Source organism: Salmo trutta, chromosome 35, assembly GCF_901001165.1.
Source record: "Salmo trutta chromosome 35, fSalTru1.1, whole genome shotgun sequence".
Taxonomy (NCBI): domain Eukaryota; kingdom Metazoa; phylum Chordata; class Actinopteri; order Salmoniformes; family Salmonidae; genus Salmo; species Salmo trutta.
Window position 1 is genome coordinate 36,976,894 of NC_042991.1, and position 123,244 is coordinate 37,100,137.

The following is a 123,244-nucleotide window of genomic DNA, read 5'->3' on the forward strand; positions in this document are numbered from 1 at the left end:
TACAATCTGTAGGGAGACGGGCTCAGGACAGATATCAGTATTACTGTCTGTGAGACTACAATCTGTGTATGTAGACCAACAACCAGCCATCACCTTGATCCTTCAACCATGAGCACATGACTGACCCCGGAAGTAATAATTACTGTAGTAGAACTATCGTCCATCCATCCATCCATCCATCCATCCATCCATCCATGGGCTCTGGGAAGACAAAACAACAGGAGGCAGCAGAGTAATGAGCCACTACTTCAACAGCCTGGGAAGTGTCCCTCCCTCCCTCCGTAAGTCACCCACCAGACCATGGGTAACATAATGGAGCCCTGGTTTCCCCATCTTATATTAAAATCCAGTATTCCCTCCGGTAACAGAGCCATTTCAATTCAGGTTAATAAAAATTTGGAGAAAAAAACCCCCACTTCAAACAAGGTTGGAGAAGGAAGGTATTTTATGTAGCAGATTGTTTCCGTCCAACAGAGCTACTCTGAATTAAATCAGTCTGTATTACACGGCTTCATCATCCACAGACTCTGAAAAGCCCCCAAAAAACAGAACATTCATATTCAAGGGATAGCATAACTAACTAAATAACTGCAGCAACGCTCCCCATCCAACCTGACAGAGCTTGAGAGGATCTGCAGAGAAGAATGGGAGAACCTCCCCAAATACAGGTGTGACAAGCTTGTAGCGTCATACCCAAGAAGACTCCAGGCTGTAGTCGCTGCCAAAGGTGCTTCAACAAAGTACTGAGTAAAAGGTCTGAATACTTATGTAGATGCGATAATTTCCTTTTTTGTTTTAATAATACATTTGCAAAAATTAGCTTAATCATTATGGGGTATTGTGTGTAGATTGATGAGGGAAAAAGAGCAATTTAATCAATTTCAGAATAAGGCTGTACATAACATATCAAAATGTGGAAAGAGTCATGGTGTCTGAATACTTTCCGAAGGCACTGTATATACAAAAGCATGAGGACACCCTTAAAATTAGTGGATTCAGCAATTTCAGCCACACCCATTGCGGACAGATGTATAACAATCGAGCCCACAGCCATGCAATCTCCATAGACAAACATTGGCGGTAGAATGGCCTTACTGAAAAGCTCAGTGATTTTCAACATGGCACCTTCATAAGATGCCACCTTTCCAACAAGTCAGTTCGTCAAAGTCGGAATTTTTACTTTTTGGGTCATCACTAGTTACCACGGTCACAAAGTTATAAACCTTATTTCTACAATGTATCTTATTAATATGTGATTTTAAACCCTATATATATTGCCGAAGGCCAAATCGAACAAAAACGTTGGTTGGGAAGAATGCGGATGCCTTAAATCTAACCTTCAATTAAGACAAAAAAAAAGCAAATTTTCGTTTTTTATGAATTTTTACAATATAGACAATTTTGACTTTGTGGCTGTGCTATCTAGTGGATTCTGTGAATCTATCTGTGCAGGTAGTCTCCTCAAACAACAATAGTATCGATAGGCTCAGTGGTCATTGCACATCCCAGTAGTGGTCAGTGCACGTCGACTGACCTGTATGGTAAATAGAAAGACGGAGAAAAGCTTATCGACTATTGTTGTTTGAGGAGACCCTTTCTGCACATGTGAAGCTTGGATATATGAGGTATACGGTGAGAGCATTTGTGTCCGAAAGCACTACAGTGGAATTGCAAAAAAAAAAAAAAAAAAAATGGCCACATGTCAAATGTTTGCAGATGGGAGAAATATGTTATTGAAGAATCTGTGAATGGAAAATGTTGCAACTGTGGTGGAGATAATACTTTGAGGGCCCTGTTAGGGTGAAAGAGTTTGAAGTGTCAAGGATCAGGGCTGTACATCAGATCTCCTATATGGAGGCGGTGAAGAGAGTTTAAGGGGTAAGAGGCCACAGTCCTAAAGAGGATATGGCAGCGGCACCCGCAACCATTTGTTTTACGTCAATCAAGTGATCTGGATACACTCATTGTAAAGAAGGTGGATTTGGTAGTATTTTTAGCCACAGTTATTAATTGTACCACACAAGTGTCCAAGAAGCTTGTGTCACGTCCTGACCGGTAAAGGGGTTATTTGTTATTGTAGTTTGGTCAGGACGTGCCAGGGGGTTTTTGTTTTATGTCTTTCGGGGTTTTTGGTTCATGTTCTGTGTTAGTATATTTCTATGTTCGTTCTAGTCTTTCTATTTCTATGTTTAGTTTATTGGGTTGACCTTCAATTGGAAGCAGCTGTTCCTCGTTGCCTCTAATTGAAGGTCCTATTTAGTAGGGGTGTTTTTCATGTTTTTTTTGTGGGTAGTTGTCCCGTAAGTGTAGCTGTGTGCCTCACAGGACTGTTTTCGCGTCATTGTTTAAGTGTTTGTTTTGGTTTTTATTCACAATAAAGAAGATGAGCATACACATTCCCGCTGCGCCTTGGTCCCATCTTTACGACGAACGTGACAAAGCTGGACGTCATATCTGCAGCTGATACAGTTTTGGTGCTCCATGACTTCACGGCAGCAGCACCGCAATGACTACTGTCACCAGAAAATGTCCTGCCCACACAGGACCATTCTGAGCATGTGTAAGGACCTGCATTTTGTATTTGAACAGAGAAGCAGGTTGATTTTATTTAGTTTAACATTTATTTTTGATAGTTTGATTTTTTTTTTTTACCCGTGTAATTCACTTTTTGGTTATATTTATTATCCACCCGCACAGTAGATGGTGGAATGAACATCCGATTGTTGGGAACACAATAATACCAGAGAACACCCAAGCTACACCACTCCGATGTGAACTGAAGCACAGACTACTTGTACACGAGATAACAAAGTAAAGGAAAAACAGTCTAAAATTCATTACTTTGTCCCTCTTTTTAATGTGTTTGCATCAATATTTATTAAACCAAATCAAAGGTGATGGGGCAGATTGAAAAGTGTTGTGGCAGATTGAAAAGTGTTGTGGCAGATTGAAAAGTGGTGGGGCAGATTGAAAAGTGGTGGGGCAGATTGAAAAGTGTTGTGGCAGATTGAAAAGTGGTGGGGCAGATTGAAAAGTGTTGTGGCAGATTGAAAAGTGGTGGGGCAGATTGAAAAGTGTTGTGGCAGATTGAAAAGTGTTGTGGCAGATTGAAAAGTGGTGGGGCAGATTGAAAAGTGGTGGGGCAGATTGAAAAGTGTTGTGGCAGATTGAAAAGTGGTGGGGCAAATGCCGGCGGACAAACTGGTTTGATGATGCACTCACTCACTTTGTTGGTTGTATTCACACGCTCCATTTCTCTCTTCAGTAAGCTATTGTCTTAATTCTCCAAAACAGCAGCACACTCGTCGAGGAGTCTCCCCATCTCTCCAACTGTTGATTCAACTAATAACCCCATAGTGAGGGATAACTGTATCTAAAAATATCTCTTTGTTCGACATGACTATTAAAATCAAATCAAATCAAATTTTATTTGTCACATACACATGGTTAGCAGATGTTAATGCGAGTGTAGCGAAATGAGAGGGATTTAGACACCGTCTGACCTTGCCTCAGTGATTTAGACACCGTCTGACCTTGGCTCAGTGATTTAGACACCGTCTGACCTTGGCTCAGTGATTTAGACACCGTCTGACCTTGGCTCAGTGATTTAGACACCGTCTGACCTTGCCTCAGTGATTTCGACACCGTCTGACCTTGCCTCAGTGATTTAGACACCGTCTGACCTTGCCTCAGGGATTTCGACACCGTCTGACCTTGCCTCGATGATTTAGACACCGTCTGACCTTGGCTAAGTGAGGATAGCTAAGGTGCCTCGGTCTCATCTTCAGGTCATCTTCATCTAGCAGGGAAGGCCACAGAGACGTATTTTGCTACTGTACGTTTCACTTGATTTCGCTACGTTTCATAACAGTGCATTTCAAGCATTGAATACAAGCGTTTCGCTGCACCTTTTTAAACCTGCTGGATAAGATTTTATTAGAAATGCTATATATGAAATCAGTTCGGACCCCAGGCTTCCAGTCTGCTTGCTCCAGAACTCTGTGGTGAAATTTTACATTACATTTTAGAGATTCATTTAGCAGACGCTCTTAGCCAGAGCAACGTACAGTTTAGTGCCTTCATCTTATTAAGATAGATAGGTGGAACAACCACATATCACAGTCATAGCAAGTAAAACGTTCTTCAGTAAAGTAGCTAAGTCAGATCTAGTAAGAGGGGAATGTCAGGTGCGAGTGTTCATCATTTTTTCTTTGTATGTGTTTATTTAATTTCATTTATTTTGTTAGATTTTTTTTAAAGATTTTTGTTTAGATAAAAAAACGATATTAATATGAATTGGATACCAGTCTGCTTGCTCCAGTCCTCAGTAGCCACTTAGTCCGATGAAAATTAAATTAGAATTGAGACAGATTAGACCTTTGTGAAATTTACAAAAATCAGTTGGTATGCCAGGCTGGCAAACTGGGAGGCTGAGGTGATGGAGGTGAGGAGGACAGATGGAGAGTTGGTGGAGCTGAGGAGGACAGATGGAGAGGTGGTGGAGCTGAGGAGGACAGATATAGAGGTAGTGGAGCTGAGGAGGACAGATGGAGAGTTGGTGGAGCTGAGGAGGACAGATGGAGAGGTGGTGGAGCTGAGGAGGACAGATGGAGAGGTGGTGGAGCTGAGGAGGACAGATGGAGAGGTGATGGAGCTGAGGAGGACAGATGGAGAGTTGGTGGAGCTGAGGAGGACAGATGGAGAGGTGGTGGAGCTGAGGAGGACAGATAGAGAGATGGTGGAGCTGAGGAGGACAGATGGAGAGATGGTGGAGCTGAGGAGAACAGATGGAGAGGTGGTGGAGGTGAGGAGGACAGATGGAGAGGTGGTGGAGGTGAGGAGGACAGATGGAGAGGTGGTGGAGGTGAGGAGGACAGATGGAGAGGTGGTGGAGGTAAGGAGGACAGATGGAGAGGTGGTGGAGCTGAGGAGGACAGATGGAGAGGTGGTGGAGCTGAGGAGGACAGATAGAGAGTTGATGGAGCTGAGGAGGACAGATGGAGAGATGGTGGAGCTGAGGAGGACAGATGGAGAGGTGGTGGAGCTGAGGAGGACAGATGGAGAGATGGTGGAGCTGAGGAGGACAGATGGAGAGGTGGTGGAGGTGAGGAGGACAGATGGAGAGGTGGTGGAGCTGAGGAGGACAGATGGAGAGATGGTGGAGCTGAGGAGGACAGATGGAGAGGTGGTGGAGCTGAGGAGGACAGATGGAGAGATGGTGGAGCTGAGGAGGACAGATGGAGAGGTGGTGGAGCTGAGGAGGACAGATGGAGAGGTGATGGAGCTGATTAGGACAGATTGAGAGTTGGTGGAGCCACCAAATTATTCACGTCTTATAAAATGAAAACACTGAGTCTTGACATGAGGGGACTGTAGGTGAGACAATTAGCAGTTAGGGATTCTGAGGGGAAAGTCTTTTTAGATTTCACAGCTGATAGCAGACAGAAGCCCCGTTTCCATTGGCACTTTAAATCAGGGCCAAATTCGAGCTGGCTCTAATGGAATTCTCAAATTCAATCTGGATAGGGGGAAACCCAAACCCGCGTTGACTTCAAAGTGACAATAGGCTAGAGAGAGAGAGAGAGAGATAGGGAGCATAAGGGGTCTGATAACTTGACACAGTGGTCTGACAACTTGGATGGAAAATTACTGAGGATAATAGCAGACGATATTGCCACTCTTATTTGCCGTATCTTCAATCTAAGCCTACTGTGTGTGCCTTCAGGCCTGGAAGGAAGCAAAAGTAATTTCGCTGTCCAAGAATAGTAAAGCCCCCTTTACTGGCTCAAAAAGCCGACAAATCAGCCTGTTACCAACGCTTAGTAAACTTTTGGAAAATATTGTGTTTGACCAGATACGATGCTATTTTACTGTAAACAAATTGACAACAAACTTTCAGCACGCTTATAGGGAAGGACATTCAACAAGCACAGCACTTACACAAATGACTGATGATTGGCTGAGAGAAATTGATGATAAAAAGATTGTGGGGGGTGTTTTGTTAGACTTCAGTGCGGCTATTGACATTATCGATCATAGTCTGCTGCTGGAAAAACGTATGTGTTATCAAATCAAAATCAAATCAAATGTATTTATATAGCCCTTCTTACATCAGCTGATATCACAAAGTGCTGTACAGAAACCCAGCCTAAATCCCCAAACAGCAAGCAATGCAGGTGTAGAAGCACGGTGGCTAGGAAAAACTCCCTAGAAAGGCCAAAACCTAGGAAGAAACCTAGAGAGGAACCAGGCTATGAGGGGTGGCCAGTCCTCTTCTGGCTGTGCTGGGTGGAGATTATAACAGAACATGACCAAGATGTTCAAATGTTCGTAAATGACCAGCATGGTCAAATAATAATAATCACAGTAGTTGTGGAGGGTGCAACAGGTCAGCACCTCAGGAGTAAATGTCTCGACTTCCACCGAAGTTGGTTCCTCTCCTTGTTCGGGCGGCGCTCGGCGTCGCCGGTCTTCTAGCCATCATCAATCCACTTTTAATTTTCCATTTGTTTTGTCTTGTCTTCTCACACGCCTGGTTACAATTCCATCATTACATGTTGTGTATTTAACCCTCTGTTTCCCCCCCATGTCCATGTCCGGTATTGTTTATTGTAAGTTTTTGTGCACGTTATGTCTGGTGTGTGACGGGTTTTGTACCCATTTATTGATTGTTCTGTTTTCCGGTGGTTTTTAGTATTAAACTGTGTCGTTGTAAAACACAGTTTTGCTCTCCTGCGCCTGACTTCTCTGCCGTCAGTACGCACCCCTTACATTAAATGTCAGTTGGCTTTTCATAGCCGATCATTGAGAGTATCTCTACCGCTCCTGCTGTCTCTAGAGAGTTGAAAACAGCAGGTCTGGGACAGGTAGCACGTCCGGTGAACAGGTCAGGGTTCCATAGCCGCAGGCAGAACAGTTGAAACTGGAGCAGCAGCACGGCCAGGTGGACTGGGGACAGCAAGGAGTCATCATGGTCCTAGGGCTCAGGTCCTCAGAGAGAGAAATAGAGAATTAGAGAGAGCATACTTAAATTCACACAGGACACCGGATAAGACAGGAGAAATACTCCAGATATAACAGACTGACCCTAGCCCCCCAACACATAAACTACTGCAGCATAAATACTGGAGGCTGAGACAGGAGGGGTCAGGAGACACTGTAGCCCCATCCGATGATACCCCCGGACAGGGCCAAACAGGCAGGATATAACTCCACCCACTTTGCCAAAGCACAGCCCCCACACCCCTAGAGGGATATCTTGTTATGGCTTTACACCCCCTGCTATAATGGCTTTACACCCCCTGCTATATTGTGGATAAAGAGCTACCTGTCTAACAGAACACAGAGGGGGTTCTTTAATGGAAGCCTCTCCAACATAATCCTTTTAGAATCAGGAATTCCCCAGGGCAGCTGTCTAGGCCCCTTACTTTTTTTCAATCAATATTTACTAATGACATGCAACTTTGAATAAAGCCTGTGTGTCTATGTATGAGGATGACTCAACACTATACACGTCAGATACTACTGCGAGTGAAATCACTGCAATACATAACAAAGAACTGCAGTTAGTTTCAGAATGGGTGGCAAGGAATAAGTTAATCCTAAAAGCATTGTATTTGGGACAAATCATTCACTAAACCCTAAACCTCAACTAAATCTTGTAATAAATAGTGTGGAAATTGAGCCAGTTGAGGTGACTAAACTGCTTGGGGTAACCCTGGATTGTAAACTGTCATGGTCAAAACATATTGATACAACAGTAGCTAAGATGGGGAGAAGTCTGTCCGTAATTAAGCACTGCTCTGCCTTCTTAACAGCACTATCAACAAGGCAGGTCCTACAGGCCCTAGTTTCTACCTTCTAACAACACTATCAACAAGGCAGGTCCTACAGGCCCTAGTTTCTACCTTCTCAACAACACTATCAACAAGGCAGGTCCTACAGGCCCTAGTTTCTACCTTCTTAACAACACTATCAACAAGGCAGGTCCTACAGGCCCTAGTTTCTACCTTCTTAACAACACTATCAACAAGGCAGGTCCTACAGGCCCTAGTTTCTACCTTCTTAACAACACTATCAACAAGGCAGGTCCTACAGGCCCTAGTTTTGTTCCACCTGAACTACTGTTCAGTCGTGTGGTCAGGTGCCACAAAGAGGGACCTCAGAAAATGACAATTGGCTCAGAAAAGGGCAGCACGGCTGGCCCTTAAATGTACAGAACAAACATTAATGATATGCATGTAAATCTCTCATGGCTCAATGTGGAGGAGAGATTGACTTCATCACTACTTGTTTTTGTAAGAAGTGTTGACAAGCTGAATGCACCGAGGTGTCTGTTTAAACTACTATCACACAGCTCGGACATCCATGCATACCCCACAAGACATGCCACCAGAGGTCTCTTCACAGTCCCCAAGTCCAGAACAGACTATGGGAGGCGCACAGTACTACGAAGAACCATGACTACCGTAAATTCCGGACTATAAGCCGCAACTTTTTTCCCGCTTTGAACCTCGCGGCTTAAACAATGACGTGGCTAATATATGGATTTTTCCCGCTTTCAATTAAAATATTTTTTTTAAAAACACATTCTGTGACGTGCTCAGTTTTTTGGCGGCATGAAGCTTTCATTAGACCAATGAAATTGCCGAACGGGTTAAGGTCAAACAACATTTTTGTTTACTGTTTAGATTAAATCGAGCGCTCTCAAACTTCCCATCATTCTGATTACGGTAGTCATTTTGTTTCCCTCATCATGGCAAAGACACGGAGAAATGCATATGATGCAGCTTTCAAGTTGAAGGCGATTGATCTGGCTGTTGGAAAAGGAAATAGAGCTGCTGCACGGGAGCTTGGTCTTAATGAGTCGATGATAAGACGTTGGAAACAGCAGCGTGAGGAATTGACTCAGTGCAAAAAGACAACTAAAGCTTACTGCTAATTTTTAATTTTTTGTTACAAGCCGTGTTTCGTTAAAGCCTATTTATTTTTGTTACAAGCCGTGTTTCGTTAAAGCCTGTGTAAAGTTCATTTGTTTCAATGTGCCGGTAGGCACCTGCGGCTTATAGACATGTGCGGCTTATTTATGTTCAAAATAATATATATTTTTTAATTCAGTGGGTGCGGCTTATATTCAGGTGCGCTTAATAGTCCGGAAATTACGGTACATGAAACTACAACAGGTAACTGATGCAAGCAGTAGAATCAGATTAAAATAAACCTTATGGAACAGCGGGGACTGTGAAGAGAGACACACACAGGAACAGACACACATGATAAAACACACTACACACACAGGAACAGACACACATGATAAAACACACTACACACACAGGAACAGACACACATGATAAAACACACTACACACACAGGAACAGACACACATGATAAAACACACTACACACACAGGAACAGACACACATGATAAAACACACTACACACACAGGAACAGACACACATGATAAAACATACTACACACACAGGAACAGACACACATGATAAAACACACTACACACACAGGAACAGACACACATGATAAAACACACTACACTGTCACGGTTGTCGTTGGTGAATGAGGACCAAAATGCAGCAGGTACGTGTATGCTCATTTTGACTTTTATTTAACAATCAAAAGAACACTCCAAAACAAACAAACCACGAAAACGACCGAACAACAAAACAGTCTGGCAAAGCCTAGGGCTGAACACAGAACAATCACCCACAACATCAAACACAAACACACCCTCATATATGGGACTCTCAATCAAAGGCAGATAGACAACACCTGCCTTCAACTGAGAGTCCCAACCCCAATTAACCAGACATAGAAACAGACATACTAGACTAGACATAGAATACCAGAACACCAAACAGTACCCAAAAACCCCAGAATACTTAAACCAAATGCCCTTTAACAAAAACACACCACCCCGAACCACATAAAACAAATACCCTCTGCCACGTCCTGACCAAACTACAATACTAATTAACCCTATACTGGCCAGGACGTGACATACACACACAGATTTTGTATTGTATCTACAGTGGGCTCCAAAATTACTGGCACCCCTGACTGGCAATGCAGAAACAATACTTAAAAAAATATAAACAATATAATTATAGAGACAAACTCAAAATACCAACATGTGAAAAATACTTTATTAATGTTTCAATGGAACCCACCACAATCATTTATTGATTTAATAAAAAATCTATGTCCTCGAAATCAAGGTTTCACAATTAATGGCACCCTTAAATATTATTGTAAATAACATCTACCAACATTAAACCAGGAATTATATTCCACTTATTTAAGTTTAAGGAACTATATTGAGTTATTACATCACTTCCTGTTTCACTAGGGTATTAAAATGAGGTAACAGGCATGCAATATCCCTTCGTCATCCAACACCATGAAGAAAAGAAAAGAACCGGCAGTTCAAGAGAGACAGACGGTCGTAGACCTTCATAAATCTGGTATTGGCTACAAGAAGATCCACAAACGATTTAATATACCACTGAGCTCTGTCAGGGCAATTATTAAAACATTCAAAACATATGGAACAGTTGAAAACCTCACAGGTTGAGGACGCAAATGCATTTGACCCCCCAGGATACTGAGGAGGATGGTGAGAGAAGCAACAAAATCCCCAAGAATCACTGTGAAAGAATTGCAGGCCTTGGTGGCGTCTTGGGGTCACCAGGTTTCAGAAAGCACCATCAGACGCCACCTCCACAACCACAGGCTCTTTGGAAGGGTTTCCAGAAGAAAGCCCTTTCTGAACCCAAGACACAGACGCAAGCGCTTGGAGTTTGTCAAACGTAATTTAAATTATGATTGGAAGAAGGTGCTCTGGTCAGATGAGACCAAAATTGAAAGTTTTGGTCAGATACACCTTGGGCATGTTTGGCGTCGAAACAGAGATGAATACAAGGAGAAGCTCCTTATACAGACAGTGAAATATAGAGGGGGATCAGTGATGTTTTGGGGCTGTTTTAATTCCAGAGGTCCAGAGGCACTGGTTAAGATTAATGGCATAATGAATTCCACCAAGTATCAGGCAATTTTAGCTGACAATCTGGTTCCTTCTGCCAGAAGGCTGGGACTTGGCCGTAGGTGGACTTTCCAAGGCAATGACCCAAAACAGACCTCAAGATCCACACAGAAATAGTTCCGTGACCACAAAATCAATGTCCTGCCATGGCCATCTCAGTCGCCAGACCTCCATCCAATAGAAAACCTGTGGGCTGAGTTGAAGAGGGCAGTTGATAAGAACAAAACCCAAGAATGTGAAGGATCTTGAAAGGATCTGCATAGAGAAATGTTCCAAAATCCCTCCAAATGTGTTCCTTAACCTTGTCAAACATCACAGGAAGAGACTCCATGCTGTTATCCCTGCCAGAGGTGGTGGCACTAAGTACTAAATGAGGAGTGCCAATAATTATGAAACCTTGATTCTGGTGAAATGTATTTTGTATTAAATAATTGTATGATTGTGGTGGGTTCCATTGAAACATGAATAAAGTACAGTATTTCTCACATGTTGGTATTTTGAGTTTGTCTCTATAATTATATTGTTTGTGCATTGCCAGTCGGGGGTGCCAGTAATTTTGGAGCCCACTGTATGTGGTAGAAGAGTAGTGGTCTGAAGGAGCACACTTAATGTATTGGGAAAAGTGTTATGAAATGAAATGTCATGTAATATTGTAAATTGTACATAACTGCCTTAATGTTGCTGGACCCCAGGAAGAGCAGCTGCTGCCTTGGCAGGAATTAATGGGAATCCTTAATAAAAAACAAATAAGGAGAAGCGATATTAGCCACATTGCTCATTGTGTCAAGTGTTGAAAGTGAAACAGTAACACACAGCAAAGTCACGACACAATTCCTCAGCCGGGAAATGACAGAACGCTCGTTCAGACTTCACACCACACTGAAGAATTCTGGGAATATGAGATACGGGGGAAGATCTCAATTGTATAAACCTCATGTTCTCACACCTCAACTCCTTCTCAAAACCCACTGGAGGAGAAGGTCATAGAGGAGGGACCTCTAGTTTTCTAGTAGAGAGGAAAGGACTCAAGGAGAATGCAATTGAGATCTTCCCATGGTCTCCATGTATGTAGGTTACCCATTTTATTGCTGGCCATTTTTCTATTCACAAGCCTCCTTTAGGGAGACCGTGGGGACATCCCAAATGGCACCTTGTTCCCTTATATACCGTGGTACACTACTTTTAGTGGTCAAAAGCAGTGCACTACGTAGGGCCCTCAAACTCAACTTTTTTTTCCATTGTTCCCCTCTAATCAGGGTCTGATTTAGACCTGGGACACCAGGTGGGTGATTCCCCTCTAATCAGGGCCTGATTTAGACCTGGGACACCAGGTGGGTGATTCCCCTCCTACCAGGGACTGATTTAGACCTGGGACACCAGGTGGGTGATTCCCCTCCTACCAGGGACTGATTTAGACCCGGGACACCAGGTGGGTGATTCCCCTCCGATCAGGATCTGATTTAGACCTGGGACACCAGGTGGGTGATTCCCCTCTAATCAGGGACTGATTTAGACCTGGGACACCAGGTGGGTGATTCCCCTCTAATCAGGGCCTGATTTAGACCTGGGACACCAGGTGGGTGATTCCCCTCTAATCAGGGACTGATTTAGACCTGGGACATCAGGTGGATGTAATTAATGATCAGGTAGAACAGAGAACCAGCAGGCTCCGGACCTGGTAGGGTCAGAGTTGAATACCCCTGATATAGGGAATAGGGTGCCATTTGGGATGCAGACAGCAGGACTGATCAGGCCACTCAGTGACAGTGCAGTGGATGGGGAACATGACCTGCACCGAGCACCACCACTGATAGGCTACTGTAGATTCTAGAACACATCATCTGGGGTTTCCTGACCTGCACCGAGCACCACCTCTGATAGGCTACTGTAGATTCTAGAACACATCATCTGGGGTCTCCTGACCTGCACCACCTCTGATAGGCTACTGTAGATTCTAGAACACATCATCTGGGGTCTCCTGACCTGCACCACCTCTGATAGGCTACTGTAGATTCTAGAACACATCATCTGGGGTCTCCTGACCTGCACCACCTCTGATAGGCTACTGTAGATTCTAGAACACATCATCTGGGGTTTCCTGACCTGCACCGAGCACCAGCTCTAATAGGCTACTGTAGATTCTAGAACACATCATCTGGGGTCTCCTGACCTGCACCACCTCTGATAGGCTACTGTAGATTCTAGAACACATCATCTGGGGTCTCCTGACCTGCACCACCTCTGATAGGCTACTGTAGATTCTAGAACACATCATCTGGGGTCTCCTGACCTGCACCACCTCTGATAGGCTACTGTAGATTCCAGAACACATCATCTGGGGTCTCCTGACCTGCACCACCTCTGATAGGCTACTGTAGATTCTAGAACACATCATCTGGGGTTTCCTGACCTGCACCGAGCACCACCTCTGATAGGCTACTGTAGATTCTAGAACACATCCTCTGAAGTGCTGCCATGGTGATGGAGCCAGGTACTTTACCTCAATGGGGTTTCAGAGTCCAAGAGAAAGGCTGATTTTTATTTTATTTTTTATCATTGAAATGTTCTATTCTTTTCAGACAGCTGACATTTCTGTACTCTTGTTTTTTACAGGAAACTCATGCAGGATAATTTGAGAATTTATCTTAAAGGCATTCTCTGACAGTCAAGTAGGCCTACATTTATATCTTTTTTTACATTTAGCAGAAACTCTTATCAATAGTAAACACATTTAATAACAAAGCAAGGGCAAAAATTGAACTTAGACTCAGCGATATGCTGTAAATGCAGGAAGTCAAACAACATAGTGTTGAAGGGCAAGGGTCAACTTGTCTGCTGTTTTGGGCAGGTACCTACAACACTCTAAGGGCCTGATTCCGAGCAGAGTTAAGTGCGCGTAAATGGAAAGTAATTCCCTTTTTTATGCACTTTTCTCTATATGCGTATTCTGACCCTGAACTTAAGCACGAAGACGGCATGCAATTCACCCCCTATTCACCCGCTATTTACCCGCTATTCACCCCCTATTCACCACCTATTCACCCCCTATTCACCCCCTATTCACCACCTATTCACCACCTATTCACCCCCTATTCACCCCCTATTCACCCGCTATTCACCCGCTATTTACCCGCTATTCACCACCTATTCACCCCCTATTCACCACCTATTCACCCCCTATTCACCCGCTATTCACCCCCTATTCACCCCCTATTCACCACCTATTCACCCCCTATTCACCCCCTATTCACCCCTATTCACTCGCTATTCACCCCCTATTCACCACCTATTCACCCCCTATTCACCCCCTATTCACCCCCTATTCACCCCCTATTCACCACCTATTCACCCCCATTCACCCCCTATTCACCCGCTATTCACCACCTATTCATTTTACATTTACATTTTACATTTTAGTCATTTAGCAGACGCTCTTATCCAGAGCGACTTACGGTAGTGAGTGCATACATTTTTCATACTGTTCCCCCATGGGAATCGAACCCACAACCCTGGCATTGCAAGTGCCATGCTCTACCAAGCGAGCCACATGGGACTATTCACCCGCTATTCACCCCCTATTCACCCACTATTCACCCCCTATTCACCCGCTATTCACCTGCTATTCACCCGCTATTCACCCGCTATTCACCCCCTATTCACCCCCTATTCACCCGCTATTCACCCGCTATTCACCCGCTATTCACCCGCTATTCACCCCCTATTCACCCGCTATTCACACCATATTCACCCCCTATTCACCCGCTATTCACCCGCTATTCACCTGCTATTCACCCGCTATTCACCCCCTATTCACCCCCTATTCACCCGCTATTCACCCGCTATTCACCCCCTATTTCACCCACTATTCACCCCCTATTCACCCGCTATTCACCCGCTATTCACCCCCTATTCACCCCTATTCACTCGCTATTCACCCCCTATTCACCCGCTAATCACCCCCTATTCACCCGCTATTCACCCGCTATTCACCCCCTATTCACCCGCTATTCACCCGCTATTCACCCCCTATTTCACCCCCTATTCACCCGCTATTCACCCGCTATTCACCCCCTATTCACCTGCTATTCACCCGCTATTCACCCCCTATTCACCCCCTATTCACCCGCTATTCACCCGCTATTCACCCCCTATTTCACCCACTATTCACCCCCTATTCACCCGCTATTCACCCGCTATTCACCCCCTATTCACCCCTATTCACTCGCTATTCACCCCCTATTCACCCGCTAATCACCCCCTATTCACCCCCTATTCACCCGCTAATCACCCCCTATTCACCCGCTATTCACCCGCTAATCACCCCCTATTCACCCGCTATTCACCCCCTATTCACCCCCTATTCATCCCGCTATTCACCCCCTATTCTCCCGCTATTCACCCCCTATTCACCCCCATTCACCTGCTATTCGTTATTGGTGGAGATCAACTAAATGAAGTTGTGGTGGAGGTGTGTCTACAGATACACCATATTAATCAATCAATCAAATGTATTTATAAAGCCCTTCTTACATCAGCCGATGTCACAAAGTGTTGTAAAGAAACCCAGCCTAAAACCCCAAACAGCAAGCAATGCAGATGTAGAAGCACGGTGGCTAGGAAAAACTCCCTAGAAAGGCAGGAACCTTGGAAGAAACCTAGAGAGGAACCAGGCTCTGAATAGTGGCCAGTCCTCTTCTGGCTGCGCCGGGTGGAGATCATAACAGAATATGGCCAAGATGTTCAAACGTTCATAGATGACCAGCAGGGTTAAATAATAATAATCACAGTGGTTGTAGAGGGTGCAACATGGCAGCACCTCAGGAGTAAATGTCAGTTGGCTTTTCATAGACGATCATTCAGAGTTAGAGACAGCAGGTGTGGTAGAGAGAGAGTCCAAAATAGCAGGTCCGGGACAGGTAGCACGTCCAGTGAACAGGTCAGGGTTCCATAGCTGCAGGCAGAACAGATTAAACTGGAGCAGCAGCATGGCCAGGTGGACTGGGGACAGCAAGAAGTCATCAGGCCAGGTTGTCCTGAGGCATGGTCCTAGGGCTCAGGTCCTCTGAGAGGAGAGAGAAAGAGAGATAAAGAGAGAGAGAGAACATACTTAAATTCACACAGGACACCGGATAAGACAGGAGAAATACTCCAGATATAACAGACTGACCCTAGCCCCCGACACAAACTATTGCAGCATAAATACTGGAGGCTGAGACAGGAAGGGTCGGGAGACACAGTGGCCCTGTCCAAACAGGCAGAATATAACCCCACCCACTTTGCCAAAGCACAGCCCCCACACCAATAGAGGGATATCTTCAACCACCAACCTCCTTCCCTGAGACAAGGCTGAGTATAGCCCACAAGTATCTCCCCCACGGCACAAACCCGAGGGGGGAGCCAACCCGGACAGAAAGATCACATCAGTGACTCAACCCACTCAAGTGACGCACCCCTCCTAGGGACGGCACCAGTAAGCCAGTGACTCAGCCCCCGTAATAGGGTTAGAGGCAGAGAATCCCAGTGGAGAGAGGGGAACCAGCCAGGCAGAGACAGCAAGGGTGGTTCGTCGCTCCAGTGCCTTTCCGTTCAACTTCACACCCCTGGGACAGACTACACTCAATCATAGGACCTACTGAAGAGATGAGTCTTCAATAAAGACTTAAAGGTTGAGACCGAGTCTGCATCTTTCACATGGATAGGCAGACCATTCCATAAAAATGGAGCTCTATAGGAGAAAGCCCTGCCTCCAGCTGTTTGCTTAGAAATTCTAGGGACAATAAGGAGGCCTGCGTCTTGTGACCGTAGCGTACATGTAGGTATGTATGGCAGGACCAAATCGGAAAGATAGGTAGGAGCAAGCCCATGTAATGCTTTGTAGGTTAGCAGTAAAACCTTGAAATCGGCCCTTGCCTTAACAGGAAGCCAGTGTAGGGAGGCTAGCACTGGAGTAATATGATCACATTTTTTGGTTCTAGTCAAGATTCTAGCAGCCGTATTTAGCACTAACTGAAGTGTATTTAGTGCTTTATCCAGGTAGCTGGAAAGTAGAGCATTGCTGTAGTCTAATCTAGAAGTGACAAGAAGCATGGATTAATGTTTCTGCTTCATTTTTGGACAGAAAGTTTCTGATTTTTGTAATTTTACGAAGATGGAAAAAAGCTGTCCTTGAAATATTCTTGATATGTTCGTCAAAAGAGAGATCAGGGTCCAGAGTAATGCGGAGGTCTTTCAAAGTTTTATTTGAGATGACTGTACAACCATCAAGATTAATTGTCAGATCCAAAAGAAGACCTCTTTGTTTCTTGGGACCTAGAACAAGCATCTCTGTTTTGTCCGAGTTTAAAAGTAAAAATTTGCCGCCATCCACTTCCTTATGTCTGGAACACAGGCTTCCAGTGAGGGCAATTTTGGGGCTTCACCATGTTTCATCGAAATGTACAGCTGTGTATCATCCGTATAGCAGTGAAAGTTAACATTATGTTTCCAAATGACATCACCAAGAGGTAAAATATATAGTGAAAACAATAGTGGTCCTAAAACGGAACCTTGAGGAACACCGAAATTTACAGTTGATTTGTCAGAAGACAAACCATCCACAGAGACAAACTGATATCTTTCCGACAGATAAGATCTAAACCAGGCCAGAAGTTGTCCGTGTAGACCAATTTGGTTTACAATCTCTCCAAAAGCATGTGGTGATCAATGGTATCAAAAGTAGCACTAAGGTCTAGGAGCACGAGGACAGATGCAGAGCCTTGGTCTGACGCCATTAAAAGGTAATTTACCACCTTCACTAGTGCAGTCTCAATGCTTTGATGGGGTCTACAACCAGACTGAAGTGTTTCATATACATTGTTTGTCTTCAGGAAGGCAGTGAGTTGCTGCACAACAGCTTTTACAAAACCTTTGAGTGGAATGGGAGATTCGATATAGGCCGATAGTGTTTTATATTTTCTGGGTCAAGGTTTGGCTTTTTCAAGAGAGGCTTTATTACTGCTACTTTTAGTGAGTTTGGTACACATCCGGTGGATAGGGAGACGTTTATTATGTTCAACATAGGGCCAAGCACAGCTCTTTCAGTAGTTTAGTTGGAATAGGGTCCAGTATGCAGCTTGAAGGTTTAGAGGCCAAGAGGCACAAAACCCACTGAGTCAATGATGGCTCCGAAAGCCTTTTGGAGTGGGTCTGTGCACTTTTCCATGTGAATATTAAAGTCACCAAAAATGTGAATATCATCTGCCATGACTACAAGGTCTGATAGGAATTCAGTGAACTCAGTGAGCAACGCTGTATATGGCCCAGGAGGCCTGTAAACAGTAGCTATAAAAAGTGATTGAGTAGGCTGCATAGATTTCATGACTAGAAGCTCAAAAGACGAAGACGCAGTCATTTATTTTGTAAATTTAAATTTGCAATCATAAATGTTAGCAACACTTCTGCGGGATGCGCAGGGGATATGGTCACTAGTGTAACCAGGAGGAGAGGCCTCATTTAACACAGTAAATTCATCAGGCTTAAGCCATGTTTCAGTCAGGCCAATCACATCAAGATTATGATCAGTGATTAGTTCATTGACTATAACTGCCTTGGAAGTGAGGGATCTAACATTAAGTAGCTCTATTTTGAGATGTGAGATATCACAATCTCTTTCAATAATGACAGAAATGGAGGTCTTCATTCCAGTGAGATTGTTAAGGCGAACACCGCCATGTTTAGTTTTGCCCGACCTAGATCGAAGCACAGACACAGTCTCAATGGGGATAGCTGAGCTGACTACACTGACTGTGCTAGTGGCACACTCCATTAAGCTGGCAGGCTGGCTAACAGCCTGCTGCCTGGTCTGCACCCTATTTCATTGTGGAGCTAGAGGAGGTAGAGCCCTGTCTATGTTCATAGATAAGATGAGAGCACCCCTCCAGCTAGGATGGAGTCCATCACTCCTCAGCAGGCCAGGCTTGGTCCTGTTTCTGGGTGAGTCCCAGAATGAGGGCCAATTATCTACAAATTCTATCTTTTGGTAGGGGCAGAAAACAGTTATCAACCAGCGATTGAGTTGTGAGACTCTGCTGTAGAGCTCATCACTCCCCCTAACTGGGAGGGGGCCAGAGACAATTACTCAATGCCGACACATCTTTCTAACTGATTTACACGCTGAAGCTATGTTGCGCTTGGTGACCTCTGACTGTTTCATCCTAACATCGTTGGTGCCGACATGGATAACAATATCCCTACACTCTCTACACTCGCCAGTTGAAGGTGTGTTGGAGGTGTGTCTAAAGATACACCATATTAATGAAGGTGGGGTGGAGGTGTGTCTACAGATACACCATATTAATGAAGGTGGGGTGGAGGTGTGTCTACAGATGCACCATATTAATGAAGGTGGGGTGGAGGTGTGTCTACAGATACACCATATTAATGAAGGTGGGGTGGAGGTGTGTCTATAGATAGACCATATTAATGAAGGTGTGGAGGAGGTGTGTCTATAGATACACCATATTAATGAAGGTGGGGTGGAGGTGTGTCTACAGATACACCATATTAATGAAGGTGGGGTGGAGGTGTGTCTACAGATACACCATATTAATGAAGGTGTGGAGGAGGTGTGTCTACAGATACACCATATTAATGAAGGTGGGGTGGAGGTGTGTCTACAGATACACCAAATTAATGAAGGTGGGGTGGAGGTGTGTCTACAGATACACCATATTAATGAAGGTGGGGTGGAGGTGTGTCTACAGATACACCATATTAATGAAGGTGGGGTGGAGGTGTGTCTATAGATACACCATATTAATGAAGGTGGGGAGGAGGTGTGTCTATAGATACACCATATTAATGAAGGTGTGGAGGAGGTGTGTCTACAGATACACCATATTAATGAAGGTGGGGTGGAGGTGTGTCTACAGATACACCATATTAATGAAGGTGTGGAGGAGGTGTGTCTATAGATACACCATATTAATGAAGGTGTGGTGGAGGTGTGTCTACAGATACACCATATTAATGAAGGTGTGGTGGAGGTGTGTCTACAGATACACCATATTAATGAAGGTGGGGTGGAGGTGTGTCTACAGATACACCATATTAATGAAGGTGTGGAGGAGGTGTGTCTACAGATACACCATATTAATGAAGGTGGGTGGAGGAGGTGTGTCTACAGATACACCATATTAATGAAGGTGGGTTGGAGGTGTGTCTACAGATACACCATATTAATGAAGGTGGGGTGGAGGTGTGTCTATAGATACACCATATTAATGAAGGTGTGGAGGAGGTGTGTCTATAGATACACCATATTAATGAAGGTGGGGTGGAGGTGTGTCTACAGATACACCCTATTAATGAAGGTGTGGAGGAGGTGTGTCTACAGATACACCATATTAATGAAGGTGGGGTGGAGGTGTGTCTACAGATACACCATATTAATGAAGGTGGGGTGGAGGTGTGTCTACAGATACACCATATTAATGAAGGTGTGGAGGAGGTGTGTCTACAGATACACCATATTAATGAAGGTGGGTGGAGGAGGTGTGTCTACAGATACACCATATTAATGAAGGTGTGGAGGAGGTGTGTCTATAGATACACCATATTAATGAAGGTGTGGAGGAGGTGTGTCTATAGATACACCATATTAATGAAGGTGGGGTGGAGGTGTGTCTACAGATACACCATATTAATGAAGGTGGGGTGGAGGTGTGTCTACAGATACACCATATTAATGAAGGTGTGGAGGAGGTGTGTCTACAGATACACCATATTAATGAAGGTGGGGTGGAGGTGTGTCTACAGATACACCATATTAATGAAGGTGGGGTGGAGGTGTGTCTACAGATACACCATATTAATGAAGGTGGGGTGGAGGTGTGTCTACAGATACACCATATTAATGAAGGTGGGGTGGAGGTGTGTCTATAGATACACCATATTAATGAAGGTGGGGAGGAGGTGTGTCTATAGATACACCATATTAATGAAGGTGTGGAGGAGGTGTGTCTACAGATACACCATATTAATGAAGGTGGGGTGGAGGTGTGTCTACAGATACACCATATTAATGAAGGTGTGGAGGAGGTGTGTCTATAGATACACCATATTAATGAAGGTGTGGTGGAGGTGTGTCTACAGATACACCATATTAATGAAGGTGTGGTGGAGGTGTGTCTACAGATACACCATATTAATGAAGGTGGGGTGGAGGTGTGTCTACAGATACACCATATTAATGAAGGTGTGGAGGAGGTGTGTCTACAGATACACCATATTAATGAAGGTGGGGTGGAGGTGTGTCTACAGATACACCATATTAATGAAGGTGGGGTGGAGGTGTGTCTACAGATACACCATATTAATGAAGGTGTGGAGGAGGTGTGTCTATAGATACACCATATTAATGAAGGTGTGGTGGAGGTGTGTCTACAGATACACCCTATTAATGAAGGTGTGGAGGAGGTGTGTCTATAGATACACCATATTAATGAAGGTGGGTTGGAGGTGTGTCTACAGATACACCATATTAATGAAGGTGGGGTGGAGGTGTGTCTATAGATACACCATATTAATGAAGGTGTGGAGGAGGTGTGTCTATAGATACACCATATTAATGAAGGTGGGGTGGAGGTGTGTCTACAGATACACCCTATTAATGAAGGTGTGGAGGAGGTGTGTCTACAGATACACCATATTAATGAAGGTGGGGTGGAGGTGTGTCTACAGATACACCATATTAATGAAGGTGGGGTGGAGGTGTGTCTACAGATACACCATATTAATGAAGGTGTGGAGGAGGTGTGTCTACAGATACACCATATTAATGAAGGTGGGTGGAGGAGGTGTGTCTACAGATACACCATATTAATGAAGGTGTGGAGGAGGTGTGTCTATAGATACACCATATTAATGAAGGTGTGGAGGAGGTGTGTCTATAGATACACCATATTAATGAAGGTGTGGTGGAGGTGTGTCTACAGATACACCATATTAATGAAGGTGGGGTGGAGGTGTGTCTATAAATACACCATATTAATGAAGGTGTGGTGGAGGTGTGTCTACAGATACACCATATTAATGAAGGTGTGGTGGAGGTGTGTCTATAGATACACCATATTAATGAAGGTGTGGTGGAGGTGTGTCTATAGATACACCATATTAATGAAGGTGGGGTGGAGGTGTGTCTATAGATACACCCTCTTAAGGATCAGGCCCTTTTTTTTTTTTTAAGAATCGCCTAAAATGACAAAACCCAAATCTAACTGCCTGGAGCTCAGGCCCTGAAGCAAGGATATGCATATTCTTGGTACCATTTGAAAGGACACTTTGAAGTTTGTGAAAATGTGAAAGTAATATAGGAGAATATAGCACATTAGATCTTGTGAAAGATAATACAAAGAAAAAAATAAAATAATTGTATTTGTTTGTACCATCATCTTTGAAATGCAAGAGAAAGGCCATAATGTATTATTCCAGCCAGATGCAATTTAGATTTTGGCCACTAGATGGCATCAGTGTATGTGCAAAGTTTTAGACTAATCCAATGAACCATTGTATTTCTGTTCAAAATGTTGTATCACGACAGCCCAAATGTGCCTAATTTGTTTATTAATATCTTTTCATGTTCAAAACTGTGCACTCCTCAAAAAATAGCATGGTATTCTTTCACAGTAATAGCTTCTGTAAACTGAACAGTGCAGTTAGATTAACAATAATTTAGTCTTTCTGCCAATGTCAGATATGTCTAAGTCCTGGGAAATGTTCTTGTTACTTACAACCTCATGCTAATCACATTAGCCTACGTTAGTGTAACAGTGTAGGTTCCGTCCCTCTCTTCCCCCCAACCCGGGCTCGAACCAGGGACCCTTGCACACATCAACGGCTGACACCCCACGAAGCATCGTTACCCATCGCGCCACAAAAGCAGCGGCCCTTGCAAAGCAAGGGGAAACCCTACTTCAGGTCTCAGAGCGAGTGACGTCACCGATTGAAACGCTATTAGCGCGCACCACCGCTAACTAACTAGCCATTTCACATCGGTTACATTAGCTGAACCATCCCGCAGGGGACCCACCAATCCTGAAGAAGTTGTTTAATGAGGGTGTGGTGGAGGCGTGTCTTGACTTAATTCCCTAATAATTTCACCACCAGTGAGGAAACCATGAATAAGGTCTAGCAAACCTACCAGTTCCAAGTGGGAAAAGCATCTACTTAATTGTTTTCTGATAGTGCATGCAGAATGGTGTTATTTCTATCATTTACAACTTGATAACAGCTATTGATAAACGCTAGGTAAATGACTCATCCATTTGAAATAAGGGGATTGTACAAATAAAATGACACTTATTTTAGATCTATCTGACCTTATAATCGCTGGAGACGTGAAACCAGTCATATGGCAGCAAACTGAAGCATATCAACTTTCCCACTGTAAAGTTTAAAATGCTGTGCCATTATGCAGAATTAAAATGTTAAGGCCGTTTAACTTGCAGGGATAGGCACTCTCAAATGTCTTAATTATAGGCGACCTCTTGACTTTATCTCCTATCATGTTAAACATTAGTCAACATCAGTATCGGACGTCAGTAGGCCTAATAACCACACATATTCAACTGTCAATTTAATGTTAGTTCCCTTCAAATTGTTATATCCTACATTATCATGCCATTTACCTTAATTTGCTTCCTCTGTAAACGCTGTCACGGCCTTGTGGTAGCTGCTGAGGATCATTAGTAACAATTAATATTTTTTTTTAAAAAGACATATTGGCTAATTCAATCGTTATGGAGCGGAGTGCAGACCAAGCCGTAACAGTTTGAACCCGACGCATGGTGCAATACTTGGCCGTCTCCTCACACAGTTCCATGGTTAGTACAGGCAATAGACGAGGGTATAGCCTACTAGTGTACACTATTCTCCCTATTAGAATTCTACGCATACTAATCTCCCAACATTACCATGGGTTAAAGAACTGAATGTGGCAAATGTCAGAATAAATCAAACTACTGTTTTCTTTTTTCATTTATAAAGGCTTGGCAAACCCATTTATGATTCCTACTTTCCTAACCCTAAATAATCTACAATATCAGTATTTAAAAAACAAAATGTTTTTTTTTTTTTTAAATATATCAGTTGGTGCTGAAAAGGAGATGAATATGCATATATTTAGATGGCATCCTTTCATTGATCTCTAATATTCGGAACTCTTTCTCTCAATACATTCTATTGAGTCTGTTAACAAAATTCTAATTATAAAAGGTACATTGTATTTAAAGGGATGGCTTTCTCTATTACCAGTACATATGAATGTACTGAAAACCCTATTGAATGAAAACTCCACAAGAATATCTGTTGGCCAGCAAGTTGGGAGGGTTTTCATCGGTCGAATTACACTTATTTAGCAAGAGAACCATGCCTTCAAAAACCCCTTACCTTGATAAAGGCAAATCTGAATACCAACTGAGAAGAGTATAGGAAAGGCTTGCATAAAAGAAAAGGTAATTTCCTAAGTCTGATTCGGGGCCCTAACAGTGCCGAAGCAATCCGTGCACATGCTCAGATACAGCTGAGTGACCGTGTGAGAGCGAAGTCTTGCATCTCGCTCATCTCAATATCTGCGGTGTTACTCGTGGCAACGTCATTTCGCCGAGTCTACATTTAAAATAACTGTTAAATATACTTTATTCCATGAAACAGCAGATGAAAGAGAAATCATATGTCCAACACCAAAACAAAAAGTAACATTTATGTTTGAAATACAACTAAACAGGAAATCACAGATTAACAGAGAAGGTTTAAAAAGAAACGTGTATATAACACAATTTAATGTCCTGCCCCTATAAAATAAAACCATGTGATTATAAAACATACATTCAGAGAGAGGACTTTCCCCACTGACTGTCCATTTATACAGTGCCAAGTCTGTTCTTTATTTAACTAGGCAAGTCAGTTAAGAACAAATTCTTATTTTCAATGACGGCCTACCGGGGAACAGTGGGTTAACTGCCTTGTTCAGGGGGCAGAACGAGAGATTTTTACCTTGTCAGCTCAGAGGATTCGATCTTGCAACCTTTCGGTTACTAGTCCAACGCGCTAACCACTAGGCTACCTGCCTCTAACCACTAGGCTACCTGCCTCTAACCACTAGGCTACCTGCCTCTAACCACTAGGCTACCTGCCTCTAACCACTAGGCTACCTGCCTCTAACCACTAGACTACCTGCCTCTAACCACTAGACTACCTGCCTCTAACCACTAGACTACCTGCCTCTAACCACTAGACTACCTGCCTCTAACCACTAGGCTACCTGCCTCCAACCACTAGGCTACCTGCCTCTAACCACTAGGCTACCTGCTCTAACCACTAGGCTACCTGCCTCTAACCACTAGGCTACCTGGCTACCTGCCTCTAACCACTAGGCTACCTGCCTCTAACCACTAGGCTACCTGCCTCTAACCACTAGGCTACCTGGCTACCTGCCTCTAACCACTAGGCTACCTGCCTCTAACCACTAGGCTACCTGCCTCTAACCACTAGGCTACCTGCCGCCCCAATGAAGAGAGCCAACCAGTATGATTCAGTCTTCCTCATCTCACTGGTAACATGATTCATTAAAACCCATGAAATTAAACAGCCTCCTAAAGTTCTCATAAAGCTGGACTGTATGACCGAGGAAGCACAGACCACTGGTTCCTCAATGTAAGCTTAAAGGGGTATTTCGGGATTTTGGCAATGACGCCTTTTTCTACTTCCCCAGAGTCAGATGAACTAAAGTGGACACCATTTTTATGCCTCTGTGTCGTACGAAGCAAGTTAGAGGTGTTTTTTTGAGCCGATGCTAACTAGCATTAGCGCAATGACTGGAAGTCTATGGGTATCTGCTAGCATGCTAGTCATTACGCTAATGCTAGTTAGCAACTTCCTTCATACTGGACAGAGAGACATAAAAATGGTATCCATGAGCTCATCTGACTCTGGGTCAGTAGATAAAGGGCCTCATCTGACTCTGGGCCAGTAGATAAAGGGATACTTTGGGAATGAGCTCTTTAAGACTGGTATGCTGTACTCACTGTGCCCTCTGATACCACAAGCATATTGTCGTTCATGTACTCTGCAGCGTCTCCAAAGTAACAAACACATACTAGTAATAAATAAAGATATTATTTTACCAATACACGCAAAATACATGATACTAAAACAGGTTTTCATTCCCCAGTCTGACTACAGACACCTCCAGGTGTTTCACCATATACGGTCCCTGCAGCTCATAACCCATCTTCCTTGTAGTAGTTCCTAGTTCCCACACCTGAAACACAGACACATATCATATATTACAGAATATTCAAAACATTGTGGAATTAGAATGACAGACTGGACCATCCGTCTCCTTGGCATGGAGGAGGAGAGGGAGAGAGAGAGAAAAATAGTTCCACCTGAGATGACGGCTAGTTTCCCGGAGCCGTGTTCCTCTCTGCTTCGTCCATCAGCATCATCCCAAAGCCCTGCAAACAGGAAGAACAAATTAGAGATAAACCAACCACGGAGCTTAACAAAAACTCATTAAAAGACTTAACATAAAATCACTGTCTTTTATGTTAAAACAGCTGATTCAACTTAAAAAAAAGGGTCTTGATGATTAGTTTAGTAGCTAGGAATAGTTGAATAATGCTGTGTTGGAACAAGAGCTTGGGCTGTAGTTCTACATCTGTCCAGGATCAGGGTTAGTGTGTGTGTGTGTGTGTGTGTGTGTGTGAACTTGCTGGGGTCTCTGTTACTGACAGGAACCACGCTGCCGTAGACGTGCAGCTCACGCACAATGGACACGCCCCCTTTGAGCTCGGGGCGAAATGATTGAGCGGAACAGCGCCGACAGACGCAGTAGACCAATCAGAATGTCTTGTTCTGGGTCCTCGTAGGACAGGATGGTCTCCCAGCCACCGTTGGCCACGTAATCTCTACGAATCAGCTCCACCTGATAGGGACGCACTTTGTGATGGATCTCCTGGATTCCCACTTCTCTTGTTCTCACATCTCGACACTAGCGGATGAGAGAAAGACATTATGATCACGTATCCTAACTAGCCAACTACCGCTATGTATGACCAACTATAGTACGGCCTAGCATTGTATCATAAATATACATTATTATGAAGCTGGTAGTTTAGATCGCGGATGCCGATTGGCTGAAACAGCATTCCAGCCGTGTGTATATCAGACCGTATACCACAGGTATGACACAAACTATTTGTTTACTGTTCTAATTACATTGGTAACCAGTTTATAACAGCAATAAAGCACGTTGGGGGTTTGTGGTAAACGGACAAAATACCACTTCTAATGGCTGTATCCAGGCTGTATACTCTGCTTTGCATCGTTCCTAAGAACAGCCATTAGCCGTGGTATATTGGCCATATACCACAAACCCCCGAGGTGCCCTATTGCTATTATGAAACTGATTACCAACGTAATTAGAGCAGTAAAAATATGTTTTGTTATACGGTCTGATGTACCTGATCGATAATGGCTGTCAGCCAATCAGGATTCAGGGCTCGAACGAGCCAGTTTATAATGGAGAATATAAAATAATAATATATATATATATATATTTTTTTAAATCGGGTAGTTTGGGTCCTGGACGCTGATTGGTTGAAAAATGTGTAAATGAGACAACATACAAGTAAAAAAAAAAGAATAATAAATAAAATAAAATAGTTCACTGTTCTATTTGAAGTATTATTACGAGAGTGAACGCTGTATATTAGCCATATACCACACAACCTCTGGATTTATTACTTAATAATACAATGTTTTTACACAATGTATTTCCATGTGGTTTAAGTCTCACCTCCGTCCCAATGTCTTTCATCCCGGCCAGAGCCAGCTCTCGGCGGTTACCACGCTCCACTCCAGAGCCAGCTCTCGGCGGCTACCACGCTCCACTCCAGAGCCAGCTCTCGGCGGTAACCACGCTCCACTCCAGAGCCAGCTCTCGGCGGTTACCACGCTCCACTCCAGAGCTCACCAGAGGCATGGTGATGTCCCTGAGAAACAACACACAGGAGTGTGTTTATGGCGTGTTCCAATATCCAAAATAGCAATACAACTTATCATACTGGTGGTATGGCATGTTAGCTATGTTTTAAAATGTCCATGCTAACATACCACTAAGAAGGCATGTCTAATGCAGTACATTACTTCATACTAAGTGGGTTGATAATGTGGATTTTGGAACTGAGCCATATTTCTTTAAAATAGTTAATTGGCTAGTTTCCAAGTTGAAATGTTGACTACATACGGAGTAGTCAGCATTACATAAGAATACAGTGCCTTAGGACAGTATTCAGACCCCTTGACTTTTTCCACATTATGTTACAGCCTTATTCTAAAATGGATTAAATCAAATAAATAAAAAGAATCAGCAATCTACACAATATCCCATAATGACAAAGCAAAAACAGGGTTTTAGAAATTTTTGCAAATGTATTAAATAAAAAATTGAAATATTCAGACCCTTTGCTATGAGACTTGAAATTGAGCATCCTGTTTCCATTGATCATCCTTGAGATGTTTCTATAACAACTTCATTAAAATCCACCTGTGGTAAATGCAATTGACTGGACATGATTTGGAAAGGCACACACACTCACACGTCATGATGTCGAAGGAATTGTCCGAAGAGCTCCCGAGACAGGATTGTGTCGAGGCACCGATCTGGGGAAGGGTACCAAAAAAAGTATGTAGCATCGAAGGTCCCCAAGAACACAGTGGCCTCCATCATTCTTAAATGGAAGAAGTTTGGAACCACCAAGACTCTTCCTAGAGCTGGCCGCCCGTCCAAACTGAGCAATCGGGGGAGAAGGGCCTTGGTCTGGGAGGTGACCAAGAACCTGATGGTCATTCTGACAGAGCTCCAGTGTCCTCTGTGGAGATGGGAGAACCTTCCAGAAGGACATCCATCTCTGCAGCACTCCACTATTCAGGCCTTTATGGTAGAGTGGCCAGACGGAAACCACTCCTCAGTAAAAGGCACATGACAGCCCACTTGGAGTTTGCCAAAAGGCACCTAAAGACTCTCAGACCATGAGAAACACAATTCTGTGGTGAAACTAAGATTGAACTCTTTGGCCTGACTGCCAAGCGTCTCTTCTAGAGGAAACCAGGCACCATCCCTACGGTGAAGAGCATGGTGGTGGCAAAATCAAGCTGGGAATGTTTTTCAGAGGCAGGGACTGGGAGACTAGTCAGGATTGAGGCAAAGATGAATGGAGCAAAGTACGGAAGGTTCACCTTCCAACAGGACAATGACCCTAAGCACACAGCCAAGACAACGCAGGAGTGGCTTCGGGACAAGTCTCTGAATGTCCTTGAGTGGCCCAGTCAGAGCCTGGACTTGAACCCGATCGAACATCTCTGGAGAGACCTGAAAATAGCTGTGCAGCGACACTCCCCATCCAACCTGACATAGCTTGAGAGGATCTGCAGAGAAGAAAATGGGAGAAACTCCCCAAATACAGGTGTGTCAAGCTTGTAGCGTCATACCCTAGAAGACTCTAAGCTGTAATCGCTGCCAAAAGGTGCTTCAACAAAGTACTGAGTAAAGGGTCTGAATACTTATGTAAATGTGACATTTGTTTTAATTTTTTATAAATTAAAATCCTGTTTTTGCTTTGTCATTATGGGGTTGTGGCAGTAGATTGATCACTTATTTATTTACTGATTTGTTTTGTTGTTGAATAAGGCTGTAATGTAACAAAATGTGGATAAAGTCACTGGGCCTGAATACTTTCCGAATGCACTGTTCTTAATTTAGGTAGTATAAAGCTGTTCTCTGTCTTGGCACCCAAATGGTGGAACCAGCATCCCCCTGAAGCTAGGATAGAAGAGTCCCCAAAAATTACAAAAGCTACTTTAATGACAGACGTGGTTGTCCCACCTAGCGATCTTAAGATGAATGACTCCCTACTGTAGTGGCTCTGGATCAGAGCGTCTGCTAAATGACTACTGTAGTATCTCTGGATCAGAGCGTCTGCCCAAATGACTACTGTAGTATCTCTGGATCAGAGCGTCTGCAAAATGACTACTGTAGTATCTCTGGATCAGAGCGTCTGCTAAATGACTACAACGTACTATAATGTACATACTTTACAAAATGCTTTAGGTCTTATAGATCCTCTACCTCTCGCGATAACACCCACACACACACACACACACACACACCTCTGAACGCGGTACCCTCTTGTCCAGGGTGGCACCAGGTATACCAGGGCAGAGGGGGAGTACCTCTTATAGAGACCGGTCTTCCACAGCTCATACAGACCTGTACCCCTGATAACCAGGGTGGGGGTACAGCTTCATCCCATCTGGCCTGAACGCTGGGATCTCAAAGAACTCCTGGAGGGCAGAGAGGTTACAGACATACTAGAAGTGTTAAAGAGGAAGTTTAAACAGCCTCTCTGGTACAATCTTAGTCGAAATAGGATTTTGTGAGTTTGGAGCTTGACAAACAAGTGATAAGGGACTTATAAATCAGTCTGAACCAACCGGCCAGTCATCTTGAGCCTCATATTTCCCGAGAGGTTGATATGGTCTGTAGGGAGGAGTAGAGAAGCACACAAAACAACTACCCTGACCTGGGGCGGTAGGGTAGCCTGGTGGTTCGAGGCAGGTAGCCTAGTGGTTCGAGGCAGGTAGCCTAGTGGTTCGAGGCAGGTAGCCTGGTGATTAGATCGTTGGGCCAGTAACCGAAAAGTTGCGAGATCGAATCCCCCGAGCTGACAAGGTGAAAATCTGTCGTTCTGCCCCTGAACAAGGCAGTTAACCCACTGTTCCTAGGCCGTCATTGTAAATAAGAATTGGTTCTTAACTGACTTGCCTAGTTAAATAAAAGGTTCAATTAAATAAAAAACAACAACTAAAAACTTCTCACTAAGTGGACTGAGTGACGAGGGACTATTTGGTCAGTCTGTGACAGACCGATTCATATTTATCACATCCTATCACCTTCCTGTCTGGCAAAGTGGACTGGAGGAGCCTGTCTAGTGGTAGATTCATATCCTGTCTGGCTAAGGGGACTGGTGGAGCCTGTCTAGTGGTAGATTCATATCCTGTCTGGATAAGGAGACTGGAGGAGACTCCCTAGTGGTAGATTCATATCCTGTCTGGATAAGGAGACTGGTGGAGCCTGTCTAGTGGTAGATTCATATCCTGTCTGGATAAGGAGACTGGAGGAGCCTGTCTAGTGGTAGATTTATATCCTGTCTGGATAAGGAGACTGGAGGAGACTCCCTAGTGGTAGATTCATATCCTGTCTGGATAAGGAGACTGGTGGAGCCTGTCTAGTGGTATATACATCTAGGGTTGCAAAATTCCCTGGTTTTCCGGGAAATCCCAGTTGGAGGACCCCGGATATCCTGCTTTTCCCAGGAATCTTCTAACTAGGATTTCTAGAAAACCAGGGAATTTTGTGATTTTACAATCCTGTCCTGTTTGGGCCTCAGAGGAGCCAGGTGCACAGTGGTAGATGAGAGAGCGAGCGAGCGAGCGAGCGAGCGAGCGAGCGAGAGAGAGAGAGAGAGAGAGAGAGAGAGAGAGAGAGAGAGAGAGAGAGCTTGGGAACTGTTATGTCGACAGACATACTGTAATGAGAATCCATTATCACCCCAAGCGACAGCCTCCCAGCTGGGTCCTGTGATAGCAGCACAGCAGAACACAGAGTGATCTCCAGGGGAGGTGAGGAGGGGGGAGCTGATAAAGAACAGGAGCTTCCAGTGACGCAGATGTGTGTGTGTGTGTGTGTGTGTGTGTGTGTGTGTGTGTGTGTGTGTGTGTCAGTACGATAGGAAAGCAGGACAGTGACTCGAAGGAGACATTTGGCCAAATACCCCATTAAAATATCCTGCTCTCACAAACTCCGATTACCATCACACCAACACGCACGCACGTAAGGCCTCTTTACTGGCATACAGAGTACCTGATAGGTCTGGTAAAGTCTGGTAGGAAGTCTGGTAAAGTCTGATAGGAAGTCTGGTAAAGTCTGATAGGAAGTCTGATAGGAAGTCTGATAGGAAGTCTGGTAAAGTCTGATAGGAAGTCTGGTAAAGTCTGATAGGAAGTCTGGTAAAGTCTGGTAGGAAGTCTGGTAAAGTCTGATAGGAAGTCTGGTAAAGTCTGATAGGAAGTCTGGTAAAGTCTGATAGGAAGTCTGGTAAAGTCTGATAGGAAGTCTGGTAAAGTCTGATAGGAAGTCTGGTAAAGTCTGATAGGAAGTCTGGTAAAGTCTGATAGGAACTCTGGTAAAGTCTGGTAAAGTCTGATAGGAAGTCTGGTAAAGTCTGATAGGAACTCTGGTAAAGTCTGGTAGGAGGTCTGGACCAGTTAGTGATGCAACTCTGGGCCCATATTCACAAAACATCTTAGAGTAGGTGGTCTGATGAAGGATGATCTCCTCCCCTGTTCATGGGATCTTATTATGATTTTAAAGTAACTCCACTGTTTCCAGATTTCTTTGAACTTAAAACTTATAATTAATTACAATATTAGAGAAATCATTTTCCTTCCAAATGTTTTTTTAATGAACTAACTATGTTAAAAAGCAGCTTTTCTTTGTTGGAATGGTGTGTGTGTATACCGGGCATTAAAAATACATTATTTAACATTCATTTCAATTGGGCCGAAAATAATCTGAAAACAACCAAAACAAAACTTCAAAATGCATCCAACAAATTTAGAGAGTCACAAGCTTGATGTAGTCAATACGTGCTATGAATATGGGACTAAACTTCTGACTAATTTATTTATAAAGACCTTTAAGGGTGTCAATCATTTTGACCTCCACCTTTGAGAAAGAAAAGTACTTTTTAAAACATAATCTTTCACTGAGGAATTGTTTTAGTATAAAATAATTTCCAAAATTTCTTGAGCATACAATTTAGCTCAGTATGTGAATTATTTAATTTTATACTGTCATTATTGCTAATATTTTAAACATTTTCAATTCCCACGGTATAATATACCATCTAATTATTGAAGACTGTGGATCCTTGACATTGTAAAAGGTTAGACTAAGTGAGTGATTGTCTAGTACAGGTAGACTTGATAAACCCCTACTGTACAGTCGTGGCCAAAAGTTTTGAGAATGACTAATATTACATTTTCACAAAGTTTGCTGCTTCAGTGTCTTTAGATATTTTTGTCAGATGTTACTATGGAATACTGAAGTCTAATTACAAGCATTTCATAAGTGTCAAAGACTTTTATTGACAATTACATGAAGTTGATGCAAAGAGTCAGTATTTGTAGTGTTGACCTTTCTTTTTCAAGACCTCTGCAATCCGCCCTGGCATGCTGTGAATTAACTTCTGGGCCACATCCTGACTGATGGCAGCCCATTCTTGCATAAGCAATGCTTGGAGTTTGTCAGAATTTGTGGGGTTTTGATTGCCCACCTGCCTCTTGAGGATTGACCACAAGTTCTCAATGGGATTAAGGTCTGGGGAGATTCCTGGCCATGGACCCAAAATATCAATGTTTTGTTCCCCGAGCCACTTAGTTATCACTTTTGCCATATGGCAAGATGCTCCATCATGCTGGAAAAGGGATTGTTCGTCACCAAACTGTTCCTGGATGGTTGGGAGAAGTTGCTCTCGGAGGATGTGTTGGTACCATTCTTTATTCATGGCTGTGTTCTTATGCAAAATTGTGAGTGAGCCCACTCCCTTGGCTGAGAAGCAACCCCACACATGAATGGTCTCAGGATGCTTTACTGTTGGCATGACACAGGACTGATGGTAGCGCTCACCTTGTCTTCTCCGGACAAGCTTTTTTCCGGATGCCCCAAACAATCGGAAAGAGGATTCATCAGAGAAAATGACTTTACCCCAGTCCTCAGCAGTCCAATCCCTGTACCTTTAGCAGAATATCAGTCTGTCCCTAATGTTTTTCCTGGAGAGAAGTGGCTTCTTTGCTGCCCTTCTTGACACCAGGTCATCCTCCAAAAGTATTTGCCTTACTGTGCGTGCAGATGCACTCACACCTACCTGCTGCCATTCCTGAGCAAGCTCTGTACTGGTGGTGCCCCGATCCCGCAGCTGAATCAACTTTATGAGACGGTCCTGGCGTTTGCTGGACTTTCTTGGGCGCCCTGAAGCCTTCTTCACAACAATTGAACTGCTCTCCTTAAAGTTCTTGATGATCCGACAAATGGTTGACTTAGGTGCAATCTTACTGGCAGCAATATCCTTGCCTGTGAAGCCCTTTTTGTGCAAAGCAATGATGACGGCACGTGTTTCCTTGCAGGTAACCATGATTGACAGAGGAAGAACAATGATTCCAAGCACCACCCTCCTTTTGAAGCTTCCAGTCTGTTATTCGAACTCAATCAGCATGACAGAGTGATCTCCAGCCTTGTCCTCGTCAACACTCACACCTGTGTTAACGAGAGAATCAGACATGATGTCAGCTGGTCCTTTTGTGGCAGGGCTGAAATGCAGTGGAAATGTTTTTTGGGGATTCAGTTAATTTGCATGGCAAAGAGGGACTTTGCAATTAATTGCAATTCATCAAATCACTCTTCATAACATTCTGGAGTATATGCAAATTTCCATCATACAAACTGAGGCAGCAGACTTTGTGAAAATTAATATTTGTGTCATTCTCAAAACTTTTGGCCACGACAGTAGTGTGGGTAATGCTCTTACATCTGTACCAGGCAGCAACACTGAACAACGTTTTGGTAGCCATTTGGAAATGAACAAAAGAGGCAGACGTATAACAGAGGCTGTACAAGAGAGGTCATTTTACACTAGCTGGCTCTGAATGGACTCCTATCCTAAACCTTTACTCACACACACACACACACCATTGTTGTGCCAAACCATCCTGTGCTGGCTTGCACAGATAAAATGTTCACTACCATAGCAACTATACACACGGTTCACTACCATAGCAACTACAGTGGATGAGTAAGTAACCAGGCTAGTGCAGTGTGAAAACGATGTTCACACACTGAACAGAGCAGAGGAGAGGAGGGCGTAGTACAGAAGCCTCAGCAGATTGTCTGGCCTGCTACGGTTTCCGACCGGTAACGATCTACCCATTAAAAAAAAAAACACTGTAAAATGATTCTTCTCTGTAAAATGAAGCTATGAGTCACCACAGGCTGACTACCTGGTTCATAAGAACGGGAGACAGACCGAGTGTCCAAAGTGGGACCCTATCCCCTATGTAGGGCCCTGGTTAAAGTAGTGCACTAAATAGGGAACCGTTTGGGACGCAGGCAGAGATGGAGAACCGCGGCGGTGGGTGGGGTCCAGTCAACATGCTGTGGAACAATTAGCTATCGCACATTAAAAAAAATAAAAAAAATGGAGCTCTTTCAAAAATCAGGGACAGACAACTGAAGGTGCAGTTCTGCTCAAATATAAAAAGTACAGTATCCATGTGTAAATATGTTTAGATCCTTTTTACAAAATGCTGACAAACTACATCATCCTCTCTTGTAAAACTCTTGGCAATATACACTGAGTATTTCAAACATTAGGAACACTTTCCTAACATTGAGTTGGACACCCTCCCCCCCCTCTTTTGCCCTCAGAAACGCCTCAATTCGTCGGGTCACGGACTCTACAAGGTGTCGAAAGCGTTCCACAGGGATGCTGGCCCATGTTGACTCCAATGCTTCCCACAGTTGTGTCAAGTTTGCTGGATGTCCTTTGGGTGGTGGACCATTCTTGGTACACACGGGAAACTGTTGAGCGTGAAAAACCCTGCAGCGTTGCAGTTCTTGACACAAACCGGTGCGCCTGGCACCTACAGCTGTTCAAAGGCTGCTGTTCAAAGGCAGCTGTTCAAAGGCAAATGAATATGTTGTCTTGCCCATTCACCCTTTGAATGGCACACATACACAGTCCATGTCTCAAATTGTCCCAAGGCTTAAAAATCCTTCTTTAACCTGTCTCCACCCCTTCATCTACACTGATTGAAGGGGATTTAACAGGTGACATCAGTAAGAGAGATCCTATCTTTAACCTGGATTCACCTGGTCAGTCTGTCATGGAAAGAGCAGGTGTTCTTAATGTTTTATACACTCAGGTGTAGATAGATACTGCTCCACATCCTGCTGTGTGTGTGTGAGTGTGTGTGTGTGTGTGTGTGTGTGTGTGTGTGTGTGTGTGTGTGTGTGTGTGTGAGAGAGAGAGAGAGAGACTCACTTTGAACTGTTGGTTGTCTCTCTCCATACCAACGTTAGGAAGGTCAGGCATCACGTGAGACACCACCTTGAATCCTGCATCTTTGGAGAAGTGAAAGGACTCACACACCGCCCTCACCGTGTGACCTCTGGACGGACACACACACACACACACACACACACACACACACACACACACACACACACACACACAAAAACGTAACACACCCCCCTCACAATCACTATGATGATCACAAAACAGATTACATGGTGAGCTTGTAACAGACACATCGCACACAACATTGTGCTGACAAATAACCAGTGGCTAAGATTAACACTACTGACAAATAAAAAGCGGTTAGGATTAACACTACTGACAAATAACCAGTGGCTATAACCAGTGGCTAGGAGTAACACTACTGACAAATAACCAGTGGCTAGGATTAACACTACTGACAAATAACCAGTGGCTAGGAGTAACACTACTGACAAATAACCAGTGGCTAGGAGTAACACTACTGACAAATAACCAGCGGCTAGGAGTAACACTACTGACAAATAACCAGTGGCTAGGAGTAACACTACTGACAAATAACCAGCGGCTAGGATTAACACTACTGACAAATAACCAGTGGCTAGGAGTAACACTACTGACAAATAACCAGTGGCTAGGAGTAACACTACTGACAAATAACCAGTGGCTAGGAGTAACACTACTGACAAATAACCAGTGGCTAGGAGTAACACTACTGACAAATAACCAGTGGCTATGATTAACACTGCTGACAAATAACCAGCGGCTATGATTAACACTGCTGACAAATAACCAGCGGCTAGGAGTAACACTACTGACAAATAACCAGCAGCTAGGATTAACACTACTGACATAACCAGCGGCTAGGAGTAACACTACTGACATAACAAGCGGCTATGAGTAACACTACTGACAAATAACCAGCAGCTAGGATTAACACTGCTGACAAATAACCAGTGGCTAGGAGTAACACTACTGACAAATAACCAGCGGCTATAACCAGTGGCTAGGATTAACACTACTGACAAATAACCAGCGGCTATGATTAACACTACTGACAAATAACCAGTGGCTATGATTAACACTACTGACAAATAACCAGTGGCTAGGAGTAACACTGCTGACAAATAACCAGTGGCTAGGAGTAACACTACTGACAAATAACCAGCGGCTATAACCAGTGGCTAGGATTAACACTACTGACAAATAACCAGCGGCTATGATTAACACTACTGACAAATAACCAGTGGCTATGATTAACACTACTGACAAATAACCAGTGGCTAGGAGTAACACTGCTGACAAATAACCAGTGGCTAGGAGTAACACTGCTGACAAATAACCAGTGGCTAGGAGTAACACTACTGACAAATAACCAGTGGCTATGAGTAACACTACTGACAAATAACCAGCAGCTAGGAGTAACATTGCTGACAAATAACCAGCAGCTAGGAGTAACACTACTGACAAATAACCAGCGGCTATGATTAACACTACTGACAAATAACCAGCAGCTAGGAGTAACACTGCTGACAAATAACCAGTGGCAATGAGTAACACTACTGACAAATAACCAGCAGCTATGATTAACACTACTGACAAATAACCAGCAGCTATGAGTAACACTACTGACAAATAACCAGTGGCTATAACCAGTGGCTAGGAGTAACACTACTGACATACAGTGCATTCGGAAAATATTCAGACCCCTTCCCTTTTTCCACATTGTTACGTTACAGCGTTATTCTAAAATGGATTAAATCACTTTCCCCCCCCTCATCACACAATACCCCATAATGTCAAAATGACAACAGGTTTAGACATTTTTGCAAATTCATTAAAAATATTACAGAAATACCTTACTTACGTAAGTATTCAGACCCTTTGCTATGAGATTTGAAATTGAGCTCAGGTGCATCCTGTTTCCATTGATCATCCTTGAGATGTTTCTACAACAACTTCATTAATGTCCATCTGTGGGAAATTCTATTGATTGGACATGATTTGGAAAGGCGCACGCCTGTCTATATAAGGTCCCACAGTTGACAGTACATGTCAGAGCAAAAACCAAGCCATGAGGTCGAAGGAACTGTCCTTAGAGCTCCTAGACAGGATTGTGTCAAGGCACAGATCTGGTCAAGGGTACCAAAACATTTCTGCAGCATTGAAGGTCCCCAAGAATACAGTGGCCTTCATAATTCTTAAATGGAAGAAGATTGGAATCGCCAAGACTCTTCCTAGAGCTGACCACCTGGCCAAACTGAGCAATCGGTGGTCACTCTGACAAAGTTCTAGAGTTCCTCTGTGGAGATGGGAGAACTTTCCAGGACAACCATCTCTGCAGCACTCCACCAATCAGGCCTTTATTACAGAGTGGCCAGACGGAAGCCACTCCTCAGTAAAAGGCACATGACAGCCCGCTTGGAGTTTGCCAAAAGGCACATAAAGACTCTCAGACCATAAAAAACAAGATTCTTTGGTCTGATGAAACCAAGATCTTTAGCCTGAATGCCAAGCGTCATATCTGGAGGAAACCTGGCACCATCCCTACGGTGAAGCATGGTGGTGGCAGCATCATAATGTGGCAAAGCTATTCAGCGGCAAGGACGGGGAGACTAGTCAGGATCGAGGGAAAGATGAACGGAGCAAAGTACAGAGATATTCTTGATGAGATCCTGAGAGCTCTGGAGCAGGTTCTCAGACTGGGGTGAAGGTTCACCTTCCAAAAGGACAACGAACCTAAGCACACAGCTAAGACAAGGCAGGAGTGGCTTCGGGACAAGTCTCTGAATGTCCTTGAGAAAGCATCAGGTAAATTACGCCAGGTGCTCCTGTAACCGATGTGAAATGGCTAGTTAGTTAGCGGTGGTGCGCGCTAATAGCGATTCAAATCGGGTGACGTCACTCGCTCTGCGACCATTAGTAGTTGTTCCCCTTGCGCTGCAAGGGCCGCGGCTTTTGTGGAGCGATGGGTAATGATGCTTCGTGGGGTGTCAGTTGTTGATGTGTGCAGAGGGTCCCTGGTTCGAGCCCAGGTTGGGGCGAGGAGAAGGACGGAAGCTAAACTGGTACACTCCCCTCGGGAATGTAATTCTAAGTTACAATTAAAATACTAAAATGTAGTTACGTGTCCGGAGTCATCAATCTAAGAAGTATCTTAAGATACTACAGCTGCCAAAGGTGTTTGAACAAAGTACTAAGTAAAGGGTCTGAATATGCTTACGGAAATTTGATATTTCATGTTGTTTCTGAACCTGTTTTAACTTCGTGATGATGGGGTATTGTGTGTAGATTGATGAGGGTAAAAAAAAAAAAACACAAGTTAATCCAACATGTGGAAAAAGTCAAGGGGTCTGAATACTTTCCGAATGCACTGTATAACCAGTGGCTAAGACTAACATATACATGATACATTTTAGTCACTAAGCAGATGCTCTTATCCAGTGCGAGTTACAGTAGTGAGTGCATACATTTTCCCCCCCCCTACTAGTCCCCCCGTGGGAATCAAACCCACAACCCTTGCGTTGAAAATGCCGTGCTTAACCAACTGAGACACACGGGACCAGTAGCTATGACGACTGACATGACTAGTGACATACGAGTCGTGACTAAACAACATATGATTAGTAGCTATGACTCCATTCCAACTCTGAGTCTCTGCCCCTTAGATCAAATACACATTTTATTCATCACATGCTTGGTCAAATAACTGGTGTAGACTAACATTGAAATGCTTAATACAGGCCCTTCCCAACAATGCAGAGAGAAACAGAAGAGAAAAATAACATAGACAATAACTAATGATAACTTGTCTATATACACAGAGTACCTGAGTCCATGTACAGGGGTACGAGGTAATAACTTGTCTATGTACACAGAGTACCTGAGTCCATGTCCAGGGCTACGAGGTAATAACTTGTCTATGTACACAGAGTACCTGAGTCCATGTCCAGGGGTACGAGGTAATAACTTGTCTATATACACAGAGTACCAGTACTGAGTCCATGTCCAGGGGTACCAACGGCTATGAGTTAGACTAAAGACATATCACTAGCAGTCGCTATGACGACTGCATTCAAAAACCCCCTCCTGACCCTTAACCTCTGCCCTGTTGGTGTCCCGTGCTACGTCCTCGTCGACGCTCTGAACCCTTATCTCCAGCCGTACCCCAGCATGTCACCGAGGTGTCTCTTCAGACAGTAGTCAGGACGCGTCTCGATGCCCACACACTTTGTGTTACTGCGTTCTGAGTACCTAAAACGAGGAGAGAAGAAGGGAGAAGAGGTCAGTGCTGATACAAATGTTTGAACGGGTTCAGATTGAGGGTAATGGGTAATGCGTCTAGCCTCCTACACCAACCTCTGTGTATGTATGGGACGGCAGGTAGCCTAGTGGTTAGAGCGTTGGGCCAGTAACCGAAAAGGTTGCTTGATAGAAAACCCGAGCTGACAAGGTAAAAATCTGTCGTTCTGCCCCAGAACAAGGCAGTTAACCCACTGTTCCTAGGCTGTGAATGTAAATAAGAATTTGTTCTTAACTGACTTGCCTAGTTAAATAAAGGTTCAATTAAAAAAAAATGTATGCATGTATTTCAGAGGGGTTGCGATAAAGCAGAACCAAACTTCCTGTTTGACCTGGTGTACAATTGGACAATAAAGGAATCTTAATAATGGAATTATACAGTTGAAGTCAGAAGTTTACATATACTTATGTTGGAGTCAATAAAACTATTTTTTCAACCACTCCACAAATTATTTCACTTAAATCACAATTCCAGTGGGTCAGAAGTTTACATACACTAAGTTGACTGTGCCTTTAAACAGCTTGGAAAATTCCAGAAAATGATGTCATGGCTTTAGAAGCTTCTGATAGGCTAATTGACATCATTTGAGTCAATTGGAGGTGTACCTGTGGATGTATTTCAAGGCCTACCTTCAAACTCAGTGCCTCTTTGCTTGACATCATGGGAAAATCAAAAGAAATCAACCTTGAACTCAGAAAATAAATTGTAGACCTCCATAAGTCTGGTTCATCCTTGGGAGCAATTTCCAAATGCCTGAAGGCAATAGTACGCAAGTATAAACACCATGGGACCACGCAGCCGTCGTACTGCTCAGGAAGGAGCAGAACGTACTTCGGTGCGAAAAGTGCAAATCAATCCCAGAACAGCAAAGGACCTTGTGAAGATGCTGGAGGAAACAGGTACAAAAGTATCTATATCCACAGTAAAACGAGTCCTATATCGACATAACCTGAAAGGCCGCTCAGCAAGGAAGAAACCACTGCTCCAAAACCTCCATAAAAAAGCCAGACTACGGTTTGCAACTGCACATGGGGACAAAGATCGTACTTTTTGGAGAAATGCCCTCTGGTCTGATGAAACAAAAATCGAACCGTTTGGCCATAATGACCATCGTTTGGAGGAAAAAGGGGGAGGCTTGCAAGCCGAAGAACACCATCCCAACCGTGAAGCACAGGGGTGGCAGCATCATGTTGTGGGGTTGCTTTGCTGTAGGAGTGACTGGAGCACTTCACAAAATAGATGGCATCATGAAGGAGGAAAATTGTGTATATATTGAAGCAACATCTCAAGACATCAGTCAGGAAGTTAAAGCTTGGTCGCAAATGGGTCTTCCAAATGGACAATGACCCCAAGCATACTTCCAAAGTTGTGGCAAAATGGCTTAAGGACAACAAAGTCAAGGTATTGGGAGTGGCCATCACAAAGCCCTGACCTCAGTGCTATAGAAAATTTGTGGGCAGAACTGAAAAAGTCTGTGCGCGCAAGGAGGCCTACAAACTTGACTCAGTTACACCAGCTCTGTCAGGAGGAATGGGCCAAAATTCACCCAACTTATTGTGGGAAGCTTGTGGAAGGCTACCCGAAACGTTTGACCCAAGTTGAACAATTTAAAGGTAATGCTACCAAATACTAATTGCATGTGCATGTAAAGTTCTGACCTACTGAGAATGTGATGAAATAAATAAAAGCTGAAATAAATCATTCTCTCTACTATTATTCTGACATTTCACATTCTTAAAATAAAGTGGTGATCCTAACTGACCTAAAACAGGGAATTTTTACTCTCTTGTAAAAACTGAGTTTAAATGTATTTGGCTAAGGTGTATGTAAACTTCCGACTTCAACTGTAGATCTGCGATTACATTAGGGGCAACTTCGATCTCAAGAGCAAGTACCAGGACAACCCCACTCCATCAAGTCACTGGCAGGAAAACGTGGGACATAATAAATCACGTCATTAAAATGGCACAACAAAGTTACATTTTCTCTGTGTAACTTCAACCCCCTTGAAACTGTAGGAGGGCAGATCCAGGATGTATTGAAACTATAGGACCAAGGAGGGCAGATTCAGGATGTATTGAAACTGTAGGACCAAAGAGAGCAGATTCATGATGTATTGAAACTGTAGGACCAAGGAGAGCAGATCCAGGATGTATTGAAACTGTAGGACCAAGGAGGGCAGATCCAGGATGTATTGAAACTGCAGGACCAACGAGGGTAGATTCAGAGTGAATTGAGATTAGACATCTGCCTCTTCAGTCAGGCTGTCATTTTCTCCACTTGGACAGGTTTGACAAACGATAAAACAATCTAGATCCGTCGTTAGGTTTGACGACCACAGTCATCATCTAGACCAGTCATCTCAGCTCATATTCCTCCAACCTATTACTGGCAACATAATGTCCATTCTAACAATCCGATGACTGACTTAAGACAAATCACAGGAGTTATTGCTCCAGAGAACACATCCGATTGGCTGATAGTCGTCAATGAAAATGCTATTATCTGAATGGCTGTTAAATACTGAAGCTTTTCTCAATCAAACGAACGGAGGCTTAGTGGGACTCTGAGAAACATGACTACTTTATCATTGACACAAGCCAGTGAGCACACCTGCTTACACAGGCAGGCAGGTGCAGACGCAGGCAGGCAGGCAGGTGCAGAGGCAGGCAGGCAGGTGCAGAGGCAGACAGGCAGGTGCAGAGGCAGACAGGCAGGTGCAGAGGCAGACAGGCAGGTGCAGAGGCAGGCAGGCAGGCAGACAGGTGCAGACAGACAGCAGAGAAGAGCCTCCCACGTCTCAGCCTGATAAGCAGCCACAACAATTAGAGTAATCCGTCTTAACGAACGTGCTGATAACACTGCTGGATGAGCAATACAGAAGCGCGGGCGCACACACACACACCTTATCAGCTACTAAGGAATAAATACAGACTAACAAACAAGCCCTCAGGGTCCAGACCTCCATTCCCCAAATCCTCTATCACATCCCTCAATCTTCTATTGATCTCCCAGAAGTCACACAAAACTTCTCCCTCCTTCTGCAGTGAAGGGCCAAAGCAGAGAGTCATGTTGTAACTCCCAAAGGCACACCAAGCCGTAGGGGACAGTAGGGTGAACTTTATAATCCCCTCTCTTCATAACTAAACAAATATCAGATCAAATGTACACTTCTTCATTTGTCTGATAGGTTAATAAGGTATAAGTATCTTGGCTGAGAAATAGATGAAATATGTTCTACAGCAATGGTTCCAAAACTATGGGGTGACAACCCTTAGGTGGGTTGTGAGGGGTCGGCAGGGGGGGGGTCCCCCTCCAGCCAAAATACATTAACTATTTAAAATGTTTTTTTTAAAGGAACTGTGTCTGGCTTTAAATTTACTCTTGAAAGTTGTAATAGTAGCATGCACAAGTTGCAATTTCTAAATTGGGTATTACATCATCAGTCCCATGTGGCTCAGTTGGTAGAGCATGGTGTTTGCAACGCCAGGGTTGTGGGTTCGATTCCCACGGGGGACCAGTACGAAAAAAAATACAAAAAATGTATGAAATGTATGCATTCACTACTGTAAGTCGCTCTGTATAAGAGCGTCTGGTAAATGACTAAAATGTAAAATGTAAATCAGTTCCTCTTGTCATGTCAGTCATTACATACCTTGGAGAGCTAATTATAACTTGTTAGAAATCTCCAGATCAATTAGCCCATGTCAACTAACGTTATTTATTTTTTTTAATTTAGGTTTTTAAGCCCATAGATATTATTGTAATTTGTTTAGTCACTCATATCAGATGAATACACACTAGACATAGCAAAAAATGTGCTTTTAAACTGCAACATATTCTTTGCACCTCATGACAAAATGTGTAGAACTGCAGGAAATAAGCTTTAAACGTGCTAAATTCTCTCCACCAACAAGAGGGGTGTGACCAGTTTGTTATGAACAGTGCTTGTGCCAATAGAAATAAACATTGTTGTGTGCAGGTGGAAGCAGCATCAGCTCCATTTCAAACTAGAGATCAGCACCATCTAGTGGAACCAACTAACCATTACACCCAAGACAGGAAATATTTCACAGAGACCAGAAGGAGCAGAGAGTCCTACCAAATAATATATACACTGCTCAAAAAAATAAAGGGAACACTTAAACAACACAATGTAACTCCAAGTCAATCACACTTCTGTGAAATCAAACTGTCCACTTAGGAAGCAACACTGATTGACAATAAATTTCACATGCTGTTGTGCAAATGGAATAGACAACAGGTGGAAATTATAGGCAATTAGCAAGACACTCCCAATAAAGGAGTGGTTCTGCAGGTGGGACAACAGACCACTTCTCAGTTCCTATGCTTCCTGGCTGATGTTTTGGTCACTTTTGAATGCTGGCGGTGCTTTCACTCTAGTGGTAGCATGAGACAGAGTCTACAACCCACACAAGTGGCTCAGGTAGTGCAGCTCATCCAGGATGGCACATCAATGCGAGCTGTGGCAAGAAGGTTTGCTGTGTCTGTCAGCGTAGTGTCCAGAGCATGGAGGCGCTACCAGGAGACAGGCCAGTACATCAGGAGATGTGGAGGAGGCCGTAGGAGGGCAACAACCCAGCAGCAGGACCGCTACCTCCGTCTTTGTGCATGGAGGAGCAGGAGAAGCACTGCCAGAGCCCTGCAAAATGACCTCCAGCAGGCCACAAATGTGCATGTGTCTGCTCAAACGGTCAGAAACAGACTCCATGAGGGTGGTATGAGGGCCCGACGTCCACAGGTGGGGGTTGTGCTTACAGCCCAACACCGTGCAGGACGTTTGGCATTTGCCAGACAACACCAAGATTGGCAAATTCGCCACTGGTGCCCTGTGCTCTTCACAAATGAAAGCAGGTTCACACTGAGCACGTGACAGACGTGACAGAGTCTGGAGACGCCGTGGAGAAATTTCTGCTGCCTGCAACATCCTCCAGCATGACCGGTTTGGCGGTGGGTCAGTCATGGTGTGGGGTGGCATTTCTTTGGGGGTCGCACAGCCCTCCATGTGCTCGCCAGAGGTAGCCTGACTGCCATTAGGTACCGAGATGAGATCCTCAGACCCCTTGTGAGACCATATGCTGGTGCGGTTGGCCCTGGGTTCCTCCTAATGCAAGACAATGCTAGACCTCATGTGGCTGGAGTGTGTCAGCAGTTCCTGCAAGAGGGAGGCATTGATGCTATGGACTGGCCTGCCCGTTCCCCAGACCTGAATCCAATTGAGCACATCTGGGACATCATGTCTCGCTCCATCCACCAACGCCACGTTGCACCACAGACTGTCCAGGAGTTGGCGGATGCTTTAGTCCATGTCTGGGAGGAGATCCCTCAGGAGACCATCCGCCACCTCATCAGGAGCATGCCCAGGCATTGTAGGGAGGTCATACAGGCACGTGGAGGCCACACACACTACTGAGCCTCATTTTCACTTGTTTTAAGGACATTACATCAAAGTTGGATCAGCCTGTAGTGTGGTTTTCCACTTTAATTTTGAGTGTGACTCCAAATCCAGACCTCTATGTGTTGATAAATTGGATTTCCATTGATTATTTTTGTGTGATTTTGTTGTCAGCACATTCAACTATGTAAAGAAAAAAGTATTTAATAAGATTATTTCTTTCATTCAGATCCAGGATGTGTTGTTTAAGTGTTCCCTTTATTTTTTTGAGCAGTATACATCGTAGGGTCTACTTTAGTAGTACCTGACAGCTTCTGCTAGCTTGTTAGGGTTTCCGAGGCGTGTCCCGACGGGGGGGGGGGGGTACGAGGCGTGTCCCGACGGGGGGGTACGAGGCGTGTCCCGACGGGGGGGGGGGGTCCGAGGCGTGTCCCGACAGGGGTTTGAGGCGTGTCCCGACAGGGGTTCAAGGGAGGGGGTAGCAGTGTTACCTTACGGCCTCAGCTACATTGTTAGAGGTGTGTCCTGACAGGGCGTCGTGGAGGTTCCTGATGAAGTAGTGTCTGCACTCCTCAGCCAGGGCCATGAAGGTTCCTCCCATCACTATAAACACCTTGTCCACACTGTGGCCCGGCCGGACGGACGGACGGACAGACAGGAGAGAGACAGGACAGACAGACAGGAGAGAGACAGGACAGACCGACAGGAGAGAGACAGGACAGACAGACAGACCGGACAGACAGACAGGAAAAAGTGCTATGTAAATGCAATCCATTATTATTGTATTACAGCAGCACTTCTGTAGCGTAAACCATAATGGGAGCAAAAAAATGTGACGGGTAACTAGAAGTGTGTGCAGGAAGGTGTCACTGACCTGTTCTACCCGATGTCTGGTCTGCAGGTAGGGCTCATAAGGTGCTCTGATGGCTCTCATAGATGTCAGCTGACAGGGGAAGAATTATAGAAGAGACCATTTTGACTCGATGCCTGAATAGCCCATAGGAAGCTGGTAATGAGCTTGTAGGCTTTAGGGGGAACAGTTATGAATGGTTTACCTCGTAGCCAGTGTAAGACTGTGTGGAGTATTCAAAGACTGAGTCCGGACCACCTGGACAGTAGCTGTTCGGAGTAGAAGGCAGATTCACAATTAAATAGCTGGTTATTTTTCTGATCAATAAATAAATTAATAAATAAATACATACATAGCTGGTAATTATGTTTTATAATCAATTATTATTTAGTATAAATCAATAGGACACTGTGGCCAGAGTGGTTCTGGTCTCACTGAAGCTACATCATGAATGTACTCACACACGGATGTTTCCTGTGAAACTGATGTGAGGACAGCGATGGGGTTTAAACATCACAGCCACTACAGCAATCTGGACAAAGAGATACAAGTACACACGTTCCTTGTGTTGTCTTCAACTTAATTTCAATTTGTTAAATGCTTGTCTATTTTAAGTACACATACACACACACACACACACACACACACACACACACACACCCCGCTTGCAGTGCGGATAGGTTTGGCCTTGAGTTTGGGCACCACGGTAGTGGGGTGGAACAGCAGCTATGATGTCGACTCGCCTGGTCTGTGCTGACAGACCATACTAAGCGGAGCTCTTGGTCGTCACCCTGATAATGAAGTGTAAAGAAGAGTTTTAAAGAGGAGGTTAGTGTAAGTCCATTCAGGGTTGTATTCATTAGCGTACAACTTAGCAAACCGTAGCAAAACGTTTTTAATTCGGATACGAAAATTTGAGTTTCTATAGGACAAATTGTGGTAGGTCACTCCCTGTTTTGTCCCGTCTGTTTGGTTATTGGTGAATACACCAGGAACATCACAAGGTGGCAGCCAAGTCCGTTTGAGCTTAAGACAGGTTTCTGGCATGACATAAGGCTTTGTTTACTTGGTGGATCACAAGACACATCCCCAAGGGCTTTGGCGAGGTGGTGGACTGGGAGCTTTTAGATACACTACATGACCAGAAGTATGTGGACACCTGCTCGTCAAACATCTCATTCCAAAATCATGGACATTAATATGGAGTTGGTCCCCCCTTTGCTGCTATAACAGCCTCCACTCTTCTGGGAAGGATTTCCACTGGATGTTGGAACATTGGTGCAGGGATTTGCTTCCAAGAGCAAAGGTGTTCTTTGTGGTTGAGGTCAGGGATCTGTGCACACCAGTCAAGTTCTTCCACACCGATTTCAACAAACCATTTCTCTATGGACCTCGCTTTGTGCACGGGGGGGGCATTGTCATGCTGAAACTGGAAAGGGCCTCCTCCCAACTGTTGCCACAAAGTTGGAAGCACAGAATTGTCTAGAATGTCATTGTATGCTGTTGTGTTAAGATTTCCCACCACTGGAACTAAGGGGCCTGAACCATGAAAAACAGCTCCAGACCATTATTCCTCCTTCACAAAAATGTACATTTCACACTATTCATTGGGGCAGGTAGCGTTCTCCTGGCATCCACCAAACCCACAATCGTCCGTCGGACTGCCAGATGGTGAAGTGATGTTCATCACTCCAGAGAAAGCGTTTCCACTGCTCCAGAGTCCAATGGCGGTGAGCTTTATGCCACTCCAGCCAACGCCTGGCATTGTGCATGGTGATCTTAGGCTTGTGTGCGGCTGCTCGGCCATGGAAACCCATTTCATGAAGGTCCCAATGAACAGTTTTTCTGCTGACGTTGCTTCCAGAGGCAGTTTGGAACTCGGTAGTGAGTGTAGCAACAGAGGACAGAGGATTTGTATGCGCTACGCGCTTCAGCACTCCTGTTCTGTGAGCTAGTATGGCCTACCGCTTTGCGGCTGAGCCGTTGTTGCTCCTAAACGTTTCCAGTTCACAATAACAGCACTTACAGTTGACCGGGGGGCAGCTCTAGCAGGGCAGAAATTTGATGAACTGACTTATTGGAAAGGTGGCATCCTATGACGGTGTCACGTTGAAAGTCACTGAGCTCTTCAGTACGGGCCATTCTACTGCCAATGTTTGTCTATGGAGATTGCATGTCGGTGTGCTCGATTTTATACACCTTGTCAGCAACGAATCGACTCATTTGAAGGTGTGTCCATATACTTTTGTGTATATATATATATATATATATATATATATATATATATATATATATATAGTGTAGATAAGAATAGTAACCAATTACCAAAAAGCAGTTGATTAGGGTTAGGTAGCTAACGTTTGGTTAGGTCGAGGGTCTTACTTGTTGAGGGTGACGTCTTTTCCTTCTTCATGCGCTTCGACCAGCTGATTGATGACGACATCATCATCATCATCATCATCATCATCATCATCAGCTCCACTCGGCTCAGATCAGCTAGTTACCGTCACATAGCAACAACATGGATAAATAGCTAACTCTTTTAGATACTCAACCCATACCTAGCATTCTCACTCTTAAATAGCCTACAAAAATAAATTCAGGGTTTGTTGGTTGGTTGATTACATAGATATGCAGCTTTTCCTTGCTAGTTAGCTGAATTGTAAATTAGCAACATGGCTAATTTAGCAAACCCAAGCAGAGAGAGAAGCATTTCTGAAATGTAGAGGATAGTTCCACACGCTTACTCTTTTTCTACGGCTTCCCCCATATCTTTCTGTAACGTTAACACTCTCAATTCACAATACGAAACGCGTTTTAAAGCCTAAAATAAGAGAGAGAACTGTCCATTTTGTAAACAACATGCTTGCACGAGTCCTGCCGTCCGCTGCGGGAAACTGTCGTAAAATAACATCACAGCGTTTATTTGTTTATTCCCATTAATTCTCTGTTAATAACAAAATAATGTTAAACGTTGGACGCTGTCTCAATTGAAAAGAGCTTTTGAAAAATACTTCCGACATCAATAATGCTAATCTTTTCCACAATTTTTTACTATAAATAGACAGTATATTTTCTGATACAACTTTAAGATAAAAAATTATCTACAATAAATCAGGGTACTCTCGAACAGTTTATTCTTGACGATCAGTCCTTTGCGCAGATCTACAAGAGTGGCGCAATTTGTATCCCCAGTAAATCCGGTTAAGGTTTCAGGACAGTTTAGGATGACTTCAGTGATCTCTACGGGCGATATCAGGAAATGCAACAGGTGAAAAACTATTCATTCTCGCAATGCGCTGTCGTCGTTCCCCGTGAGTTTGCAACACTATGAGTGTAATTTGTGTTTTTTGAGAATTTTTATAATAGCAAGAACTCAAGACAACTTGCTATCTAAAGTGTTTATATTTGTTGTACGCCAATGTCACCATATGCATGTTTGTTTTTACCCAGCTAACACGCAGGCTAACACGCACTTCTGGAAGACAACTGCCTGCATTTGGGAAGTTCGAGGAAAGGAGAAATAAGAATTATTCTCACGGTGAGTTGACAGCTTTCTCTGTCAGCTAAACTCTTTTTAGTTGTAACTTTTGTTGTTGTTGTTGCGAGAGTTGGCTTTTCGGACAGCCTTCATTCCTTCTTGGGACGCACTGGATTGAATACCTAACGTGTATATATATACCTAATCATGTTTTTACAGGAATCTCCTTGCCAATGATTTTGCCGAACAAATAACACAACAATTACATACATGTGTTTGTCTGTAGGGGTAGTTAATAGTTGACTTTCTATATCTTCGTATGATTAATAACCTGTGATTTGTAGAGATCAACCATTCGGGCGTTTTGTACATTTTGTCAAGATGAAACTAATAAGTAGATAACTAGAATGTATACAAAGAGGGATGTGGCACGATTCATACGTGTACACAGTAATGGTATGCGTTATTAATGAATCTGATTCATTACAGAAACAGAAACCCTGCTGCCAGACGCCATGGTCGACAACTTGAGTAACTCCAATGTAAAGGTCGCTGTTCGCCTCCGCCCAATGAACAGAAGAGGTGAGTTCATAACACAAACCTTGTGACCAGTGCTTGCTTGACATGGACTGAAATAGCATGGTGCTTCATTATTAGAATAAACAAAAAACTCCTCCTCTATTCATTATGTAAACATTAGGACATGTCGGTGTGGCTATGTTGATGCACTAGCTGTGTGATTTTTGTATTTATTTTTAAGCACCCTTGAATCATCAGCTATTCCTGGACCCATCACAACTGTTGTTGTTTAATGTTGTTGTATACTGCATGTCTTGTGTGTTCCTCACCAGAAAAGGATCTGAAGACTAAATGTGTGGTGGAGATGAACGGGAACCAGACAGTGTTGAATCCAGCTAGTCAGAACCTGAGCAAGGGAGACCCCAGGTCGGAACAAACACACACACACACACACACACACACACACACACACACACACACACACACACACACACACACACACACACAACCCTTTTCAGCGGGAGCTCTAGGAATGCTGCGGTCAGCTCAAGGTATGAGGACAGCGACGGCTCATTCTTTGGCAGCTATTAGATATCACTATGGTTACGTTCTAATATCTTGCCTACACTAGCTTACGGCTTAGAAGACATGCCAGATACAGTGCAGTGAATAAGTATTTGCCCCATTTTCTCTACTTTTGCATATTGTTGACACTGAATGTTTTTCACATCTTCAACCAAAACCTAATATTAGATAAAGGCAACCTGAGTGAATAAATAACACAACAATTACATATTTATTTTATTTGTTTAATAAACAAAGTTATGCAACACTCAATGCCCCTGTGTGAAAAAGTAATTGGCCCCTTTACACTCAATAACTGGTTGTTCCACCTTTAGCTGCTATGACTCTAACCAAACACTTCCTGTAGTTGTTCAGTCTCTCACATCGCTGTGGAGGAATTTTGACCCACTGTTCCATGCAGAACTGCTGTAACTAAGTGACATTTTTGGGGGGGTTTTCAAGCATGAACTGCTCTTTTCAAGTCCTGCCACGACAGCAAAGCATCCTCAAACCTTCACACTACTACCACCACCACCATGCTTGACCGTTGGTATGAGGTTCTTACTGTGGAATGCAGTGTTTTGGTTTTCGCCAGGCGTAAGGGCACCCATGTCCGCGACGGATCAACAACTACAGCAAGCGATTGGTTGGAGTCATTGCAGCAGAAGGTGGCACAAAGGGGAATTGTGTGTTTCATACTTTGTTAATAGACTTTTTTTTATACTTATTTTATTATTTGTTCCCTTTTATCTAATTAATATTAGATAGATTAAGGGAACCTGAGTGAACAAATAAGTATAAGAAATGTGGGTTTGGTTGAAGTTCTGGTAGCAGTATCAGAAAGGGGGCAAATACTTTTTCAAGGCACTGGGAAGGGAAAGTGGGGGGGGATAACTAGTCAGTTGTACAATTGAATAGCTTCAACTGAAAATGTGTTTTAGGCTTTTAACCCAACCCCTCTGAATCTGAGAAGTGTGGTTGGCTGCTGTAATCGACATCCACTGTACAAGGCTTCATTGTAAGGGGTGTGATTAGTATATATTGGAACAGAGGCTTGAGATGTCATGCTCTGCGTTGGCTTTCTAGGGCACTGGACTGGTCATATGTCTCCTCTCGAGGTCAACCCTTATCATGGACTACTAGCTTGTTGAAAAGTAACAAAATTGTTCTTCCCCCCCCCCAGTTGGTGACAAATGTTCATGTGAATATTCAAAAAAATCTGCATAAAAAAACATATGCACATTTTCCCACCAATGATGTGTTTCCACCAAACTGATTTGTTGCAGATACAAATCAAATCAAATGTATTTATAAAGCCCTTCTTACATCAGCTGATATCTCAAAGTGCTATACAGAAACACAGCCTTAAACCCCCAAACAGCAAGCAATGCAGGTGTAGAAGCACGTGTGTTATGACGTAATAAACAAAAAAGGTTTCACATAAATGGTTAGTTTACCCAAATTACAAAATGGCCTGTTGGTTTCCTATTTTCTATGTCTATGGACATGGTATGACAGCAATCCATGCCTTGGTTTAGTTGTCTACCACGGTTTCCACATGCTAACGTTTTAGCATTTGTGGCACAAATCCCATTGAAGTCTTGAGACTGATTTTATTTTCTTTTAAAGGTCATGAACAGTCAAAATCATGTTTTTCATGAAATTGGACGATATTTGGATAAAACCAGATCAAAGTGTGATGACCAAAGTATGAAAAATGACCGTTACTTATTCATTGATCAAGTTTGTTACTGGTCCCTTCCCACATGTCAAACACTTGGATTCAGGAGACGGGATGACTAAAGGGTGACATCACCTTAACTCATTTTAATACACCAGTGCTAACATTATATTCTCTTATCTAAGTTAAATAAATACTGCCTTGTAACCAACATCGGAGAAGGCGTGTTTGCGGAGGGGGTGGTTTGTATAGCTAGATAGCTACACTACTGGTGCCAAAATTTTACTTTAGGGTGTCAGCAAATATAATTAAAGTTGGCAAATATACCTTCTGTGTCATCAGCCTAAACTACCCACAGTAAAATACCTTCTGTGTCGTCAGCCTAAACTACCCACAGTAAAATACCTTCTGTGTCGTCAGCCTAAACTACCCACAGTAAAATACCTTCTGTGTCGTCAGCCTAAACTACCCACAGTAATATACCTTCTGTGTCGTCAGCCTAAACTACCCACAGTAATATACCTTCTGTGTCGTCAGCCTAAACTACCCACAGTAATATACCTTCTGTGTCGTCAGCCTAAACTACCCACAGTAATATACCTTCTGTGTCGTCAGCCTAAACTACCCACAGTAATATACCTTCTGTGTCGTCAGCCTAAACTACCCACAGTAATATATACCTTCTGTGTCGTCAGCCTAAACTACCCACAGTAATATATACCTTCTGTGTCGTCAGCCTAAACTACCCACAGTAATATACCTTCTGTGTCGTCAGCCTAAACTACCTACAGTAATATATACCTTCTGTGTCGTCAGCCTAAACTACCTACAGTAATATATACCTTCTGTGTCGTCAGCTCCATTAAAGAGCTACAGCTGCAGTGTATGTAGACTCAGTTAAAGAAAGAGTCAACCCTCTCTGGTAACTCAGCTCTAACCCTCATTCCACTCCTCTATCCTCCTCCTTGCTCTGGCCTGGCCTGTGTCTCTCTTTACAAAGGGTGTGTCTGTTCTGTACTCATGCTGTTCAGTCAGTGAGTGAGTGAGTGTGCAGATGTGACGGATGCTCACAGGAGGGATTGTCTACCTGCCCAGGTGAGGTGGTGACCTGTTTCAGCAGGTATTCACCTCCAGAACAAATACCTGTCCTGGTTAGTTGGGGGGTTTGTTAGCCTATGGGTCCTGGTTAGTTAGCCTATGGGCCCTGGCTAGTTGGGGGGTTAGTTGGGGGGTTTGTTAGCCTATGGGCCCTGGTTAGTTGGGGGGGGGTTGTTAGCCTATGGGCCCTGGTTAGTTGGGGGGGTTAGTTAGTTAGCCTATGGGCCCTGGTTAGTTGGGGGGTTAGTTAGTTAGCCTATGGGCCCTGGTTAGTTTGGGGGTTAGTTAGTTAGCCTATGGGCCCTGGTTAGTTTGGGGGTTAGTTAGTTAGCCTATGGGCCCTGGTTAGTTGGGGGGGGTTAGTTAGTTAGCCTATGGGCCCTGGTTAGTTGGGGGGGGTTAGTTAGTTAGCCTATGGGCCCTGGTTAGTTGGGGGGGGTTAGTTAGTTAGCCTATGGGCCCTGGTTAGTTGGGGGGGGTTAGTTTGTTAGCCTATGGGCCCTGGTTAGTTGGGGGGGGGTTGTTAGCCTATGGGCCCTGGTTAGTTGGGGGGGTTTGTTAGTTAGCCTATGGGCCCTGGTTAGTTGAGGGGGGGGGGGGGGGGGGTTGTTAGCCTATGGGCCCTGGTTAGTTGGGGGGTTAGTTAGCCTATGGGCCCTGGTTAGTTGGGGGGTTAGTTAGCCTATGGGCCCTGGTTAGTTGGGGGATTAGTTAGCCTATGGGCCCTGGTTAGTTGGGGGGGTTAGTTAGCCTATGGGCCCTGGTTAGTTAGCCTATGGGCCCTGGTTAGTTGGGGGTTTGTTAGCCTATGGGCCCCTTTCTATAGTCTACAATCAGCAGTAGGGACATTTTGTTTTTGATTGTGATTTCTGCCCTGACACGCTGCAGTGCTGTCTGTCTGTCTGTCTGTCTGTCTGTCTGTCTGTCTGTCTGTCCGTCCCCTGGGCTCAATATGAACATGTTTTACAGGCTTCTGCCGGCTTCAGAATGGATCTCTTCCCAGATTCCATTTGGGTTATTAAGGGACGATCTTACCAGAGCATGAGGCTGCTGCAGCGACGTCTGGGCCTTTTTTAATGAATAAATGTCCTTGAAGTATTCAATATGGGTCTCTTATAATATGATTGGTTTTTATATTGGTTTAGGAGATCACAAGGCTAGTAGACAGCTAGTGGAGGATCTCAACCAGCGGAGGCCTTGGGCTATAATAAACCTGTTGTCTTTACGGTCTTATCTGGGATGGAATGTTTTATGTACTGACAAAAACTAAATCAGTCATTTATTGTGGGGTATTCTCACCAGGGATGCTTTTAACATGTATTGTTGGAGCCCCTTGAGAGAGCGGGAGAAAAAAGGAGAGAGAGAGTGTGTTTTTTTTTTGCTGTCTGTGAAGATGTGCCAGCTATCAGAGTTGAGGAATGCTCTAGCAAGCCAGGAGAAGCCAATGTTGCTCTTTCATAAGGGGCCTGTAACACACACTACTTCTACACAGGAGGGTCTTGTTTAAAGTCAGCCAAGCTACCTTGTGGTTTAGTTGCAACTAGGCATGAATATACTGAAATTATAAAATCACCCACTTTCAAAGTATAGTTGGTATGTACAGGTATCTGCCAAAAAAAATACCAGAAACACCAACATAAAGTGTCTTAATAGGGCATTGGTCCACCACGAGCCAGAACAGCTTTAATACGCCTTGGCATAGATTCTACAAGTGTCTGGAACTCGATGCGACACCATTGTTCCACAAGAAATTCCATAATTTGGTGTTTTGTTGATCATGGGGGGAGATGCTCTCAGGTGCCACTCTAGAACCTCTCATACGTGTTCAAAGGGGTAGAGATCTGGTGACTGACACACACACACACACACACACACACCCTTTAACTGGCAGGTAGCCTAGTGGTTAGACCATTGGTCCAGTATCCGAAAGGTTACTGAATCGAATCCCCGAGCCGACGAGGTAAAAATCTGTCGTTCTGCCCCCTGAACAAGGCAGTTAACCCACTGTTCCATCATTGTAAATAAGAATTTGTTCTTAACTGACTTGCCTAGTTAAATAAAAATTATAAAAAAAGAAAAAAACCCTGTGCTCCTTTGAGATCCCTCTTTTAAAATCACTGAGATCTCTTCTAACCATGGTAACCAAAATAATGGGCAACTTGGCATTTGTATACATGATGGGTTGTTAATTGCTTAATTAACTCGGGAACCACACCTGTGTGGAAGAACCTGCTTTTTTTTCTATCCCTCATTTACTCAATTGTTTCCTTTATTCTGGCAGTTACCTGTACTGTATAAACTTATAGACAACCTTAATTTACAGTGCATTTAGAAAGTATTCAGACCCCTTGACTCTACGAGCAAACAAGAAAATGCACTAACTCCCCCTTTGCACTAACTCACAAACGCTGCTGTTACTGTTTATCCTGTTGCCTAGTTACTTTACCCCATCCTATACACTTCCTTCGGAAAGTATTCAGACCCCTTGCCTTTTTCCACATTTTGTGACGTTACAGCCTTATTCTAAAATGGATTAAATAAAACAAATTCCTCATCAATCTACACACAATACCCCATAATGATAAAGAGAAAACGGGTTTTTAGACATTTTTACAAATGTATTAAATATAAAAAACAGATTCCTTATTTACATAAGTATTCAGACCCCTTTGCTATGAGACTCGAAATTGAGCTCATGTGCATCCTGTTTCCATTGATCATCCTTGAGATGTTTCTACAACTTGATTGGAGTTCATCTGTGTGAAATTCTATTGATTGGACATGATTTGAAAAGGCACACACCTGTCTATGTAAGGTCCCACAGTTGACAGTGCATGTCAAAGCAAAAACCAAGCCATGAGGTTGAAGGAATAGTCCGTAGAGCTTTGAGACAGGATTGTGTCGAGTCACAGATCTGGGGAAGAATACCAAAACATTTTTGCAGCATTGAAGATCCCCATGAACATAGTGGCCTCCATCATTCTTAAATGGAAGTTTGGAACCACCAAGACTCTTCCTAGAGCTGACCACCCAGCCAAACTGAGCAATCAGGGGAGAAGGGCCTTGATTAGGGAGGTGACCAAGACCCGATGGTCACTCTGACAGAGCTCCAGAGTTCATCTATGGAGATGGGGAAAACCCAGAAGGACAACCACCTCTGCAGCACTCCACCAATCAGGCCTTTATTACAAAGTGGCCAGACGGAAGCCACTCCTCAGTAAAAAGCACATGACAACCCGCTTGGAGTTTGTCAAAGGGCACCTAAAGACTCTCAGACCATGAGAAACAAGATTCTCTGATCTGATGAAACCAAGTTTGAAATGTTTGGCTTAAATGCCAAGCATCACATCTGGAGGAAACCTGGCACCATCCCTACGGTGAAGAATGGTGGTCGTGGCAGCACCATGCTGTTGGGATGTTTATCAGCGGCTGGGACTGGGAGACTAGTCAGGATAGAGGGAAAGATGAACGGAGCAAAGTACAGAGTGATCCTTGATGAAAACCTGCTCCAAAGCACTCGGGACCTCGGACTAGGGCAAAGGTTTACCTTCCAACAGGACAATGACCCTAACAGCCAAGACAACGCAGGAGTGGCTTTGGGACAGGTCTCTGAATGTCCTTGAGTGGCCCAGCCAGGGGCCTCAAACTCCTCTTTCTCTTCTGGTTTTGAGCCAGTTTGCGCTGTTCTGTGAAGGGAGTAGTACACAGTGTTGTACGAGATCTTCAGTTTCTTGGCAATTTCTCGCATAGAATAGCCTTCATTTCTCAGAACAAGAATAGACTGACGAGTTCCAGAAGAAAGTTATTTTGTTTCTAGCCATTTTGAGCCTGTAATCGAACCCACAAATGCTGATGCTCCAGATACACACCTGATCTAAAGAAGGCCAGTTTTATTGTTCTTTAATCAGAACAGGTGTCAGCTTCAATAGCCATTTACAACATTAACAATGTCTACACTGTATTTCTGATCAATTTGATGTTATTTGAATGGACAAAAAAAATTGCTTTTCTTTCAAAAACAAGGAGATTTGTAGGTGACCCCCCCCCCCCCCCCTCCCCAACTTTTGAACGGTAGTCTGTACAGATGGATAAGGTGTCATTACCTTGGACATAAAATAAATCGAACCATATTGAAGTTGTTGTTTTAATATAGGAGAGGAGGAATGTCCGTCTGTGTTTGAAGGGCACGCGGCCTAGCCTAGCCTAATCGTTCCAAGGCCTTTAGTGAGTGAAGGTCACAGCATTCTCACGTCTCAGAGCCATGGCATGAGGATTAGTTGCATTTACAGCTTTAAGCCTGTGATTAAAAAAAAAATAATAATAATAATGTTTTGTCACATTCGGATTTAGTTAGTAAATATGTTATTAACAGCTTAATGTTTTACCTTGTACCTGAACGCTATTCAACACTGGTGTTATTAGTTAGCCCACTTTGTTTTGAGGTAAGCTGTTTTAACTGTGGCTTTCTATTTCTCCTATGTTGTCCAGGAATCAGCCTAAGGTGAGCCCTTAACCAGGACAGTATTGTGAGTTAACAAAATCACTATTTAATCACTACTAAGGTTTTGTGTGTGTGTGTTCCTCAACTGGCTGTCATTTCTCCCCTCAGGTCTTTGCTTATGACCACTGTTTCTGGTCCATGGATGAGGCCGACACAGACAAGTTTGCAGGTTAGTTACATATCAAAATGTTGAATACATATTTTTTTTATTTTTTTATTCAATAACAAAATAATGCTCTGGGGTGAAGTTTCCCCAAGGTACAGACCTAGGATCAGATTTCCTTTGCCCAATCCTAACCTTAACCGTTGCTAAATGAACCCAGGAACTGCATCTAGGGGCAATTTCACACTACACCCAGGATAACAGGACAGAAGGACATATCCACAAAACCCAGTAGATGTCTTTATGAAATGTAGCTAAATTTGTCTAAATCAACCCTTATACAATAACGAAGTGGTTGTATAAACAAATAATTGGTGAAGTCCCAGTGTAAGGAGGCCTAATGCAGCAGATGACATGGAGTGAGTTTAGAATACCAAAATTAAAATCGCCCGAACTGTTAGCAACGAGCTAACCAAGCTAACAACAAACTCGCTAGCGTAGCTCACGTAGAACAATTCCAGTTGAAACTGGTCTGAGTTCACAATTTACATTTATTGACTTCCAAACCATGTACATAAACCTTTACTAGCCCTAATTGCGCTGTTTGTTTATACATCTCCCGTTGACATGACAACTGGGTCAGCGTTCCGAACCTTAGAATCGATCACATGATAACAGCCAATTCATTTTCATTGGCTGTTGCTTGCAACTAGTTGCACAAAATTGAAAAGATTCAATTGGATTTAACCAAGTAGCAGATGAGTTGTTTTATTAGTTGCAGGTGGGGTGTTTCACGAAGCAATCAAGAAGTAACTCTGCTGCAAGCAACTAAAATGTGTAAACTCCAGCCTTAGAACAGGTTTTGTACTAGTAGCACTGTGTTTCCTGGTCCCAGAGCGCTGCGTGGAGGGACTGGAAGCACTGTGTTTCCTGGTCCCAGAGCGCTGCGTGGAGGGACTGGAAGCACTGTGTTTCCTGGTCCCAGAGCGCTGCGTGGAGGGACTGGAAGCACTGTGTTTCCTGGTCCCAGAGCGCTGCGTGGAGGGACTGGAAGCACTGTGTTTCCTGGTCTCAGTGCTGCGTGGAGGGACTGGAAGCACTGTGTTTCCTGGTCTCAGTGCTGCGTGGAGGGACTGGAAGCACTGTGTTTCCTGGTCCCAGAGCGCTGCGTGGAGGGAAGCACTGTGTTTTCTGGTCCCAGAGCGCTGCGTGGAGGGAAGCACTGTGTTTCCTGGTCCCAGAGCGCTGCGTGGAGGGAAGCACTGTGTTTCCTGGTCCCAGAGCGCTGCGTGGAGGGACTGGAAGCACTGTGTTTCCTGGTCCCAGAGCGCTGCGTGGAGGGAAGCACTGTGTTTCCTGGTCCCAGAGCGCTGCGTGGAGGGAAGCACTGTGTTTCCTGGTCCCAGAGCGCTGCGTGGAGGGAAGCACTGTGTTTCCTGGTCCCAGAGCGCTGCGTGGAGTGGCTGGAAGCACTGTGTTTCCTGGTCCCAGAGCGCTGCATGGAGGGAAAAACAGGCTCTGTCTTTAACTGAACTAGTACACCTGTAGAAAGGAACAGACCTGGAGAACCAGCCTCTTGTCTTCAGGGAAGAGAAATCTCTGCCTTGGAGAAAGATCCACATATTCTATTGCAACTCAGTTGGAATGTAATGTGTGTCTCTCAGGTCAAGATGTCGTGTTCCAGTGCCTTGGAGAAAGTCTTCTGGACAATGCCTTCTTGGGCTATAACGCCTGTATCTTCGCTTATGGACAGACAGGTTGGTACCAGTCAATTAATCAAATGTATTTTATAAAGCCCTTTTTACATCAGCAGTTGTCACAAAGTTATATACAGATAGCCAGTCTAAAACCCCAAAGAACAAGCGATGCAGAAACATAGTGGCTAGGAAAAACTCCCTAGAAATGCGGGAACCTAGAAATGCGGGAACCTAGAAATGCGGGAACCTAGAAATGCGGGAACCTAGAAATGCAGGAACCTAGAAATGCGGGAACCTAGAAAGGCAGGAATTACCATATTAGAGTAGTTACTCAGATATTCAATAACACTCCATGTGACACACACTTCAAACTCAGTTCAAACACTTTTAGTCCAATTTATTCTTTTGCATTTTCTAAAAAAGAAATGCTTTTGGCCTGTGACTTAATTGGCAGTGCCTCACCTCTCTAACTTTGATTGGCTGAGCCCTCCTGATCCAGTGATTTAAAAAAAAAAAAAATTTCATTGGCTAAACTTCACTGATCCTCGGAATTTGATTTGTCTGTGTGCCCCCCACCAGGCTCTGGGAAGTCGTACACCATGATGGGTTCGTCAGAGCAGCCAGGTCTGATCCCGCGACTGTGCAGCTCTCTGTTTGACCGGACCCTACTGGAACAGAGGGAGGGAGAGAGCTTCACTGTCGAGGTCTCCTTTATGGAGATCTACAACGAGAAGGTTCGGGACCTACTGGATCCCAAAGGGTGAGGAGAACAGGAACTCAGTTTTTGTGATGATTTTTTATTTTTTTTATTTTATCCACATCAAGTTTTTAAAATGTTTTAATCCACAGTAAAAGACAGATAAACATGAGTAAAAGAGAGCCGTCCCTTTGCTACATCCTGGGTTAACACACTGAACACTAACATTCATATCGCTGCTTAGAGATGGTCTCTCTCACACGTGATGAAAACATTTATTCCAAGTGATCAAGGGTAGAAAAGGTGTTTTTTGTTGTTGTTGTCGTCGTCTGTAATGATAAAACCTGTCTGTTCTCAGAAGTCGTCAGGCCCTGCGAGTGAGAGAACACAAGGTGTTCGGGCCTTACGTTGATGGTCTGTCCCGTCTGGCTGTAGCCTGCTATAAGGTGCTCCTATACAGTTGTTTTAAGTCTTATATCATTTTGTTTACCTCTGTTGGCCCAGGTTGGTCTCATTGGAATACAATTTCTTTTTCAAGAGAGGACTGGTGTTGCTACTATATCTAAATGCTTACATTAGAGAGACCAGCCAATACTCTCTCTCTTTCTGTCTTTCTCTCGCTTTCTCTCTCGCTTTCTCTCTTTCTCTCTCTCTTTCTCTCTCTCTCTCTCTCTCTCTCTCTCTCTCTCTCTCTCTCTCTCTCTCTCTCTCTCTCTCTCTCTCTCTCTCTCTCTCTCTCTCTCTCTCTCTCTCTCTCTCTCTCTCTCTCTCTCTCTCTCTCTCTCTCTCTCTCTCTCTCTCTCTCTCTCTCTCTCTCTCTCTCTCTCTCTCTCTCTCTCTCTCTCTCTCTCTCTCTCTCTCTCTCTCTCTCTCTCTCTCTCTCTCTCTCTCTCTCTCTCTCTCTCTCTCTCTCTCTCTCTCTCTCTCTCTCTATCTCTCTCTCTCTCCTCTCTCTCTCTCTCTTCTCTCTCGCTATCTCCCTCTCTCTCGCTCTCTCTCTCTGCCTCTCTCTTTCTCTCTTTCTCTCTTTCTCTCTTTCTCTCTCTCTTTCTCTCTTTCTCTCTCTCTCTCTTTCTCTCTCTCTAGGACATAGAGTGTCTGATGTCAGAGGGTAACAAGTCTCGTACAGTAGCAGCCACCAATATGAACGAGGAGAGCAGCAGGTCCCACGCCGTCTTCAACATCATCCTCACACACACAGTCACGGACCTGGGTTCTGGGGTAGGTCCAACACACACAGTCCCGGGCCTGGGTTCTGGGGTAGGTCCAACACACACAGTCCCGGGCCTGGGTTCTGGGGTAGGTCCAACACACACAGTCACGGACCTGGGTTCTGGGGTAGGTCCAACACACACAGTCACGGTTCTGGGGTAGGTCCAACACACACAGTCCCGGACCTGGGTTCTGGGGTAGGTCCAACACACACAGTCCCGGACCTGGGTTCTGGGGTAGGTCCAACACACACAGTCCCGGACCTGGGTTCTGAGGTATGTGGTGTTTCGTAGAGCTCCATTTAGAGCCATGTGGTGTTTCGTAGAGCTCCATTTAGAGCCATGTGGGGTTTCGTAGAGCTCAGTTTAGAACCATGCGGTGTTTCGTAGAGCTCAGTTTAGAACCATGCGGTGTTTCGTAGAGTTCCATTTAGAGCCATGTGGTGTTTCGTAGACGAGTGGTGAGAAGGTCAGTAAGCTGAGTCTGGTGGATCTGGCCGGCAGTGAGAGAGCTGCTAAGACTGGAGCTACTGGAGAGAGAATGAAGGAAGGAAGCAACATCAACAAGTATGTTCTCTAGATCTTTCTCTCACCTCTCTCTCTCACCTCTCTCTCTCACCTCTCTCTCTCACCTCTCTCTCTCATATCTCTCCTCTCTCTCTCTCTCTCTCTCTCTCTCTCTCTCTCTCTCTCTCTCTCTCTCTCTCTCTCTCTCTCTCTCTCTCTCTCTCTCTCTCTCTCTCCTCTCTCCTCTCTCCTCTCTCCTCTCTCCTCTCACCTCTCACCTCTCACCTCTCACCTCTCTCTCAGCTCACTCTCTTACCTCTCTCCTCACCTCTCTCCACACCTCTCTCTGTTTCTCTCTCTCACACACCTCTCTCCCTCTCTCTCACCTCTTGCTCTTTCTCAAAATGTAACACACTTTGATGTCTTCATGTTTTTCTTAACATTCATTACTGTGTGGGTGTGGCCAGGTCTCTAAGCACACTGGGCTTGGTGATCTCAGCGCTGGCAGACCAAGGAGCAGGGAAGAACAAGACCAAGTTTGTTCCCTACAGAGACTCAGTTCTGACCTGGCTACTCAAGGTAGGCCTAGCCATAATTCCATTATATGGGTTATTACCGTTTCACATTCTCCAACTGTAACAGTATTGACCTGGTCTCTCCTTCCACACTACATACAGTACCAGTCAAAACTATGGAATAATGTAGTAACCAAAAAAAGTGAAGAATCTCAAATATAAAATATATTTTGATTTGTTTAACAAAGTAGCCACCCTTTGCCTTGACAGCTTTGCACACTCTTGGCATTCTCTCAACCTGCTTCATGAGGTAGTCACCTGGAATGCATTTCAATTAACAGGTGTGCTTTGTCGAAAGTTAATTTGTGGAATTTCTTTCCGTCCTAATGCGTTTAAGCCAGTTAGTTGTGTTGTGATGATAAGGTAGGGGTGGTTTACAGAATATAGCCCTGTTTGGTAAAAGACCAAGTCCATATTATGGCAAGAACAGCTCAAATAAGCGAAGAGAAACGACAGTCGCAAAAACCATCAAGCGCTATGATGAAACTGGCTCTCATGAGGACCGCCACAGGAAAGGAAGACCCAGAGTTACCTCTGCTGCAGAGGATAAGTTTATTAGAGTTACCAGCCTCAGAAATTGCAGCCCAAATAAATGCTTCACAGAGTTCAAGTAACAGACACATCTCAACATCAACTGTTTTTTACATTTTAGTTATTTAGCAGACGCTCTTATCCAGAGCGACTTACAGTAGTGAATGCATACATTTCATACATTTCATTTCATGCATTTTTTTTTGGTACTGGCCCCCCGTGGGAATCGAACCCACAACCCTGGCGTTGCACACACCATGCTGGCGTTGCAAACACCATGCTCTACCAACTGAGCCACAGGGAGCTGTTCAGAGCAGACTACGTGAATCAGGCCTTCATGGTCTAATTGCTGCAAAGAAACCACTACTGAAGGACACCAATAATAAGAAGAGACTTCCTTGGGCCAAGAAACACGAGCAATGGACATTAGGCCAGTGGAAATCTGTCCTTTTGGTCTGATGAGTCCAAATTTGAGATTTTTGGTTCCAACCACCGTGTCTTTGTGAGACGCAGAGTAGGTGAACGGATGATCTCTGCATGTGTGGTTCCCACCGTGAAGCATGGAGGAGGAGGTGTGGGGATGCATTGCTGGGGACACTGACAGTGATCTATTTAGAATTCAAGGCACACTTAACCAGCATGGCTACCATAGCATTCTGCAGTGATACGCCATCCCATCTGGTTTGTGCTTAGTGGGACTCTCATTTGTTTTTCAACAGGACAATGTACCAACACACCTCCAGGCTGTGTAAGGGCTATTTGACCAAGAAGGAGAGAGATGGAGTGTTGCATCAGATGACCTGGCCTCCACAATCACCCGACCTCAACCCAATTGAGATGGTTTGGGATGAGTTGGACTGCAGAGTGAAAAATCAGCAGTCAACAAGTGCTCAGCATATGTGGGAACTCCTTCCAGACTGTTGGAAAAGCATTCCAGGTGATGCTTGTTGAGAGAATGCCAAGAGTGTGCAAAACTGTCATCAAGGCAAAGGATGGCTACTTTGAAGAATCTAAAATGTATTTTAATTTGTTCAACACTTTTTGTTTACTACATGGTTCCATATGTGTTATTTCATATTTGTGATGTCTTCACTATTATTCTACAATGTAGAAAATAGTCCAAAATAAAAATTATTTAATGAGTAGGTGTGTCCAAACTTTTGACTGATACTGTATGTGGAAAAACTGTCTGTTTTTTAAATGGAGTAACCACATCTTCAGATTTCACATTCCTTGTGTCTTTTTCCTCCCTCTACAGGACAGTCTGGGTGGTAACAGCAGGACAGCCATGGTGGCCACGGTGAGTCCAGCAGCTGATAACTATGACGAGACGTTGTCCACGCTGCGCTACGCTGACCGGGCTAAGAGCATCGTCAACCACGCCGTCGTCAACGAAGACCCCAACGCACGCATCATCAGAGAGCTACGGGAGGAGGTGGAGAAACTACGAGACCAGCTCACTGAGGCTGAGGTACTGAACGGTTAATAATTATATAACAGGCATCCCCAGCTCACTGAGGCGGAGGTACACATCGACTGTGAACTTTACACAATGCTGCCATCTTGAACAGCTCTTATCTTGGTGAGACTAACATGGATTAATGATCAATGAAAACCTTTCAGCCTACTGATTAGTAGCTAACGGCTAGACTTAGAACACAGGTTGAATGGCTTGTGGGGGAGTGGCTTGTGGGGGAGTGGCTTGTGGGGGAGTGGCTTGTGGGGGAGTGGCTTGTGGGGGAGTGGCTTGTGGGGGAGTGGTTGAATGAGAGTAGTCTCGTTTTTACAGCCCCATCCCTCAGCTTAAGTGACTGTTGCTGGGTTGTGTGTCTTCTCTCTGTCAGTCTATAAAAGGCCCACATCTGAAGGAGAGGAATGTGTGTGTGTTATAATGGTTGTGTGTGTGTGTGTGTGAGTGAGTGAACAGCAGCTGGTGTGTGTGATATCTAATGTTAAGGAAGTCTCGAGGTTCTACTCACCTGAGTTAGAATACCTCATGATAAGCTGTAGACCATATTATTTACTAAGAGTTTATCTATATTTTCCATAGCTGTCTATTTACCATCACAAACCGATGCCTGCACTAAGACCGCACTCTACAAGCAAACTAACTCACAAACGCTACTATTACTGTTTATTATCTATCCTGTTGCCTAGTGACTTTAGCCCAACCTATACAGTGCCTTCGGAAAGTATTCAGACCCCTTGCCTTTTTCCACATTTTTTTATGTTACGGCCTCATCCTGAAATGGATTAAGTAAAATCAATTCCTCAATCTAAACACAATACCCCATAATGACAAAGAGAACTGGTTTTTAGACATTTTTGCAAATGTATTAAATATAAATACCTTATTTACATAAGTATTCAGCCCCTTTGCTATGAGACTCGAAATTGAGCTCAGGTGCTTCCTGTTTCCATTGATCATCCTTGAGATGTTTCTACAACTTGATTGGAGTCCACCTGTGGTACATTCAATTGATTGGACATGATTTGGAAAGGCACACACCTGTATGTAAGGTCCCACAGTTGACAGTGCATGTAGGAGCAAAAACCAAGTCTTGAAGTCGAAGGAATTGTCCGCAGAACTCCTAGACAGGTTTGTGTCGGCACAGATCTGGGGAAGGGTAACAAAAAGATGTCTACAGCATTGAAGGTCCCCAAGAACACAGTGGTCTCCATCATTCTTAAATGGAAGCTGTTTGGAACCAGACTCTTCCTAGAACTGTTGGCCGAGCCAAACTGAGCAATCGGGAGAGAATGTCCTTGGTCAAGGAGGTGACCAAGAACCCGATGGTCACTCTGACGGAGCTCCAGAGTTACTCTGTTGAGATGGCAGAACATTCCAGAAGGACAAACGTCTCTGCAGCTGTCCACCAATTAGGCCTTTATGGTAGAGAGGCCCGATTTGGAGTTTTCCAAAAGGCACCTAAAGAACTCCGACCATGAGAAACAAGATTCTTTGGTTTGATGAAACCAAAATTGAACTCTTTGGCCTGAATACCAAGCGACACATCTGAAGGGAACCTGGCACCATCTCTATGGTGAAGCATGGTGGTGGCAGCATCATGCTGTGGGGATGTTTTTCAGTGGCAGGGACTGGGAGACTAGTCAGGGTCGAGGCAAAGCCAGAGCCCGTACTTGAACCCGATCGAACATCTCTGGAGAGACCTGAAAATAGCTCTGCAGCAACGCACCCCATCCCATAGAGAGGATCTGCAGAGAAGAATGGGAGAATCTCCCCAAATACAGATGTGCCAAGCTTGTAGCGTCATACCCAAGAAGATGCTGTAATCGCTGCAAAGGTGTGTCGTGACGTGACTATTTTTAATTGTTACTCAATTTAAATTAATCATTTAACAATTAACTCATTAGGAATTTGGGGCGCAACGGGAGAAGTTGTTTAACAAGTTAGTATCTCCCGGCTTAAACTCTAAAGATATATAGATACAGTTGAAGGCGGAAGTTTACATACACCTTAGCCAAGTACATTTTAAACTCATTTTTTCACAATTCCTCACATTAAATCTTAGTAAAAAGTTCCTGTCTTAGGTCAGTTAGGATCACCACTTTATTTTAAGAATGTCAAATGTCAGAATAATAGTAGAGTGATTGATTTGAGCTTTTATTTCTTTCATCACATTCCCAGTGGGTCAGAAGTTTACATACACTCAATTAGTATTTGGTAGCATTGCCTTTAAATTGTTTAACTTGGGTCAAACGTTTCGGGTAGCCTTCCACAAGCTTCCCACAATAAGTTGGCTGAATTTTGGCCCATTCCTCCTAACAGAGCTGGTGTAACTGAGTCAGGTTTGTAGGCCTTCTTGCTCACACACGCTTTTTCAGTTCTGCCCACAAATTTGCAATATAGGATTAAGGTCAGGGCTTTGTGATGGACACTCCAATACCTTGACTTTGTTGTCCTTAAGCCATTTTGCCACAACTTTGGAAGTATGCTTGTGGTCATTGTCCATTTGGAAGACCCATTTGCGACCAAGCTTTAACTTCCTGACTGATGTCTTGAGATGTTGCTTCAATATATCCACATACTTTTCCTGCCTCATGATGCCATCAATTTTGTGAAGTGCACCAGTCCCTCCTGCAGCAAAGCACCCCCACAACACGATGCTGCCACCCCCGTGCTTCACGGTTGGGATGGTGTTCTTCAGGTTGCAAGCCTCCCCCTTTTTCCTCCAAATTTAACAATGGTCATTGTGGCCAAACAGTTCTGTTTTTGTTTCATCAGACCAGAGAACATTTCTCCAAAAAAGTACGATCTTTTTCCCAATGTGCAGTTGCAAAACGTAGTCTGGCTTTTATTTGGGCGGTTTTGGAGCCAGTGCCTTGTTCCTTGCTGAGCGGCCTGTCAGGTTATGTCGATATAGGACTCGTTTTACTGTGGATATAGATACTTTTGTACCTGTTTTTCCTCCAGCACAAGGTCCTTTGCTGCTGTTCTGGGATTGATTTATACTTTTCACACCAAAGTACGTTCATCTCTAGGAGACAGAACGTGTTTCCTCCCTGAGCGGTATGACGGCTGCGTGGTCCCATGGTGTTTATACTTGCGTACTATTGTTTGTACAGATGGACGTGGTACCTTCAGGCGTTTGGAAATTGCCCCCAAGGATGAACCAGACTTGTGGAGGTCTACAATTTATTTTCTGTGGTCTTGGCTGATTTCTTTAGATTTTCCCATGATGTCAAGCAAAGAGGCACTGAGTTTGAAGGTAGGCCTTGAAATACATCCACAGGTACACCTCCAATTGACTCAAATGATGTCAATTAGCCTATCAGAAGCTTCTAAAGCCATGACATCATTTTCTGGAATTTTCCAAGCTGTTTAAAGGCACAGTCAACTTAGTGTATGTAAACTTCTGACCCACTGGAATTGTGATACAGTGAAATAATCTGTCAGTAAACAATTGTTGGGAAAATGACTTGTGTCATGCACAAAGTAGATGTCCTAACCGACTTGCCAAAACTATAGTTTGTTCACAAGAAATTTGAGTTGTTGAAAAACGAGTTTTAATGACTCCAACCTAAGTGTATATAAACGTCTGACTTCAACTCTATCACTTACATGAATAACAGTCAATTATGAATTACCTCATCAATCTCATTCTGAACGTCGCATAATCCTTTGATTCGCAAGAAACCCAAGCCTTTCTGAATATTCAGTACTACACAAGCTGATTTAATCATTTATTTACTAACTAAATAATAACACAGAATACACATACAGTCGTGGCCAAAAGTTTTGAGAATGACACAAATATTAATTTTCACAAAGTCTGCTGCCTCAGTTTGTAAGATGGCAATTTGCATGTACTCCAGAATGTTATGAAGAGTGATCAGATGAATTGAAATTAATTGCAAAGTCCCTCTTTGCCATGCAAATGAACTGAATCCCCAAAAAAACATTTTCACTGCATTTCAGCCCTGCCACAAAAGGACCAGCTGACATCATGTCAGTGATTCCCTCGTTAACACAGGTGTGAGTGTTGACGAGGACAAGGCTGGAGATCACTCTGTCATGCTGATTGAGTTCGAATAACAGACTGGAAGCTTCAAAAGGAGGGTGGTGCTTGGAATCATTGTTCTTCCTCTGTCAATCATGGTTACCTGCAAGGAAACACGTGCCGTCATCATTGCTTTGCACATAAAGAGCCTCACAGGCAAGGATCTTGCAAAGTCATTTTCTCTGATGAATCCCCTTTCCGATTGTTTGGGGCATCCGGAAAAAGGTTGTCCTGGGAAGACAAGGTGAGTGCTACCATCAGTCCTGTGTCATGCCAACAGTAAAGCATCCCGAGACCATTCATGTGTGGAGTTGCTTCTCAGCCAAGGGAGTGGGTTCACTCACAATTTTGCCTAAGAACACAGCCATGAATAAAGAATGGTACCAACACATCCTCCGAGAGCAACTTCTCCCAACCATCCAGGAACAGTTTGGTGACGAACAATGCCTTTTCCAACATGATGGAGCACCTTGCCATAAGGCAAAAGTGATAACTAAGTGGCTCTGGGAACAAAACATCGATATTTTGGGCTATGGCCAGGAAACTCCCCAGACCTTAATCCCATTGAGAACTTGTGGTCAATCCTCAAGAGGTGGGTGGACAAACAAATTCTGACAAACTCCAAGCATTGCTTATGCAAGAATGGGCTGCCATCAGTCAGGATGTGGCCCAGAAGTTAATTGACAGCATGCCAGGGCGGATTGCAGAGGTCTTGGAAAAGAAGGGTCAACACTGCAAATATTGACTCTTTGCATCAACTTCATGTAATTGTCAATAAAAGCATTTGACACTTATGAAATGCTTGTAATTATACTTCAGAATTCCATAGTAACATCTGACAAAAATATCTAAAGACACTGAAGTAGCAAACTTAGTGGAAATTAATATTTGTGTCATTCTTAAAACTTTTGGCCACGACTGTACACACTTACATGAGATAAAAGTCAATAGTGGGCTGACGAGATATGACGGTGTTACACATGGAGATGGAGGGGTAGGTAATGAGAGGGAGTAAGACAACACTTGGATACATTTGGAAGCTACGCTAAGGTAAATATTTATCGTTAGCACCCTAACCACTGGTTATTTGGATTAGAAATGTAATATATATTTATGAGTAGCTGTCCTTGATCGTCGTTACATCTCTGTTGAACTCGATGACTCCTATGGTGAAGTTGTCGATGTATGTAAGGCTCTGGTTTGTCCACCGGAAGTCACATTGTCCTTTGTAGAGCTTCTCTGGTAGTGGAGTGTTTGTTAGGAGAGATACTTCAGATGTACCAACGGTGGTCTGTGGGGATTCTCCTTCCCACCTTGTCTTTAGTCAAAGTTCTAGGTCCTCTTTTACATGCATCGCTGCAGACTTTGAATGTTTCTGGTCTCCTAGGTGAGGTTATCTTCTCTTATAGTGTTGAGCTTCGGAGTTTCTCACCATTTCAAAGTGTAGACTAACGTCTCACGTCTTTTGGTATCGATGATGGATTGATTGTTCAGGGTTCAGCTCCTGACTACACGCCAGTAGTAACCCGGCAATGTACGGGTCTCACCATTTTTAGCCGTGTAGCCACCACTCCACGCTGTCTGGTCTTGTAGTTTTAACCATTTGTAACGTTCAGCTCACTCTGTACGTCGGCTGGTCTGTAGAGTTGAATTCTTTAATGAGTCATTTTAAGCACTCTGGCTACTGACTGGGCGCAAGTTTATATGAAAAACAACTCATTTAGAAGGCAAAAATCACATTTTTATCTTCACGAAACTATGTTTAATAATATATTTTCTACCACATTTAGATGTAAACTTGATACATAGGATGCGTACACTTTCACAGTTACTTTGTCATACCATCCTTAATGACATCACAAAAGAATAAACCACATGACAGGATAATTCTTTAGATCCCCCATGGAACATTAATAACATTCCTGTGTTATGAATATTGTTCCAAAGGTCTTCTGTAGACAAAGGGATTTGTTTCCCAGTACTGCAGGGCAAGAAAGAGTTTCTGCAAACTATTTATTACCAGCTGTTAAGTCATAAACCCCCCCCCTTCGCTCTGGCTATCTGTCAAGCTGATCTCATGGCAGGTGCTTCAACAAAGTACTCAGTAAAGGGTCTGAATACTTGTGTAAATTTAATTATTATATTTTTTTTTTATAATTTTTTTTTTTATAAATTACTTTCTGAATACTTTCCGAAGAACTATATGTACATATCTACCTCCATTACCTCGTACCCCTGGACATGGACTCAGTACAGGTTCTCTGTGTAAATAGACAAGGTATTACCTCGTACCCCTGGACATGGACTCAGTACTGGTACTCTGTGTATATAGACAAGTTATCATTAGTCATTGTCTATGTTATTTTTCTCTTCTGTTTCTCTCTGCATTGTTGGGAAGGGCCTGTATTAAGCATTTCACTGTTAGTCTACACCTGTTATTTGACCAAGCATGTGATGAATTAAATGTTGATTTGTCTCTTCTCCCTGTCAGTCCATGAAGGCTCCAGATCTGAAGGACAGGCTGGAGGAATCAGAGAAGTTGATCCAGGAGATGACTGTTAGCTGGGAGCAGAAACTATGCAAGACTGAGGCAGTCGCTCAGGTAGCTACACGTACATTTCTCTGCTCTGTCCTGCTGTACTGATCGTTTTCTGTGTTTTTATTATGTTTCTTTCCTCACAAGCAGCTAGAATCTCTAGGTATCTCTCTCCTGTCTTTGACTGTCTACGACTGTTTTCTCCTGTCTACGGTTGTCTACTGTCTTCAATTGTCTACTCCTTTTTACTACTGTCCACTGTGTGTGTGTGTGTGTGTGTGTGTGTGTGCGCTGTAGGAGAGACAGAAACAGTTGGAGTCTCTAGGTATCTCTCTCCATTCCTCTATCTTCTATGTTGTGCTGTAGGAGAGACAGAAACAGTTGGAGTCTCTAGGTATCTCTCTCCAGTCGTCTGGCATCAGAGTGGTAGATGACAAGTGTTTCCTTGTCAACCTCAACGCTGACCCCGCCCTCAACGAACTGCTGGTCTACTACCTAAAGGTACCGTCAGCAACTTAACATCCTATTTACAGATCTTAAAGCTACAATCTGGGATTTTTTTTTCTTCATGGTAGTGATTAAGTCCCGTGTGTAGGATCACACGTGTGCGGGCTTGGCTGATGTAATAACGTATTAACCCACCTCTCTATGGTCTGTCCCATGTTTGTGTCCCGTGTGTAGGAGCACACGCGTGTGGGCTCTGCTGACTCTCAGGATATCCAGCTGTGTGGTATGGCCATCCACCCTGAGCACTGTGTCATCAATATCACTGCTGAGACTGGAGTGGTGCTCACACCACACTGCACCGCACGGTAGGGCTGCACACACACACGCACACACACACACCGCACGGTAGGGCTACACACACACACACACACACACACGGTAGAGCTACACACACACACACACACACCGCACGGTAGGGCTGCACACACCGCAACGCACGGTAGGGCTACACACACACACACACACACACACACTGCAACGCACGGTAGGGCTGCACACGCACACCGCAACACACGGTAGCTCTGCACACACACACACCGCAACGCACGGTAGGGCTACACACACACACACACCGCAACACACGGTAGGGCTGCACACACACACACACACACTGCAACGCACGGTAGGGCTACACACACACACCGCAACGCACGGTAGCGCTAAACATACACACACACACACACACACACATTGCAACGCACGGTAGGGCTACACACACACACCGCAACGCACGGTAGCGCTAAACATACACACACCGCCACGCATTGAACAAAACTGCTAGAACTACACCAACCTGCTATAGTTAGTTTCTGTCATATCTACTGTAATTAGTCATGACTGTCTCCGTCTCTGTCTGCAGCACGTGTGTGAACGGCTCTTCAGTCACCAACCCAGTCCAGCTTCACCATGGAGACCGCATCCTGTGGGGAAATAACCACTTCTTCAGGTTGAGTTTACAGATCAGCTGTCTCCCTCTACTAGAGTGACAGCTGTTGTGATCTATTGAAGCCATTCATGTCTATGCACAAACACTGTTGTTTTGGTCTAAGTCTCTCTCTCTCGCTCTCGCTCTCTCTCTCTCTCTCTCGCTCTCGCTCTCGCTCGCTCTTAGGATCAACCTGCCCAGACACCTGGCCCATGCGGGGGATGAGGAGGGTGGTGTGATGAAGAGTTGCCTCAGTACTGACCAGTTGGAGGTGGACTTTGATGCGGCCAGTGACGTCTCCAGCGAGGTCAGCTTCGGATATGATTTCGCCCAGACAGAGGTCATGATGAAAGGCATGGGCAACAACGGTGACAATTACATTTTACATTGTAGTCATTTTGCAGACACTCTTAGCCAGAGAGACTTCCATTGCATTCATCTAAGGTAGATACAGACATCCTGTTCAGAATGAGAAGTTTATATTCAGCTCAGCAGTCTGTTCACAGCAGTCCCTCCCCCTCCTCCCTCCCTCTCAGACCCCATGCAGTCTGTCCTCCAGACGTTGGAGCGACAGCACGAGGAGGAGAAGAGGACGGCTCTGGAGCGCCAGAGACAGATGTACGAGCAGGAGCTGCAGCAGCTGAGGAAGCGGCTCCCTTCTGCAGAGAAACACACCCTGCTGCTGCAGAGCCCTGGGCCTGCAGGCCTGGAGCCAGCCGGACCCTCAGCAGCAGCATCGCTCGCATCATCACCCTGCGCCCAGACACGCATGCGCCGCTGGAGCGAGGACAGGTGAGGGGTCAAGAGTTAAACGGCCACGGAACAAGTTACTTTGACACAACTCCCCATACATACTGAATCAGCAGGAATCATCTAGATCATCACATAGTAACTGACAGGTTGGTCCAAATATCTCCGTGCTGTAGAGAGGCGGTGATGACTCGGAACAGATCGTCAGAGCTAACCTGCTGGTCCTGAAACCATCCCTAACCCTCTGTCTCTTTCTCCGTGCTGTAGAGAGGCCATGATGACTCGTAGCCTGCGTAGACTGAGGGAACAGATCGTCAGAGCTAACCTGCTGGTGCAGGAGGCTGGCTTCATAGCTGAGGAACTCAACAAGAGGACAGACTACCTGGTCACACTGCAAATACCTGCTGCTAACCTCAATGCCAACAGAAAGGTGTGTGTGTGTGTGTGTGTGTGTGTGTGTGTGTGTGTGTGTGTTAGAGGTCGACCGATTAATCGGAATGGCCGATTTTAATTAGGGCCGATTTCAAGGGAACAGTGGGTTAACTGCCTTGTTCAGGGGCAGAACGACAGATTACTACCTTGTCAGCTCAGGGATTCAATCTTGCAACTTTACGGTTAACTAGTCCAACACTCTAACCACCTGCTTTATATTGCACTCCACGAGGTTACGCGAATGCAGTAAGAAGCCAAGGTAAGTTGCTAGCTAGCATTAAACTTATCTTAGAAAAAACAATCAATCAATCATAATCACTAGTTAAATACCGTAAATTCCGGACTATAAGCCGCAACTTTTTGCTTAGGTACACGTTGCTCCAACCATAAACATCAATGCCTTTCTTAAAATCAATACACAAGTATATATTTTTAAACCTGCATATTTAGTTAATATTGCTTGCTAACATGAATTTCTTTTAACTATGGAAAATGTGTCACTTCTCTTGTAAACAGAGTCAGGGTATATGCAGCAGTTTGGGCCGCCTGGCTCGTTGCGAACTAATTTGCCAGAATTTTACGTAATTATGACATAACATTTAAGATTGTGCAATGTAACAGGAATAACGTTTTGTTTTCGAGATGATAGTTTCCGGATTCGACCATATTAATGACCTAAGGCTCGTATTTCTGTGTGTTATTATGTTATAATTAAGTCTATGATTTGATAGAGCAGTCTGACTGAGCGGTGGTAGGCAGCAGCAGACTCGTAAGCATTAATTCAAAATAGCACTTTCGTGCATTTTGCAAGCAGCCCTTCGCAATGCATTGCGTTGTTTATGACTTAAAGCCTATCTGCTCCTGAGATGAGGCTGGTGTAACCGATGTGAAATGGCTAGCTAGTTAGCCAGGTGCGCACTAATAGCGTTTCAATCGTCACTCGCTCTGAGACTTGGAGTAGTTGTTCCCCTTCCTCTACATGGGTAACGCTGCTTCGAGGGTGGCTGTTGTCGATGTGTTACTGGTTCGAGCCCAGGTAGGAGCGAGGAGAGGGACGGAAGCTATACTGTTACACTGGCAATAATAAAGTGCCTATAAGAACATCCAATAGTCAAAGGTATATGAAATACAAATCGTATAGAGAGAAATAGTCCTATAACTCCTATAATAACTACAACCTAAAACTTCTTACCTGGGAATATTGAAGACTCATGTTAAAAGGAACCACCAGCTTTCATATGTTCTCATGTTCTGAGCAAGGAACTTAAACGTTAGCTTTTTTACATGGCACATATTGCACTTTTACTTTCTTCTCCAACACTTTGTTTTTGCATTATTTAAACCAAATTGAACATGTTTATTTATTTGAGGCTAAATTGATTTTATTGATGTATTATATTAAGTTAAAATAAGTGTTCATTCAGTATTGTTGAAATGGTCATTTACCAATAAATAAATAAAAAAATCGGCCGATTTAATCGGTGGCGGGGTTTTGGGGGGGGGGGGTCCTCCAATAATCGGTATCGGTGTTCAAAAATCATAATCGGTCGACCTCTAGTGTGTGTAAGAGGGGGAAAGTTCTGTGTTTGTGTGTTTGACTGACTGCGCAGTAACTACCATGAAAACACTATCAGCTTTACAGTACACAGTCAGACAAATACTGACAAAAGTGCTGTGTGTCTCTACATTGCTTTCATGTGAGGTGTTGCAGTGGGTTGTGTCTCTCTCTCTCCCTCTCCCTCTGCCTCTCCCTCTGCCTCTCTCTCTCTCTCTGCCTCTCTCTCTCTCTCTCTCTCTCTCTCTCTGCCTCTCTCTCTCTCTCTCTCTGCTCTCTCTCTCTCTCTCTCTCTCTCTCTCTCGCTTCTCTCTCTCTCTCTCCTCTCTTCTCTCTCTCTCTGCCTCCTCTCTCTCTCTCCTCTCTTCTCTCGCTCTCCTCTGCTCTCTCTCTGCCTCTCTCTCTCTCTCGTCTCTGCTCTCTCTCTCTCTCTCTCTGCCTCTCTCTCTCTCTCTCTCGCTCTCTCTCTCTCTCTGCCTCTCTCTCTCTCTCTCTCTGCTCTCTCTCTCTCTCTCTCTGCCTCTCTCTCTCTCTCTCTCTGCCTCTCTCTCTTCTCTCTCTCTCTCTCTCTCTCTCTCTCTCTCTGCCTCTCTCTCTCCTCTGCCTCTCTCTCTCTCTCTGCCGCTCTCTCTCTCTCCCTCCCTCTCTCAGTCCACCTATATCAATGGTTCATTTTCTTCCCCTCATGCTTTAAACTGTGGAATACCGCAGGGCAGCTGCCTTGGGCCACTTCTTTTTACTTAATATGCACTGCTCAAAAAAATAAAGGGAACACTTAAACAACACAATGTAACTCCAAGTCAACCACACTTCTGTGAAATCAAACTGTCCACTTAGGAAGCAACACTGATTGACAATACATTTCACATGCTGTTGTGCAAATGGAATAGACAACAGGTGGAAATTATAGGCAATTAGCAAGACACCCCCAATAAAGGAGTGGTTCTGCAGGTGGTGACCACAGACCACTTCTCAGTTCCTATCATTCCTGGCTGATGTTTTGGTCACTTTTGAATGCTGGCGGTGCTTTCACTCTAGTGGTAGCATGAGACGGAGTCTACAACCCACACAAGTGGCTCAGGTAGTGCAGCTCATCCAGGATGGCACATCAATGCGAGCTGTGGCAAGAAGGTTTGCTGTGTCTGTCAGCGTAGTGTCCAGAGCATGGAGGCGCTACCAGGAGACAGGCCAGTACATCAGGAGACGTGGAGGAGGCCGTAGGAGGGCAACATCCCAGCAGCAGGACCGCTACCTCTGCCTTTGTGCAAGGAGGAGCAGGAGGAGCACTGCCAGAGCCCTGCAAAATGACCTCCAGCAGGCCACAAATGTGCATGTGTCTGCTCAAACGGTCAGAAACAGACTCCATGAGGGTGGTATGAGGGCCTGACGTCCACAGGTGGGGGTTGTGCTTACGGCCCGTGCAGGACGTTTGGCATTTGCCAGAGAACACCAAGATTGGCAAATTCGCCACTGGCGCCCTGTGCTCTTCACAGATGAAAGCAGGTTCACACTGAGCACGTGACAGACGTGACAGTCTGGAGACGCCGTGGAGAACGTTCTGCTGCCTGCAACATCCTCCAGCATGACCGGTTTGGCGGTGGGTCAGTCATGGTGTGGGGTGGCATTTCTTTGGGGGGCCGCACAGCCCTCCATGTGCTCGCCAGAGGTAGCCTGACTGCCATTAGGTACCGAGATGAGATCCTCAGACCCCTTGTGAGACCATATGCTGGTGCGGTTGGCCCTGGGTTCCTCCTAATGCAAGACAATGCTAGACCTCATGTGGCTGGAGTGTGTCAGCAGTTCCTGCAAGAGGAAGGCATTGATGCTATGGACTGGCCCGCCCGTTCCCCAGACCTGAATCCAATTGAGCACATCTGGGACATCATGTCTCGCTCCATCCACCAACGCCACGTTGCACCACAGACTGTCCAGGAGTTGGCGGATGCTTTAGTCCAGGTCTGGGAGGAGATCCCTCAGGAGACCATCCGCCACCTCATCAGGAGCATGCCCAGGCGTTGTAGGGAGGTCATACAGGCACGTGGAGGCCACACACACTACTGAGCCTCATTTTGACCTGTTTTAAGGACATTACATCAAAGTTAGATCAGCCTGTAGTGTGGTTTTCCACTTTAATTTTGAGTGTGACTCCAAATCCAGACCTCCATGGGTTGATAAATTGGATTTCCATTGATTATTTTTGTGTGATTTTGTTGTCAGCACATTCAACTATGTAAAGAAAAAATTATTTAATAATATTATTTCATTCATTCAGATCTAGGATGTGTTATTTTAGTGTTCCCTTTATTTTTTGAGCAGTGTATATACCAACAACCTTCCTTATGCCTTATCTGAAACTCAAGCTACTATATTTGCAGATGATACTACAATTTATACATCAAGACAATCAGTTCAATAGGTACAGCAAGCTCTACAAGTAGATCTGGGAAATATCAGGGAGTGGGTTTTCCCGGAACAAACTCGTTTTAAACACCAAGAAAACCAGGGTTATGCTGGTCTGTTCCACCAGGAAAAGGCCAACACATCATGGGATACAATTAAGTATGAGGGGGGGGGACAAATTGAGGAAGTGGCAGAAACCAAACTCTAGGAGTGCAGCATGACAACTGCTTATCATGGTCGCCTCAAATAACTCATCTATGTAAAAAAATATATATATATATTAAAATTGCATGCATGATCAAAATGATGGCTAAATATTTACCAGGAAAGATTCTTAAGCAAATAACCCAAGCATTTATTGGGAGTCAGGTGAACTACTGTTCTGTGATCTGGGGAAATACAACAGCAGGTGAAATTAGGAGGCTGCAGATTAATTGGGGCGGCAGGTAGCCTAGCGGTTAGAGCGTTGGACTAGTAACTGGAAGGTTGCAAGATCGAATCCCCGAGCTGACAAGGTACAAATCTGTCATTCTGCCCCTGAACAAGGCTAGTTAAATAAAGGTAAAATAAATTAAACGGAACAAAGCAGCAAGCATTGTTTTTAAGGTAGAGATATGGTTCTTCTGTTGTAGTCATGCACAATGCTCTTGGTTGATCATCAATCAACAAGATAATTGAAAGAAACATGCTTATTGTATTTCACCAATGTACACCATTTAAAAACGGCCAAACTGTATTCACAACCGTATTCAGTTGGTAAGAGACAGACATTCAGTAATTACTAGGAATAGATTGTCCATCTATGTGTTATCCAGACAGAAAAGAGAAATAGGCAAAATAACATGACAATTTTAGAGCAGTAAAGAAATTGAATAATATATCTCAGCAAACCAGAAACCTTTCAATATATAAATTCAAACAATACTTTAAAACCATTTTAAATCTAATACATAGGAAAGTTGTGCAGGACAATGGTAGATGAAGGAATCATTACATTTTTACATTTTAGTCATTTAGCAGACGCTCTTATCCAGAGCGACTTGCATACATACATTTTTTACATACATAGCATGCGTGAGTGCATACATTTTTTTTGTTTTTATGTTTTTACTTTTTTTTTTGTACTGGCCCCCCGTGGGAATCGAACCCACAACCCCGGCGTTGCAAACACCATGCTCTACCAACTGAGCCACAATAGACTGTTAGAGTATTTATCTGGTTAATATGTTAGTGTATTATGTCTGTTTGTAACAGCGTGTTATATGTGAAAATGTGATCCTATTATAAATTTGTGTTTTTAAGGACTTTTGGAAGATTAGTCCAAATGAGGACTAAAAGAGATCCTAATAATATCTGTCTTCCCTCTCCAGCGTGACGCTGTGCTGAGTGAGCCCGCGGTGGAGGTGAGGCGTAAGGGGAAAGGGAAGCAGATCTGGGCTCTGGAGAAGATGGAGAACAGACTGGTGGACATGAGAGAACTGTACCAGGAATGGAAAGACCACGACGAAGACAACCCTGTGAGTTTACAACCTGTGTGTGTGTGTGTGTGTGTGTGTGTGTATATCTATCTCTCTATCTAGTTCATTTTAGCATAATGTAAACGAACAGTATCCTTTCAGTTGAGCTTACTAGCTCTTCACCTGTCTTCTGGAAGTTGATGCTGTTGCTATGCAACCTCTTGCTAGCTAGTTAGCGTAACAAATGACTAGTTAAGACATTTTACGACTTCGGGTGTGTTCTTAAATTCAATCTGGAGTGCCAGAGTGCGCTCGTAAATTCAGAGCGTTGTCAGATTGTTCGTTTATAAATTCAGAGCGTTGGCAGATTGTTTGTTTATAAATTCAGAGCGTTGTCAGATTGTTTGTTTGTTTTATAAATTCAGAGCGTTGTCAGATTGTTTGTTTGTTTTATAAATTCAGAGCGTTGTCAGATTGTTTGTTTATAAATTCAGAGCGTTGTTTGTTTATAAATTCAGAGCGTTGTTTGTTTATAAATTCAGAGCGTTGTTTGTTTATAAATTCAGAGCGTTGTTTGTTTATAAATTCAGAGCGTTGTTTGTTTATAAATTCAGAGCGTTTGTTTATAAATTGAGCGTTGTTTGTTTATAAATTCAGAGCGTTGTTTGTTTATAAATTCAGAGCGTTGTCAGGTTGTGTGTTTATAAATTCAGAGCGTTTTGCTCTCTGAGCGCACACTGGACACTCAGGCCGAGGAGTAGGTTTGATTTTAGTTCTGACCTTACAACGGCAGTCAAGCACCCAGGCTAACGTTGGCTAGCTTGCTAACTACTTCCAGACACAAACGAGACCACTCTGACCATTTTACTCTCCCTAGCAGAGCTGGTTAGACTGTTTTCATGTTATCCAGAACGTTGGTGACTGTACCTGTGCTGCTGGCAACTATTTAATTATGCTTTTTTTCCGCCATTTTCTTCACATCTGAAAATGTGAAGCCACACCCATTTCCTAAATAATTGCATTATGGGCCATAAAGTACGGAAATAGTGTCCGCTGAGTGTATACTTCATATTTTGGCGAATTTAGCACAACATCCGGGAACTTTTTGGCATACTAACTGTATCCATACTATGACCAGTAAGCATACTATTTACTTAATTCACGTCACAAATAGTAGGGTTAGTATGAGTATTCGAACAGAGCTCAGGTGTAAGGCCAACATAATGACCTACTTCCACCATATTGTTTTCACTGGTCAAGTCTTCCAATCATTTCAGATGAAGGAGAGCGTTTTAATTTTTTTTTTTTATAAAAGTGGATAGTGCCCAAGTCTACTGTCTACTGCCTCACCCTGTCTCCCTCTCTCCTCTCCCTTCCCCTCTCTCCTCTCCCTTCCCCTCTCTCCTCTCCCCCCGTCTCTCCCTTCCCCTCTCCTCCTCTCCCCCCATCTCTCCCTTCTCCTCTCTCTCCCTTCCCCTCTCCTCCTCTCTCTCCCTTCCCCTCTCTCCTCTCCCCCGTCTCTCCCTTCCCCTCTCTCCTCTCCCCCGTCTCTCCCTTACCCTCTCTCCTCTCCCCCCGTCTCTCCCTTCCCCTCTCCTCCTCTCTCCCCCTGTCTAGGTGATGCGTTCTTACTTCAAGCGTGCCGACCCGTTCTTCGACGAGCAAGAGAACCACAGTCTTATAGGAGTGGCCAACGTGTTTCTGGCCTGTCTCTTCTACGACGTCAAGCTGCAATACGCTGTACCTATCATCAACCAGAAGGGAGAGGTGTGTGTGTGTGTTCATTCTATGGCATTAAGCTGCAGTGCCCGTCATCAATCAGATCATGTGGGTGACATGTCAGACCAATATACTAAATGTTCAGTCATTAGTTAACCCTTTACACTCGTACCCGTATACAGGTTGAACATGGCAGAATTGGACATAAATGCCTACATTTGGAGCTCAGTGGCTGTACAGTAACATGCTATAGATGACGTCAGAGCTCAGTGGCTGTACAGTAACATGCTATAGATGAGGTCAGAGCTCAGTGGCTGTACAGTAACATGCTATAGATGACGTCAGAGCTCAGTGGCTGTACAGTAACATGCTATAGATGACGTCAGAGCTCAGTGGCTGTACAGTAACATGCTATAGATGATGTCAGAGCTCAGTGGCTGTACAGTAACATGCTATAGATGATGTCAGGGGCTGTACAGTAACATGCTATAGATGATGTCAGGGGCTGTACAGTAACATGCTATAGATGATGTCAGTGACTGTACAGTAACATGCTATAGATGACGTCAGGGGCTGTACAGTAACATGCTATAGATGACGTCAGGGGCTGTACAGTAACATGCTATAGATGATGTCAGAGCTCAGTGACTGTACAGTAACATGCTATAGATGATGTCAGAGCTCAGTGGCTGTACAGTAACATGCTATAGATGAGGTCAGGGGCTGTACAGTAACATGCTATAGATGACGTCAGGGGCTGTACAGTAACATGCTATAGATGACGTCAGAGCTCAGTGGCTGTACAGCAACATGCTATAGATGATGTCAGAGCTCAGTGGCTGTACAGTAACATGCTATAGATGAGGTCAGAGCTCAGTGGCTGTACAGTAACATGCTATAGATGACGTCGGAGCTCAGTGGCTGTACAGTAACATGCTATAGATGACGTCAGAGCTCAGTGGCTGTACAGTAACATGCTATAGATGATGTCAGAGCTCAGTGGCTGTACAGTAACATGCTATAGATGATGTCAGGGGCTGTACAGTAACATGCTATAGATGATGTCAGAGCTCAGTGGCTGTACAGTAACATGCTATAGATGATGTCAGAGCTCAGTGGCTGTACAGTAACATGCTATAGATGATGTCAGAGCTCAGTGGCTGTACAGTAACATGCTATAGATGATGTCAGAGCTCAGTGGCTGTACAGTAACATGCTATAGATGATGTCAGAGGCTGTACAGTAACATGCTATAGATGACATCAGAGCTCAGTGACTGTACAGTAACATGCTATAGATGATGTCAGAGCTCAGTGGCTGTACAGTAACATGCTATAGATGATGTCAGAGCTCAGTGGCTGTACAGTAACATGCTATAGATGATGTCAGAGCTCAGTGGCTGTACAGTAACATGCTATAGATGATGTCAGAGCTCAGTGGCTGTACAGTAACATGCTATAGATGACGTCAGAGCTCAGTGGCTGTACAGTAACATGCTATAGATGACGTCAGAGCTCAGTGGCTGTACAGTAACATGCTATAGATGACGTCAGAGCTCAGTGGCTGTACAGTAACATGCTATAGATGACGTCAGAGCTCAGTGGCTGTACAGTAACATGCTATAGATGACGTCAGGGGCTGTACAGTAACATGCTATAGATGACGTCAGGGGCTGTACAGTAACATGCTATAGATGATGTCAGAGCTCAGTGGCTGTACAGTAACATGCTATAGATGATGTCAGAGCTCAGTGGCTGTACAGTAACATGCTATAGATGATGTCAGAGCTCAGTGACTGTACAGTAACATGCTATAGATGATGTCAGAGCTCAGTGGCTGTACAGTAACATGCTGATGATGTCAGGGGCTGTACAGTAACATGCTATAGATGATGTCAGGGGCTGTACAGTAACATGCTATAGATGACGTCAGGGGCTGTACAGTAACATGCTATAGATGACGTCAGAGCTCAGTGGCTGTACAGTAACATGCTATAGATGACGTCAGGGGCTGTACAGTAACATGCTATAGATGACGTCAGGGGCTGTACAGTAACATGCTATAGATGACGTCAGAGCTCAGTGGCTGTACAGTAACATGCTATAGATGTCAGAGCTCAGTGGCTGTACAGTAACATGCTATAGATGACGTCAGAGCTCAGTGGCTGTACAGTAACATGCTATAGATGACGTCAGAGCTCAGTGGCTGTACAGTAACATGCTATAGATGATGTCAGAGCTCAGTGGCTGTACAGTAACGTGTGAGGGAAATGTTTTGTTGTCTGAGTGAGGGAAATGTTGTAAATTTAAGAGGAGTCTATTTTTTTATTATAATCCTGTTGTAGATTATTATAAATACCGCTTTGATGTCATACAAACAAGCCAAACACCTGTGAGTCCAAATATGCATTTCACATTTCCAAATAATACAACGCACGTCATATACAGTGTCAACATTTATAATCACTATGTTAGATGTACAGTTATATGACGACATGGTGTCATACTCTGGGTTGTTCTGAACACCATGAGCCTGTTAGATGTACAGTTATATGACGACATGGTGTCGTACTCTGGGTTGTTCTGAACACCATGAGCCTGTTAGATGTACAGTTATATGACGACATGGTGTCGTACTCTGGGTTGTTCTGAACACCATGAGCCTGTTAGATGTACAGTTATATGATGACATGGTGTCATACTCTGGGTTGTTCTGAACACCATGAGCCTGATTGTCTTGTCACACACACCTGAATCCTCTCAGGACTCCTTTCTATGGCCACCAAAGTGATGATCTGTTTCCCTGAATTACATGTGAAAGTCTAACACTGTAATATCATATTTTAGAACTTAGCTAGTCATGTTGGCAATAGAACAAGCTTTCACATGATGCCCACCTGATTGTGATTTATAATGGTCCGTTTTTGGATTGCCTAAACAACAGTTGTGAGGATGCTGGGATGTGTCCCAAACAATACAACTACAAGTGTGCTGCTCTAGTTCCTCAACGACTCAGCTAGGAGAGCTCAAAAAACACAACGTCTAGTTGAAGACTCTCCTTTTGAGTCGTAAAAGTGCATTGAAATGACTTAGGAACCTTGTACACTTTGGAGAGGTGTGAGTCCACCAGTTAGTCCTCTCACTCAATCCCTTGTTATTTCTTTGTCTTATGTTGCACCTACTCCACATTTATGTTGCACCTACTCCACATTTATGTTGCACCTACTCCACATTTATGTTGCACCTACTCCACATTTATGTTGCACCTACTCCACATTTATGTTGCACCTACTCCACATTTCCCAGGAATATTATTTAGTTACTGAAAATATCCAGAATATTTTCAGATTTCGTTATCAACAAATGTGGCGAAAAGTACAGTTAAATGTAAAATGCACATGAAATCAACAGTGTAAAGTTTGGATTCAGTCTTTTGTCAGGTGAACTGTTGTGTCCTCACCTTTTTGATCTAATCATTTTCCCATGACCTCCAAACTGTTCCCTTTTCCCAATTGCTACCATGGTTATGCATTTTCAGATGTCTTCTGTAAGAAACATTTCAATTTATCCCTATCCATGTAGGCCAATTCCCCCCTGAGTGTAAAGGGTTAATGAGATTGTGTGTCTTTCTCGCCGTTAGGTGGCAGGACGTCTCCATGTAGAGGTGTGGCGGGGGAACGAGGGGCTGGAGGATGGAGAGACCCGTAAAATGGAGTGTGTGGTAAGAGATTTCAACAGAGACACTGAAACCTCCGGGTCCTGAAGCACGTACTGAGAAAAAAAAACGATCAAATTGCATTTGTCACATGCGCCGAATACACCTGTTGTAGACCTTTACAGTGAAATGCTTACTGACAAGCCCTTATTAACCAACAATGCAGTTTTAAGAAAATGCAAACAACAAAAAGTAAGAGATAAGAACAACAAATAATTAAAGAGCAGCAGTAAATAACAATAGCGGGGCTATATACAGGGTGTTACGGTACAGAGTCAATGTGGAGGCTATATACAGGGTGTTACGGTACAGAGTCAATGTGGAGGCTATATACAGGGGGGTACCGGTACAGAGTCAATGTGGAGGCTATATACAGGGTGTTACGGTACAGAGTCAATGTGGAGGCTATATACAGGGTGTTACGGTACAGAGTCAATGTGGAGGCTATATACAGGGGTACCGGTACAGAGTCAATGTGGAGGCTATATACAGGGGGTACCGGTACAGAGTCAATGTGGAGACTATATCCAGGGTGTTACGGTACAGAGTCAATGTGGAGGCTATATACAGGGTGTTACGGTACAGAGTCAATGTGGAGGCTATATACAGGGGGACCAGTACAGAGTCAATGTGGAGGCTATATACAGGGTGTTACGGTACAGAGTCAATGTGGAGGCTATATACAGGGTGTTACGGTACAGAGTCAATGTGGAGGCTATATACAGGGGGACCGGTACAGAGTCAATGTGGAGGCTATATACAGGGGGACCGGTACAGAGTCAATGTGGAGGCTATATACAGGGATACCGGTACAGAGTCAATGTGGAGGCTATATACAGGGGGTACTGGTACAGAGTCAATGTGGAGGCCATATACAGGGTGTTACGGTACAGAGTCAATGTGGAGGCCATATACAGGGTGTTACGGTACAGAGTCAATGTGGAGGCTATATACAAGGGGTACTGGTACAGAGTCAATGTGGAGGCTATATACAGGGTGTTACGGTACAGAGTCAATGTGGAGGCTATATACAGGGTGTTACGGTACAGAGTCAATGTGGAGGCTATATACAGGGTGTTACGGTACAGAGTCAATGTGGAGGCTATATACAGGGGGTACCGGTACAGAGTCAATGTGGAGGCTATATACAGGGATACCGGTACAGAGTCAATGTGGAGACTATATACAGGGGTGTTACGGTACAGAGTCAATGTGGAGACTATATACAGGGTGTTACGGTACAGAGTCAATGTGGAGGCTATATACAGGGTGTTACGGTACAGAGTCTATGTGGAGGCTATATACAGGGGATACTGGTACAGAGTCAATGTGGAGGCTATATACAGGGGGTACTGGTACAGAGTCAATGTGGAGGCTATATACAGGGTGTTACGGTACAGAGTCAATGTGGAGGCTATATACAGGGTGTTACGGTACAGAGTCAATGTGGAGGCTATATACAGGGTGTTACGGTACAGAGTCAATGTGGAGGCTATATACAGGGTGTTACGGTACAGAGTCAATGTGGAGGCTATATACAGGGGGGTACCGGTACAGAGTCAATGTGGAGGCTATATACAGGGGTACCGGTACAGAGTCAATGTGGAGACTATATCCAGGGTGTTACGGTACAGAGTCAATGTGGAGGCTATATACAGGGGGACCGGTACAGAGTCAATGTGGAGGCTATATACAGGGGGACCGGTACAGAGTCAATGTGGAGGCTATATACAGGGATACCGGTACAGAGTCAATGTGGAGGCTATATACAGGGGGTACTGGTACAGAGTCAATGTGGAGGCCATATACAGGGTGTTACGGTACAGAGTCAATGTGGAGGCCATATACAGGGTGTTACGGTACAGAGTCAATGTGGAGGCTATATACAAGGGGTACTGGTACAGAGTCAATGTGGAGGCTATATACAGGGTGTTACGGTACAGAGTCAATGTGGAGGCTATATACAGGGTGTTACGGTACAGAGTCAATGTGGAGGCTATATACAGGTGTTACGGTACAGAGTCAATGTGGAGGCTATATACAGGGTGTTACGGTACAGAGTCAATGTGGAGGCTATATACAGGGTGTTACCGGTACAGAGTCAATGTGGAGGCTATATACAGGGTGTTACGGTACAGAGTCAATGTGGAGGCTATATACAGGGTGTTACGGTACAGAGTCAATGTGGAGGCTATATACAGGGGGTACCGGTACAGAGTCAATGTGGAGACTATATCCAGGGTGTTACGGTACAGAGTCAATGTGGAGGCTATATACAGGGTGTTACGGTACAGAGTCAATGTGGAGGCTATATACAGGGGGACCAGTACAGAGTCAATGTGGAGGCTATATACAGGGTGTTACGGTACAGAGTCAATGTGGAGGCTATATACAGGGGGACCGGTACAGAGTCAATGTGGAGGCTATATACAGGGTGTTACGGTACAGAGTCAATGTGGAGGCTATATACAGGGTGTTACGGTACAGAGTCAATGTGGAGGCTATATACAGGGTGTTACGGTACAGAGTCAATGTGGAGGCTATATACAGGGGGTACCGGTACAGAGTCAATGTGGAGGCTATATACAGGGATACCGGTACAGAGTCAATGTGGAGACTATATACAGGGTGTTACGGTACAGAGTCAATGTGGAGACTATATACAGGGTGTTACGGTACAGAGTCAATGTGGAGGCTATATACAGGGTGTTACGGTACAGAGTCTATGTGGAGGCTATATACAGGGGATACCGGTACAGAGTCAATGTGGAGGCTATATACAGGGGGTCCTGGTACAGAGTCAATGTGGAGGCTATATACAGGGTGTTACGGTACAGAGTCAATGTGGAGGCTATATACAGGGTGTTACGGTACAGAGTCAATGTGGAGGCTATATACAGGGTGTTACGGTACAGAGTCAATGTGGAGGCTATATACAGGGGGTACCGGTACAGAGTCAATGTGGAGGACTATATCCAGGGTGTTACGGTACAGAGTCAATGTGGAGGCTATATACAGGGTGTTACGGTACAGAGTCAATGTGGAGGCTATATACAGGGGGTACCGGTACAGAGTCAATGTGGAGGCTATATACAGGGTGTTACGGTACAGAGTCAATGTGGAGGCTATATACAGGGTGTTACGGTACAGAGTCAATGTGGAGGCTATATACAGGGGGGTACCGGTACAGAGTCAATGTGGAGACTATATCCAGGGTGTTACGGTACAGAGTCAATGTGGAGGCTATATACAGGGGGTACCGGTACAGAGTCAATGTGGAGACTATATCCAGGGGTGTTACGGTACAGAGTCAATGTGGAGGCTATATACAGGGTGTTACGGTACAGAGTCAATGTGGAGGCTATATACAGGGGGACCAGTACAGAGTCAATGTGGAGGCTATATACAGGGTGTTACGGTACAGAGTCAATGTGGAGGCTATATACAGGGTGTTACGGTACAGAGTCAATGTGGAGGCTATATACAGGGTGTTACGGTACAGAGTCAATGTGGAGGCTATATACAGGGTGTTACGGTACAGAGTCAATGTGGAGGCTATATACAGGGGGACCGGTACAGAGTCAATGTGGAGGCTATATACAGGGATACCGGTACAGAGTCAATGTGGAGGCTATATACAGGGGTACTGGTACAGAGTCAATGTGGAGGCCATATACAGGGTGTTACGGTACAGAGTCAATGTGGAGGCCATATACAGGGTGTTACGGTACAGAGTCAATGTGGAGGCTATATACAGGGTGTTACGGTACAGAGTCAATGTGGAGGCTATATACAGGGTGTTACGGTACAGAGTCAATGTGGAGGCTATATACAGGGGGACCGGTACAGAGTCAATGTGGAGGCTATATACAGGGGACCGGTACAGAGTCAATGTGGAGGCTATATACAGGGATACCGGTACAGAGTCAATGTGGAGGCTATATACAGGGGGTACTGGTACAGAGTCAATGTGGAGGCCATATACAGGGTGTTACGGTACAGAGTCAATGTGGAGGCTATATACAGGGGGTACCGGTACAGAGTCAATGTGGAGACTATATCCAGGGTGTTACGGTACAGAGTCAATGTGGAGGCTATATACAGGGTGTTACGGTACAGAGTCAATGTGGAGGCTATATACAGGGGGTACCGGTACAGAGTCAATGTGGAGGCTATATACAGGGTGTTACGGTACAGAGTCAATGTGGAGGCTATATACAGGGTGTTACGGTACAGAGTCAATGTGGAGGCTATATACAGGGGGTACCGGTACAGAGTCAATGTGGAGACTATATCCAGGGTGTTACGGTACAGAGTCAATGTGGAGGCTATATACAGGGGGTACCGGTACAGAGTCAATGTGGAGACTATATCCAGGGTGTTACGGTACAGAGTCAATGTGGAGGCTATATACAGGGTGTTACGGTACAGAGTCAATGTGGAGGCTATATACAGGGGGACCAGTACAGAGTCAATGTGGAGGCTATATACAGGGTGTTACGGTACAGAGTCAATGTGGAGGCTATATACAGGGTGTTACGGTACAGAGTCAATGTGGAGGCTATATACAGGGGGACCGGTACAGAGTCAATGTGGAGGCTATATACAGGGATACCGGTACAGAGTCAATGTGGAGGCTATATACAGGGGGTACTGGTACAGAGTCAATGTGGAGGCCATATACAGGGTGTTACGGTACAGAGTCAATGTGGAGGCCATATACAGGGTGTTACGGTACAGAGTCAATGTGGAGGCTATATACAGGGTGTTACGGTACAGAGTCAATGTGGAGGGCTATATACAGGGTGTTACGGTACAGAGTCAATGTGGAGGCTATATACAGGGGGGACCGGTACAGAGTCAATGTGGAGGCTATATACAGGGGACCGGTACAGAGTCAATGTGGAGGCTATATACAGGGATACCGGTACAGAGTCAATGTGGAGGCTATATACAGGGGGTACTGGTACAGAGTCAATGTGGAGGCCATATACAGGGTGTTACGGTACAGAGTCAATGTGGAGGCTATATACAAGGGGTACCGGTACAGAGTCTATGTGGAGGCTATATACAGGGGATACCGGTACAGAGTCAATGTGGAGGCTATATACAGGGGATACCGGTACAGAGTCAATGTGGAGGCTATATACAGGGGGTACTGGTACAGAGTCAATGTGGAGGCTATATACAGGGTGTTACGGTACAGAGTCAATGTGGAGGCTATATACAGGGTGTTACGGTACAGAGTCAATGTGGAGGCTATATACAGGGTGTTACGGTACAGAGTCAATGTGGAGGCTATATACAGGGTGTTACGGTACAGAGTCTATGTGGAGGCTATATACAGGGGATACCGGTACAGAGTCAATGTGGAGGCTATATACAGGGGGTACCGGTACAGAGTCAATGTGGAGGCTATATACAGGGTGTTACGGTACAGAGTCTATGTGGAGGCTATATACAGGGTGTTACGGTACAGAGTCAATGTGGAGGCTATATACAGGGTGTTACCGGTACAGAGTCAATGTGGAGGCTATATACAGGGTGTTACGGTACAGAGTCAATGTGGAGGCTATATACAGGGTGTTACGGTACAGAGTCAATGTGTGGGGGCACCGGTTAGTTGAGGTAGAATGTACATGTAGGTAGAGTTATTAAAGTGGCTATGCGCAGATGATAACAACAGAGAGTAGCAGGGGTGTAAAAGAGGGGGGGGCAATGCAAATAGTCTGGGTAGCCATTTGATTAGATGTTCAGGAGTCTTATGGCTTGGAGGTAGAAGCTGTTTAGAAGCCTCTTGGACCTAGACTTGGCGCTCCGGTACCACTTGCCGTGCGGTAGCAGAGAGAACAGTCTATGACTAGGTTGGCTACTGTTTGAATTCATTTAGCAATCGCTGCTGTGTCCTCTGCAAACAGTCCAAAATCAATACCTACCTACATTTTTACACCCAATGAATCGTTGGATGCTAAGGGTTCAATTTAAAATAAACAGTGTTTTCTAATGTTTGTCTTGTCCTTTTTTAAGCAGTGTTTTGTGGAAATGATCATTCAGAATCTATAGTCACATGACTGTATTATTGAATGTGTTCATATGTTCGCTGAGTGTCTCCTGTCCTCTGTCCAGGTGAGGATCCTGCAGGCTACAGGTCTTCCCCGTCACCTGGGTAACTTTGTGTTCTGCCAGTACCACTTCTGGGGGCAGGACGAGCCTGTGTTCATCGCCCCGGAGATGGAGCCCTCACCTCCATCAGCCACCAGCAAAGAGCCCCTCTGCACCGTGCTGTTCGACAGTAGCAAGGTGGGACTGTGGCGTAGTCACATAGAGACAGACCTAGAAACCTTTAATAGCCGTAGAGGACAGCAGAGGAGTCTCTCTACATATTGTATAGAAAAGCCTTGAAACTTCTGCATGTGTCCTGTGCTATAATGTGTTGGTCATATTAGATTTGATTAAACAGACTCGTTGTAACTGAAAGCTGACAGGAGCAACGTGGGACAATGGGTTAGGCCTGTCACCACAAACACAGAGGCCCCGGGGCGGCACGGAGGCCGCGGCACGCCTCCCGGGGCGGCACGGAGGCCGCGGCACGCCTCCCGGGGCGGCACGGAGGCCGCGGCACGCCTCCCGGGGCGGCACGGAGGCCGCGGCACGCCTCCCGGGGCAAGGAGGCCGCGGCACGCCTCCCGGGGCGGCACGGAGGCCGCGGCACGCCTCCCGGGGCGGCACGGAGGCCGCGGCACGCCTCCCGGGGCGGCACGGAGGCCGCGGCACGCCTCCCGGGGCGGCACGGAGGCCGCGGCACGCCTCCCGGGGCGGCACGGAGGCCGCGGCACGCCTCCCGGGGCGGCACGGAGGCCGCGGCACGCCTCCCGGGGCGGCACGGAGGCCGCGGCACGCCTCCCGGGGCGGCACGGAGGCCGCGGCACGCCTCCCGGGGCGGCACGGAGGCCGCGGCACGCCTCCCGGGGCGGCACGGAGGCCGCGGCACGCCTCCCGGGCGGCACGGAGGCCGCGGCACGCCTCCCGGGGCGGCACGGAGGCCGCGGCACGCCTCCCGGGGCGGCACGGAGGCCGCGGCACGCCTCCCGGGGCGGCACGGAGGCCGCGGCACGCCTCCCGGGGCGGCACGGAGGCCGCGGCACGCCTCCCCGGGGCGGCACGGAGGCCGCGGCACGCCTCCCGGGCGGCACGGAGGCCGCGGCACGCCTCCCGGGGCGGCACGGAGGCCGCGGCACGCCTCCCGGGCGGCACGGAGGCCGCGGCACGCCTCCCGGGCGGCACGGAGGCCGCGGCACGCCTCCCGGGCGCACGGAAGGCCGCGGCACGCCTCCCGGGGCACGGAGGCCGCGGCACGCCTCCCCGGGCGGCACGGAGGCCGCGGCACGCCTCCCGGGGCGGCACGGAGGCCCGCGGCACGCCTCCCGGGGCGGCACGGAGGCCGCGGCACGCCTCCCGGGGCGGCACGGAGGCCGCGGCACGCCTCCGGCGGCGGCACGGAGGCCGCGGCACGCCTCCCGGGGCGCACGGAGGCCGCGGCACGCCTCCCGGGGCGGCACGGAGGCCGCGGCACGCCTCCGGGGCGGCACGGAGGCCGCGGCACGCCTCCCGGGGCACGCTCCCGGGCACTGAGGCCGCAGCACGCCTCCCGGGGCGGCACACGCTCCCGGGGCGGCACGGAGGCCGCGGCACGCCTCCCGGGGCGGCACGGAGGCCGCGGCCACGCCTCCCGGGGCGGCACGGAGGCCGTCCTGGCACGCACTCCCGGTGGCGGCACGGAGGCCGGGCACGCCTCCGGGGGCGGCACGGAGGCCGCGGCACGCCTCCCGGGGCGGCACGGAGGCCGCGGCACGCCTCCCGGGGCGGCACGGAGGCCGCGGCACGCCTCCCGGGGCACGCCTCCCGGGGCACGGAGGCCGCAGCACGCCTCCCGGGGCGGCACGCCTCCCGGGGCGGCACGGAGGCCGCGGCACGCCTCCCGGGGCGGCACGGAGGCCGCGGCACGCCTCCCGGGGCGGCACGGAGGCCGCGGCACGCCTCCCGGGAACAGAATTAGTAATAATGAAGTAAGGTAGGACAGAGGAGAAGTCTATCCACTTGTTCTGTGTATAACCAGACTTGCTAGGACAGACATACCAACTCAAAACCCGGAAACTTGCTGCTTGCTCTGTATTCTCCCTGATTCTGGGAATCCTCCAACAAGGATTTTTAGAAAAGCCAAACATTTTGGGAACGTATCCAGAGCAAAGCGAGATGTGTTGGAGCTCATAATCTGACAGGATTTGAATGATTGTGTGTCCAGTGTTTGTCTCATGTGCCTTTTTGTTGTGTGCTCTGTGTGTTTGTTCCCAGGAGATGGAGGTGTGCGTGTCTGAGGAGTTTGTAGAGTTTGTGGCCGAGGGGGCAGTGGCCATCGAGGTGTTCGGACATAAACAGGTCAACCACCGCAGGAACCTGGCTCTCTGGGACCTGGGGGTCATTCAGGCCAAGACACGAACCCTAAGAGAGAGGTAGGCTTGATGGGGGGAAGAGGAGTAGGGCAGTTAGGAACCTGGGAGTCATCACAGCTAAGACACACACACACACACACACACACACCCTCAGAGAGAGGTATGCTGATAGGGGCAGCGGGGGTAGGCTGGGAGGGGTTAGGTAGAGGGGTATCTGGGTAGGCTGGTAGGGGTGAAGGGGTTAGGTAGAGAGGTAGGCTGGTAGGGGTGGAGGGGTTAGGTAGAGGGGTATCTGGGTAGGCTGGTAGGGGTGAAGGGGTTAGGTAGAGAGGTAGGCTGGTAGGGGTGGAGGGGTTAGATAGAGGGGTATCTGGGTAGGCTGGTAGGGGTTAGGTAGAGAGGTATCTGGGTAGGCTGTGGGTTGGTATATAACCAGGTGATTGCTGTGGGTTGGTATATAACCAGGTGATTGGTGCTGTGGGTTGGTATATAACCAGGTGATTGGAGCTGTGGGTTGGTATATAACCAGGTGATTGGAGCTGTGGGTTGGTATATAACCAGGTGATTGGAGCTGTGGGTTGGTATATAACCAGGTGATTGGAGCTGTGGGTTGGTATATAACCAGGTGATTGGAGCTGTGGGTTGGTATATAACCAGGTGATTGGAGCTGTGGGTTGGTATATAACCAGGTGATTGGAGCTGTGGGTTGGTATATAACCAGGTGATTGGAGCTGTGGGTTGGTATATAACCAGGTGATTGGAGCTGTGGGTTGGTATATAACCAGGTGATTGGAGCTGTGGGTTGGTATATAACCAGGTGATTGGAGCTGTGGGTTGGTATATAACCAGGTGATTGGAGCTGTGGGTTGGTATATAACCAGGTGATTGGAGCTGTGGGTTGGTATATAACCAGGTGATTGGAGCTGTGGGTTGGTATATAACCAGGTGATTGGAGCTGTGGGTTGGTATATAACCAGGTGATTGGTGCTGTGGGTTGGTATATAACCAGGTGATTGGAGCTGTGGGTTGGTATATAACCAGGTGATTGGAGCTGTGGGTTGGTATATAACCAGGTGATTGGAGCTGTGGGTTGGTATATAACCAGGTGATTGGAGCTGTGGGTTGGTATATGCTGACAAGACGGAGATACTTATGTTGGAGCCAAAGACCGGAGAGAGAATCTGGCTGTACAGTTTAATTCACAGGCAATAAAGATAAAACCGCAGGTTAAAAAAAACCAGGTATTATTTTAGATTCTGATCTCAATTTTGAATCACACATTAGGAATGTGACCAAAGTAGCTTTTTACCACCTGAGGAACATTGCCACGGTTTGTCCGTTTCTCTCTCAGGCTGATACAGAGAGACTCATTGCTTTTATAACAAGCAGGTTAACTGCTGTAACGCTCTCCTGTCTGGTCTACCCAAGAAAGCCATTGGTCAACTGTAAAACATACAGAGTGTAGCAGCTCGGGTACTGACCAAGACCAGACAGAGAGAACACATTACACTGGTTTTAAGGTCTCTGTACTGTAAAACATACAGAATGCTGCAGGGTACTGACCAAGACCAGACAGAGAGAACACATTACACCGGTTTTAAGGTCTCTGACTGGCTGCCTGTGAGTTTTAAAATACATTTTAAGATTCTTCTGTTGGTTTTTAAATAAATCCATGATTGTGCACCCCAGACATGTCAGACATGCTTTTAAGTTATGTACCCAGTAGGTTCCTCAGGTCCTCTGGCACTGGTCTTATAAGCCTCGGACTGAGAGGCTGAGGGGGACCAAGAGGCATGGAGAGGCAGCCTTTAGTTATTATGCCCCCAGCCTTTAGTTACTATGCCCCCAGCCTTTAGTTACTATGCCCCCAGCCTTTAGTTACTATGCCCCCAGCCTCTGGAATAGCTGCCAGAGAACCCAAGGGGGGCCAAGAGGCATGGAGAGGCAGCCTTTAGTTACTATGCCCCCTGCCTTTAGTTACTATGCCCCCAGCCTTTAGTTACTATGCCCCCAGCCTCTGGAATAGCTGCCAGAGAACCCAAGGGGGGCCAAGAGGCATGTAGAGACAGCCTTTAGTTACTATGCCCCCAGCCTTTAGTTACTATGCCCCCAGCCTTTAGTTACTATGCCCCCAGCCTTTAGTTACTATGCCCCCAGCCTTTAGTTACTATGCCCCCAGCCTTTAGTTACTATGCCCCCAGCCTTTAGTTACTATGCCCCCAGCCTTTAGTTACTATACCCCCAGCCTTTAGTTACTATGCCCCCAGCCTTTAGTTACTATGCCCCCAGCCTTTAGTTACTATGCCCCCAGCCTTTAGTTACTATACCCCCAGCCTTTAGTTACTATGCCCCCAGCCTTTAGTTACTATGCCCCCAGCCTTTAGTTACTATGCCCCCAGCCTTTAGTTACTATGCCCCCAGCCTTTAGTTACTATACCCCCAGTCTCTAGTTACTATGGGCCCCCAGCCTTTAGTTACTATGCCCCCAGCCTTTAGTTACTATGCCCCCAGCCTTTAGTTACTATGCCCCCAGCCTTTAGTTACTATACCCCCCAGCCTTTAGTTACTATGGGCCCCCAGCCTTTAGTTACTATGCCCCCAGCCTTTAGTTACTATGCCCCCAGCCTTTAGTTACTATGCCCCCAGCCTTTAGTTATTATGCCCCCAGCCTTTAGTTATTATGCCCCCAGCCTTTAGTTACTATGCCCCCAGCCTTTAGTTACTATGTCCCCAGCCTTTAGTTACTATGGGCCCCAGCCTTTAGTTACTATGTCCCCAGCCTTTAGTTACTATGCCCCCAGCCTTTAGTTACTATGGCCCCAGCCTTTAGTTACAATGCCCCCAGCCTTTAGTTATTATACCCCCAGCCTTTAGTTACTATAGCCCCCAGCCTTTAGTTACTATGCCCCCAGCCTTTAGTTACTATGCCCCCAGCCTTTAGTTACTATGCCCCCATTCTTTAGTTACTATGCCCCCATTCTTTAGTTACTATACCCCCCATTCTTTAGTTACTATACCCCCCAGCCTTTAGTCACTATGCCCCCAGCCTTTAGTTACTATGCCCCCAGCCTTTAGTTACTATGCCCCCAGCCTTTAGTTACTATACCCCCAGGCTTTAGTTACTATGCCCCCAGGCTTTAGTTACTATGCCCCCAGGCTTTAGTTACTATGCCCCCAGCCTTTAGTTACTATGCCCCCAGCCTTTAGTTACTATGCCCCCCCAGCCTTTAGTTACTATACCCCCAGCCTTTAGTTACTATGCCCCCAGCCTTTAGTTACTATGCCCCCAGCCTTTAGTTACTATGCCCCCAGCCTTTAGTTACTATGCCCCCAGCCTTTAGTTACTATGCCCCCAGCCTTTAGTTACTATGCCCCCAGCCTTTAGTTACTATGCCCCCAGCCTTTAGTTACTATGCCCCAGCCTTTAGTTACTATGGGCCCCCATTCTTTAGTTACTATGGGCCCCCAGCCTTTAGTTACTATGCCCCCAGCCTTTAGTTACTATGCCCCAGCCTTTAGTTACTATGCCCCCAGCCTTTAGTTACTATGCCCCTATGCCCCCAGCCTTTAGTTACTATGCCCCCAGCCTTTAGTTACTATGTCCCCAGCCTTTAGTTACTATGCCCCCAGCCTTTAGTTACTATGGCGCCAGTTTTTAGTTACTATGCCCCAGCCTTTAGTTACTCTGCCCCCAGCCTTTAGTTACTATGCCCCCAGCCTCTGGAATAGCTGCCAGAGAACCCAAGGGGGGCCAAGAGGCATGGAGAGGCAGCCTTTAGTTACTATGCCCCCAGCCTTTAGTTACTATGCCCCAGCCTTTAGTTACTATGCCCCCAGCCTTTAGTTACTATGCCCCCAGCCTTTAGTTACTATGCCCCCAGCCTTTAGTTACTATGCCCCCAGCCTTTAGTTACTATGCCCCCAGCCTTTAGTTACTATGCCCCCAGCCTTTAGTTACTATGCCCCCAGCCTTTAGTTACTATGCCCCCAGCCTTTAGTTACTATACCCCCAGCCTTTAGTTATTATGCCCCCAGCCTCTGGAATAACCTGCCAGAGAACCTGAGGGGGACAAAAACTGTGGACATATTTAAAAGAGATCTTAAAACAATTGTTTTTGTTGCTACGCTTTTCCTTAAGGTGGCAGGTAACCTAGTGGTTAGAGCGTTGGACTAGTAACCGAAAGGTTGCTGGATGGAATCCCCGAGCTGACAAGGTGAAAATCCGTCATTCTGCCTCTGAGCAAGGCAGTTAACCCACTGTTCCCTGGGCACTGAAGACGTGGATGTTGATTGAAGGCAGCCCCCCCCCCCCACCACTCTGATTCAGAGGGGTTGGGCTAAATGCAGAAGACACATTTCAGTGGAATACATCCAGTTGGACAATTTTCCCTTTTTTAGTTGTGCACTTTTGCTATTCTTTTAGTTTTTTTTTTTAATCCTGTTTATACTTGTTGTGTAGTAAATATTTTAGTTTGTTTTTTTTAATCCTGTTTATACTTGTTGTGTAGTAAATATTTTAGTTTTTTTCCTGTGAAGCACATTGTGTTGTATTCCATGTCTGAAATGTTCTGTATAAATAAAGCTGGATTTGATTACTGTCGTGATAACGTGTGTGTGTGTGTGTGTGTGTGTGTGTGTGTGTGTGTGTGTGTGTGTGTGTGTGTGTGTGTGTGTGTGTGTGTGTGTGTGTGTGAGACCAGGTGGAGTGAGGTGACTCGTAGATTAGAGCTGTGGGTTCAGGTGTTGGAGCTGAATGAAGCAGGAGAGTTCAGCCCTGTAGAGGTCCTACCACCCAAGGATGTAGGCACTGGTGGCATCTTCCAACTCAGACAGGTAGGTAGCTAGTTTTCTGTGTACTGTACACGGTGTGTTTTGATGCTACCTCTTGGGAGTGTCTACAAGAGTTGTTTTATTTGATGTATACTAGATGTTTAGTAGTAAAAGTTTGTGATCCTTGCAGGACAAGTCTCTAACCTGAACCCTGTCTCCCCCTCCCCAGGGCCAGTCTCTAACCTGAACCTTGTCTCCCCCTCCCCAGGGCCAGTCTCTAACCTGAACCCTGTCTCCCCCTCCCCAGGGCCAGTCTCTAACCTGAACCCTGTCTCCCCCTCCCCAGGGCCAGTCTCTAACCTGAACCCTGTCTCCCCCTCCCCAGGGCCAGTCTCTAACCTGAACCCTGTCTCCCATCTCCCCAGGGCCAGTCTCTAACCTGAACCCTGTCTCCCATCTCCCCAGGGCCAGTCTCTAACCTGAACCCTGTCTCCCATCTCCCCAGGGCCAGTCTCTAACCTGAACCCTGTCTCCCCCTCCCCAGGGCCAGTCTCTAACCTGAACCCTGTCTCCCATCTCCCCAGGGCCAGTCTCTAACCTGAACCCTGTCCCCGCCTCCCCAGGGCCAGTCTCTAACCTGAACCCTGTCTCGTCTCCCCATCCCCAGGGCCAGTCTCTAACCTGAACCCTGTCTCCCCCTCCCCAGGGCCTGTCTCTAACCTGAACCCTGTCTCCCCCTCCCCAGGGCCAGTCTCTAACCTGAACCCTGTCTCGTCTCCCCATCCCCAGGGCCAGTCTCTAACCTGAACCCTGTCTCCCCCTCCCCAGGGCCAGTCTCTAACCTGAACCCTTTCTCCCCCCTCCCCAGGGCCAGTCTCTAACCTGAACCCTGTCCCCTCCTCCCCAGGGCCAGTCTCTAACCTGAACCCTGTCTCCCCCGCCCCAGGGCCAGTCTCTAACCTGAACCCTGTCTCCCCCTCCCCAGGGCCAGTCTCTAACCTGAACCCTGTCTCCCCCTCCCCAGGGCCAGTCTCGTCGTGTTCAGGTGGAGGTCCGGTCCGTACAGGACTCGGGCACCATGCCTCTCATCTCCACAAAGGTCCTCTCTGTTTCCATCGGCAACGTGGAGGTTCGGCAGGCCCGCCCTTCGGATGAGGACATGGACAGCTATCAGGTAACACTGACTGGAATCATTTTATGGTAGTCTGAGACATTGGGGAGAGTCTCAATTGTATTTCCTTGACTCCTCACTCCTCTCCTCCTTCTCAAAGCCCATTGGGTGGAAAGGTCAGAGGGGAGGAAACTCTGACCTTTCAATCCAATGGGCTTTGAGAAGGAGGAGAGGAGAGAGGAAGGAAGGAATAAAGGAAATGCAGTTGAGATTCCCCCAATGAGTGGAGCGAAGGGGGAGATTCTCCCCGCGAGTGGAGCGAAGGGGGAGATTCTCCCCGCGAGTGGAGCGAAGGGGGAGATTCTCCCCGCGAGTGGAGCGAAGGGGGAGATTCTCCCCGCGAGTGGAGCGAAGGGGGAGATTCTCCCCGCGAGTGGAGCGAAGGGGGAGATTCTCCCCGCGAGTGGAGCGAAGGGGGAGATTCTCCCCGCGAGTGGAGCGAAGGGGGAGATTCTCCCCGCGAGTGGAGCGAAGGGGGAGATTCTCCCCGCGAGTGGAGCGAAGGAGAGTAGTCACAGGGTTTTTTTCAGTTGGGCACACCGTACCAGAACAGAGAATGTTGTTCTTATTGGACAAGATCAGATAGTACCAGGGCTGAGGTGTGAGTCTGTGTAGGAGAAGACAACTATATAGGAGGGATGGAGCTGAGGTGTGTGTGTGTGTGTGTGTGTGTGTGTGTGTGTGTGTGTGTGTGTGTAGGAAGTTGATCTGGAGAGGTTGAGGGACCAGTGGCTGACCACCCTCACTACGAGACAAGAGTACCTGGACCAGCACCTGCAGAAGATGGTCCAAAAGCCCGGTCAGCCTGACTAACACTTACACATTACGCACAGAGCATATACATGACCTCCTCTCAACACACATTACACACAGAGCATATTCATGACCTCCTCTCAACACACATTACACACAGAGCATATTCATGACCTCCTCTCAACACACATTACACACAGAGCATATTCATGACCTCCTCTCAACACACATTACACACAGAGCATATTCATGACCTCCTCTCAACACACATTACACACAGAGCATATTCATGACCTCCTCTCAACACACATTACACACAGAGCATATTCATGACCTCCTCTCAACACACATTACACACAGAGCATATTCATGACCTCCTCTCAACACACATTACACACAGAGCATATACATGACCTCCTCTCAACACACATTACACACAGAGCATATTCATGACCTCCTCTCAACACACATTACACACAGAGCATATACATGACCTCCTCTCAACACACATTACACACAGAGCATATACATGACCTCCTCTCAACACACATTACATTACACACAGAGCATATACATGACCTCCTCTCAACACACATTACACACAGAGCATATTCATGACCTCCTCTCAACACACATTGCATTACACACAGAGCATATTCATGACCTCCTCTCAACACACATTACATTACACACAGAGCATATTCATGACCTCCTCTCAACACACATTACACACAGAGCATATTCATGACCTCCTCTCAACACACATTACATTACACACAGAGCATATACATGACCTCCTCTCAACACACATTACATTACACACAGAGCATATACATGACCTCCTCTCAACACACATTACATTACACACAGAGCATATACATGACCTCCTCTCAACACACATTACATTACACACAGAGCATATTCATGACCTCCTCTCAACACACATTACACACAGAGCATATACATGACCTCCTCTCAACACACATTACACACAGAGCATATTCATGACCTCCTCTCAACACACATTACATTACACACAGAGCATATACATGACCTCCTCTCAACACACATTACACACAGAGCATATTCATGAGCTGTACTCTGAATGCTGTCTCAAGTCCAGTCAGATTCAATGCCTCTGTCTTATTGCTCTCTCTGGAGCTTTCTGTTGAGCAGTTTGACAGGACTATAATCAGTGACTATGGTCGTGTGTGTGTGTGTGTGTGTGTGTGTGTGTGTGTGTGTGTGTGTGTGTGTAGATAAGTCAGAGGAGGATGTGGAGAGGGAGGCCCAGCTGTTAGAATGTCGTCTGACCCTGACAGAGGAACGTAACGCCGTCCTGCTACCTTCGACTGGTAGCGGCATCCCTGGAGCCCCCGCAGAGAGGTAGGCATCCCTGGAGCCCCCGCAGAGAGGTAGGCATCCCTGGAGCCCCCGCAGAGAGGTAGGCATCCCTGGAGCCCCCGCTGAGAGGTAGGCATCCCTGGAGCCCCCGCTGAGAGGTAGGCATCCCTGGAGCCCCCCGCAGAGAGGTAGGCATCCCTGGAGCCCCCCGCAGAGAGGTAGGCATCCCTGGAGCCCCCCGCAGAGAGGTAGGCATCCCTGGAGCCCCCCGCAGAGAGGTAGGCATCCCTGGAGCCCCCCGCAGAGAGGTAGGCATCCCTGGAGCCCCCCGCAGAGAGGTAGGCATCCCTGGAGCCCCCCGCAGAGAGGTAGGCATCCCTGGAGCCCCCCGCAGAGAGGTAGGCATCCCTGGAGCCCCCCGCAGAGAGGTAGGCATCCCTGGAGCCCCCCGCAGAGAGGTAGGCATCCCTGGAGCCCCCCGCAGAGAGGTAGGCATCCCTGGAGCCCCCCGCAGAGAGGTAGGCATCCCTGGAGCCCCCCGCAGAGAGGTAGGCATCCCTGGAGCCCCCGCAGAGAGGTAGGGATCCCTGGCGCCCCCGCTGAGAGTTAGAGGATTGGGGGGGGGGGGCTGTGAGCTCCCAGTGTTCTGATTGGTTAATTTCCCCTGTTCCAGAGTTCCTGTTCCTGGGATGGAGACTCACATTCCTGTCCTCTTCCTGGACCTTAGTGGTATGTTCTGCTATTTTCTCCTCTCCTCTCTTTCCTTCTCTCCTTCTCTCCTTATCTCTTCTCCTTCCTTCATGTTAGGAAAAACTAATTGGCAGCATTTCAGGCAGTTAAGAAATAGGTGTGACTCCTCAATTAAGAAATAGGTGTGCCTCTTCAATTAAGAAATAGGTGTGCCTCTTCAATTAAGAAATAGGTGTGACTCCTCAATTAAGAAATAGGTGTGACTCCTCAATTAAGAAATAGGTGTGACTCCTCAATTAAGAAATAGGTGTGCCTCCTCAATTAAGAAATAGGTGTGCCTCCTCAATTAAGAAATAGGTGTGACTCCTCAATTAAGAAATAGGTGTGACTCCTCAATTAAGAAATAGGTATGACTCCTCAATTAAGAAATAGGTGTGCCTCCTCAATTAAGAAATAGGTGTGACTCCTCAATTAAGAAAGCTAAATCAAGCTACTCTACTCTCTAATTTCTATCAGACTGCTGCTGATTCATCTATATTTTCTGAACTGTTTAATGAACTGAAGCATGGAAATTCTTCTCCTTCCCTGCCTAAGAAAGTTGTCAGACTCTGGCATCATTACTGAAAGAACTGAGAAGTGATGCTTTTAATAAGCATTTTATTTTGGCAGGCTTTTTATTTGAAAGAAACTGTGGTTTAATTGACCCTGGTCAGCCAGTCAGTCAGACTCCTGTTGGCTCATTGGAAGATCAGTCGACTGCCTGCCCCTCACTCAGACTCCAGTTGGCTCATTGGAAGATCAGTCGACTGCCTGCCCCTCACTCAGACTCCAGTTGGCTCATTGGAAGATCAGTCAACTTCTAGTGAATGTTTATTTTCTACTTGTGATGTGCTAGACGCCTTGCTTAAAGATGTTAAAAACAAAAATCCCCTGGGGCTGATTTGCTTGATCTTTTCATGCTGCAGCTATCTGTTCCCCTTGATTGCAGAGTCATTGACACACATTTTATTAATCTGACGATTATCCCCAGAGTTTGGAAGGCGGCCCGTGTGCTCCCTCTCCACAAAGGTGGTGACCCCTCATGCCGATTTAATTATTTAGGTCCATCTCGAAATTCTCTTGCCTAGAATTTTTTTTAGAATCATTTAATCAACTGTTAGCTTAGACCCCCCCCCCCCCCCCCCCCCCCCCCACTGTAGCTATGAGATGTATCGTAAGTGTTCACCAGTCTGGCTGCAGGCCGGGTCATAGCAAGATTGACTCCCTGTCTAAATAAAGACACCTTGGTCTCAGCATTGACTCCCTGTCTAAATAAAGACACCTTGGTCTCAGCATTGACAGAATAAAGGTTAAATCAGAATTATTTTGGCTTTGACTCTGAACCCTCTTGTCTCTCTCTAGCTGATGATTTCCAGGACAACCTGTCTGCTCCGCTGGCTGGAGGTCTAGACGCCATGCTGAACCAGGAGGATGAGGATGAGTTCTTCGACCTACAGATCGTCAAACATTCCGATGGAGATGTGAGCTAACGTTCTTAGTGATCTCCTGGTCCAAATCAAAACCCTCGTCCTTCTCTTTAGACACTTCTCATATATCTGAAAGGATCAGATGGGTAGAAACCGGTGCTACCGGCCCGGTGGAATCTCTGCCAAGCTGCTTACTCCTATCAGACCCCTTTATAAGGTCTATCAGAGGTAACTAGGGGACTAGATGTTGAACCAGGCATATCGTCCCCCTCCCCAGGTTGGAGCGGAGGCGTCGTGGGACTCTACGGTACACGACTGTCCCCAGTTGAGTCGCGGTGTGTCGGCTGATCTCCGAGTGTACCTGACAGTCAGGGTCGTAGTTCAGCTCTCACACCCTGCTAACATGCAGCTGGTCCTCAGAAAACGCATCTGTGTCAACCTAGCCGGACGACAGGTAGGAGTCACACACCACACACACACACACCAGACTTCAGATCACACACACACCAGACTTCAGATCACACACACACACACACACACCAGACTTCAGATCACACACACACACACACACACACACACACACCAGACTTCAGATCACACACACTGGACAACAGGTCAGGAATATGCTCAGTAACTTGCTCCTGTATAATGCAGTTGTACATGTATTAAGCAGTAGTTTTTTCCATCTTCATTCATTTCTGGGCATAATAATTCATTAATAATTAGTATCCAGTCTCTACCAATGATGATTTGTATGATGTAACTTAATTGGGTATAGATGATGTTTATTGTGGGTATAGTTGGATGTTTATATTGTGGGTATAGTTGGATGTTTATATTGTGGGTATAGGTGGATGTTTATATCGTGGGTATAGGTGGATGTTTATATCGTGGGTACAGTTGGATGTTTATATCGTGGGTATAGGTGGATGTTTATATCGTGGGTACAGGTGGATGTTTATATCGTGGGTACAGGTGGATGTTTATATCGTGGGTACAGGTGGATGTTTATATCGTGGGTACAGGTGGATGTTTATATCGTGGGTATAGGTGGATGATTATATCGTGGGTATAGGTGGATGTTTATATCGTGGGTACAGGTGGATGTTTATATCGTGGGTATAGGTGGATGTTGATATCGTGGGTGTTTATATCGTGGATGTTTATATCGTGGATGTTTATATTGTGGGTATAGGTGGATGTTTATATCGTGGGTATAGGTGGATGTTTATATCGTGGGTATAGTTGGATGTTTATATCGTGGGTATAGTTGGATGTTTATATCGTGGGTATAGGTGGATGTTTATATCGTGGGTACAGGTGGATGTTTATATCGTGGGTATAGGTGGATGTTTATATTGTGGGTACAGGTGGATGTTTATATCGTGGGTATAGGTGGATGTTTATATCGTGGGTATAGGTGGATGTTTATATCGTGGGTATAGGTGGATGTTTATATCGTGGGTACAGGTGGATGTTTATATCGTGGGTACAGGTGGATGTTTATATCGTGGGTACAGGTGGATGTTTATATCGTGGGTATAGGTGGATGTTTATATCGTGGGTACAGGTGGATGTTTATATCGTGGGTACAGGTGGATGTTTATATCGTGGGTATAGGTGGATGTTTATATCGTGGGTATAGGTGGATGTTTATATCGTGGGTACAGGTGGATGTTTATATCGTGGGTATAGGTGGATGTTGATATCGTGGGTGTTTATATCGTGGGTGTTTATATCGTGGGTGTTTATATCGTGGATGTTTATATCGTGGATGTTTATATCGTGGGTATAGGTGGATGTTTATATCGTGGGTATAGGTGGATGTTTATATCGTGGGTATAGTTGGATGTTTATATCGTGGGTATAGGTGGATGTTTATATCGTGGGTACAGGTGGATGTTTATATCGTGGGTATAGGTGGATGTTTATATCGTGGGTATAGGTGGATGTTTATATCGTGGGTACAGGTGGATGTTTATATCGTGGGTATAGGTGGATGTTTATATCGTGGGTACAGTTGGATGTTTATTTCATGGTTATGTACCAGGGTTGGGGTCAGAGTCTGATGAAGAGGATGTCTCATCGCAGCACCATCCCTGGCTGTGGAGTCACCTTTGAGATCGTCTCCAACATACCTGGGGTGAGAGAAACGCGGGTGTTTTGGTACCAACACCCGTGAACTCATTTAATTTCAGTTACCTTTGTATACTGGGTAAAATCCCTTCAGGTTAAAAACCTGTATTTGGAGGGAGACCTGGTAAGATTCAGCAGGAGAATATAGTAAAAAGTACATAATGTTTTGGTGCCAACATGGCACCCAGAAACCTTTCAATCTCAATGGTGCCCATAGCCCAGTTAGCTGAGGTCTGTTTTCATGATTTATGGCACATGTTGATGAGGTCATTGTGATATTGTCACTTTAGATGGGTGTCCAGAACTAACAGTTTTCATATAATCTTTGGCTCTGACACATTATCTACGGTGCATTATCTATTAAACATTATTTCTGATACATTGTCTATGATACATTATCTTATTCAGGTAACTGTCAAAATTAAGGAAACACCAACATAAAGGGTCTTAATAGGGCGTTGGTCCACCACGAGCTGCCAGAACAGCTTTAATACACCTTGGCATAGATTCTATAAGTGTCTGGAAGTCTATTGGATGGAAGCAACACCATTGTTTCATCATTTTGGTGTTTTGTTGACGGTGGTGGAAACACTATCTCAGACGCTTCTTCAAAATCTCCCATAAGATTTGGTGACTGAGACAGCCATGGTATATGGTTAACATCGTTTTCATGCTCATCAAACCATTCAGTGACCACTCGTGCCCTGTGGATGGGGCATAGTCATGATGTCTAAAATAATGGCCTGCCAGGCATTATTATACATGACCTTAAGCATGATGGGATGTTAATTGCTTAATTAACTCAGGAACCACACCTTTGTGGAAGCACCTGCTTTCAATATACAGTACTTTTTTGTATCCATAATTTCCTCAAGTGTTTGCATTATTTTGGCAGTTACCTGTACATTATCGATGCTTCTCCTCCTCCAGGATGTCCAGGGTCCAGAGGACAGAGAGATGCTGGCCAGACTAGCAGCCAGTGTGGATGTTCAGGATGTCCAGTCAGCGGACAGTGAGGCTGCCATAGAGAAGTACCTCCGCAGTGTCCTGGCTGTGGAGAATATACTCACCCTGGACCGACTACGACAGGTAGACAGACAGACAGACAGGTCCGCAGACAGACAGACCTCTCCACAATAATACATACACTCACCTCTTACATAACATAAACCCTGTGTGTCTGTGTGTGTGTAGGAAGTTGCAGTGAAGGAGCGGTTGTCTGTCAAGACCAAGTCTCCCAGACGTGCTCTCAGCTCTCCTAATGTGAACCGGGTAAGAAATGAGATCACACGGTCTATCTACCTACACCTTAAGGCTTTAGCATGCTTCAGTTCGGCTGGCGCCTAGCCCAACTCGGCTAGCCCAACAGAACGAGTGTGCTCGCATACTCCCTTTTAATGGGCAGAGAAAAAAAACGACAATAGGACTGTTTGTCCATCTTGAGACGCCGTAGCCTGTATATACTTCCTCCAAAATAGTCAGAATGAATCTACATTGAACAAAAATATGAACGCAACATGTAAAGTTTTGTAAAGACTCCTGAACATCTAGTCAAATGGTTACCCAGACTATTTGCAGTCCCCTGTTGTCATCTGTGCATAGTCACTTTAATAACTCTACATACATGTACATACTACCTCAAATAACCGGTGTCCCCGGACATTGATTCTGTACCGGTACCCCCCTGTATATAGTCTCGCTATTGTTATTTCACTGCTGCTCTTTAATTACTTCTTTTTTGTAACTGCATTGTTGGTTAGGGGCTCATAAGTAAGCATTTCACTGTAAGGTCTTCACCTGTTGTATTCGGCGCATGTGACTACTAACATTTGATTTCATGAACTGAAATAAGAGCCGAGAAATATTATGCACAAAAAGCTTATTTCTCTTCTCTGCACAAATTAGTTTACATCCTTTGTTAGTGAGTATTTCTCCTTTGCCAAGATAATCCATCCCACCTGACAGGTGTGGCATATCAAGAAGCTGATTAAACAGCATGATCATTACACAGGTGCACCTTGTGCTGGGGACAATAAAAGTGCAGTTTTGTCACACAACAATATTTTACATCTAACTTAAATGTTTGGTGCAGTATTTTTCAAAGGAAAAAAAATGTCCATGAAAACGAGTCATCTCTCATTGAATGACAACAAATACTTTTTTGAAGAATCCCTACTGTTGACCAATCACCAACGATGGGGCGTAGACTTTGGCTCCGATTTTAAAAACTCTCATGAAATCCAAAACGAACCGAAACGTCACAAAATGTCGTCATATTATATGCACCAGCTCTACCAAACTGTTTCATCTGGGAAGCATGAGGGCGCCTCTACCATCAGCCTGCTATTTCCATCTCAGTAACGTACTAACGTACTGCTTAGTAACTACTAGTTAACCTGTAAAGACGACAGTGTAACCTAAGACTTGAAGACTTGCGCTAGCTCTCTAAACTAAGGCTTTAGCTCAGCAGGCTAACACAGTCTTGTTTGAATCCCGCTCTGTCCTGCTAAGCATCCTGGTCTCTACCCTCTAGCTGTCAGGATCCTGGAGCAGACAGGACCTGTCCTCCAACCACAGGCTACATGACAACAAGGTGAGACGTCCCTAAACTAGGTTCATCTAGAAAAACAGACCCCCCCCCCCATCTGTACAGCAACTTCTATAGTTTGGGTATCAAACACCATGGCAACATGCTCTAACAACACCTTAACTATCAAACACCATGGCAACATACTCTAACAACACCTTAACTATCAAACACCATGGCAACATACTCTAACAACACCTTAACTATCAAACACCATGGCAACATACTCTAACAACACCTTTACTAACAACAAAACAGTAACCACATCTCTACCAACCAGGGTTGGTGTCAATTCCATTTCAATTTTGAATTTGGTTTACTTTCTGAATTGAAATGGAATTGACCCCAACCCTGCTACCAACTATATATAACAAAATAAATTCTACTGTTCCATCCCTGATATCCTCAGGGCTGGTCCGAGAGTCACCAGGACCTGTCAGTTGTTCCTCTCCCGTCCCACTCCAGACGTACCCTCCCTAGCTCCGCTCTACCTCTGGCCCAGAACATCCTCCCTGACACTGGTGAGAACAACAAAGTCCTCCAATATAACCTCAGGGCTAATGGTCGCTATCCTTTTCCTCACTCTTGAGCCTTCACTGCTCTGGTGCTGCTATTATATTATCTGTTCTGCCTGTCCTCTGGTTTCATCTGTTGGGTTTCTCCTCTCCAATTTAGAGCTTCCTCTCTTCTCTTCTTCCTCTTCCTTCCTGTACGACCTCAAGGCCTCTCACTGCGCGCTCGTGCTACCTATTATTTCTCCCCAGTCAAGGCTCTGGTTCCTCCTGTCCCCAAACTGCTCAAGTCCCTGTTCTCTGCCAGGGAGGAGAAGAGAGACCTGACTCCTGTCCCCCAGCAGGTAAACTAAACTAAGGCCACACTTTATTTGGATAGTTCCCTATTGAGAATGTACAGATGGTCAAACTATCTGTTTGTAAGCAACTGGTTACTAAGGTTAGGTTTAGAATAAAGGTTAAGGGTCAGGGAACAGTTAGTTGAAATGTTGTTGACAGGTTTTGAACATCTACAAACCATCTATTATCCAAATAAAGTAATACCTAAACTAATAACACTACTGATCTCTGGTCAGTTCTTAGACCAGACTCCTATCCCCCAACAAGTATCAACACTACTGCTGAACATGACTGCTAACCTATAACAGTAACAACTGATCTCTGGTCAGTTCTTAGACATTCACATTATCTCCCACATTCAGCATACTGCATGTAGAAACAGCCATAGTCTGGTTTTTCGAGACCGTATCTGTCCAAGGACCTTTTGTACGGGAGTATTCTCCAGCAGCGTGAAGATGTGGTGGACAGGAGAGGTGATGTGACACTGGTTGAGTTCCAGGTGTTATGGGCTGAGCCAGAGGATGAACAGGGTAGTTCTGTTTGGACCTGCTGACAGGTCTCCTGCTACCATCTTCCAATCAAAACATGTGAAAACAATCACTTGTCAGTTCTCACTGTGATTCCGGAATTCATCTAGAACTCTTGAGTCTGCTGTGGCAGCTGATCTGCCACCAATATCTGTAGTGCCTTACCCCTTATCTGAGACGAGAGAGAGGTTTGGAATGTTTAGCTATGAATGTGTCCTTTTTATAATGCTTTATTTAATTCCCAGGGTTTTGAGCAGGTCAGAAAGGACATTTTAGAATGGAGGATGATTTGATAGAAAAGGGACAGGAATCTGTGTGCTGTCCCTAGATCAGAGGCTGGAATCTGTGTGCTGCCTCTAGATCAGAGGTTGGAAACTGTGTGCTGCCTCTAGATCAGAGGTTGGAAACTGTGTGCTGCCTCTAGATCAGAGGCTGGAATCTGTGTGCTGCCTCTAGATCAGAGGCTGGAATCTGTGTGCTGCCTCTAGATCAGAGGCTGGAATCTGTGTGCTGCCTCTAGATCAGAGGCTGGAATCTGTGTGCTGCCTCTAGATCAGAGGCTGGAATCTGTGTGCTGCCTCTAGATCAGAGGCTGGAATCTGTGTGCTGCCTCTAGATCAGAGGCTGGAATCTGTGTGCTGCCTCTAGATCAGAGGCTGGAATCTGTGTGCTGCCTCTAGATCAGAGGCTGGAATCTGTGTGCTGCCTCTAGATCAGAGGCTGGAATCTGTGTGCTGCCCCTAGATCAGAGAGGCTGGAATCTGTGTGCTGCCCCTAGATCAGAGAGGCTGGAATCTGTGTGCTGCCTCTAGATCAGAGGCTGGAATCTGTGTGCTGCCTCTAGATCAGAGGCTGGAATCTGTGTGCTGCCCCTAGATCAGAGGCTGGAATCTGTGTGCTGCCTCTAGATCAGAGAGGCTGGAATCTGTGTGCTTGCCCTAGATCAGAGAGGCTGGAATCTTTGTGCTGTCCCTAGATCAGAGGCTGGAATCTGGATACTGTCCCTAGATCAGAGGCTGGAATCTGTGTGCTGTCCCTAGATCAGAGGCTAGAATCTGTGTGCTGCCTCTAGATCAGAGGCTGGAATCTGTGTGCTGTCCCTAGATCAGAGAGGCTGGAATCTGTGTGTTGTCCCTAGATCAGAGAGGCTGGAATCTGTGTGCTGTCCCTAGATCAGAGAGGCTGGAATCTGTGTGCTGTCCCTAGATCAGAGAGGCTGGAATCTGTGTGCTGTCCCTAGATCAGAGAGGCTGGAATCTGTGTGCTTGCCCTAGATCAGAGAGGCTGGAATCTTTGTGCTGTCCCTAGATCAGAGGCTGGAATCTGGATACTGTCCCTAGATCAGAGGCTGGAATCTGTGTGCTGTCCCTAGATCAGAGGCTAGAATCTGTGTGCTGCCTCTAGATCAGAGGCTGGAATCTGTGTGCTGTCCCTAGATCAGAGAGGCTGGAATCTGTGTGTTGTCCCTAGATCAGAGAGGCTGGAATCTGTGTGCTGTCCCTAGATCAGAGAGGCTGGAATCTGTGTGCTGTCCCTAGATCAGAGAGGCTGGAATCTGTGTGCTGTCCCTAGATCAGAGAGGCTGGAATCTGTGTGCTGTCCCTAGATCAGAGGCTGGAATCTGTGTGCTGTCCCTAGATCAGAGGCTGGAATCTGTGTGCTGTCCCTAGATCAGAGGCTGGAATCTGTGTGCTGTCCCTAGATCAGAGGCTGGAATCTGTGTGCTGCCTCTAGATTAGAGCCTGGAATCTGTGTGCTTGCCCTAGATCAGAGAGGCTGGAATCTTTGTGCTGTCCCTAGATCAGAGGCTGGAATCTGGATACTGTCCCTAGATCAGAGGCTGGAATCTGTGTGCTGCCTCTAGATCAGAGGCTGGAATCTGTGTGCTGCCTCTAGATCAGAGGCTGGAATCTGTGTGCTGCCTCTAGATCAGAGGCTGGAATCTGTGTGCTGCCTCTAGATCAGAGGCTGGAATCTTTGTGCTGCCTCTAGATCAGAGGCTGGAATCTTTGTGCTGCCTCTAGATCAGAGGCTGGAATCTGTGTGCTGTCCCTAGATCAGAGAGGCTGGAATCTGTGTGCTGTCCCTAGATCAGAGGCTGGAATCTTTGTGCTGTCCCTAGATCAGAGGCTGGAATCTTTGTGCTGCCTCTAGATCAGAGGCTGGAATATGTGTGCTGCCTCTAGATCAGAGCCTGGAATCTGTGTGCTTGCCCTAGATCAGAGAGGCTGGAATCTTTGTGCTGTCCCTAGATCAGAGGCTGGAATCTGTGTGCTGTCCCTAGATCAGAGCCTGGAATCTGTGTGCTGTCCCTAGATCAGAGAGGCTGGAATGACATCAATAATTGATTTAACTGTCAATATACTCTGTGAAACATCTCAGATCAAATTTTAACATGAAACTCTCATCTTTAGCCTGTTCCTCAGAGCTTGCCTTTCATCATAGTGCAGTCACCAAGTGTTGAAGAGGACTTGGATACCACACTTGGTCGTCACCTGGTAAGTCACTTGATCGTATGTCCCTAGTTCAGTGACTATTTCTAAAAATGTTTAGCCCAAATTTCCTTAGTCACTCCGATTTTGAGGGATTTTTAAATCTTGCCAAACACTTGTCCAATAATCGAATAAGGGAACGTCCCGAACAGAGTTGTTGACAATAATACATTTGACATTTGTTGTTGGGTTTTGTTACAGAAAAATATGAAGAAAATAAGGCAGGTAAAATAAACTTGATTTATTTCACAGCAAAACAAGTTAGTTTTTTTTTTTTTTTTTTTTAACAAGGGACAATGCGTGCCAGCCAGCGACCTGGCAGCCAGGTCAAAGACTGGCCCATCCAGCCACACTTACAATGTAACGAGTTATTAGGACACACAAAGCAATATTCATAATGTGGTCTTAATAAAAAAAGTCTATTACATGGCTCCTACACCTAGAAGTGTGTGTGTGTGTGTGTGTGTGTGTGTGTGTGTGTGTGTGTGTGTACACAGTATCATGCTCAACACCATCCATTACTAGTCTGTGTCGCCATTGTTAATTCCACAGGTTCCCATTGGGGAAATCATCCCCCCAGAGAGCCAATCAGAGGCCCCAAAAACCATGCCCCTCCCACCACCCATCATCCCTGAGATGGAAGACCCCGCCCCCAGCCCGGTCAGCGAGGCGTCTACCAGCGTCTCCACGGCAACCCTGTCAGAGCCCTACCTGATTGGTGGGGACGTCACTCTGTCAGCCAATCTCGGGCCAGATGGCTTTGAGGCGATGCACAGGTCGTTCGAGGCAGACATCGGTCGGTATCTTCATCATGACTCTAACATGGCCGACCAGGAGGAAGAGGAGGAGACTCGTCAGATACCTCAGGCCACTGCTACTGACCTGGAGGCTTCAGAGACAGACAGGACTGACAAACTCAGAGCAGAATCTCATCTCTCATTGGAACCACATGGCACCTCAGTAGAACCTGAAGATGTGACTCCATCAAAGTCACTGACACAGTCTATGCCAGACAAGTCAACACAAGTCCACTACAGACTACTACCGTCTGTAGTATCAAACCAGTCAGAACAATCAGTCCAGTCAGAGTCACTGACACAGTCCACACTAGATAAATCTACACATGAACTGTCTATAGTGTCACATCAGTCTGAACCACCAGTCCACGTAGAAGAACCAATGGAGTCCGAGCTACCTCAGGAACAACCAGAGACGGAGGTAGTATTGTCATCATCACGGTGCCAGACAGAACAACATGTCGGCGAGTCTGTAGAATCAGAACTGTCTGTATCAGAACAGTCTGCATTTGATCAACCAGAACCACCGGTAGAATCGGCACCAGGTCTAAAAGAGTCTTCACCACTGGACCAGTCTCCACCAGCACCAGCCCTGCCACAAGAATCAGATCAAGCAGCCACAGAACAGACAGGACTGGGTGAATCAGCTGGTTCAGAACCAGTACTAGGCCAAACAGATCAACCAGTAGAAGCAGGTCCAGACCAGTCCCAGCCTCCATCAGAGCTACCAGAAGAACAAGACCAGCGGGCACCTCTAGACCAGCGGACACCTCTAGACCAGCGGGCACCAGCAGCCCAATCTGAACCTGCATCTACCCCTGTAGAACCTCCAGTTGATGAGCCTGCACCTAGCCAGCAAGCCAAAGCACCAGCCCCAATCCCAGCTCCAGCACCAGCCCAAGCTGTAGCTCCGGTCACTGCCCATCCAGCTCTGACCTCAATCCCAACCCCTGCCCCAGTCCCTACACCTGCCCATCCAGCTCTGACCTCAATCCCAACCCCTGCCCCAGTCCCTACACTTGCCCATCCAGCTCTGACCTCAACACCAACCCCTGCCCCAGTCCCTACACCTGCCCATCCGGCTCTGACCTCAATCCCAACCCCTGCCCCAGCCAAAGCCCCTCTTCTAACCCTAAACCCTGTCCCAGCACTAGTCGTCAAAACTCCCACTTCCAGTAGCACATCATCCAACGCATTCAAGATCCAGAGAGTAAAGACATCCGATCTGAAGTCCTTCCAACCAATCTTGGATGAGGATGAAGGCCAGGCAGGGGCAGAAGGAGTGGGGGCCAGGAGTCTGAGTGATGACCTCTCTGTTCCTCTGGAGAGACTGGAGATCCTGTCCGACTCAGACGAAGGAGCCACCGACGTAGCCACAGCCGTGCCTGACTGGCTGAAGGAGGGGGAGTTTGTGACTGTAGGAAGTAATAAAAGCGGTACAGTGAGCTACGTGGGACCGGCAGACTTCGCAGAGGGAATCTGGGTTGGCGTGGAGCTGGATTTACCTGCAGGTAGGTAACATAGCACAGGTTATCTCATCTAGATTAGACGGCTACCTCAGTGTTTTGATATGAGTTCTCAGAAATGCCCCAGTGAACATTATTATGTCAGAAATAACCTTTACTAATTTGGAAGATTCTGCTATTTAATTTGGAATGACAGGTTATTGTCTATATTATGTTAGTGTGATTAGTATTTTTATGGTGGATGTTCTCCAGTTCTCTCACTATCAATCTCTCTCTCTCACTTTTTAGGGAAAAACGACGGGTCCGTGGGTGGAAAACACTACTTCCACTGTAACCCTGGTTACGGGGTGTTGGTGCGTCCTGATAGGGTGAGCCGTGGAGGAGTCGGGGGCGGGGCTAAGCAGAAGCGGCGACAGCAGCAGAAGCGTCGCAGTGCTAACCTATCCGGGTCCAGCCCTAACCTGGCTGCCCTCACTGCCCTAGCCAAGGGAGATGGGGCTGGGGCCAGTCGCAAGGGACAGAACCGCAAGTCCTGGAACAGCTGAGAGGAGAGAGTAGCAGGGTTGGGGTCAATTCCATTTCAATTCAGGAAGAAAACTGACATTTTCAATGCTTCTCTATGAGAGACATGAATTGAAATGGTATTGAGCCCAACCCTGATGGATAATCCTCTCTATATAGAGTTCCACAGGTGAGAATGAACCATAGGGAGAAGAGAGATCTACGTACACTGAACAAAAATATAAACGCAACCATTTCAAAGCTGTTTACACTTCTTATAATGAAATCAGTCAATTGAAGTGAATTTATTAGGTTCTTAATCTATGGATTTCACATGACTGGGAATACAGATATGCGTCTATTGGTCACGGAAATGTTATTGGAGGCTTATGGTAGAGAAATAAACATTCAGTTATCTGGCAACAGCTCTGGTGGACATTCCTGCGGTCAGCATGCCAATTGCATACTCCCTCAAAACATCTGTGGCATTGTGTTGTGTGACAAAACTGCACATTTTAGAGTGGCCTTTTATTGTCCCCAGCACAAGGTGCACCTGTGTAATGATCATGCTGTTTAATCAGCTTCTTGATATGCCACACCTGTCAGGTGGATGGATAATCTTGGCAAAGGAGAAATGCTCACTAACAGGGATGTAAACTAATTTGTGCAGAAAATTTCAGAGACATTTCTGGGTTATTTTTATTTCAGCTCATGAAACATGGGATTGACACTTTACATGTTGAGTTTATATTTTTGTTAAGTGCAGAAGTTCCGTCTCACTACTGCTGTACAAAAGGTACCAGGGTCGGGTTCAATTCAGTCAATTCAGGAAGGACACTGAAATTCCAATTCCAAATTGGAATTTGAGTTTACTTCCAGAAATTGAACTGGAATTGATCCCAACCCTGGTCGGTAGAGGTGCAGCTGAAAACCACAGGAACATTTCAAGAGATAAGAGATGTATATCTTGCTCATTTTTAAAAGTCCAGCCATCGATGGACAGATAGAGGAGAGGCCCAGTTTATGATGCTGCATCAATGTACAAGTCCATGTATCCAGGCTTTTATACTGTTATTTCATATAATCTGAATGTATTTTTTTTGTTACCAGTCCTGAGTGCCTTTCATAGTCAGATAGGGTCTCTCAAGTTCTCATTAAAATAACTAATGTGGTTTAAGTAATGTCATGTCCTTCTGAAGCTTTGTTCACACTGCAGCTCTTAATGCTCAAATCAATACTGACTGCATTGTCTTACGTCAGATCTCGTCACTGCTACGCTCGTCCCTCAATCTCAGTGCGCACACCCGTCATGCTATACAAATGTCTCAAATCGGATGTGTGTTTTCAGACTGTAGTCATTGGCTGACATGACTGCGCTGGTTGTCAAGGTAATGGCAGGAGTGTGTGCGGTGCTGTAAGCTGATTGGTGGTGGTGCTCGTGTTTCCTCTCACTCAGAAAGCTGTTGTGCAGCAAGCTAGACTGATAACAATGCCTGCTATGTAAGTCTCCCAGTTGCTTTGCATGTTCAAAATCATAGCGTGAGAACACTTATAAAGCCTCAAAGGATAAAATAATCCAACTTTAAAAACGAGTCATTTTTGTCTGGCCACAGCCGTCAACTAGCTAGCTGTTTAGTTTGCTAGCACATACACTAATTTGTTTGTAAACAATTAACAAGCTACTTAGCTACCACAAGTTTTTGTTGAAACTGTCAACAGAGTAGCAAGCAACAAGATGTGCCAAATAAGTCTAAAAAAACCACTTGAAGGAAAATAAATCAGATTTGACTGTTCAGACAGAAGTCATTGCCAGGAATCTGATTTGTATCTGATTTCAATTCACCGATCAATGTGGCTCAAAATATCTGATTCCATGTGCTTTTTGGGTGTTCCGACTGCAGGAAGAAAAAAACGGATTAAAATCAGATATGCCTATAAAAAAAAAAGTGGATTTGAGTCACTTCAAACTGCTAGTGTGAACAAGGCTTTAGTGGGTATCATTGTATAGGGATGAACTCCCAAATACGTGATGCCCAATGGGTTGCTCTAACTAACAATTGGTGCACCACCCAGTGGGGAATATGTGTATTGACATTACCACAAATGATAAGGCTTATTTTATTAACTATGTTGGTAGAACAGTATGGCCCCTTTTTCCCCTGAGTTTCTGGTTTTTTTCTAAGGGGAAATATACTGTATACTTGAACTTCTGAACAAGTTTGCACTCTGTCCATTTTGTAATAATACTACTGAAACTTTGCTAGGTTTTATCATTCCGTGTATCATCTGTTTGATCAAGTGTGATTTGGGGATAATATTGTGCAGGGGTAGAAGAAGGCAGACCTGGGAGAATCAGAATGAAGCAAATGGATGACGAGCGCTACAATGGTTGAGACATTTGACACTGGGCTTGTTTTTAATTTATACGTTTGAAAATGTTTTTATACTTGTGGTATTCAATCTGATCTGATTATGAATGTTTTAAGACGGACAATTAAAAATATATATATATAATGGAGGAAGAGACAGATCTACATGATTTTGTTTTATATCAATATGGTGTTACAATACACTTTACTGTGGATACATCTTTACCAAGTTAGATTTTTTTTTACTTTTTGTAGACAACGGGATTTTGTATTGTGTAACTAACCCTTGTATATGAATTGGAACTAATGCTTAAAACGCTTTACATGCTCCAACTCCCATGTAACTATCATCCATCTTCCAAGGTTTTTCTGTCTGTATGGCTGTTGTCAGTTAGACAAGAGTTATGGGTAACTGCACAACTCCTATATAAAGTGTTGTTTTTTTAATCCTCAAAATTGCCGAGATATCACGTTACCTACCTACATCAGTACACTCATAACTTAAGAATTATGACATTTATATTCGATCAAATAAACCTTCCGAAATTCGACACTTATTGCTCGCCATACAAAAACTCCATGCTTGTTGACCAAACAACGGAAAACCGCCATCTGCTGGAAGGAGACATATTTCCGCAGAGTTCAGCCTCTTCCTCTCTGCTAAACGGCATACCTGTAGCGTGTCGACATAAATGGGAGGATCAACAGAATAATGCGTGTGGAAAGCGAATCGGTTTACATGGGCATATTTGTTGCGATACGATACCGTTTTGCGAGGCTGCAGAGCTTTAAAATGTACGGTGTGTGTGGTCCTGGTCGGCAGAGATGACGGTAAAGAGGCTAACATTTTTGCCATTCACGTTGAGCTGTGTCTTTGGTGTAGCTATAAGTTATTAGTAGCTGTAGACGACCTCTATATTGCGTGGCAATGATCTAAAAGACTAACTTAGCCATCATCATCATCATCATTGCTCACTTTGTATATAGACTTATTTTTCTACTGTATTATTGACTGTATGTTTGTTTTACTCCATGTGTAACTCTGTGTTGTTGTATGTGTCAAACTGCTTTGCTTTATCTTTGCCAGGTCGTAGTTGTAAATGAGAACTTGTTCTCAACTTGCCTACCTGGTTAAATAAAGGTGAAATTAAAAATAAAATCACGGAAAGTCCTGTTTGCTGTGAGGGGATGTGAGCTGACCACAGGGGATGGCTGGGGCGAATACAGTACCAGTCAAGTTTGGACACACCTAGTCTTTCCATGGTCTTTATTTTTACAATTTTCTACATTGTAGATAATAGTGAAGATGTCAACTATGAAAAAACACATGGAATCATTTAGTAACCAAAAAAGTGTTAAACAAATTAAAATATATTTTAGATTTGAGATTCTTTATAGTAGCCACCCTTTGTGTTGTTGACAGCTTTGCACACTCTTGGCATTCTCTCAACCAGCTTCACCTGGTACAAACCAGATGGGATGGCGTATTGCTGCAGAATACTGTGGTAGGACAGATTTCCACCGGTCTGATGCCCATTGCTCATGTTTCTTGGCCCAAGCAAGTCTCTTCTTATTATTGGTGTCCTTTGTAAGTGGTTTCTTTGCAGCATTTCGACCATGAAGACCTGATTCGGTTCTCCTCTGAACTGTTGTTGAGCTGTGTCTGTTACTTGAACTCGGAAGCATTTATTTGGTCTGCAATTTCTGAGGCTGGTAAATCTAATGAACTTATCCTCTGCAGTAGAGGTAACTGGGTCTTCATTTCCTGTGGCGGTCCTCATGAGAGACAGTTTCATCATAGCGCTTGATGGTTTTTTCAACTGCCCTTGAAGAAACTTTCAAAGTTCTTTAAATTTTCTGGATTGACTGACCTTCATGTCTTAAAGTAATGATGGACTGTCGTTTCTCTTTGCTTATTTGAGCTGTTCTTGCCATAATATGGACATTATATTTTACCAAATAGGGCTATCTTCTGTATACCACAGCTATCTTGACACAACACAACTGATTGGCTCAAACGCATTAAGAAGGAACATTCCACAAGTTAACTTTTAACAAGGTACACCTGTTAATTGAAATGCATTCCAGGTGACTACCTCATGAAGCTGGTTGAGAAAATGCCAAGAGTGCGCAAAGCTGTCATCAAGGAAAAGGGTGGCTACTTTGAAGAATCTCAAATATATATATATGTTGATTTGTTTAACACTTTTTTTGGTAACTACATGATTCCATATGTGTTATTGCATTGTGTTGATGTCTTCACTATTATTCTACAATGTAGAAAATAGTAAAAAATAAAGAAAAACCAGTGAATGAGTAGGTGTGTCCAAACTTTTGACTGGTACTGTATGTATGTTCACTGAGTATATGAAAAAACATTAAGAACACCTGCTCTTTCCATGACATAGACTGACCAGGTAAAGGCTTGTCACAACTGTGGGAAGGATTGGAGTCAACATGGGCCAGCATCCCTGTGGAACGCTTTTGACACCTTGTAGACTCTGTGGCCTGACAAATTGAGGCTGTTCTGAGGACAAAAGAGGGTGCAACTCAATATTAGGAAGGTGTTCCTAATGTTTTGTACACTTAGTGTATATTACATTGCAAAGGGTCTCCTCCTACATACTGCTGGTTATGAGTTTGACTGACGGATGAAGAAGGGCTTATATCTGTTCAGCTTACACTGAGGAACTGTTACGGGAATTAAGTTATCAATGTTCTTAAACCGAACTTCAATTAAACTACTCAGTCTGCCCCCCCCCCCCCCCCCCCCCCCCCCCCCCGAGGGTGTAATATTCTGGTTGAATGAAGCAAACGGGAAACCCACAATGGTCAAAACGTTTATTTATGAGAGCTCTGAAATCCTTACAATGTACAAAGCCTTTTATATTAACACACACACACACACACCAGTAGAGAACTGCACCCAGCTTTAGGCGGCTGTATTTTTCCACAGTACCCAGACCACCTGTCTCCTTATCTTTTGCCAGCGTAGCCATTCCCAGGCCGTTGTTTCTCTCCCTAACTTAGGGAGACATCTTCTCCTGTTCCTTTCCCAAGGTCGTCTTATCAACTCTGCCCTGCTCATTTTTTGAAGTGGTTACAGTGTCTTACGCACACACAGTATTGGAATATAGTTTTTAACCCATTATTATAGCCTTATTTCCAATACATTTCAACAGGTTATAGGGTTTCTGAGTGGGGGGCACCGTTAATGACCTTGGGCTCAGACAGGGTCTCGTTTACTAGCTCCTATTGGTCAGAAATAAGTGATTCCACCTGATGGTACTGACTGACATCTGTCTGAGTTTACTGAGGAGGATGTGTAGCTGCAAGATGTTAAATGCTGAACTAAAATTCACAAATAGCAGTGGCGCGCAGGCCTTGGGGTTCTCCAGATGTCGCAGGATGAGATGCATTATGCTGAGGATTGCTTCATTAGTGCCATGTTTGCGTTTGTAAGCAAACGGATACAGGTCCAACAGTGTGTTTTAGTCTGACTGAGGCTTACACACCATGATGTTTTTCAATACACTGCATTACGATGCAGGTCAGAGCAGCAGGTCTACAGTCGTTGTTTCCTTGGGGAGACAGAGTGGTGATGATTGCCTTCTTCCATCAAGGTAGAACCGTGTGAGAATGTACAAACCTCTGAAGGACAGGGACCCAGGCTAGCGTAAGTTCCTCTGCACAAAGCGGAGATGCCATCGGGCCCTGTTGTCAGTTTGCTTATAGACTCTTGTGGACTCTCTAGGGTTAAATTCTAACTTGGGGTCACAGTCATCAGTAACAATGGTGTTGAGCATGTTAACACACATAGCAGAAAACTTTATGTAGAAGTCATTAAGTTCATTTGCCATTGTCTTTTTGTCTGTTGTGTTCAGTGGTTTTCTAATGGGAGTCATATCAGTAATGGATTTTGTTAACCCTTGTCCTTGAATACTCTTCATTCTAAGCTGGTTTGCTGCCCAATTCTACAAGAGTAATTATATTGAGGCAAACACTATTTTACTGTCATCTGATGATAGTCAAATAGATGCCATGAGTTATAATAATCAAACAGATTTATTGGTAAATGAAAAACTGATAGGCTGTTTGCTGCCCAATTATACAATAGTAATTATAATTAGCCTTATTCACAAAACACAATTTTGTCATCAGATGATAGCTGGACAGACGTCATAAGTTATAGGACTAATAATGATAGTGTATTGGTAATAAATGAAAAACTGGTAGACTAATAACTGATGTCAAAATTACTTTTATTTTCATATTTAGGCTGTAAGTGAGGTGTTTGTTTTTTTAACATTCAAATGGCACAGTATGATTCTCTATCAAGAATAGAGTGTATTTTAGCTCTGCCGGGCTTGTTTCAATTCAATTTCAATTTAAGGGCTTTATTGGCATGGGAAACATATGTTAACATTGCCAACACAAGTGAACTAGATAATAAAAAAAAGTGAAAAACTATTAAAAAAAAATAACAGTAAACATTACACTCACAGAAGTTCCAAAAATAATAGGCATTACAAATGTCATATGTGCAAATAGTTAAAGTACAAAAGGGAAAATAAATAAACATAAATATGGGTTGTATTTATAATGGTGTTTGTTCTTCACTGGTTACCCTTTTCTTGTGGCAACAGGTCACAAATCTTGCTGCTGTGATGGTACACTGTAGTATTTCACCCAATAGATTATCAAAATTGGGTTTGTTTTCGAATTCTTTGTGTATCTGTAATCTGAGGGAAATGTGTGTCTCTATGGTCATACATTTGGCAGGTTGGGAAGTGCAGCTCAGTTTCCACCTCATTTTGTGGGCAGTGTGCACATAGCCTGTCTTCTCTTGAGAGACAGGTCTGCCTTTTCTCAAGAGCAAGGCTGTACATAGTCAAAACTTTCCTTACTTTTGGGTCAGTCAAAGTGGTCAGGTATTCTGCCACTGTGTTCTCTCTGTTTAGGGTCAAATAGCATTCTAGTTTGCTATGTTTTTTTCTTAATTCTTTCCAATGTGTGCAGTAATTATCTTTTTGTTTTCTCGTGATTTGGTTGGGTCTAATTGTGTTGCTGTCCTGGGGCTTGCATTTGTGAACAGAGCCCCAGGACCAGTTTGTTTAGGGGATTATTCTCCAAGTTAATTTCTCTGTAGATGATGGCTTTGTTATGGAAGGTTTGGGAATCACTTCCTTTTAGGTGGTTGTATAATTTAACGGCTCTTTTCTGGATTTTGATAATTAGCGGGTATCGCCCTAATTCTGCTCTGCATGTATTATTTGGTGTTTTATGTTGTACACGGAGGATATTTTTGCAGAATTCTGCATGCAGAGAGCTGATCAATAAAAACGTTTTAGGAAACAT

The 123,244-nt window shown here is 45.1% G+C and overlaps 1 protein-coding gene, 1 long non-coding RNA gene and 1 pseudogene across 6 annotated transcripts; 1 reads left to right on the forward strand and 2 right to left on the reverse strand.

Moving 5' to 3' along the window:
* Positions 1-26,190: 26,190 nt before the first annotated feature.
* LOC115175204 (elongator complex protein 3-like) lies at positions 26,191-49,402 on the reverse strand (annotated as a pseudogene).
* A 557-nt stretch (positions 49,403-49,959) lies between these two features.
* LOC115175148 (kinesin-like protein KIF13B) lies at positions 49,960-115,757 on the forward strand. Of its 5 annotated transcripts, none has more exons than XM_029734371.1 (42): positions 49,960-50,105; positions 50,288-50,375; positions 50,805-50,897; positions 51,167-51,260; positions 58,666-58,678; positions 58,787-58,847; positions 60,446-60,538; positions 61,058-61,238; positions 61,534-61,621; positions 62,262-62,396; positions 62,841-62,953; positions 63,361-63,472; positions 65,258-65,470; positions 72,013-72,123; positions 72,424-72,558; positions 72,739-72,869; positions 73,424-73,510; positions 73,676-73,857; positions 74,026-74,281; positions 74,507-74,669; positions 79,997-80,143; positions 81,701-81,850; positions 85,442-85,522; positions 91,643-91,816; positions 93,869-94,026; positions 98,667-98,799; positions 99,761-99,910; positions 100,607-100,706; positions 101,920-102,046; positions 102,678-102,733; positions 104,096-104,214; positions 104,438-104,614; positions 106,211-106,303; positions 107,227-107,385; positions 107,491-107,568; positions 108,830-108,889; positions 109,293-109,404; positions 109,648-109,739; positions 112,676-112,759; positions 112,955-112,978; positions 113,306-115,061; positions 115,305-115,757. In XM_029734371.1, exons 1-42 carry the CDS (start codon positions 50,097-50,099, stop codon positions 115,559-115,561), a joined length of 6,645 nt encoding a protein of 2,214 aa, XP_029590231.1. In that variant the 5' UTR covers positions 49,960-50,096; the 3' UTR covers positions 115,562-115,757. The 5 variants fall into 5 exon arrangements, with proteins under 5 accessions (XP_029590231.1, XP_029590229.1, XP_029590230.1 ...); XM_029734369.1 differs by having other exon boundaries at positions 50,811-50,897; positions 109,606-109,739; XM_029734372.1 differs by having other exon boundaries at positions 49,961-50,148; positions 50,811-50,897; positions 109,606-109,739.
* LOC115175150 (uncharacterized) lies at positions 99,211-99,753 on the reverse strand. Its single transcript, XR_003871923.1, has 4 exons — positions 99,697-99,753; positions 99,457-99,578; positions 99,374-99,417; positions 99,211-99,334 (listed from the first exon to the last, which is right to left on the reverse strand). It is a non-coding gene; the product is annotated as an uncharacterized LOC115175150 (long non-coding RNA).
* Positions 115,758-123,244: the final 7,487 nt, after the last annotated feature.

Bases quoted from the DNA above. Each gene is read 5' to 3' on its own strand.
- LOC115175148 (XM_029734369.1), top strand. The intron at 74,670-79,996 runs GTGTGTGTGTGT...TTCCCTCTCCAG, and splicing joins ACCTCAATGCCAACAGAAAG to CGTGACGCTGTGCTGAGTGA. The intron at 94,027-98,666 runs GTAGGCTTGATG...GTGTGAGACCAG, and splicing joins ACACGAACCCTAAGAGAGAG to GTGGAGTGAGGTGACTCGTA.